General features: G+C 40.2%; 1 protein-coding gene across 1 annotated transcript; it reads left to right on the top strand.

Moving 5' to 3' along the window:
- The first annotated feature begins 32868 nt into the window (after positions 1-32868).
- Positions 32869-130340, top strand: LOC136878560 (waprin-like protein). Its single transcript, XM_067152092.2, has 5 exons — positions 32869-32949; positions 75447-75524; positions 94001-94168; positions 122152-122254; positions 130107-130340. Exons 1-4 carry the CDS (start codon positions 32946-32948, stop codon positions 122241-122243), a joined length of 342 nt encoding a protein of 113 aa, XP_067008193.1. The 5' UTR covers positions 32869-32945; the 3' UTR covers positions 122244-122254; positions 130107-130340.
- Positions 130341-144179: the final 13839 nt, after the last annotated feature.

Genomic DNA, 144179 nt, shown 5'->3' with positions numbered 1-144179 from the left:
CGCTTAACGCATAATTATTATCATCTCAATTTTATCCTGACGTGAATATTCTTATTCTTATTCTTATTGGATACGTTGTTATTTGACTTTACCACACTCATAACGGTTATTTTATCGTTATCATTATTTTAACTTTTACCGGCTCGAATATTAGGTCATTGATTTTCATTGTGATATTTAACTTCACTTTTATTTTTTTTTAAGAAATGTAAACACAGTTTAACGTCTCGCGCGCTGACATAAATAAGAGACAATTAGACTCCACAGTGGAATAACGACAAGACACATCATCGTCATCGCAACATACTTAACTTTATACACGCCACATATACAACGCGATGTTTTGATTTCTTAATTAATTAATATAAAGGGACACGCTTTTACATCTCAAACTACAAAATATAATATTTAAATTAGACAGACCTGTAATTGTGCCGCTTGGCGTGGCATTATATTGGCTTCATCTAGTTTCAGCCTCCTCTGGACTTAGCTCCTCATAATTGCAGGACACATTCTTCGATTAAATACTACTTTATAAATACACTGATTCTGCACTCGTCTTGAAGCAACACACATTGATTTCCTGTATGAAACTTATTCGTCAATTTTATTTTGTACACATATACAACAATTAAACCGCCCAGCCTCGTGTCGAGAATTCAACTGATGCGGGGGCAAGTTTCCACCCCCTCTTCATCCAGGTGTCCCACAGATGTGAATGAACCTGAGACAAAAGCTTGTCTCTGCCAGAATACAACAGTCCTCCCTTATCGATTATCAAAATAACCTTGTCCGCAATAATTCACGAGGGCTATCTATGAATCTGCTGTCCCCCTACGCAGAAGTTCACTAATCCTACAATTATTTAACTTATGATTTTTCGCCCGATCGGGATGGATGTCGTAAATACAATGTTTCAATATCTAAGTTGTCTTCGCTCACCATTACCACCTGGTAAAGTATTCATCCCTCATGCCTACTGCCTGTACAGATTCTCCAAGTCTATTTCGCACACTTCAAGTCCTCTTCTTAATATCCCGCGACGTAGGTTCACTCTCTCGGACAATTAAATGATGAGTTACTCTCCTGTTTGATGAAGGGGTATTTATTCATTTTCTAGAGACGCTCTACGTGGTGTTTTCTACTGTTGTGCAATCCTTCCATTTGATGACAGCTAGACCGATTTCTGTGAGAATCACCCCAGAGATTCCACCTATTTTTCCAGTCAAGACGTGTTGTTCGCTGATTTTTCCTGCTCCTTTAACGGGCATAATTAATTTCGTGCACGATGGTTCCCGCGCATTTTGACCGTATGTCCTTGACATGTGTGTTCCACTCGGCCGGCATGGATGCAGCCTTCTCTCCGGGCCTAATTACATACATTTCCATACCGAGCTCGATAGCGGCAGTCGTTTAAGTGCGCCCAGTATCCAGTATTCTGGAGATAATGGGTTCGAACCCCACTGTCGGCAGCACTGAAGATGGTTTCCCGTGGTTTCCTATTTTCACACCTTAGTCACGCCCACGGTCGCTTCCTTCCCACTCCTAGCCCTTTCCTGTCCTATCCTATCTGTGTCGGTGCGACGTCAAGCAACTTGTAAAAAAAATACATTTCCACCCTGTGAAATTTAGCTTCATCAAATATTTCCCAAAATTCTGAATTACTTGTTTCTTTGTTAATAACAGTGCCGAAATATTTCACAATTAGGGTTATTAGCCATAATTTCATTAGCAATTACCCGAGGACTTCCGAAATGTTCCGACCACGTTCGATATTTTGGTGGGTCGCTTCCCGCTGTGAATTGGCATGCCACGGAACGCGAGATGAGATTGCAATTAAAATATGGATGCACTCCATCTTGTAGTTGACACTTCAGCAATTTAGAATTATGGGCTCAATATATTCCCAAAAGTTGTAGTCAAATTGACGGTTACTGGACTATCCCTTGTTTCAGGCTCAAGAAACAAGTCTCTTAAATTATCTCTTGAAAAGTGATATCGTATTTTAAACTGTACCTCCCCATACATTTCAAATTAATTGCTGCGATTTTGTAGCAGACGACCTGTACTGGAGGCCATCGGGCTAACCTTTCTTCCCGGAATCATCTCAACATGATAATACAAATGATATGTTTCATGGTACATAACCTCTGGTTCTGATTCACTCCTAAAATCAGAGGTTAAGCAGTGTCCTCGGCCGTGTTTAAACATGGCCAATGGCTTTAGACAGTGTAGTCAGTCATATTTAAACACTAGCAGACGTGCCCGTGCTTCGCTACGGAATGAGCAGACCACAAACAGCCGTGAAAACTCCTCTGTCGTATTCAGTTATGTTTGCACACTGCTCATTCCAATGAGCGCCTTAGAGTGGTGATTGAATAGCTGGAATGAACCAGTGTGCTACGTACCAATACTTATCAGCAAATTTATGAACCAGAGGAATGGCGTGCTAAAAAACAGTTATCTAACTCCCCAGCTATTTACCGCCAACATTCACGTAATCTGTTTCACTTGTCATGCAGCAATAATCTCATCTATCGGGGATGAATGGCAGCGGAAGAGTCAAAGCACTTCACAACAAACAATGCTCAATGTAATGTTATTCATTATTAATTTTATGAACTTTCGATATTGCAGGTCTTCAAATTTAGTTTTCTCCCGACTCTGTGATATTAGGGTATCAAATATAAAGAGATTTCTTCCTTCTTTCATGACTCCCTCTTGTCTTAGGATATTCTTCAAGCGACTGTTATTCTTCAAGGGACCGTTCCTTTACGATTTTTTCTCATTTTTATTATCATCTTCACAATTTTTCTTCTCGATATAGACCATTGACTACGTGGTTTTGCACCTTAAGACAATGATGACAATAACCATCACCAGTTAACACGATTGACCTATATTTCCATGTTAGCAATGATCGGCGTTGACATGGACTAAACAATAAAAGTCTTAATTCATGAATTCTGTTATCAAGGTCGGTACTGTAGAAGACGTAATTATCGGGAATCTAAAACTTTTCTCATGTAGAACATTTTGATAGGACCAATGCCATAGTTATTTAAAAATTAAATTTTAGGTCCCTAACTACCATTTCATGCAGCTTGTATAAAATTATTTATAACCTAGTAGACTGTAGCGCCTTATTCCCCGACTTAACATACCAATTTTCATTAAATTTTGTTCACCCATTTTCTCGTGGTTCGACGGTGATATGGACTTATTAACAAAAATCGAAATTCATGAATTTCTCAGTTAACATAGGCGGTGCGGTAAAAATGTATAAGGGCACAAATGATCGCAAATTTAATTCTATATAACTTTCGTTATGTAGTATTTATCGATAGTACCACTAATAACGCAGATATTGAGAATTACATTTTAGGCCTTCCCCTAAACTACCATTTCACTCAGTGTGAATCACATTATTTATTGCCTAGACTGTAGTGGCTCGTTCCCCGACTTTACATACCGATTTTCATTAATTTCTGTTCAGCCATTTTGTCGTGATTCGCATACATACATACATACATACATACATACATACATACATACATACATACATACATACATACATGAGCCTACAGACAGACAGACAGACAGACAGACAGACAGACAGACAGACAGACAGACAGACAGACAGACAGACAGACAGACAGACAGACAGACAGACAGACAGACACGACGGAAAATTAAAATCTGCATTTCGTTGTTAGTGTGGATTCGACCGATACAGAAATGCCATTCTTTGAAAATTCTGAACAATGTACAAAAATCCTCTTACCGTATTTTATATAATATATGCATAAACTGTTTAACTGTGGCCGTAGTCTAAATACCGTTTCTGCAATCAGCTCATAGTTTTTGAGACTGCAATTCTAATTGGTGGCGGGGGGGTTATGTGAACGAATCCATCCACGAAATGTCACTGTAATATTTGTCCCAAATGGAAGATAATAATTTTTTAACTCAAATAACGTGTAAAATCCGCGATAAATTAAGAAATGCCGTTGTTGCTAGAGAAATATCTAGAGAAATGTGTACACATACTTACGGGCTGTAGACAGGACTCTCTTTTGATGCATTCCGCTGCTCATGCCGTCTTTTGTTTCTTTCTTGAGGTCCAAGGCTAGCACTGACGAATGGGAGTGCTATGACTGTGAATTCTTATTATCTTTGTCCATATGACTTGCGCGGGTAGTTCAAACAGCAAAATAGCATGAATATACATACATACATACATACACACATACATACATACATACATACATACATACATACATACATGAGCATACAGACAGACAGACAGACAGACAGACAGACAGACAGACAGACAGACAGACAGACAGACAGACAATTGCTGTCTCAAAAACTATGAGCCGATTGCAGAAACGGTATTTAGACTACGACCACAGTTAACAGTCTATATTTTATATAAAATACGATAAGAGTTTTGTTTGTACATTGTTCAGAATTTTCATGAATGAGAGGAAAATAGCATGATACCTGGACCAATAAATATATCACTTAATGAATGAGTTAGGGAACAAAACAAATGAGCAATATGAAGAAAATAACACCTAACTGATTCAAACAACAGTGAGCAAAGACATCACACACAGTATCTTCCTGGGATGAATTCGGGACTGAACAACTAAGAAGAATCAGTTAGGGTATCTGCCAGTACTACTACTACTACTAAAATGTTTTCATTCCTCCCCTGAAGGGGGAGGCGGGCCTCTTAGACGGTGTCGCTGTATCTCTGGCTGGGAGATTTGTTACGGTGAAGGAGATGCTCAGAGAAGGTGAGGGGGTTGGCGGCCGTGGCCTACACTAGAAACTGTCCCGGCATTCGCTTTAGTGCAACATAATGGAAAACCACGCATAACTATTCTCAGGACAGCCGACGGTTGGGGCCAGCCGTGAGGTCCAGCCCTGTCCCGTCTCCCGAATGCAGAGGCGTAGAGCCACGGTAGAGCCGCAGCCACGCCTCCTCTGCTCGGTTGGCCGGTCAGAGTGCAGAGCTGTTGGACCACGGACAAGCCGAGGCCACTTATGGGCCGAGACCCACTCTGCATCTATCGACCAGCCGCCAGTAGTTTTGCCAGGAATTTGTAACAAGAGGGGTGTGAATTCAAAACGGGTGGTTTCAGTAAAATTAATATATTATTTTTTTTAGGTATGTTAGTTGAATAAATAACCCTTAAATTAAATGTACTGTATATTGGGGAGTCGAGCTACAGTAAGACAGGGCATGTTACTGTGCGTACTAAGGTGCAGTTCTCTGTGATATTTGCAAATTGCTTGTGCTAGTAAGGCTCATTGCCACGCTATCTTGCGCACTCTCTCTCTCTCTCCCTTCCTCTTCACTCTAAGCTAACTGTACAGCGGTGCATATTGCCTAATCGACTGCAGATGTAGTTTATTTCGAATATCAAAACTAACATAAGATATTTTCATTTATTTCTGGTTTCGTCGTCTTGCTACAATTATCCGACTGACGGAAAGCCTTAAAATATTTTTCACGTTTGCATCCGTCAGACCCGACCGTAGTCTTCTTTCCTATTTTTGGGGATGGATATAAACCATTCGCATACATAAGTGCATAAATACAGTGAGCACGGGACGCAGTTGGCGGTGTCCTGAAAGAATTTTTTTTTTTTTTTAGAAATATAAATAAATTAGGCTTTTGGCAAATATTCTTACTGTAAAGAAGGGAAACTATACTAAGGCCCACGAGAGTTGGAGTCTGATGTTTAGCGCCACCGCGAGACAAAGTTGACTAACGCAGCTCGAAAATGGTCCCTTGCTATGCCAAGGATAACAGCGATGCCACATTAAGGAGGCTATCGCCACGTGGGTTGGCTAGCTCTCAGTCGATTTTGTTATATTTTAGGAGTGGTACTGTGTTAGCTGTTCCTGGTTTATGTATTTACGTGTTGGTTTCCTGATTATTATTATTATTATTATTATTATTATTATTATTATTATTATTATTATTATTATTATTATTATTATTATTATTTGTAAGTTATTCAGTGAATAGTTGTACAGCTCTTTCCTGTATTTAACATGTGCACTTCTTGAGGTTATTTTCAGAAACTGATGACTTTGTTAGTGATTATCAAATTCAAAGGCGGTGGGCTCTCAGGAGCACATGAGCACGTGAATACCCAGTTTTAATATATCTTTACGCATTCATGGAAAATTTAAAACTTTCCTTTCTTTCGAGCTGATTTCGACAATCGATCGAAAGCATTCGACTTATATCGAAGCTCCGTTACACCGACAGTTGTTCGCTTATACTGACAGTGCAGCGAGCACACTGGATAATGCGCTATTGTGCTGAAGACTATACGCATGCGCAAAGCAGATGACGTCATGGTTTATGCACTGATATTCCCATTAGCGAGGAGCACGGTAAGGTACGTGCCTTGCCGTCTAGAGCCACACTCAAACCAGTGGCAGTATTACAGTTGACCACAAGGGTCCGCCACCTCCCCTATTACGGTTAGCCACAGCCTCCCAGGAGCTACTATTGCATTACATTAGTAGTATAATAAGCGGGTTCGGGCGCCACCACCCCCACCGGCTCCCAGAGGCCACCTCCACCACCACCACAGCCAGAGGCCTCCCAGATGCCTCCTCCACCACCACCACAGCCAGAGGCCTCCCAGAGGTCTCCTCCACCACCCGCGGGAAATTTGAATTTGTAAACAAAGCCACGTGCTTTTTGAGAGCTGTCATCGACAACAACGCTTCGCTAACCTCAGTACTGCCATCTTGACGGGCCTAAACCTCAGTAGTACCCACTTAACCTAACTAGCGCGTGGTAAACAAAGCCACGTGCTTTTTGACAGCCACGTGCTTTTTGACAGCTGTCATCCGCCATCTTTAATCCAGAGAGCACCGTGCTGCCCTCTTTATCGTAGTAGATGTAAATTCGTCACCTGTCATCGGCAGTGCTGCCATCTTGGCGGGCCTAAACCTTAGTGCTACCAACTTAACCTCACTAGCGTGAGATAAACAAATCCACGTGCTTTTCTGACAGCTGTCATCCGCCATCGTTAATCCATAGAGCACAGTGCTGCCCTCTTTAGCTACTTACCTTTGAAATGTGGTGGCGGATAATTTGAAAAATGCTTTTTGACAGCAGCCATCTTTGAGCACCGTGCTGCCCTCTTTAGCTACTTACCTTTGAAATGTGGTGGCGGTAAATTCCACGTGCTTTACAAACCTATATGCTTTTCTGACAGCTGTCATCCGCCATCTTTAATCCAGACAGAACAGTGCTGCAATCTTTAGTTGAAATGTGGTGGCGGCAAATTCTACGTGCTCTTGTTTGGAAACAAATCAACATGCTTTTTTGACAGCTGTCATCCGCCATCTTTAATCACCGTACCGCACTCTTGCGTCAGCTGTCATCCCCCCAGCAATTCTCTTTCTATATAATAATTTCGTGTGGCTATTTCTAGCCAAGTGCAGTCTAAAAAAAATAAATCCTAGTCTTGTTACATCAGGAAGGGTAACTGGCTAAATCCCGGTCTTTCAGCGTCAGGAAGGGCAACCGGCCATACCGTGAAACAATAGTGTATGATGTAAGAGGCTAGATACTGCTTTTTAAAATCTAAGAAGAGCATCTAGCTGTAAATCCCCGATTCTCGTGTTAGAAAGGGTAACTAGTTGTAAAACAGATTCTTAATCCGAGTTCTTTGACGTCAGGAAGGGCAACCGCTCGAAAACAATAGTGTATGATGTAAGAGGCTAGATACTGCCAGTTTTGCGTCAGGAAGGGCGACTAGTCTTAAAAGAAATTCTTGCGATTTAAAATCTCGCGTCAGGAAGGGCATCCGGCTGTAAAACAATAGTTCGTGATACAGCGATTTAAAATCTAAGAAGAGCATCTAGCTGTAAATCCCCGATTGTCGTGTTAGAAAGAGCATCTAGTTGGAAAACAGATTATTAATCCGAGTTCTTTGACGTCAGGAAGGGCAACCGGTCGAAAAACAATAGTTCGTGATACAGCGATTTAAAATCTTAGTTCTTGCACTAAGAAGAGCATCTAGCTGTAAATCCCCGATTCTCGTGTTAGAAAGGGCAAGTAGTTGTAAAACAGATTCTTAATCCGAGTTCTTTGACGTCAGGAAGGGCAACCGGTCGAAAACAATAGTGTATGATGTAAGAGGCTAGATACTGCTAGTTTTGCGTCAGGAAGGACAACTAGTCTTAAAACAAATTCTTGCGATTTAAAATCTTAGTTTTGCGTCAGGAAGGGCATCCAGCTGTAAAACAATAGTTCGTGATACAGCGATTTAAAATCTAAGAAGTGCATCTAGCTGTAAAACCCCGATTCTCGTGTTAAAAAGAGCATCTAGTTGTAAAACAGATTCTTAATCCGAGTTCTTTGACGTCAGGAAGGGCAACCGGTCGAAAACAATAGTGTATGATGTAAGAGGCTAGATACTGCTAGTTTTGCGTCAGGAAGGACAACTAGTCTTAAAACAAATTCTTGCGATTTAAAATCTTAGTTTTGCGTCAGGAAGGGTATCCGGCTGTAAAACAATAGTTCGTGATACAGCGATTTAAAATCTAAGAAGAGCATCTAGCTGTAAATCCCCGATTCTCGTGTTAGAAAGGGTAACTAGTTGTAAAACAGATTCTTAATCCGAGTTCTTTGACGTCAGGAAGGGTAACCGGTCGAAAACAATAGTGTATGATGTAAGAGGCTAGATACTGCCAGTTTTGCGTCAGGAAGGACAACTAGTCTTAAAACAAATTCTTGCGATTTAAAATCTTAGTTTTGCGTCAGGAAGGGCATCGGCTATAAAACAATAGTTCATGATACAGTGTTTTAAAATCTAAGAAGTGCATCTAGCTGTAAAACCCAGATTCTCATGTTAGAAAGGGCAAGTAGTTGTAAAACAGATTCTTAATCCGAGTTCTTTGACGTCAGGAAGGGCAACCGGTCGAAAACAATAGTGTATGATGTAAGAGGCTAGATACTGCCAGTTTTGCGTCAGGAAGGGTAACTAGTCTTAAAACAATTTCTTGCGATTTAAAATCTGTAAAACATATTTTTATTCCCAAGAGAATCGAACCCGAGACTGCCGGGTGAGAGGCAAGCACACTAAACCAAACTGTAGGCTATGGGTTACATTTTTTTTTGTTCTACAGTCTTTGAAGTTGTATCGGCGCAGTCATTCAGAGCGATGTGCGGAATGTATGTGTTGGCTGAAATTGTACATGCATCTTCCGGCTGTAGTAACCTTGAACGAAGACACTGTGTGCTGATAAGCTACTTGTAACTCACGGAACGTCTTCTTAGCTGTGTAGCATTTAGCCCGTGTAAGTTCCTAACATAAAATATCATGATTGTACGGAGAGGTTAAAACACAGTGCCAGCATATAGCCCACTCCTATCGAAAGAGCCTGCACGGCGCCGGCATGTAGGCTTCTCCTGTTGAAGGAGCCTGTACAAGGTTTAACACCCCTTACTTAATACTGGCTTTTTTTGCACACCCTCGAAACTGCCTAAGAATGTAATATACTACCGTAGGGAGAGAGTAAAACCCAGTGCTGGTACATAGCCTACTCCTACCGAAGAAGCCTGCACACAGCTTAACGCCTCCATCCGACAAATGAATCACCCTCAACACTCTTGTGCTCACAATCATTTTCGAAGGAGTCTGCATAAGGTTTAACGTCCCCATCAACAGCCCTTACTTAATGCTAGCTTTTTTGCACACCCCGCCTCTTAGATCATACATCATAGTTTTACGACCGGTTACCCTTCCTGACTAGGATTTTAAATCGCAGTATACGCGATAAATTTGTTATAGCGGGTTTTATAACTAGATATCCCGGTACCGGCACATAGCCTACTCCTACCGAAGAAGCCTGCACAAGGCTTATTGCCTCCATCCGACAGTTGAATCACCATCAACGTCTTGTAGTCACAATCATTTTCGAAGGAGCCTGCACAAGGTTTAACGCCCCCTATCAACAGCCCTTACTTAATGCTGGCTTTTTGCACGCCCTCAGCCTGCACACAGCTTATCGCCTCCATCCAACAGATGAATCACCATCAACATCTTGTACTCACAATCATTTTCGAAGGAGTCTGCACAAGGTTTAACGCCCCCTATCAACAGCCCTTACTTAATGCTGGCTTTTTTTGCACACCCCGCCTCTTAGATCATACACCATAGTTTTACGACCGGTTACCCTTCCTGACTAGGATTTTAAATCGCAGTATACGCGACAAATCAGTTGTAGCGGGTTTTATAACTAGATGTCCCGGGGGTACCGGCACATAGCCTACTCCTACCGAAGAAGCCTGCACAAGGCTTATCACCTCCATCCGACAGATGAATCACCCTCAACACTCTTGTACCCGCAATCATTCTCGCTACTTCGGAAGATAGCGGGTTCGAACTCCTACTGTTAAAAGCCGTAAAAAATAGCAAATGCTAGGCGAGGGGGGCCTACGCGATCGTCATAACGTGTAACTACATGATCTAGCTAAATGTAGTTTTAGCTCAATACCTTTAAGTGCTTACAGGTAAGGAATACCGCGGATGTAGCTTAGTACCCTCCCGTTTAAGTCCAGAGGTCGAGGATCGCGCGCTAACTTTCTAAGGCTCGATCCGCTGCAGAACTCTTAAATTCTGACACCTCGGCATCAACAGGAGGTTCGATTCCGGCTTAAATACGTCAGCCTACAGAACTCAGCGTAAGACCCTCAGGAGAGTTCTTGTTGCATAAACATTTAGTTCCAACTGTACTGCAGTTGTCAGCGACTTTCACATCCGCTTGGTAACAAGCAGCATATTGACTCGCTGCAGTCTGCGTGAAGCGCTCACAGTTCTCTGTATGCGTTTATTACGTACACATCTCCCGTCTAAGTACTGTCTGCTGTGAATATTATTCTTCAGCCTTTATCTTAAGGTAAGCTAGAACTGTTAGTTACTGTTTGCAAAGCAACTTCTACGCTAGGTAATAGACATCTACATTCATATATGTTTGTTCTTTTCTTTTTAGGTACCGTTCGAGTTACAGGCTTGAAAGTACGCATTTTATTCATCCGAGTAACAGTCTGCAGCACGTGCATTTTTAAGGTATGTTTTCGAACTTTGAGTTGTAAAGATAGCTAGGCTAACATGTACCCTACACTACATTCATATATGTTTGTTCTTTTCTTTTAGGTACGACTAGAATATTATCATTCGAGTTTCAGGCTTGAACGCACGCATTTTATTCATCCGAGTAACAGTTTGCAGCGCGAAGATTTTAAGGTATGTCTGACCTCTATTCGTTGAAACTTGATTTCTTCCGAACACCGTAACTTTAAGCTAATCATAAATAGTTGTTCTCTTCAATCCTCATGCTATGGACGAGGTTAAATTTATAATTACAAACACGCACATAGCTATGTCTGTCCTCAACAGGCTGAAACTTGGTTTCTTCTAAAACATCGTAACTTGAGTCTATTGATAAATGGTCGTTCTCTTCAATCCTTATGCTATAGACGAACTTAATTTTATAATTTCAAACACACACATAGCTATGTCTGACCTCAACAGGCTGAAACTTGGTTTCTTCTAAAACATCGTAACTTTAGTCTATTGATAAATAGTTATTTTCTTTAATCTGCATGTCATAGAAGAGGATAATCTTATAATTTTAAACACATAGCAATGTCCGACCTCTATACGTTGAAACTTGGTTTCTTCCGAACATCTTAACTTTAAGCTAATCATAAATAGTTGTTCTCTTCAATCCTCATGCTATAGACGAGGTTAATCTTATAATTTGAAACTCACAGCAATGTCCGACCTCTATACGTTGAAGCTTGGTTTCTTCCGAACATCGTAACTTTAGTCTATTGATAAATAGTCGTTCTCTTCAATCCTCAAGCTATAGACGAGGTTAATTTTATAATTTCAAACACACACATAGCTATGTCTGACCTCAACAGGCTGAAACTTGGTTTCTTCTAAAACATCGTAACTTTAGTCTATTGATAAATAGTTATTTTCTTTAATGTGCATGTCATAGAAGAGGTTAATCTTATAATTTCAAACACACACACATAGCTATGTCTGTCCTCAACAGGCTGAAACTTGGTTTCTTCTAAAACATCGTAACTTGAGTCTATTGATAAATAGTCTTTCTCTTCAATCCTCATGCTATAGACGAGCTTAATTTTATAACTTCAAACACACACATAGCTATGTCTGACCTCAACAGGCTGAAACTTGGTTTCTTCTAAAACATCGTAACTTTAGTCTATAAAAAGTTATTTTCTTTAATCTGCATGTCATAGAAGAGGATAATCTTATAATTTCAAACTCATAGCAATGTCCGACCTCTATACGTTGAAACTTGGTTTCTTCCGAACATCTTAACTTTAAGCTAATCATAAATAGTTGTTCTCTTCAATCCTCATGCTATAGACGAGGTTAAGCTTATAATTTCAAACTCACAGCAATGTCCGACCTCTATACGTTGAAAATTGGTTTCTTCCGAACATCGTAACTTTAGTCTATTGATAAATAGTCGTTCTCTTCAATCCTCATGCTATAGACGAGGTTAATCTTATAACTTCAAACTCACAGCCATGTCCGACCTCTATACGTTGAAACTTGGTTTCTTCCGAACATCGTAACTTTCACCTAATCTCTATTGGTTGTTCTCTTTTTAGATGTTCCCCTGCTGTGAGGAATGCAATGTAACGTTTACAAGACGAGATGCTCTTACACGACATTTAAAAATGAAACATGCAGAAGCGTCTACTACGTTCACCTGCGAGCAGTGTGAGACGACGTTTACGAGGGTAGATGCCCTTACGCGGCATAAAAAGTAAAACACCCTAGCATAACATCCGCTTTATGTGATGTTTGCGGGCTGTACTTCGCTAATGTAGAGCAATATCAGGCTCACTTAGCAGAGGTACATCAAATATCTACTTGCCCTCAGGTAGTAGTAGGGAAAAAGCGTGCAGCTACTGATGTAGCTGTAGAAAGTACTAGCAGTAAAAAGCCTAGGAAAAATGAACTTCAAACTATTTACTGCGAACACTGTAATACTGATGTACCATGTTCACATTTTCAGGGACATTTACGGAGTAATGCGCATAAAAATAATGCGTGTAGAAGTGGTAGTAACGCAAACATCGAGGAAATTACTACAGCATTTAAAAGTAGGATTTCTAGTTACAGAATTCGCACTAGTCAAAAGTTTCAGAGCACTTCAAACTTTTTAAATTGCGTTCAACCGGATGTACAACAGCTTCTTGCTAAATCCTTGTCCAATCATAATTTATTTAAAGTTAATTTTGAACTTTTCGCCTTGTACATTAAAAGCACGGATGAATCCGAAATAACGGACATTAAATCATTTAATACGAAGAATTTTGTCATAAGTCAGTCAACTAATTTTGGTGATGTACTTAGGGATGTCTCTAACATTATTTCAACTAAGAGCGAGGAATTTCAGGAAAAGGAATCAGGGTGGGCTTTAGTTGAAATAATGTATCTAGAAGTTAACATCAATAAGTACAATCCCATGCGAGGTTCATCGTACATCGAGCTGCCGACATGGATTCAGCGAAAAGAAGCTGTTGTAAACATCCAAAACAATGTCGAAGCATGTTTTGCATGGGCGGTGATGTCGGCTTTAAATCCTGTGAAACGGAATGTAGCGAATAGAACATCATCGTATCCACACTATTCAACGCAGCTAAATTTTGATAGTATAGAATTTCCTGTGCAGATAAAGGATATTAAGCGCTTTGAGGAACTAAATAACATTAGCATTAATGTGTATGGTGTAGAGAAAAAGTCTGTAGTAGGTCCTCTGTATTATACATGTCATAAGAAGAGTACTCATGTTAACTTACTCTATATTGAAAACAGTGAGAATAGCCACTTTTGCTGGATTAAAAATCTGAGTAGACTTGTTAGTAGTCAGTTGTCAAAAGATAGGTGTAAAAAGTGGCTGTGTGATGGATGCTTGCAGTATTTTAGAACTTAAGATCAGTTAACGAAGCATTCCAAGAATGACTGCAATCATGTACGTACAGAGATACCTACTACATGCAATAATGTTTTAAAATTTACAAATTTTCACAAGCAGATGTGGGTACCGTTCGTGATTTATGCAGACTTTGAAGCCATCCTCACGCCATGCAACACATGCTTACCTAATCCTGACAACTCTTTCACTAATACTACGCACATGCATGTACCGTGTAGCTTCGCGTATTACATCAAGTGTAGTTACGATAGTACGCTTAACAAGTTAGAGCTGTATCGAGGACATGATGCTGCTAAAGTATTTTTAGAAAGACTTGAACGTGTTGCAGTTCGTCTTGGTCTATTCTAAATAGTAATATTCCTATGAAGCCACTCACCGAAATTCAGTTAAATGATCATGAACGTGCTACAAAGTGTAGCATTTGTGATGGGGAATTTTCCGAAAATGACCCTAAAGTTTTTGATCATGATCATTTAACTGGTTTCTACAGATGTGCCGCTCATTATAGCTGTAATCTTAAGTATAGAGTTCCTAAATTTATCCCTGTAATTTTTCATAACTTATCTGGTTACGACTCTCATTTCATCATTTCACAATTTGGAGCTTCAGATGAAAAAGTAGATATAATCCCTCAGAATAAAGAGCGGTACATTGCGTTTGCAAAGTCTGTAAAAGTAGATGCTGAGCATTCTACAAAACTGAGATTCCTTGACTCGTTTCGCTTTATGGCGAGTAGCCTCGATAAACTTTCTAGTCATTTCCAGCCTGAACAATTTACGGAAATTCGACGCGTTTTTCCTGAAGAAGCGCAGTTTAATTTACTTCGGCGCAAGGGTGTTTTTTGTTATGAATATCTTGACTGCTTAGAACGCCTCGAAGAACGTGCCTTACCATCGAAACAATCCTTTTACAGCTCGCTGAATTCAGCGGATATTAGTGATGATGACTATTTACATGCACAACATATCTGGGAGCAGTTCCACATTCAAACGCTAGGTGAATACTCCGATTTATATTTAAAGACAGATGTACTTTTGTTAGCTGATGTTTTTGAAAATTTTCGCTGTGTTTGTAAGAACACCTACAGCCTTGACCCATGTCAGTATTTCACCGCACCTGGGTTAAGTTGGGACGCGATGTTAAAATACACGCAGGTGAATTTGGAACTGCTAACTGATATTGATATGGTGCACTTTATAAAATCATCTATTCGAGGCGGTCTAAGTCAGTGCAGCGGGCGGTATTCCAAGGCAAATAATAAGTACATGCCGAGTTTCGATTCTAGTCAGGAATCTCAGTATATCGTTTATCTCGATGCTAATAATCAGTATGGGTGGGTGATGAGCCAGCATCTACCGGTGAGTGGTTTCCGCTGGCTAACGCAGTGCGAAATTGATGCTTTACAGCTACACGCCCTGGGCGATGAAGCTGGTAAAGGCTATTTCCTCGAAGTTGACTTACAGTATCCTAAAGAGTTACACACTTCTCATAATGACTTACCGTTCTGCCCTGAAAATATGAAGCCCCCGTACATCGCATCAACGACGAAAATGCTCATTGCTAATTTGTGTGATAAATCTAAGTATATCATTCATTACCGAAATTTAAAACAGTGTTTGCAGCATGGTTTGAAGTTATCCAAAATTCATCGCGTACTAGAATTTTATCAGTCACCGTGGCTAAAGCCATATATCGATCTGAACAATAATTTAAGAACGAATGCGGTTAACGAGTTTGAAAAATGTTTTCTACAAGCTCATGAATAACAGTGTGTTTGGTAAGACTATGGAAAATGTTGACAAACGCGTTGATGTAAAATTGATTACAAACTGGGAAAATATTAAGAAAAGGTATGGTGCTAACTATTTAATAAGTAAACCAAATTTCCACAGCTGCACCATCATACATGAGAATTTAGTTATTATACAGATGAATCGTGTTAAGGTTAAGTATGACAAACCTACCTACGTCGGCTTTGCAGTACTTGAATTGGCTAAAACACTCATGTATGAATTCCATTACGATTATATGATGAAGAAGTACGCGCATAATGCGCAATTGCTCTACACAGATACCGATTCGTTTATTTATCAAATCAAAACTGATGACTATTACAATGATATAAAGCCAGACTTGGGTAGGTTTGATACAAGTAACTATCCTGCAAATAATCAATATCATCTACCGCTAGTGAACAAAAAGGTTCTAGGTAAAATGAAAGATGAATGTGCTGGGAATATTATCGATTCATTTGTAGGTACTAAATCCAAGTCATATTGCATAAAACTCTTAAATGAATTACAAATAAAGAGATTGAAGGGGGTTAAAAAGAATGTCGTTCAGAATCAGCTAAGTTTTGAAAACTGTAACAATTGCATTAAAAGTAATCCACCTGTTTTGCATAAGCAAATGTCCGTCATTAGAAGCAAGAAGCACCAGTTGTACACTCATTTAATTAGTAAGGTAGCCCTTAATAGTGATGATTGCAAACGGTTTGTCATTCCAAATTCTACCAACACTCTAGCCTGGGGGCATAGTAGTATTGATAGGTACTACTTTACATAAAGCAGATGTGTGTGTAAACATTATGCTAGAGGTGTGTACTTACGTTACGCTGTCTTACATCACAATTCACTGTACATATTGTAGGGAGAGGTACGCTGAGAGCGTAGTACGGCAAGTTTAAACTTGTACATACAAGAATTGCGTCGAGAAGTACGCAAACATCACTAGGGTAAAATGATTCGAGATAAAACTTGTACATACAAGATGTAAATAAATAATGTAGAATTAGCATATTCTTTTATTTTAGATTAGGTATTACCTTCCTCCCACTCCTTATTTGCAAGATAGTTTTTGTTTATTACTCAAAGAAGAAAAGCAAGAAAGAAGGTGTTGAGCAGATTCGTAAGTATGTTATTGTCTAGCTCATGTTGAAAAGAGAATTCTTTTTCTTTTTCTAAACAGTGTTTGATTGCAATACAGTGTTCAACAACATCGAACTATAAACGGTAGTATGTGTTCAAGTCTAAACTTGCAATACTCTTGCTTTTGCAATGCACGTTCGATAGAGATGTAGCTTGATAGAGGAAGAAGAGCAGTTAGTAAGTATGTTGAGAAGATATTTTGTTTTTCTTTCTAAACAGTGCTCGATTCTAGTTATACAATGCAGTGTTCAACAACATCGAACACTAGTATGCAGTTCAAGTTGTAATAAGTTTTGAACAGTAGTATGTGTGTGTTCAAGTCTAAACATGCATCACTGCGGGTATGCGAGCGGATGACAGCTAACGAAATTGCCCCGCATGAGGGCAGCACGGTGCTCTGTTCATTAAAGATGGCGGATGACAGCTAACAAAATTGCCGGTTTGTTTCCAAACAAGAGCGCGTACAATTTACCACCACCACATTTCAAAGGTAAGTAGCTAAAGAGTGCAGCACGGTGATTAAAGATGGTGGATGACAGCTGTCAAAAAGCACATGGCTTTGTTTTCAAACAAGAGCACGTGGAATTTGCCGCCACCACATTTCAACTAAAGATTGCAGCACTGTTCTCTCTGGATTAAAGATGGCGGATGACAGCTGTCAAAAAAGCACGTGGCTGTCAAAAAGCACGTGGCTTTGTTTACCACGCGCTAGTTAGGTTAAGTTGGTACTACTGAGGTTTAGGCCCGTCAAGATGGCAGTACTGAGGTTAGCGATGCGTTGTTGTCTGTCAAAAAGCACGTGGCTGTCAAAAACACGTGGCTTTGTTTACCTCGCGCTAGTTAGGTTAAGTTGGTACTACTGAGGTTTAGGCCCGTCAAGATGGCAGTACTGAGGTTAGCGAAGCGTTGTTGTCGATGACAGCTGTCAAAAAGCACGTGGCTTTGTTTACAAATTCAAATTTCCCGCGGGTGGTGGAGGAGACCTCTGGGAGGCCTCTGGCTGTGGTGGTGGTGGAGGAGGCATCTGGGAGGCCTCTGGCTGTGGTGGTGGTGGAGGTGGCCTCTGGGAGCCGGTGGGGGTGATGGCGCCCGAACCCGCTTATTATACTACTTACATTACCGCCAGATTTCCCTAGTCATTCTGAATAGGCATTTTCTAGCTCGTTGTGAACAGGTGTTCGTAATCGCGGGAAGAAGTTTGCTTTACCTTGTGATTGGAAAATCTTTCCAAGTGAAATTTATTTGAGTGTTGTGTTTCGTTTCTCTGTTTGTATGGTTTGTAACCATGGTATTCTTAGTGTAAGAGGAGATGATTTCAGTTCAGGTAATTTTAACCAGCGAAATATTAATCTCAGGATAAGTTAGAAATTAAAAGGCTTGGACCGGACAGACCAGATTTGATTATCAAAAAGTTACAAAAACTGACAAACGCGAGTATAGGCGTAAGTTTAAGAGATAAGTGTATGAAACACGCAAGTGGCTCTGTGGCTGTACTGTAGATCTAGGAATGCGCTTTTCAAAACCAGGAATAGTACTCGCATCCTTCAATATTCGCAGTGTAGTAAAGTTATTATGAATTTTACTTTTGTTTTACACTAACAGATTAGTCTAGTATAAAATTTATCCTCGGTTACAGGGGTTCTACCATATTATTTGTGAAAAAGGAACCGTACAAGGAACTTTTAGTGAAGTGATTTATGTACCTATTATGACCGTTCACACCGTCACCTATAGTATGTCATGATACCCATGAGATGAAATATGCCGTTTTCCGCGTCATTCTACGATAAAAACTGCCCAAGTTAGAATTTTTCCACCCACTCCGGGATAGATTGGCAGTGTGCTGACTCGTGCGATCCAACTCTAGTTGCTGGTAATTAGCAGCGAGGCGGTGCAAGAGCGTTGGTACTCGAAGTTTTCTCACTCCAACCACGAGCAAGACAGAAAGAGACACGTTATCACGTGACAGAGAATCTAGGTCACTAGCAAAGCTCAGGGAGTACATCCAACGTGAGAACTAACATTATACCCTATTTCCCGCATTCATTCACCACTGCCAACTCATTGAGTTCAATAGGGAACATGCATAATCCGGGGTTTTAATTAAAAATATGCTAATCTGATTCAAAATTGCATGCAGAATTCAAAAATGTGATCAGAATGTACAAATAATAACTCCAAACATGATAAAAATCTACGAAAATGTCACGTCACGCAACTACGCGATCTCATTGGCCTGACGTCATCGTACAGGTTGACTGAATTAGCAGACGAAATAACACATAGTGTGCTGTGAGAAGCAGGATACACTTCGCTTATTTCTACTTTACGTTAGTGTCTAGTATGGTTAAATTCGAGGTCTATACATTGGATAATTTTCTCAGTGGTATATTTTAGACTTAAAATGAATCCTGCGCAGACAGTGAGGCAGAAAACTTACAAATGGTGTAGAGTTCCGATGTCCAATAGCACATCGCATACCATACCAAACAAATTGTTTATAAACGTTCCAAAGACGCTAAAACTAGGGAGAAATGGATTTTGGCGAGCTGGAGAAATGCTGGTGATATATCGGAAAAGTCTACAGTTTATTATTTTGAAGATTTTAACGTAAGATGAATTTGTTTGAATTTTCAAATCACTTTTCCATGTCAGCTGTTCTAGTGGTAAAACTTTAAATTTTAATGTATGATGCTTTATTTAAATGCTTCAATTACATCTTGGAATATGAAAGTAATAAACAGTGCATTAAATAATGCTGATTATTAAAGTATTCTACAAACCTAACCTATGTTTTGGGTGATCCATGTCAAGATAATAAATCAAAGGGGTTATGAACCATTTTGACAGCTCTAATTCTACCAATATATCTTGGCATGGGACAGTTATGTATGTCTTTATTGAAGAGCTTAATTGGTAAAGAAATTTAGGCTATATCTAAATACTCTATAATGTAACAAAGAATTGGCGTGTACATCATGAAAGGAAACAACGTGAATTTAACAAATGTATAACTCTACACAAAACCAATGCTTGTCTGTTGGGGTCTTATAAGTTAACAATGCTCAATTATAATAAATATCATAATATTAATGAAATAAATAACATAATTGCACACAGGTGAAAATAGTGATGTAGGTGTTTAAAATATTATCCAACTTAGCCTAAGTTTTAGGTTATACAAGCCAAGTCAATAAACCGAAGGGTAAAAATACCGCGCGAGTTGGCCGTGCGGTTAGGAGCGCGCAGCTGTGAGCTCGCATCCGGGAGATAGTGGTTTTGAACCCCACTGCGGGCAGCCCTGAAGATGGTTTTCCGTGGTTTCCCATTTTCACACCAGGCAAATGCTGAGGCTGTACCTAAGGCCACGGCCGCTTTGTTCCCATTCCTAGGCCTTTCCTGTCCCATCGTCGCCATAAGACCTATATGTGACGGTGTGACGTAAAGCAAACAGTAAAAAAAAAAAAAGTAAAAGTCACAGCACCCAAAGACATTTCTGTATTGAGCGACTAAAATGTCACCAGGACACTTTTCTTTCCTGATATGCTCAGCTTGTTAAAAGCCAAATGTAATTAATGTTACTGGCTTCACGCCCCGCTAACTACTTCTACGATTTTCGGAGACGCCGATGTGCAGGAATTTAGTCCTGCAGGAGTTATTTTACGTGCCAGTAAATCTACCGACACGAGGCTGACGTATTTGAGCACCTTCAACTACCACCGGACTGAACCAGGATCGAACCTGCCAAGTTGGGATCAGAAGGCCAGCACCTCAACAGTCTGAACCACTCAGCCCGACTTGTGAAAACTAGATGAAGTCATATTTATCTTTATCATGTTTAACTTTTTCCCTCCACAAAGATATTTAATTCTCTATCATGGGCCCCGGAAGTGGGTAGGCCAGTTGTCCCAACCATAAATATATATTTTTTGGGGAATGATAGATTATAGCCCTATAGTACTATGATCTTTCTTTCTGTCCTTCTTTCTTTCTTTCTTTCTTAATCAGTTTATCCTTCAGGGTTGGTTTTCTCTCGGATTCAGCGAGGGATTTCACCTCTACCACTTCAAGGGCAGTGTCCTGGAACGTGAGACTTTGAGTATGGTGATGTAACTGGTGAGGAGGGCCATTACCTCGCCCAGGCGGCCTCACCTGTTATGCTCAACAGGGTCCTTGTTGGAGGATGGGAGGATCGGAAGGGATAGACAAGGAAGAGGGAAGGAAACGGCCGTGGCCTTAGGTGCCTGGAGGAGAAGTGGGAAAATACGAAAAACCACTTCGAGGATGGCTGAGGTGGGATTCGAAACCCTTCTACTCAGTTGACCTCCCGAGGCTGAGTAGACCCCGTTCCAGCCCTCGTACTATTTGTTTTCAACTTTCATGGCAGAGCCGGGAATCGAAACCGGGCCTCCGGGAGTGGCACACATTAACCACTACACCACAGAAGCGGACTAGTACTATAATGCTACCTATATGTTCATGTTAGTGCTGAAATCCGATTTCTTACTTTACTAATGCTGAAAGCCCGAAAATGTAATGTTATTCTTTAATAGGGGAATCAGTCTAGAAGGAATGTTGAAAGTGATGTGATATCTATCCAGGTTCGTTGTTATCCTAATACTATGGGTTACAGTACATTGCACGTATATAAAAGACACCACTTACAAACTTGCTTGCTATCCGCGAATTTCTGCGGCCACAAAAGTCGCTATTTTTCAAGAATGATGACATTTACACATGATAGATTGTCTGAATGTGCTGTTTTGAACCTTTCTTCTGTCATTTTGAAGTTATTCGCGATCATGAATAATAAACAACCGGCTTTTAGCAACGGCTGATGCACAACGGCTGGTAGAGCTCCATGCGGTACTGGATCGTGACGTCACAGCGCGCCGCTTACGTCAGAGGCCGTTTCACTCGCCTTGCGGAAAGGCACTAGTAAATATTTTTTTAACGGTAGAAAACAAGGCAACATACCACAATGTAATACGTTTACGTACTATTTCATTGGTGTACTTTTCAAAAAAAATATTTTTGAAAATGATGCATGTTCCCAATTGTTTTTCCCCTGATAATTTTTATAAATCGCAAGATACTCGACGGAGAATCACGTGCGAACATTCATTTGAATCAGGGAATTTTATACATATTTATGAGACCGAGAAGTGCTCTACTTAATTGAAAGAACGGTAGCTACGCCGTAACAAGGGCCCATTTTAATGATTAGCAGATGTTGGGTTCCAACCGCGGCAGCCAGCTCGAGGATTCCCCTGGCGCTCGTCATCATTCACCGACAGAGACAAAAGGACGCTTTTAAGATTGCTTGAGAATCTACGAAGCTATTTTAATAATATTCACTCCGTGAAAATGGGAATACAGGAGCTACAATTTGATATCCTGTTCGTCACTCTACGTTGCGTATTACCGGAGCACATTTTGAGAAGGGGTTACGCTTTCCCCCCACTCTAGGTCTCAGGACATCTCGCCTATATAGTAAGGAGCTGAAGAGCTGGCACCACCAGTTCATTTTCAGTTCAACATCTGTTCTTTACTAGTTCGTCGTGATTTGTGTGTGAGTCGTTTATGAAGAAATCAACCTGTGATTTGAGCAGTGTAATGCAATGATTTATTAAAGTCTGTGAATGTATGTGGAAATAACCACAATCTGAGTAAGCTGTCTGCGCGTACAGTTTGCCGCTAACTAATAAAGTGGGAACTGTACGAAACCGTAATGACCGTTGTCCGTGTGTCGAAGAGGTCGTGCATCCAGCCTCATTTATGCCTAAATTAAGACGGCTCAATTAACATAAATAGGCACGTATTTAACTAGGTGCGTGGAGCGAGTGTACTCGATATAAATGAAAAATATAAGGAAGGTGAATGAACAGCTCATTGTCGGCATGATTAAGGGCAGTGCCACGTTAGATCAATCCCTAACGCAGTAGAGAGCTCGACTTACGTATGACTAAGTGCAATAGAGTACACCTGAATTATTGCCGTGAAATACGAGGGTGCTAACCCAGTAGTGGCCTAACCAGTGACGTTTCTAAGTGAACCAGTGGAATTTCGGGGCCCAGAGTAGCTGTCTGCTGTCCATAAAAAGGATAGGTAGATGAGAAGGCAATAATGTCGGGCTTCAGGGACATTACCGACATTGGGTTGGGATGCTTGTGCCATTGAGCAGATCCAACCATATATTTAATTTGTGAAGTATAACATAAACTAACGCATTTACATGAGATAACTTCCCCTCATTTACATAAGGAGTCTACAAGAACGTCGGAGTGAACGAGACATCTACTGTAGGTGTCTGCCGGAATTTCGCCTGTGTAGCAGAGAGAACGAGACATCTAGCTGTCTGCCGGAATTTCGCCTGGTGTAGCAGAGCACGTCTGGAACTTCGCACGAAACCAAGCCATCATGTTCGTGACTTGCCAGTTGATCACCAAAGAACTTCACATCGCTGAAGACACCATGCAGTCCGAATAAATTCATGGGTGTGCCCTCCTGTAAAGCTGTGTTCGTGGTATCCTGAAGGCTGAGTACATTTCCAACTATTAGTAGCTTTGAAAGTCGTTTCCTATTGTAAATATAGAGTAAATTTGCATGTAGATGTAACGTAGATAGCCAATATGCTATTTCAAAGGGGTAATAATAATAATTTAATTTTATTTGGTTTTTTTTATGGAATACCTTCATCATGGTTTGAAACAACCTTATTTTACTTCCATTTTTTTGATATAAGGGTTTGGTAATGCATGACGTAATTCTAAGGACCTTAGATTAATTAAGTGTGAAGTGCTGTCAAGTAAAGAGGGCTTAAATATTCTGTAAAAATGACTCCAGTTATCATCTTCTATGTAGCAAATATGAGTCGTCAAAGATCTTTCAGTAATTTACTTTTTTGTGCATTTCACACCTGGTAAAGAGTCCTCCTAACTAGTAATTAAGGCTGCTGTGAAACAACGGATGGCGACATTGGGGTATATATATTGTTAAATTATTTAGCTCGTGAATGAGTGAGGTAATTTGGACCCGTGTGGCAGGGGTTCATCATTAAACAGCATTGTAGTCCAGGTACCGAGAGGTGGAACGTGATGGCTAGGCAGGCTGTAGCCCTAAGGTATAATGTGCAGTAAAAATGTAAAGTTCCCATGGAATCTGTTATTCATATGCGCGAAGTGGATACCGCGCTACGAAGATGATGATTACGGCCGGATATAGACCCGATATTTAATGTGCTGCCATTGTGGCCAGGAAAGAAAGAATGAGATTATTTGCCGTGAAGCAAGTGTATGAAAGGACCCCGTGGCCCGCTGTTGGAAGTGGGTCGCGGGCGGCTCAGAGCTGAGAGATTTACGAGCCCGTCAAAGGGACGAAGGAAAGTGTTTGCTCCATTGAAAGGGGAGCAGAATACAAGTAGCTGGTTCGTTCCTATCGGCACAACGATTACGTGCATCGATTTAAATATTACCAACGTCGCATAGATTCCAATGTGTATTAAAAGAAGGATCCCTCCAATTTACTTCCTTAATTATTTACAGCGTGTAGGGAGTTCCAGGTTAGATATACCCCGTCTCAGAAGATCCTGGGTTCATTCCAAGAGGCAGTGAAAGCTTATATTTACTATCAGCAGCAGCAGATGACTTGGGCCATCTGTGACTCATTGTGTATGTTTGAAGTGCATTTGTTTTTGCCCATCTCTTACAGGAAGTGCTATGATATTCTGTCTATGATGTCTGGCATTCGAGTCGCTCTATGCTTGTCCACAGGTAGCAACGTTGTGTGAATAATGTCCTGGTATGTGTATTGATAGAAATTCTAATGAAACGATCGTGTTTATTACATTGCCTATTCAGCAATTATTAACTTAGGGAAGTGTTGTGATACGACCTTCAAAGGCTTGGGAGTGTACACATGAGTAACATACGTATATTTCAGTTCATTCGATGTTAGTAGGCCTATATCATAACTTGATATAATTTGAATATATTAACTCTCGGCAGGTAAACAGAATTATAGCAGGGTATGCCCATACTGATTAAATATGTGCGTAAAGTGATAAGTATAAGTGTAGAGTGAAAATAATTAGAGAGGAAACGCCTCTCTGAGACAGTGTAAATAGTTCAAGAGGGAACGCCTCTTAAGTTTGAATAATTGAACGTAGAATGAAGTGTAGAGAAAGACTACCGAACTTTTAACGTCAAGATCACCTTCAATACCATATGTAAAGTGTTTGTATGGCATATCCATGTGAATAATATGTGTTTCACTAGTATAGTAAAGTTGTTGTACAAGATATTGTTTCTCTTCTCATTAGTAATGAACTAGTGTTCCTCTCATAATTAATACTCCCCTACTATAGACATTATTAGAAAATTATAGCCCCATCGGACGTACCAGTCAGACCCGAAATGCGCTACCGACTCAGCTAGCGAATCATTCTAGTAGGGAAGGGTGAGACTTCGACAACCGGGCCGAGTTCGAAGCTCATCGGAGGTGTTCCATTCTAATATTATACTTATGAACCACGGTAATTTGTTTATGTACTGAAGCCTCGGACAGGTACACTATGTTACTTTTTGCTTATTTGAGACATGAACAAAAATGTTGTTGTGAACCCCCTAATAATGTTGTCACGAGCCGCCACTGATCAAATCTCATACTTATCGGAAATGACTTGTCCTGTCTTAAATGCTGGAATTATTAGCGCGAGCTGAGGAACGGGTCAAAGTTTATTGAATTGCATTAGTTCTACATGCTTTATTAAACACTGAGCCTGTATGAAAGGGTGATATGCCGCAATGGAGGTACCGATGACAACACAGCGTACTTCGTAGTTACTTCTTTCGCCGCTCAAATGACTCCAACTCTCGTGGGTCCAACTAAACGTGTGTCATCTCTTCCTGCCGCAGCCCCAACCACAAGTTCCCTCTATCCCGCTCAGTCATTTATGTAGGGGCCGCAATTTCACTGTGCAGTGCACACTGGCACAGCCACAGTCATATAGTAAATAGACTGGCAGCGCCCTATCTCGTAGCATTGGTGCAAGTGAAGCCGGAAGCTTGTGGCCGCCGCCATCTTACGTCACTACAGAGCCACTGTAAACATGCATGTTACTGTATTACGTGTAGTTTTCTTTTATGTTGTTTTAATGCACACTTCACAATAATGCTTCGACAAACTACTGTGTGGTAGAATGGTGAATACATGAGTAGTGTTTGGGTGAGGTTTTACCTGTTTACGAAGAAAGAATAAGGAAGGAATACGAGTTTCAATACACCGGAAGAGGCGTACATGTGCTCATGTACACGTGTTGCCTACTTATTAATACAGTTTTATTTACTACGGTTTTAAAGATGACTAATTCACTTCCTTCCGGTGTATATTTGTCGGCGTTAGCCCCTCGCGATGGAGTGCGGCTAGGGCCTAATAATAATAATAATAATAATAATAATAATAATAATAATAATAATAATACAACATTGGGTTATAACTTAAGTTTTTGTTTCGGTGGTGTTAGTAATGGAATAATAGTGGCCTCGATCTCTTCTATTCTTTAAAGATACGTTGTAAGGATATCAAAATTACTTTTAAAATTAGAATGGAAGGATTGGTAAGCTTGTAAGAATCAAAATAGGTGTTAGGTTTATTATCACAGAATATTATTGAATATATCTCAGGATTTTGTGGTAAAGACGTTAGTCGGTTATTATCTACCGTGTGATACTTGCAAGGAAACTCTTGTACAAAAACAAAATCCTTAGCTGGGCCTCTGGGGGTGGCAGCTAATCACACTAACCAGTACACTACAGAGGCGGACAGAAATATAAATTCAGTCACTATTAAGTTGAGTTAACCTAGGTTAGGCTATTTTATGGATTACATTAGAACATTATTTTAGGCTACGGTACATTAAATTACAGTAGTTGGTTAGTGCGAGTGAAGCGAGTGTTGTGATCTTCAAGTATTTGTCCAGCCATATAATGTACTCTAGAGAGTATTTAAGATGAATTAAATATAGCTGAAAATAATAACTACAGAACCGTATAAGACTGCTATTAACAATTGTTGTAATGATGGCAAGCTGCACACAAATTGTTGGTTTGAAGTTGGTTCAAATATCTGTGAAACATTTCTACATTGCATGTAGGGTTAGAAAGATACTGTCTGTAGTTTACATGAAAAGGAATGGAATGAAATGGCGTTAATGCCGCGAGCGTCCGAGGACAAGTTTGGCTCGCCAGGTGCAGGTCTTTTCATGTGACTGCCGTAGGTGACCTGCGCGTCGTGACGGGGAAGAAAGATGATGAACGACACATACACCCAGTCCCCATGCTAGCAAAATTCACCAATTATGGTTAAAATTCCTGATCCTGCCGGAAATCGAACCTGGGACCGCTATGACTAAAGGCCAGCACGCTAACCACGTAGCCATGGAGCCGGACACATAAAAAGGACATCAATGCTACTATTGTACATTTCCTGTTACTTGCCTTGCTTGTTTTGAAAGACAATTCTCTTTCTTTGGGAGGTTTCCTGTTACATGGCAAAGACTTGGGTGGATTAGGGACGTTGAAAATTGTTGGGATGGAATTCCTCTTGAGTAGTTTCCGTCTATCTGCCCTTTTTAGTTCAAATTGCGATTCTTCAAAATGATGCTAGAAGTAAATACGTAATAAGACCTATAAATATAAAACATCGTTCATATAAACATATTATTATTCAGGAATAATACGAATGTATAACTTCACTAACCTCGCACAAGACGGAATTATCTGTAGGTTGCCATTTGTCACGCCTACACTTTTTTAACCAATGAGCTCTCCTTTGCTTATCTCTCGGGAAGCGGAACACTCTAATTCCGTCAGTCGTCTTATTTTGACAATTTGGTGCGGCACAGTTTCCCATTTTCCTTCAAAATACAAGTAATAACTCACATCATTACATCGGGCACGCCCACATAACAACGATATTTAAGACCCAATATGGCCGCCACCGCAAAGGATTGTGGTAGCGTGACCAGACCTCCCTAGACAGACCTTGCTATAGCCACTCTATATATTATTCTAGCTCGTTGGCCAAGACCCCTCGGGGCTGTTGCGCCATGGGATTTGGGTTGGTTTGGCATAATATTGAAAACCATGTGAAGTAATGATGCATGTTCCAGGGTGGCTAACTAAAAAAGATAATTGTATGGAAAATAAATATTTAAGTGAATTACAGATGAAACGAATATACCGAATGTTCCCAAAAATGTGGGAAGTAATCGGGGGATGGGTGGGGGTGGATGTGGTGGTGATTATTGTTTTAAGAGGAAGTACAACTAAGCAACCATACTCTATATACCGGTAACACTAATCAGAAAGAAACAATGGAAGGGATCCGACACCTCGAAAAATGAAGGTATCGGCTAAAGAAAGACAAGGGCCACGAAGGGTGTGAAAATGAAAGACACCCTAGGTCTGGAATGCTCTAATACCTTCGGGGTCAGAAAAGAACAAGAGTTAACCCAGGGAGGTCGGATAGAATAGTTGAAAGCGAGGAGCCTGGCACAAGTTCGTGAAAACAATGTCAGGACTCAGCTAAGGGCCCCGTGGTCGCCAACCCACGCCCCCAAGTTAAGAGCATCTGCGGCCCCTTTTCGTCACCTCTTACGAGAGGCAGGGGTTACCGTGGGTATTATTCTACCGCTCCCACCCACAGGGTGGTAGGAGTGGATAGTACACCCAAGACGACATACAAGGTCCTCATGACCGTATGCCTAACGGACATTGTAGTATTTCGCTAGCATGCGAAATAAGGTTGCCATCAAATACGCGGAATGCCTGGAGTATTCGAACGTGTTCAGCAATCCATGAGGTGGCGTGTTCAGGCATGTACTGTATTCAGACGATGTGGACATTTTGAGAACTTCTTGTAGCTACTCTACATGGGATGTGCCAGGTACTTCCCGTACAAATTTGGAAAGTCTGTAATTCATAAATGATCAACCGTAGTGCATTTATGTTCATAAAGACTTGTGTTGTCTTGGGGTGTAATTTTAATTTTAATACTTTATTAACGGGAATACCATGTAGCATCCACCCCCCGAGTACTTACTACATGTTTGGGCACACGTTGTATAGGCAGGTATCATACTAAACAGATTTAAATTACCGAGCGAGTTGGCCGTGCGGTTAGGGGGGCGCAGCTGTGAGCTTGTATTCGAAAGATAGTGAGTTCGAACCCCACTGTCAGCAGCCATGAAGATGGTTTCCCGTGGTTTTCCATTTTCACATCTGGCAAATGCTGGGACTGTACCTTAATTAAGGCCACGGCCGCTTCCTTCCCACTCCTAGCCCTTTCCTACCCCATCGTCACCATTAGACCTACAGTATCTGTGTTCGTGCGACGTAAAGCAACTTGTAAAATAAGTTCTTTCAGTTCTTTTTTCTCTTGTTTCTTTGTTGTGAACACTGACGATAGAGATGTTCAAATACCACAGTCCATCTCTGCGTTCTCTGTCAAGAGCGTAGTATACACAATACGCCATTACTCTAAGAGGTTTTGCGACAACTGACCTAAAGAAAGCAGAACACACGAACACGACAAGGCAATTCTGTAGCCCAGAGCCAAAGAAGCGTAACTCCACCCTTTTTTGTTTTTTAGTGATTCTGTTACATTCAACTGTGGTGTATTAGATGCAGTGAGTAGTGAATCCAAAGAACTTTAACAACGAAGTTTCCTAAAGTCAAAAAGTAGTAACTTCACAGAGCCAAATGGTACTGAATGCCACTTGATTCTGTTTGGTCCTAAGATGTGAGTACAAGGGAGCTTTTAACTCCACATTGGTGTGAGTTACTTCCCTTTGGCTCTCAGTATGGAACAGTGTGGTGCAATTAAGTCCACTGTCAAATAGCATTGTGCTCTGAACACAGTATTGTTCAAACAGTGAATTATTGCACTCCATAAAAGCATAATACATTGCTGCCCTATTATTATTTTCTTGTGTAGATTCCAGACTATAGTTGGGCCCACGAGAGTTGAAGTCTGACATTTGAGCGACGGAAGCAGTAAGTACGAAGTACGCTGCGTTGTCATACTTGCATCAATCGGCGGCATATCACCCTTTCACACAGGCTGAATATTTAATAAACTACGTTGGCCTAATGCAATTCAATAAACTTTGACCCGTTCCTAAGCTCGTGCTAATAATTCCGGCACTTAAGACAGATCACGTCATTGCCGATAAATATGAGACTTCATATTCACCGAACTGGCAATGACCTCATCAAATGCACATGTAAAATAGAGAATAGAACTGTACAACTAGCCACCGGTTAACTTACAAAACAAACTAACGACGAAAATAATATTCAGGAAACAAACACTTAAATTATTACATAAACCAGCAACAACTAACACAGCTAACACACTACTACTCCGAATAATATCACAAAAGAGATGAGAGCTAGCCAACCCACGTGGCGATAGCATCCTTAAATGTGGCATCTCTGTTATCGTTGCCATAGCAACAGACCATTTCCGAGCAGCGTTAGTCGACTTTGTTTACGCCGGTGGCGCTAAACGTCAGACTTCGACTCTCGTGGGCCCAATTATAGAAGATATTTTTCCAGACTGAGTTTGTGTTGGTAGAAGTAATATTTTGGAATGTATAAAACTGACAGTAATAAATTTAAAAGTAGAGGGGAACTAATGGTACAGTTTGCTCTATCAGCTGATGTGGACAGTCAGGATGCAGAAGAAAATACAGCTGAGGAATATACGTTAACAGTACTGAAATTTACCTTTACGGTAGGCCTAAGAGATTTGTTTTACAAATGTTACAAATCGAAAGAAAAGTAAGTTTTGCTTGTCCTTTTAACTAACAACTTTCAAACGGTAGATGCTACTGTACATCATTGTGTGATACAATTTAGTATTGCAATCTGATCATTATTTCGAACCATTTTATCCAATTTGTAAGCATTTGACCCACAATGACCTCAGAACAATACTGAAGAACACCCTATAATTCTGAAGTACGAGACGGTGCCTGATTTTGATGGTTCCTTATGTCCACGTTGTTGTTGTTGTTTGAGTCATCAGTCCATAGACTAGTTTGATGCAGCCTCCATGCCACCCTATCCTGTGCTAACCTTTTCATTTCTACGTAACTGCTGCATCCCACACTTGGTCTAATCTGCTTGTCATATTCATACCTTGGTCTACCTCTACCGTTCTTATCGCCTACACTTCCTTCAAAAACCAACTGCACAAGTCTTTAGTGTCTTAAGATGTGTCCTATCACTCTATCTCTTCTTCTCGTCAAATTTAGCCAAATCAATCTCCTCTCACCAATTCGATTCGGTATCTCTTCACTCGTGATTCGATCTATCCATCTCACTTTCAGCATTCTTCTGTAACACCACATTTCAAAAGCTTCTATTCTCTTTCTTTCTGAACTAGTTATCGTCCATGTTTCACTTCCATACAATGCCACGCTCCACACGAAAGTCTTCAAAAACATCTTTCTAATTCCTATATCAATGTTTGAAGTGAGCAAATTTCTTTTCTTAAGAAAGCTCTTCCTTGCTTGTGCTAGTCTGCATTTTATGTCCTCCTTCTGTCATCGTTAGTTATTTTACTACCCAAGTAACAGTATTCATCTACTTCCTCTAAGAATTAATTTCCTAAATCAAAACACAAGTATTCAAATTAAAACGACAATCATATGTGCCATACATACCTCGTTTCCTTCAGTGGGGTGGCTGCAAGTTAAGAAAAATAAACTGGGGAAATTATAGTACAAAACTGATTTCGGCAAAGAGTTTACGATAGTAGACCTGAGGTGATGCAAAAGAAAACCTACTGTGCTTCCTAATTAACTACCCATCTTGAGGACTGAGAGGCAGCATAGCAGCGCTAGGTACAGTGATCTCATGACGATGAGCCATGGATAGGTGAGTACAGACCATACTTCATGCAGTTCCCTCATGGGGATTTTTTTTTTCTAGGGGCTTTACGTCGCACCGACACAGATAGGTCTTATAGCGACGATGATGGGGATTATGACCCACATTATCCTGATTCTCAATTATGAAGACAGACGATAACTAGGATTATGTTGATATCAATAACATTGTGTGAATAATGGTGAGCCTAATGACTTTTCGGTGTTTCTTTAATTGTGGAAAATGTTTATATTTCGTATTTACTTGGAACAAGAAACCACCCAGATGTATATCTGTAATAATTGTACTCTTACTTATATTTTTTTTTACTTTTTATCATTGTTAATTATATTTACTTACGTTTTAGTTACTTTTAAATGTTTCACAAGTGTATTAATTTAATAAAAAGCTGTGTGTTTGGATACCATTCCATGGAGTTGCGTTCATATGACACGGAGTTAAATGCAACATACAATAAAATTCCCTTGCAGTCAAACAATCTTAAGTCCCTCTTCTCAATATTTTGACGTTAAAAAAGATATAATTATAAACAAAGCTGAGGGACATCATAAAACACGTCTATAAAAATCCAACTAATCCTTTTAGAGATATTACTGGAAATGTCAGCGAAATATTGTTTTCTCGCTCTCTTGAAAAGTTATTTTATGGCCCTTACGTTTGTTTGGCTCTGGGCTACAGAATTTATTTCAAAAATTCCACATGAATTCATTGGACTTCGAGCCGCTGTCACAATGGTGAATCTAGTAGTACACTGTCACACAGCTATCATGCCTCCCAGAGACAGAGGTCCCTGACCAAGTAAGTAAATCTGTTACTAGGACGTGGAAGTGCCGCTGTAGAGAACAGACAGCTTCCTCTTTCACTCTGTCTCCTGGAGAACTGTAATCAGTACTTGTTATTTGCTGAGACACACAGGGCGTGTTCCTTCTCCCCTCTCCTCGTGCTTTTTAACTAGTCTTGTCTTGGAGATCACGCTCAGTCTTAGTCGTGAGCAAGAGGGCAATCACTCAGCACCACGGACAAAATGGGTAAATACTGTTATTTTTCAGAGTCCATGTTTATTTTTTAGGAGACTTGATGCATGCAGAACTATTTTCTAATTAGCTCATAAACCGCGCGAGAACGCAAAAATCATAATAACTGAAGTTCACCAAGTAAAATAGCTGCGCAGTACGAGCTGTGTAGTTGTTAGTTTACATTCGGGAGATGGTGGGTTCGTACCCGACTATACGTGGGCCTGAAGAAGATACGTCTGCGTGGTTTCTCATTTTCACGCTGCGGCACCACATTACAATCATTTCTTTGGAATCACTCATTCTTAATAACAATAAATCAGTAGTTACTCGTACCTGAGACAGCTATCAGTCATACTCAAAACAAAGTGAGCATATACTCATCAATCTGAAAAAAGTACTCTCTTTTATTCATATCACAAATGAGAATCTACCTTCAAACCGTTAACAATGTGAGTTTATTCTACATCATCTCCATGACATGAGTACACTATATTGCTAGTATTTAAAATACTATGGATGGGGACAGGTGAAGGACTGTACCGCTGGATTTTCGTGACGTCATCCAGAGCAGGTCTGACTTTGGGTGAAATGAAAGATAGGTTAGGTAGTCAGTTCCCAGTTTTGTACAATTGCATTGACAAGTGGCTTGTGATGACTGCAGGAAGAAACAAACGACAACGAAGCGGGCAACTGTCACGTCGATAGATAAATAAATAAATAAATAAATAAATAAATAAATAAATAAATAAATACAAACCAATTTAATGATTTTATTTTTACGGCTGTTTTGGGAACTAATTTATTTGGTTAGGCGCCTAGAGACACGGTTGGCTAGCTACATAACCCGAGCATATGTCTCAGTACATTTGGTTATTTTCAAAATTTCATACCGAGCAAGTGGCTGCACGGTTTGGGTCACGTAGCTTTCAGCGTGCATTCGGGAGATAGTGGGTTCGAACCCGACTGTAGGCAGCCCTGAAATGGTTTTCTTTGATTTCCCATTTTCATACAAGGCAAATGCTGGGGCTGTACTTAATTAAGGCCATGGTTGCTTCTATCCCACTCCTAGCCTTTTCCTATCCCGTCGCCGCCATAAGACCTGTTCTGTCTCGGTGCACGTAAAGCAAATAAATAAATAAATACATAAATAAATAAATAAATAAATAAATAAATAAATAAATAAATATATAAATAAATAAATAAATAAATAAATATCGTATGCTATATAACTTCTGCCCTAGTTGTCGTAAATCTATCGCAAAAGTACTGTTATGTCGGGCGAAAGATTCACTATTCAGTGATAAACTGTACACATCATGGGTCGGGATTTACATTCAGAAGTCGGTATGAAACACATTAAGAAATTCACTCATTTTTCTACCCCACATAACTTTGTCCCTAAGGATAGTAGGGTAACAGTTGTACCAGAGAGAGATTTCTGGTGGTACGCCCCATGAGGGTCGGGAGTGATATTTATATGGTCAAATGGCCGTTTTTTCAAAATATTCAGAGTCACTTATTTACAAACTGTACTTGTATTCGCTATGTCACTTATATATGTTAGCCTGTCTATTAGTGAACAAAATGAGATCAGAATCTTTGAAATCGGTTAACGTGTTCACTCGCTCATGAGAGTAATGAGTACTCGTAATCAAGCGTTCAGAGCACGACGCCCCCGCAAGGAAAGGTTTCACCCTTGGGCTCCGACAGAATTATTTTCAAGGGGTTACAGTTCCGGATGGCCTATGGGAGTAGGGGTGGAAAGCGTAGAATCCGGCGAAATTTTTACTATGCGAAGTCAGAATGACTTGTTTTACGGCGTTTTATGTGTATTTAATATAACGAGAGCTTCATCATTTATTTAGAGAGAATCTGGTGCTCGAGCTGTATTTATTTTAAGGGGATATAGAATCGGATTTTTGTTCAAATTTTCGAAAAAAAATTATTAGTAATATTTATTCCCTGAAGCCTTCCCTTTAAAACGGTATATTGAACATTGCTCTATCACAATTCTAACTATGTAAAATTTAGATATTTCTCAGAAGTGGCGTGGCATTATTTTGTTCGCCATCTGTCATGGATGATAATCTTTCAAAATTTTATGTATTTTGACAATGCGTATGGCTTTTTGAATAATCTTCCACTAGCCCTTGGCATTTAACTACAAGGTGAACAATGATACTTTTCAAAACACAACTTACATATGATGCGTGTACACAAACAGTAAGTTCAAAGAATAATAAGTGGAGACGAGCGAACATCGTATGCATGCTGGCCAACAGGGAAACGTACATCTCTCTCACTACTACCAGTATGTCTCACACTGCATACATGTCACATTGGAAAGCGAAATGTTTTAAAACATACATACTATACTGCACTACAAACCACCACAGAAACCCGCAATAGTGATTGCTTCACTCCATATAGGGTTGGCGTTAGGAAGGGCATCCGGTCATAAAACAAGGCCAGATCAACATGTGATAATGTTGACAACTACGTAGCTAAAAAAAGCAAGACAGACCATTAGGGGTGCCAAAAGAAGGCTGCAGTATACCTTCAGATGTGGTGAAGATAATGCAAACTATGGAGCAGGAATGTTTTAACTTTAAACTCAATTTCCTGAAAAGTTACTTTTTCTGCATTCGGGGAACATTTTCTCACTTTCTGCTCAACCTAAAATAAAGAAACTTTCAGGATTTGTTTACTTAAATGTTTTGCATAAATGGAAACAATTTTATGTAGATCTGTAGTTTCTTCAAAAAGTTATTGGTCATTATATATTGAAAAACGGTGATCAAAAAATTCTTAGGTAAGAAAAAATTATATTTCCCCCAATATTCCTGTTTAAAACATATTATCGTTTCAGTATACATAGAATAGCTGTTTCAATACAGAGTAAAAATTTGGGTTATGTACCTAACATGGTTCCCAAGAAAATGTTCCTATAAATTAACATTGTGAAGATAGGCGATTCCATATCCCCGTAATTATTTAGTGAATAGCTACAAAATGAAATAAGGAATAATAATAACATTTCACAAACATAAAACAAATCAAATACAGAAATATTCATAACCAATGCAGACAACAAAACTTTCAGCACTGAACTATATCGTTTTATTTTTGTATTTAAATATTTGTGCCGCAGTTTCTCAATATGTGGCCTGTCGATTTCATTAGAACAACACAGTTACGTTCTCTTCATTGTGCGGTCTGAGGTCAGATGTATTACTAAAGATGTTTCAGTGTGCTGTTATGATTATAATATAAAAGCAAGTGCACGTAGGTGCGATAAAATCAGAGTAATAACATGAAAACGGCAAAATTCTAGCGATAGACAGCTGTTGATTAGTTGAATTTCCTGGTACCTTTATACCGGATTGTTCATTGGAATCATGCGCTAAATAGTCGACAACAGAAGTCCTTTTTACTTCGATTAATTGGAAGTAATTTCTGTAGTTTTATTATATACTAGCTGATGTACACGTGCTTCGCTACGGGATTCTCAGAAAGACTGTCTTTGTGGTTTTCCTAACTGAAGTCAACTTAGGCCATTACAAAAACGTCAGTAGGAATGTAGCAATTAAAAGCAATGTTACCGTATAAAATACTCGATCAAATTAAAGAAAAACTGCACATTTTCTCACATCTAACAGTCCAAAATTCCAGTGGTGGAATGACCAGACCTCAGACAGCCGCGAACACTCCTCTGGCATTATTCCGTTAAATATGCACACTGCTTATTCCAATCAGTGCTTCAGAGTAGGGATTGAATAGCTCGAATGCTATGATGAACCAGTTTGTTATGTACCAGTAGTATCAGAAAAATGATGAACCAGAGTAACGGCATGCTAAAGAACAAAGTTATCTAACTCCCCAGCTACTTCCCGCCAATATTCAGGTAGGCTGTTATATTCGGTACGACCGAGCTCGATAGCTGCAGTCGCTTAAGTGCGGCCAGTATCCAGTATTCGGGAGATAGTAGGTTCGAACCCCACTGTCGGCAGCCCTGAAAATGGTTTTCCGTGGTTTCCCATTTTCACACCAGGCAAATGCTGGGGCTGTGCCTTAATTAAGGCCACGGCCGCTTCCTTCCCACTCCTAGCCCTTTCCTGTCCCATCGTCGCCATGAGATATATCTGTGTCGGTGCGACGTAAAGCAACTAGCAATATATATATATATATTCGGTACGACCGGGCGATTTGGCCGTGCAGTTAGGGGCGTGCAGCTGTGAGCTTACATCCGGGAGGTAGTGGGTTCGAACCCCACTGTCGATAGCCCTGAAGATGGTTTTCCGTGACCCTATTTGTGTCGGTGCGACGTAAAGCAAATTCAAACAAAAAATCCTCGGTATACAGCAGTAATCCCATCTATCGGAGATGAGTGGCAACAAAGACACAAAGCACATCACAAAACACAATGGTCAATGTAATGTTATTGTTGATCAATGGTATGAGCTTTCTGTATTGTAGGCCTTCTCATTTAGTTTTCTTTCGACTCTGTAATATTAGGGCGTCTTAAAAAATTATTTATAGAGTAGACTGTAGTTTTTTATTCCCCGGCTTTACATAGCGGTTGTCATTAAATTCTGTTTACCCATTTTCTTGTGACTCGGCCATGATATGGACTTAGTAACAAAAATCCAAATTCATGAATATCTCTGTTATCACAGCCGGTACGGTAACAATGTATAAAACATAAATGATCGGAAATTTAATACTATATAACTTTAGTTATGTAGTATTTGTCTATAGGACCAATAATAACTCAAATATTTGAGAATAAACTATCATTTAGCGTGAATAAAATTATTTGTGGCCTAGATTGCAGCAATTTATTTCCCGACTTTGCATACCGATTTTCATTAAGATAGGACAGTAGATAAAGTCAGGGATTCGGCGGCATCCTCTTCCTCCGGCTCATAGGGGCCCGCTCCTCCTCCCACGGGAAATTTGAATTTGTAAACAAAGCCACGTGCTTTATAACTAGATGTCCTAGTAAAACCCGGTGCCGGTACATAGCCTACTCCTGTCCAAGGAGCCTACACATGGCTTAACAGCTCCATCCGATAGATGAATCACCATCAACATCTTGTACCCGCAATCATTGTCGCTACTTTAGGAGATAGCGGGTTCGAACCCCTACTGTCGGCAGCTCTGAAGGTAGCAAATACTAGGCGAGGTAGCTAGCCCTTTCCTGCGCGATCGTCAGTCTTCCTGACAACGTGTATAAGGATCTGGCCGGATGCCCTTCCTGACGGCATAAGTTGCAAGGACTTGAATCGCGGTATCCATCGTTGTGTCTGACTTGCGTGTATGCAAGGACAAGGTCATGCGTACTTTTTGCTGAGATAACATGCCACTTCCGTTCGCCAGCCATAGTAGAAACTCACAGTACTGCGTCCATTTCGTCTTACAACTTGGAGGAGATAACATGCGTACGAATAATTTATGATTATTTTATCCCCCATTTTTAAACATGTAAGTATGTAGTATCTCGCAACATTCTTCTCCGTGTGTGTGTATATCCGTGTTCTAGTCGTGTTGTGATGTATTTGCAGTGTGACCGAGCGAGTTGGCTACGCAGTGTGCTTTCTTGATTTTCGCATGACATATATCAGTGTATTTGCAATTACTAAGCGTCTTAGCAGTGCGGTGAGCGAGTTAGCTACGCAGTATAGATTTTTATTTGTATATCGTTTACTGAGCGAGTTAGGTACGCAGTATGTGCACAGTGTGTTTTTGATTTTCGTACTAGGCAAATTATTGAAGTTGTATATCGTTTACTGAGCGAGTTAGCTACGCGATATGTGCACAGTGTGTTTTTTATTTTCGCACTAGGCAAATCATTGAAGTGTTACTATATCGTTTACTGAGCGAGTTAGCTACACAGTATGTTTTTTATTTTCGTACTAGGCAAATCATTGAAGTGTTGCTACATCGTTTACTGAGCGAGTTAGCTACACAGTATGTGTTTTTATTTTCGCACTAGGCAAATCATGGAAGTGTTGCTATATCGTTTACTGAGCGAGTTAGCTACGTAATATGCATAAGATCGCATTGTATGTTCGATAAAGCTATGCCTTGACAGAGCAGGAAGAGGAAAAGGAGGTTATAACAATCGCTATCCTACGCAAGCTGTTCAGAATTCTAGTCTTATTGTTTTTCTCTTAGAACGAAGGTATACCCCAGACATGTTGTAAACACATCAGTCGATGTTCTGATCATATGTTGTATCGAGTACACTGTTCGATTCTATTCTTAGACACTTCTTTTGTAATCTGATCTTCTTAGAACAAAGGTATACCCTGACATGTTCTAAACACATGTTGTACAGTGTTCGATTCTAGTCTTGATTACTTATTTAGTGTTTTGAACACATCAATTGATGTTCTGATCACATGTTGAGGTTAACAACATCGAGTGCAGCTTTCGATTCTAGTCTTGTTATGTTTCAATCTGATTTAATGTTCTAATCACATGTTGAAGTTAACAACATCGATTCTAGTCTTGTTATGTTTCAATCTGATTTTCTTAGAACAAAAGTATCCCCTGGCATGTTCTAAACACATGTTGTATCGAGTACCGTGTTCGATTCTAGTCTTGATCACGTATTTAGTGTTTTGAACACATCAATCAATGTTCTAATCACATGTTGAACTTAACGGCATCGATTCTAGTCTTGTTATGTTTTGATCTGATTTTATTAGAACAAAGGTATCCCCTGACATGTTCTAAACACATGTTGTATCGAGTACCGTGTTCGATTCTAGTCTTGATCACTTATTTAGTGATCTGAACACATCAATCAATGTTCTGAGCACATGTTAAAGTTAACAGCATCGATTCTAGTCTTGTTATGTTTCAATCTGATCTTCTTAGAACAAAGGTATCCCCTGACATGTTCTAAACACATGTTGTACAGTGTTCGGTTCTAGTCTTGATCACTTGTTTAGTGATGTGAACAAATTAATCAATGTTCCGATCACATGTTAAAGTTAACGGCATCGATTCTAGTTTTGTAATGTTTCAATCTGATTTTCTTAGAATAAAGGTATCCCCTAACATGTTCTAAACACATGTTGTACAGTGTTCGATTCTAGTCTTGATCACTTATTTAGTGATCTGAACACATCAATCAATGTTCTGATCACATGTTAAAGTTAACGGCATCGATTCTAGTCTTGTTATGTTTCTTTTGTAATCTACAAGTCTAAAACATGCACAATTATGTTATCGCTGCACACCCTTGCCTTCGCGATGCGTGTTCTATAAAGCTATGCCTTGACAGAGGAGGAGGAGGAGGAGGTGGAGGAGGTGTCGTATAGTCGCCTTCAAGATAGTAAATGAGAGGTTAGGTTCGCGAATGCACTAATGTTTAATGATGATAGCTAACGGAACTTTTTCAAATTATCTGCCACCCCAATTCAAAGGTATGTAGCTAAAGGTAGCAGCACGGTTCTCAGTAGATTAAAGATGGCATCTGGATAGAATTTCAAATTGCCGCCACCATATGTTAAATGTATGTAGCTAAAGATAGCAGCACGGTGCTTTGTTGATTAAAGATGGCGGATGACAGCTGTCAAAAAAGCATGTAGATTTTAAATTTCCTACCACCACAACGATAAGGTTTAGTACCGTAAAAATAGCAGCACTGAGGTAAGCGATGCAAGATGGCGGATAACAGCTGACGCACTTTTTAAAATTATCCGCCACCGCATTTCAAAAGTATGTACCTAAAGTGTGCAGCACGATGCTCTGCTGATTAAAGATGGCAGCTTGTCAAAGATAAATTTTCAAATTGTCCGCCACCACATTTCAAATGTATGTAGCTAAAGAGGGCAGCATGGTGCTCTCTTGATAAAAAGTGACTGCTGTCAAATAGAATGTTTCAAATTGTCCTCCACCACATTTCAAAGGTAAGTAGCTAAAGAGGGCAGCACTAAGGTTAGCGATGCAAGATGGAGGATGACAGCTGTTACGTAGAAATTACCCACTACTACGGTAAAGATAGCAGCACGGTGCTCTGTTGATTAAAGATGGCAGCTTGTCAAATAGAAATTTTTAAAATTGGAGCCTCAAGTGTAAGTAGCTAAAGAGGGCAGCACGATGCTCTGTTGATTAAAGATGGCGGATGACAGTTGTCAAAACAGCACGTGGATTTGTTTCCAAACAAGAGCACGTGGAATTTACCGCCCCCACATTTCAAAGGTAAGTAGCTAAAGAGTGCAGCACGGTGCTCTCTCGATTAAAGATGGCGGATGACAGCTGTCAATAAGCACGTGGATTTGTTTCCAAACAAGAGCACGTGCAATTTTCCGCCACCACATTTCAAAGGTAAGTAGCTAAAGAGTGCAGCACGATGCTCTGTTGATTAAAGATGGCTGCTGTCAAAAAGCATTTTTCAAATTATCCACCACCACATTTCAAAGGTATGTAGCTAAAGAGGGCAGCACGGTGCTCTGTTGATTAAAGATGGCTGCTGTCAAATAGAATTTTTCAAATTGCCCTCCACCACATTTCAAAGGTAAGTAGCTAAATAGTGCAACACTGAGGTTTGCGATACAAGATGGTGGATAACAGCTGACGGATTTTTTAAATTACCAGCAGTGCCGTAAAGAGGGCAGCACTAAGGTTAGCGATGCAAGATGGCGGATGACAGCTGTCAAAAAAAAAGCACGTGGCGTTGTTTACTGATTCAAATCTCGCGCTAGTGAGGCTAAGTTGCCACCACTAAGGTTTAGGCCCGTCAAGATAGCAGCACTGATGTTAGCGATGCGTTGTTGTCGATGATAGCTGTCAAAAAGCACGTTGCTGTCAAAAAAGCACGTGGCTTTATTACTGATTCAAATCTCGCGCTAGTGAGGTTAAGTTGGCACCACTGAGGTTTAGGCCTGTCAAGATGGCAGCAGTGAGGTTAGCGATGCGTTGTTGTCGATGACAGCTGTCATAAAGCACGTGGTTTTGTTTACAAATTCTAATTTCCCGGAGGAGGAGGAGCGGGCCCCTGGGAAGTCCTCCGGGTGGCGGCGGAGGAGCGGGCCCCTGGGAAGGCCTCCGGGAGTAGGCGGAGGAGGAGTGGGCTCCTGGAAGCCGGAGGAAGAGGAGGCCGCCGAATCCCTGACTTTATCTACTTAGGACAACTAATAACAAATATTTGAGAATTACATTTTAGGCCTTCCCCTAAGCTACCATTCCTCTCCGCATGAATAAGATAATTTATGTCCTAGATTGTAGCGACTTATTCCCGGACTTTACATACCGATTTTTATTAAATTCTCTTCAGCCGTTTTCTCGTGATGCGTATGCATACAGACAGACAGACAGCCAGACAGACAGACATTACGGAAAATTAAAAAGTGCATTTCTTTGTTACTATGGACACGACCGATACATAAATACCATCCTTTTCTAAATTTTGAGCAATGTACAGACAAAACTCTGATTTACTTGTTTTGTTAATTTGAAGTAAAGCAGGCTTGTAGAACGGTTTCATGAAATAATGGGCTATTTTTGTTAAGTTGTGATTAAATATGGTTTTGATGAATGGTTAAAGATGAGTAATTTAAAGAAATGCGTTGTTGCGTTTACGAGTTCGTATTTTATTTAGTGTATTTACAAAGATGTGTATGCCTAATGTTATGACCTAGGCTGCCATATGTATGACGTCTGGAAACCGCAAATGAACTCCTTCAGCATTCCGATTGAATCCGTGTAGTGACGTTCTACCCGGCTGTAGCTGGGGCCATCGAGTGTGGTCTAACTCTCTCTGTGAGAACGTTCAGCAGGCTACATTATGGCTCGTCAAGATTTGGAATCGGTTTACGATGAGAGGCGGACTGTAAATGCTCATTGTTGACAGGGAGAAGTGTAAGAGAACATTGAAGTAACCACTGACAGTAACCAAGAATGCTCAAGTGTTTGTTCCAACGTTAATGTGTTGACATGAATATGTCTTATGGTTAAGGGTCATCCGAATATCCGAATATTTGTGTAATGCGACGAAATGTGTAACAAAAGTGACGTCACATTAGTCGTTACCATAGGCTTTCGTCGCCCAAGATGCTGCGGCTGTGTATTTGTATAAATAGTGGGCCGATTGCAGAAACGATGACTAGTTTTGAGACTTAGACAACGTCTAAGTCAATCACGATCTTCTATTGCATAAACAATGTTTGGCCGGTATTTAGTTAGATGCCGTTTAAAGTTTCAATGTTGGTTCGAAAACGGAAACAGGAGTATCTTCCATGCAACTCGTTGCTTGTCGCAACCAATGAAATTCGTCGGTGCGTGCGCCAAACGATAGTCAGCTGTCGTCTTCTTACACATTACTCAAGTATGGCTAAGCATTAGTATGACTTGCCCACGGATAAGAAAATCACGTTCGATAGAAATAAATTATCTCATAATGTTATCGACACTAAAGCGACACGCCACGTACGAGGAAGTGTTGCTTTGATTAGGTCTGTAGTGTTGTTCCGGTAAGTGTAATCTAAATAGCTTCTGGGAAGGGAAGATAAAACTGTTTTACTGTGTAACCGAATGAGTTGTACAGGCCATATAGATGCAGCTTGCATTCTAGAGATCATACGTTCGAAACGCACCATCGGCATTCCTGAAGATTGTTTTCTGTAGTTTCCTCATTTTTACATCAGGCAAATATCGAGCTGTTATTATAGCCACAGCTCTTCCTTCCCAGTCCTTACATTATTCTATCTCACACTTTCCGAAAACTTACCTGAATTAGCGCGACGATTTTCCGCAAAACAATCAAATCATACACACACAACCAACTTTTTAGTGTCACTATTACTTGGCATAAGTGAATCCCTCCCGGTTGATGTATGTAACAGCCCTCTGACGATCGGGACGCATGTAGTCGAAGTGACCTATAATTCCGGGGAAATTATTCCAAATATAATAAAATATATCAGTTGCCGAGAAGTCAAGTTGATAGTTACCGGACTGTTTCTTGTATCGTATGTTTCATGCTACATAACCCCTGATTGTGATTCACTCCTAAAATTTGAGGTTAAACAGTATTGTCGGCAGTGTTTAAACATGGCAGGTTGAACATCGGTTTTAGACAGTGTCTAAGTGATAAATAACGTCTTTGCAATGAGGCAGTCATACTTAGACGTTGTTTAACTGTAAACATCGTCTAAATACCGTTTCCGCAATCGGCCCAGTGTGTGTTGAAATAGAAAATGTACCGCCAGTGACGTTACGTTAGTCGTTACCGTAGGCCTTGAATTGTGACAATGCACCAAATAGGAGCAAATACATCGTTCGTTATCAATATCTGAGTTTTATTTATTGAAATACATATTTATCATTAGATTTTCGCAAAGGGAAAAGTATTTCCTTTATCACGGTTGCATATATATCTATCCCCAGGATCCGATGTGTAGAAGATGCGGTAAGGAGGAGGAGACCTCCGCGCATGTGTTATGTCAGTGCGAGGCTTTTGCAAGCACTAGACATCGATACCTGGGCTCACACTTTGTGAGCCTGGAGGACATCAGGAATGCCAAAATCCGGACACTGGTATCCTTTATAGGAGCACTAGGGCTGGACTAGGCAAACCCGTTCAAGGGGCACAAAGGGTCTTCATAGACCTACGTGAGGAGCTCTGCGAAAACAGGGCTCACCCATTTCTTATCTATCTATCTATATATATCTATCTGAGTGTGAATAAGGCCAGTACTCGTAGAATACTTTCAGAGTATCCCCTGCCTGTCCCCTTTCAGTCATCTCTTATGACGGGCGGGATGCCGTAGGTGCATTCTACTGCCCTCACCCACGAGGGTAACTGGTTCGAGTTTCACATAAAACAGGATGTCCAGTGGCAGTGATTACTAAAACGACATTCGTGGAAAACAACAAGCTTGCTATTGCAATAGATGAGATTTATAATCTGCAAATTGACATTTTGTAATTCAGTTGAAAAATAGCACATACCTGTATTACATTCTTTTGGATATAGAAACGTAATATTTTCACATCACTTTTTCAGACAATACTCTCCACCATCGGATAAAAAATTAGAACATTTAGCAAATAACTACGTAAAGAATTGATTAGGGCCTATCAGAAGGTAGTGTGTATGAGACATGCACGGCTTTTTATGTGATATCTTCAATTAATTCTTGAACACAGTGTCCCATGTCTCTTACATGTGATAATGATAACAATCAGTATGGATACTTTATATTTCTCTCTCGATAAAGTAGTTTAAAACGTTCTTGTACTACACATTTCTACAAATAAAAGTCGACCTCGTATATGCAACAGTACCAGCAAGTCCTTTCAGCTCATTTTCAGATCTATTTGGATGGCGGTAAATAGTCAAACAGAGTCCCAGTTGATGTGCGTATGTATCACTATAAAAACTTTACAACAGTAATCTTCTCGATATTTGCGACGAATAAGAAATGACTTATTTTTCTAATGGTTTCCGAGCAGAATCGGTGACTTCGGTGAATACAATAATGATGGCGAACACGAGCGCCTGACAGAAGCAGAAACACAAAGACCGTGTTTTACGAGCAAATTTTTAAACTGTAAGCATCCCATGAAATAAAAAGCCAAGATTAAGAAGAGGAACAAGTAATCTGTTACCGTCTTGAGAGAGTTTCATGGCTACAGCGTTCTTCTGTTAGAGCCGTGATTAGCCGCTCTAATCATCAATCACCAGCTTAGATCACTTGCACATTCCTCCCGCGCCCTCAACCCTTCCTCGTAAAGATCCTAGTCACCAGCATTAACTTGAATGTTTAACTTCAAACAACAACAAAAATAACATGGAAATTACAATACACAGTTTTTTTTAAAAAAACTTGACTTCGTATTATAAGAATTCTCAGAGGTGTTTTTTTTCTTTTCTTTTAATGAATACATCCTTACTTGTTAAACTCAAGTTTTGAATCAGGTTTCAAAGCAGCAGTTCAGCAATGGAGAGTTAGATAAGAAAGCGATTTAAAAAAATAAAGGATTGATCTCGAATAGAAAATGTCTCCAACTACATTGAGTGTGTGTACTTTAATTTTCTACACTTACTGCAAAAGAGTCTGTTTTCGGAAGGCTCAGGACTCATTTAGCCGCTCCCGCGGTGTAGGGGTAGCGTGCCTGCCTCTCACTCGGAGGCCCGGGTTCGATTACCGGCCTGGATTTGAGGGCTGGTTTGAGGTCCATTCAGCCTATGCGATTACAATTGAGGAGCTATTGACGGTGAGATGGCGGCCTCGGTCTAGGAAGCCAAGAATAACGGCCGAGAGGATTCGTCGTGATGACCACGTGGCACCTCAAAATCTAAGGCCTTCGGGCTGAGCAACGGTCGCTTGGTAGGGCATTGTCTTTCGGGGCTGTTGCGCTATGGGTTGTTTATTTTTCTTTCGCTGAGACAGAACAGGGAGCAATAACACAGATAAATGAACTACATGAGATAGCCGAGAAAACAGGTTCAAAAATCTCCTTCACGAAAACAGAGATGATGAACACGGACAGAAATTATGTGAAGAGAACAATGAAGATGAAATATCGCGAAGTGAAGGTCACAAAGCAGTTTAAATACCTGGGAGAGATTATCAGCAGCAACGGGATGGATAAAGAGGCCATGGAAAATAGGCGACGTAAGTTGGAAAGGATAAACACTGCCACCAAAGCCATTTACAGCAAAAAATAATCTTTCCTTTAATGCCAAACTAAGACATTATGATGCTGTGGTAAAACCAGTAATTCTGCATGGGGTGGAAACAGCAATACTAACGAACCTAGAAAAACTACTAAAGAATGAAAGGAGAATATTAAGGAGGATTTACGGCCCAAGGGTGGTAGAGGGAAACTACAGATTACGATCAAATAAGGAGATATACAAAAGAACAGAAGACCTGGAAACAACAATAGGAAAAGACGGCTGCGATTCTATGGACACATGGTCAGAATGGATTCAGCAAGGTTAAATAAACACATTTTAATAAAATATACTACTTGAAGAGCCAGAGGGGATATGCCAAGCAGATGAAGGAAGAACTCAAGAGGTTAGGAATTGCAGATGAAGAATGTCTTGATAGAGACCAATTCAGGAAAAGACTTTCCAACATAAAAGTTCTTGTGGAAGAAAAGAAAGAGCGCAGATGGGGAAGATGGACTGAAGAGAGAAGAGCGCAACATTCTGAAAGAATGAAGGCACTGTGGAGAAAGAGGAAGGAAGAAGGGATGATAAGAAGGAAGTGAAGTGGTATTTGCATCGTCCTAAGTTTGGCCGGTTCGCAAGAAAGAAAAGAAAGAATACGGAGGTCCGTCTCTGTGGTATAATGGTTAGTGTGATTAGCTATTGGCTTTATGTCGCACCGACACAGATAGTTCTACAGGAAAGCGCTAGGATCGGGAAGGAAGCGGCCGTGGCCTTAATTAAGGTACAGCCCCAGCATTTGCCTGGTGTGAAAATGGCAAACTACGGAAAACCATCTTCAGGGCTGCCGACAGTGGGGCTTGAACCCACTTTCTCCCGAATACTGGATACTGGCCGCACTTAAGCGACTGCAGCTATCGAGCTCGGTAGTGTGACTAGCTGCCATTCCCGAAGGCCTGGGTTCGTTTTCCGGTTCTGCCACGAAATTTGAGAAGTGGTCCACTCAGTCTCGTGAGGTCAGCTGCTTAGAAGGGGTCGACTCCCAACTCAGCCATCCTCGAAGTGGTTTTCCGTGGTTTTCCATTTTCCTCCAGCCAAATCCCGGGATGGTACCTTACTTAAGGCCACGGCCGCTTCCTTTCCTCTTCCTTCTCTATCCTTCCGATCTTCCCATCCCCCCACAAGGCCCCTGTTCAGCATAGCAGGTGAGGGCGCCTGGGCGAGGCACTGGTCCTCCTTCCCAGCTGTATCCCCTAACCCAAAATCTCACGCTGCCTTTGAGGCAGTAGAGGTGGGATCCCTCGCTGAGGGAAAAGCCAACTCTGGAGGGTAAACGGATTAAGAAAGAGAAAGAAGGAAATCATATGAAGAAAATGAAGAATGCTAGGTATTTAACGTCTCTTCAACTTTGACCAGCTTTAGTGAGTGTCGTAATTTTGTCCCGACATTAACACAGGACTCTGGTAACACTATCCATTGCCAACCTAACGCGTCAGTATGTGCGGAGAGCACCTAACCAACTGAGCAGTCGGTCAAAGACAAAAGCAGACAACTACCAAATCAATGTGCAAATACAATTTCGGTTACAAATAGGCCTAACCTCAGACCTCAATCAACCTATCAAAACTGCCCATAATGGCGGCAATTGGAGTGCAAGCTTGTGTTTGTTTTGATTAGTGGAATTCGTGGTTTTACCAAATATGTACGGAAATTTGAATATTATTAATAGAAAATTATACTTATTTATAATCTTCAGAGCCGTAAGAATCTGTATTTTTCTTAAAAAGTGTATGTATTCAAACAATTCCGGTGGTGAAAATGAAATGAAATGAAATGTCGTATGGCTTTTAGTGCCGGGATATCCCAGGACGGGTTCGGCTCGCCAGGTGCAGGTCTTTCGATTTGACTCCCGTAGGCGACCTGCGCGTCGTGATGAGGAAGAAATGATGATGAAGACAACGCATACACCCAGCCCCCGTGCCGTAGGAATTAACCAATTAAGGTTAAATTCCCCGACCCGGCCGGGAATCGAACCCGGGACCCTCTGAACCGAAGGCCAGTACGCTGACCGTTCAGCCAACGAGTCGGACATTCTGGTGGTGATAATGATCTTATATTTTCAGTTGCCTGTGCAGTATGTTTATAGTTTAATCAGGTAGGTGGTATTTGCTGCGTGCCTGGATGAAAGTCCAATTACAGGAGCAAAGCAAAAGCTTCAGTGTTCAGATTTCCAAAAGACCTAATATTAAGGTAAATTGGTTAGGTGAATTCATAGGGAAAACATCAAAACAAGTGATACGAGTGTTGTATGCATTCATAATTTTGACATCAAATTATTGTTAAGGAAGATATTAAACCCGTAAAAGGTGTTGATCCAGTTCGGGTGCCGGGCACACTTACGAAGTTACCTAATTATGCTTATCCTAGCATTTTCCCAAATAAGCCTATGTACCTAACTACAAAATTAAATAAATCCCAGAAAAATCCGAAAAATCGTGACCCAGAGTTACGACTGCGGTAACGAAGATCATTTCAAACGGGTACAAGAATGATGCAATTGAATAATTTTCTGTGTTTTACAACGGATGTACGTAAACGAAACCTAACCCCATTCCTCGTGAGTTGAAATGAGAATTACCTCGGTTTTCTTAAATAAATTACGAGAATATGGTATGCCATCGATTCCGGTGAGTTTTAAGGTGACTAGTGTTTTAAATGGCCGGCCCCGTGGTGTAGGGGTAGCGTGCCTGCCTCTTACCCGGAGGCCTTGGGTTCAGGGATTTTTACCTGGACCTGAGAGCTGGTTCGAGGTCCACTCAGCCTACGTGATTACAATTGAGGAGTTATCTGACGGTGAGATAGAGGTACCGGTCCAGAAAGCCAAGAATAACGGCCCAGAGGAATCGTCGTGCTGACCACACGGTACCTCGTAAACTGCAGGCCTTCGGGCTGAGCAGTGGTCGCTTGGTAGGCCAAGGCCCTTCAAGGGCTATAGTACCATAGGGTTTGGTTCGGTTGGTGCTTTAAAATTAATGTTCTAGAGCAGGGCCATCCGCTCGAAGAGCGCGACCGCGGTCGGTGAGCACTGGGCAGTCAGACCAGCGCTCCTTTCCCTACCTCACCGAGCTCGATAGCTGCAGTCGCTTAAGTGCGGCCAGTATCCAGTAATCGGGAGATAGTGGATTCGAACCCCACTGTCGGCAGCCCTGAAGATGGTTTTCCGTGGTTTGCCATTTTCACACCAGGTAATTAAGGCCACGGTCGCTTCCTTCCCATTTCTAGGCCTTTCCTATCCCATCGTCGCCATAAGACATATCTGTGTCGGTACGACGTAAAACAAATAGCAAGAAGTTTCCCTACCGCCCCTACACTGTGGCAGCGAGGAGACCTGAGACGATGTTCGGACCGCGCTGACTAGATACGTACGTACAGCCGTGCGGCCGACGGCTTTTGTGGGATTGTTGACATCATATTGATAGGGTTGTTTTTGCCATAACAAATAAACCGCGTGTACAAATCGAATGGTACTCCGATGTATGGTATGTGCAGGAAACGAACTCAAGTGTTAGGTAAAGAATAATGTACCGAGCTCGATAGCTGCAGTCGCTTAAGTGCGGCCAGTACCCAGTATTCGGGAGATAGTGGGTTCGAACCCCACTGTCGGCGGCCCTGAAGATGGTTTTCCGTGGTTTGCCATTTTCACACCAGGCAAATGCTGGGGCTGTACCTTAATTAAGGTCACGGCCGCTTCCTTCCAACTCCTGTCCCCTTCCTGTCGCATCGTCGCCATAAGACCTATCTGTGTCGGTGCGACGTAAAGCAACTTGCAAAAAAAAAAAAAAAAGATTTATTCAAAACTGAAATTTGAACAAAATTTTACCAATATGAACAGATAGTACAGACCTTGAGTGACATTTGCTCAGTCGTTTTGACTAGCTTTTAGTTTTGGAGCAAACAATCCTCTCCAAACTGGGTACAATCTTTCTGGACACAGCTATTCTTAAACAATTGGGCAAGTTTCTATCGCTCATCGTTGCACGATGTTTACTTTTGGTGGGCTTAGGAACTGAAAAGAAACAATGAGCCGACCACTGACAGAAATTTACATGCATGTTTATACAAAAGGTGGTATTCTTCTTGCGGAAAGCCGCTGTAAAATACTTCTAAACTTCGTGACATCAGAAAGCGGTCTTTAAGACGAACATTGCACTGCAGTTCAATCAACTCTAATTGAAATAGCCGTGGAAAACTGTCTGCACTAAGAGAAAATGGTCGAACAAATACATCTAACACCACTTTGAGCTCCAATAGTTCTAAAAATCTATTTTCAAACTCTTCTTGTAATTGGCGAATTACCTGTCAGTACTCATGAAAGTCGACACCTTCTTTCACTGTTTCGAGTAACAGAAAATGTTCTGTGTTTCTTGCATGCAACTGGTTTTCCCACAAAATTAATTTTCTTTTGAACGCTTGATTTTTCCCTCCATATGGCAGATTTTGTGCTTTTCGCCCTGAAGCGAAGTGTTCAAAGTATTCAGATGGGCAGTAATATCACTTAAAAATGCCAAGTCCGCCACCCACTTAGGATCACGCAAAAGAACTTCGGGCCGCCCTTTCATATCGCAAAAGGTATCTATTGCGTTCCGAAAGCAAAAATCACGATGAAGCACCGTCGCCTTGCTCAGCCATCTTACTTCTGCATGGTACGGGATATCCGGACACTCCGCTTCGATTTCATCCAAGAACTCTGAATTGACGGTGCGTGAGTCCATGGGAGGGAAGATAATTTACCAATCGCACAACTGTTTCCATTACGTCTCTAAGCTTGGCGACTTTTGCACAGATTGCCTCCTGGTGTATCAAGCAATGGATCGCCGCCGTTAGGGTACTACCTCTCTCAGCCATTTTAAATTTTCATAGCTGAGAACCCCGTGCGTAGACCATGTAAAGCAGGAGCTCCATCCGTCGTTACGCTCGTCAAGCGCTCCCATTTTAGTCCCATTGACTCAAAAACACCCTCCACAGCTTGGAACATATCGAAACCAGTAGTGGTGTCTTTGAGAGCTACCAAGTCTAGGAAATCCTCAGTGACCCGAAAATCGTCATCTACCCTTCGAATGAAAATAATGAGCTGAGCTGTGTCCGCAATGTCGGTTGATTCGTCGAGGGCGATGGAGAATGATACAAAATTTTCTGCTTTCTCCATTAATTGCTGTTCCATATCAACGGCCATATCGTCTATTCTGCGAGCCACAGTTTGAGGAGAAAGAGAGATTTTATCAAATTTCCCAACTAGCTCCGTAGGAAAAATACACGCCGCGGCGTCCATTAGGCACTCCTTGATTAAATTCCCTTCCGCGAAGGGTTTCTCAACTTTGGCAATTCGCATCGAACATTTGTAGCTTGTTCGTAAAATGGGTCCACCAACCTCATTCTCCTCTATCTCCGGTCAGAAAAAAAAAACAAAAACAAAAAAGTCAAGTCACAATTTTAGTGGTTTTTAGATAGTTAAATAATTTTTCATTCCCGTTTGTAAACAAGCATTTTAAAATTGAAACAATACTACTTACAGAATAGTGCTGCTTAAAAACCTTCGTGGCTCAGGCGGCAGCGCGCTGGCCTCTCACCACTGGGTTCCGTGGTTCAAATCCCGGTCACTCCGTGTGAGATTTGTGCTGGACAAAGCGGAGACGGGATAGGTTTTTTCTCCGGGTACTCGAGTTTTTCCTGTCATCTTTCATTCCAGCAACACTCTCCAATATCATTTCATTTCATTAATCATCGCCCCAGAGGAGTGCGACAGGCCTCGGCAGCCGGCACAATTCCCATCCTCGCCGCTAGAATGGGGCTTCATTCATTCCATTCCTGAACCGGTCGAATGACTGGAAACAGGATGTGGATTTTCATTTTCAGTGCTGCTTGAAATTTTCTTTCAATTATTCCAACTTCGATTGGCGACTGACGTCTGTCAATTCACCGTAATCATCCCTGTGGTTGGCACTGTAGTGCCGTTCTAAATTGTGTTATTTTAAACACATTAAATCTCGGTGGCATACTAAACATTTGGCATGCCCTTTATACGCTGTAGGCCTACAGAAAAATGAAATTTCCCATTCTGCTTTAAATGCTGCTGCCTCACCACTCGTTTTTTAAATATGATGTTCCGTCATGACAACTGCGAAACTGATTTAGTTATACGCTGTCAACAAAGTGCATTGGACTAGACTAGTGACTGATAGATCGGCTGTTCACTTCGGCGCGGTGGGCAGACCGCGCGCTCAGCCAGACAAGCTCCTCCCACCACTACCGAACTACCTTCACCCAAAGCGCTCGGAGCACTGGCTTATAGTGATGGGACGTTCGATTCATTTTATTGAATCGATTCATTTGATTCCGTTCACGTTACTGAATCGATACAGTGATCCGATTCACGGCACATTAGTCACCGCTCCTACAGCATCTGTGTAGTATGTGCTGGTTAAGATAGCAGCAACAGCATTCAGTGCTCGCAGCTGCCATCTGGTCTTCATACTATGAACTCCTTTCTTAGAAAAAAATGCTACTCACTCTAATACATCGATCATGAAGTCTTGTGCAACGATGTGACATATGAACTGAGAGAACACTGAGCCGTTCTTCTCAAACGAAACAGGTACTTTTGAGTGGTCATGAGCATGACTCATAGTCATAGGGCAGGCTAGAGTCGAGTTTAATTGTCAAATGTCAACTAAGTATTAAGATTCATTAAACTAATAAATAGTATAACCTAGTATAGCCTACCTACTTACTAGCTACTTCAGAATTATGTTTTGACTACCTTTTTAACACTGCAAATAAATCCATCTATTATTTAAACCTCCCTGTAAGAAGAGCACAGTGAATGCAAACGGGTATTATTTTCAAATGAGCTGAGCTCGAGAGTCCATTATAGCCTACGATTCTTTCAGTGTACCATGCCTCACCGTATGTCTCGCTGCAGCGGAAGCTCGGCTCTCCGCCAGTGTCCAGTGAGCCGATAAGGAGCCATGTGTATCTTGTGCCTCACTGATCCGTGCTCGTTCACGATTCTTTCGGTGTACCATGGCTCACTGTATGTCTCGCTGCAGCGGAAGCTCTGCTCTCCGCCAGTGTCCAGTGAGTGCGCCACTCAGCACTGTCCGCTGGGAGTAAGCTAAATCGTGTGCCGTGTGCGGCGAGGATAGGAATTGTGCCGGCTGCCGAGGCCTGTCGCACTCCTCTGGAGCAATGATTAATGACTGACAGATGAAATGAAATGATATTGGAGAGTGTTGCTGGAATGAAAAGTGACAGGGAAAACCAGAGTACCCGGAGAAAAACCTGTCCTGCTTCCGCTTTGTCCACCACAAATCTCACGTGGAGTGACCGGGATTTGAACCACGGTATCCAGCGGTGAGAGGCCGGCGCGCTCCCGCCTGAGCCACGGAGGCCACGGGTCCTGTTCTAGAGTATCATACAAATGAATATCACTGTACCGAATCCACAATTCAGGTGAATTTTGGAGAGTTGAAATGTATTCGCTTCCATGTTTTACATAATGGACTGTGATTAACAATGATGTTTTATGAACTATTTTGATTGTGTGTGTTTTTCAACCTGACGTTGATAAAATAATTCTCCCTTCGTTATTTTCCCACTGAAATAACAATTAGATTTACAATAGTATTACGTGATAACGTTGCTTCTGGTGCATACTATTAATATGAATATTTTGAGTTAATGAGTTGCATTTCATGACGTTCGACTTGTGATATTTTCTTTAGGTGACTTCAATAAACCCGTTCAATCTTTCCCTTAATCTCTCATATCGCCCACCGATGTCCGCCATGTTTTTATCTGGCTTACGGTCTGATGTAATTGTAGTTGGTCTTGGCCTAACTAAAATTAATCACATATCGATAAGGAAAATGGTTTAAATGACATCAATTCGAAATCAGATACATACTACTAGCACAAAGAATATAGGCAAATCATTAATTACACCACAGTGCCAGTGTGTCAAACTGATTTCACACACGTATTTTGAAGAGGGTATTATCCTCTTATGGGGTTAAAATAGTCTTTCTTCTTTTCTCTCAAAAGAGTAGAATTATACTCTTTGTGTTTTTAAAAATACTAGATTTCTCAAAGGTAAAAACCTTTTATAATCCTCACCGGTATAAATAACATAATATTCATGGCTGACGGTGGCGCGAATGGACTCTGACATTAATTGAAGATTACGCCAATGAAACGTCGCTCCCAAGACAGCGAGACGTTATGACCAAAGACCTAAAACAATGAGGCAATGTTACCGACAAATTAATCATCGTTGTGGTCCTGAGGAAGAATGGAAAGAATAAACATATAAAATTAATGAGAATAATAACATCTAGCTGTCTTTAATTATGGGAGTGACGTTTCATAGGGCACACTGGACACAGTAACGTGTATATTGCGCTAATGTCAATAGGCCTAAAGCCGCTTCGCAGCCCTAACCTGGGAGCTTACACCCCCAGACCCCACTTTGCTTGATCACAGTCCAATGGGTTTGCCTCTAGCCGGACCTAACTAATCCAGACCAATGGCTTTGTCACTAGCCGGACCTAACCTACCCAGACCAATAATAATAATAATAATAATAATAATAATAATAATAATCATAATAATAATAATAATAATAATAATAATAATAATAATAATAACATTTTAAAAATTAATGGTCCAGGACTAGCCTTAATGTTTCATCCAGGGGAAAGGAAGCGTGATGATTATTGGAAAAGCTCGGCCAGTGTTAAGTATAGATTGCACTGATGTCAGTCTTATAATTGATACGAGGGAAATTAATGAAAGTATATAACATCGTTTTTACAGGAGGAATGAAAACATCAGTGATTGTTCCATAGCTAGGCATATTTTTTCTAAAAAGTAACACTAATGGTCCAGAGTAGAGGAATGCTGAAAAATTATTTCATACACACACATAAACAAAGCTTAATGTACATAGAAGGAGGGAAGGAAGGAAGGGAGGTAGATTTATACCTAAATTTAGCATACCTTATTCGAAAGCATCTCTTTCCAGTGTTTCTGAGTTCTTTTCATTCAGATGTGTCCATATAATTGCAATCCCATATGTAAGTATTGGAACGATTTTCGATTTGAAGAGCGCCATTGCTGTGTCAAGATTTAGTGTTCTGATGAAGCTTATTTCGTTTATCGCTCTAATTGCTTGTGTCGCTTTCTCTATTGTGTGCTTAGTGAAGCATTTTGCAGACGGCTGGAGTGTTATCCCTACTGTCGGATTTTTTATTATGGATACTCGAGTTTAGGCTTTAATTACAAACGAACCAATAGGACTATTGAAATTCGAGTTATACCAATATTTTCCCTGTTTAATTCTACACCAATATTTTCCTTGTTTAATTCTACATTAGCGTATATAAGACGCATTGTTTTCGACGTTCATTAAATATTTTTTATTTGTGGTTGTAATAAATATTGCCCGGGTTTTTGGCTTCTTCTCTACGAAGCGCTCACTTAGGAATATATACAAGGAAAACGACTTGTCTGATTCTAATGAAATTTTTATGTCATAACCACATGTATTTGTAGTGTAATACTCAAGTTACAATTTTTTCAATCACCCTGACAAAAGTTCTTATTATTTTTCTAAAGCAATTCTTTCTCAGCCCAGAATAAACGTACAGCAGCAAACTTGGGCTTGTTTTGAAGCACTCAATCATGGTTATCAGAAACTACAACAATTGTAACCGTACAGTGTGGTACCGAATTTATGAAGAGTAATATTGAAAGGGTTAGCCTCCGTGGCTCAGACGGCAGCGCGTCGGCGTCTCACCGCTGGATACCGTGGTTCAAATCCCGGTGACTCCATGTGAGATTTGTGCTGGACAAAGCGGAGGCGGGACAGGTTTTTCTCCGGGTACTCCGGTTTTCCCTGTCATATTTCATTCCAGCAACACTCTCCATTATCATTTCATAGCATTTATCACTCATTAATAAATCACCTTGGGAGTGGCGACCCCATTGTAATAACAGCCTATATATGTTTCATTCATTACATCCCTGACCCGGTCAATGACTGGAAAACAGGTTGTAGGTTTTCATTTTCATTTTCATTTTCAATATTGAAAGGAGGTTTTGTGTACGCCGGACCGTGCGATTAACAGCAGGCCGGGTGGTGAAATCGGGAGCAGTGTTGCCGCGTTCAGTAGTACTCATGTTTACTTTCATTCGTTTACTTTCAACCTTTAATTTTATTTCCTCTTATAAATTCCACTTCCCATCACCTTTACTCATAAGGGCTTTGGACCTTCAACGACAGGTTTAAAAATGGTTAACTTCCTAATTTAGAAATATCACACTGTACAATTTTGCAAGAGTTATTTGTATTGTTATTTACATAAATATTTACGGTATTTAATTCTATCAATTTTCTTCGTCTGAAAAATCACTGTGTTTCGAAGAAGTGGTGCTGCTGTCATTCATGCTGATTATGACTGACTCGAAATAAGGGATATTTGCAGACAGTCCATCTTTTTCCCAGTAGTGGTCTTCAATTTTCTCCGCGTGTTTAATACATTGTCTCCAGAGTTCAGGGGTCACGGTACGTAAGGCTTCTCGGCATAAAGCGTAAATTGCTTCCATACTTCTACCATTTTCTAATGTGTTAGCCATATTTGTTTTTGCTATTTTCCCTTTTGCGTAAGCCCAAATGAGCTCGATTGGATTAAGCTCGCAATGGACCACTGGTAACCAAATAATCTGTACATCTGGTCGAAGTCGTTTAGTCAGTTGTTCCAGCTTCTTTACCGGCGTTTGAAACTAATCAGCTCTGATTTAGTTAATTTGTTATAATCGTCAACTCCAGGTGGTAGTGAAATATTCTTTGACGTTATCCAATGTATAATTTCACGTTTCAGCCATGCCATGTTCGGCTTTTTAGATGAAGGATTGACCCTCGTATGATATGGAGTTTGATCTATAACGACAGCCGAACTTTGAGGCAATAAACTCAGGACTTTCATGAACCATTCTTCATAATGAGTCGAGTTCATCTCATTCTGGTAATCACCACTACTTTTCTTGCCATTAAAACTAAGTTCTGCACCGTCAAGAAATCGTTCTTCACTTCCGATGTGTAAAATTCTAACCTGGATGACGTATTTCCATCATTCTCCTTTGAAGCGGCTCCTACTCTCTTCACTGACGACAGCGATAATCAAAGACAATTTGCCACCTTCTGGTACACAGGGAACCTCTTGTCCCCTACTTTTTCACCCTCACATTGAAAGAAAAAATAGCACTCAAAATCATTGGAAACCGGGCGAGTTGGCCATGCGGTTACGAACGCGCAGCTGTGAGCTGGCATCCGGATCCGGGAGATAGTGGGTTCGAACCCCACTGAGGGCAGCCCTGAAGATGGTTTTCCGTGGTTTCCCATTTTCACACCAGGCAAATGCTGGGGCTGTACCTTAATTAAGGCCACGGCCGCTTCCTTCCCATTCCTCGGCGTTTCCTCTCCCATCGTTGTCATAAGACCTATCTATGTCGGTGCGACGTAAAGCAAATAACAAAAAAAAAAAAAAAAAAAAATCATTGCAAGTTCACCCTCTGATAACGGCGGTCTCGGAGGCATCTTGAAGTGACGTGGTCAACATGCAGAACATAGGAAAACTGAAAATAGCTTCCGGGCAAACCAAGGTCACGGGCATTCCGTTTCACAACTGCCCGGGGCGAGTGTACTGTGTTCGTTGCGCGCGTGATTACTACTGAACGCGGCAACACTGCGCCCAATTTCACCACCCGGCCTGCTGTTAATAGCACGGTCCGGCGTGGACAAAACCTCCCTTCAATATTACTCTTCATAAATTCGGTACCACACTGTACGGTTACAGTTGTTGTAGTTTCTGATAACCATCACTGCGTGCTTTAAATTAAGCCCAAGTTTGCTGCTGTACGTTTATCCTGGGCTGAGAAAGAGTTGCTTTAGAAAAATAATAAGAACGTTTTTCGGGGTGGTTGAAAAAAATTGTAACTTGAGTATTACACTACAAATACATGTGGTTATAACATATAAAAATTTCATTAGAATCAGACAAGTCGTTTTCCTTGTATATATTCCTAAGTGAGCGCTTCGTAGAGAAGAAGCCAAAAACCCGGGCAATATTTATTACAACCACAAATTAAAAATATTTAATGAATGTCGAAAATGCGTCTTATAAACGCTAATGTAGAATTAAACAAGGAAAACATTGGTATAACTCGAATTTCAATAGGCCTATTGGTTCGTTTGTAATTAAAGCCTAAACTCGAGTGTCCATAATAAAAAATCCTACAGTAGATATTTGTATTCTTCGGTGATAGATATTATTTTCCCTTCTAAGGTGATTCTTGTCGATTTTGGTATTTGCCCTCCTGATCTGAACACCATCATTTCCGCCTTTTCAGTGTTAATTACGAACTTGTGTTCAATGCACCATTTTTCCACTTCGTCTATAGTGTTCTGCCGTTTCTTTAAGCTTTTTGAGCCAATCACAATATCATCCGCATAGGTGTATGCAGCTACATCTTCATCTTGTGCAATTTCTATAAAGTCCTTCGCTGCCAGGATGAACAGCAGAGGGCTTAGTGGGTCCCCTTGGAGTACACCATTTGTTTGAATTATTGGTTCTGAAAGGTCTAGGCTGTCCGAGATCCTTATCTTGTTCCGTTCATTTATGGAGTTTATGATTCTTGTCCAGACGTTGTCTCTTCCTAGAGTTTCCTCGAGCTTCCTTTGTACTAATGTTCGGTCCAGGAGATCAAAGACTTTTGTGAAGTCTATAAAGATTGTATAGTATTTTCCCTTCCTTTGATGGCTTCTCATATGTTATTTAGCAGTAGTTGCACCGCTGCGAGAGTGGATCTTCCTCTCCTAAACCCGAATTGAGATTCTGAGAGGTGCTCTTGTAATGTGTCCCTTATTATTTCTGTGATTAATTTTGTGAATACCTTAAAAGGATTGTTTTCCAGGGCTATCCCTCTGTATTTATTTGTGACCTTCGGGTCTCCTTTCCCTTTGAAGATTACCTTGACTATTGATTGTCTCCACTGATCTGGGAATTTGGCTGTTTCTATGCATTTATTATAAAGTTTCGTCCAAATTGGAGCTAGTAGATGAGCCGTGTCTTTAAGGTATTCATTGTATATCATATACGGTCCTGCAGCTTTTTTTCTTTTTTGTGGATTCAATAATGTTTTGAACCTCAGTTGTAGTAAGTGGAGACCATGCTGCCGTCTCATGCGTTGTATGCACTTGGTTGGTTTCCAGTGTTCCTTCTCTTCCTTCTTTGTTCAGGGTGTCTTTGAAATGTCTCGTCCATTCCTCCATGCTGATGTAGTGGGTCTGTGCCTGCTTTCGAGGGCGGATTGCTATGAATGGGTCTCTCCTGGCTTCGTCAACTATTCTTCTTCCTTCTTCTTCCCTGTATGCCGTTTTCTTCTCCCGTGTTAGTGTTTTGTAGCATCTTCTTTTCTCGGTGTATGTTTGAAAGATTGTTTGATTCTCGATGTCCGATTTTAGTCGGTGTAGAGCTTGAAGCACCTCTTTCCTTAATAGGAAGCACTCTTGATCGAACCATGCTTTTGCTCTTCGCACTTTCCTGGGGCTGGCTGCTTGTGTTAAGAGTTTCTCCAGTTCATGTACTGCTTCCTCTACATTTGAGTTGTCGATTAGTGTTTTGATTTGTTCCATCTGTTCTTGGCATTCTTCCACTTTTCTAACATCCAATCTCCTTGAGAGTGGTCTCCTTTCTTTTTTTTCTTTGCCTTCCATTCAATTTGTATGTCGATGCTCATTGGAATGTATTTTCTTATTGGTGTGTGGTGCGCGCTCCAAAGTGGATTGATATCCCCTTTTATTTCTCTTCTTATAAGGGCGATGTCTATAGTGCTTTTGCCGTTGCAGCAAATATATGTAGGGACATTGGTGTCGTTTAGCAGGTTGAAACCTTCTTCTTGCAGTGAGTCTATTACCAATTTTGTTTTGTGATTTGGTATGTCCAACCGACAATTTAAATCCCCTGCAATAACTAGAGGGATGTCTTTCTTACTCTGTGTTATTTGTTGGCGCAAGTCGTCTATTATATCTATAGCCGTTGCATTTGGCTGAAAGTAGGTTGCTAATATTGTGATGTATTTTGTCTCTATTAGAATGGAGTGGTTCTGCTCTGATGTCGCTACAATTGGTGTTATCCACGGTTTAAGAAGGACTGTTGTTCCTGCTTGGGGTCTTCCTCTTTCTCCTTGTTTCGCTAGCAGGTGTATGCTATAGTATTCCGGGTGCTGCCAATGGTCTGTGAAAAAGGTTTCCGTGAATATAGCTGTGTCATATCCTTCAAGAAAGTCTGGTGGAGCTATGCATTCTGCGCTCTTTAATCCTTCTACGTTCCATAACATTATTTTCATGCTTCTCCTCCCATCGATTTCTCCAAGTCTTGTAATTTCCGAGAGCTTCTGAGTTGTTTTATTCAAGTGATGTCCCTGTGTCCCTTCGAAAAGACCGAATAAAACGGTAGCGTCTAACTGTTACTCCTGTTGGCCAGAATTCCCTCTTGTTTGCACTTTCAAGGAAGTTGAAAGGTATTCCTACCTTGAAAGCTTTGGTTCTGTATCTTGTTTCTGTCTCTTCGCAAGTAACGTTCTCTGTGATTCCCTTTTTGGCTAGGAATCTTTTTACGGCATCTTTCGTTGTCTTCTATTTTAGTCTTCCCACATACAGCCAGGCCCTCTTTTCTTCTGCTTGTAAGTCATCGTCCTTCGCTCCTGTACCGTTCTTGGTTTGTAGCTGTCTTTTTGCGGGCGTCTGTGCCTTTTATGGGTTTGTCTTGTCCATTTTTCCTCTTCTTCTTTATCCGTTGTCTGATTGCGTTCTTGGTGTTGATGCGATACTTCTGCATACGGCTGTTCTTGCTCCCAGGTGGAGTGGTTTCCCCTTCCACTACTCTCCTCCGTGAGACGGTTGATTCTCTCTCGTATGATGTCGCTCTTATTTATTCTTACAAATTCCGGTGGTACAGGGTTCTGCTGCTTTGTAGCTGCCATTTCCTATTTAATCATATTTTTGATATTGTGTGTGATATCTTCTATCATTGCTCTCATTTGATTGTTGATTTTTTCGGTAATTTTGTATTCTAGTGTTGGATGTAGCTCGGGGTTCAGATAATCTCCGTTTCTCCGGTAGGTGGCAGCGTGTGCTGGGTGCCTCTTGTTAACTCTTGCTCTTGGTCGCTAGATGGCGCCACTTGTCCTTCTACACAGCTGTCGTTCTTCTCTTGTAAGCTCTCTGTTTGTGTTCCCTTAACCTCCATTGAAGGCATGTTTTCATCATCATTTTTTGATTTTCGGGCCTTTTCTTGCCCAGTGAAGTAATTTTTCAGTACACTCGCCGCTTTTAGGATTTCCTCCTTCTTTTCTCTCTTCATATAACCTCCTGTTTTCGCGATATCTGTTAGGTATTGTAGAGCATCTTCTACACGATCTTCCGTGTCGTCCGCCATGTTGATCCTAATTTCTGGAACACTGGAAAGAGTTAAAGCAACATACATCAAAAGAGCAATCGGAGTGGCAAAAACAACAAGATCCAGATTAGTCTACCTTCTCGCGCGGGAAACTTTCCTCATGCAGGATTTAAGGACAATGTACCCCCTACCTAACACAACGGCATCGGAGAACCTACTAAGAACACTAATAAGGAAAAGAGAAGAAGTACCCACGGAATTCTATGGAACTAGAGCCATAATCGATCGTACATGGACAGCAGCAAATTTTGAGTCGAGGCACGTGTTTACAAGACTTGCAGTACATGGATTCCACCATGTCATTTGCGAAAACCCAACATACCACGAACCGTCAAACTCATGCAAGTGTACATTATGTGGACAGTTATATGAACGATATCACTTAGAATTCTGCAACAAGAGGACTAGATCAATCAGAGACTATGCGACCAATGCTGCAAGTGTTAAATTGTTATAATACCTTTCACTAATGTATGGCTATTTTGCTGCAATAAATGTTTTATTGGAAAGCATCTAAAGAATAATTCGTTCCCTCGTCGAACATTGAGTTTGGTGCTATGCTCATATTTTTCACAAATCCTTTCCCTAGTTGTCAGGCCGTGGTTAACATAAAACGACAACAAATCTTCAAACTTACTCTTGAAATCATTAAAATCAGTAATTTTGACATAGTAACCTCCGCATGGAACAACATCCATGTTTAACAATACCTTGTTGATTACCATAGCAGCGAAGAATTTATTTATGACCGTAGCAAATAACCACGAAGCAACTAACCACGAATAAATTAAACAGACCGACCAAAGTTGGTACTAGGAACTAGGAACTAAGTGAAGTTGGTACCAGGAACTAATTACGTCACATCAGTTGGTACCAGTCGCCAAGAACTTGCTTACACCCCTATGACAACTGAACATTAAACAGCGGTTCCTGTGCTAGTGAGGGTTATAAAAAGTTGTACCTCCCAATGTTTTATTGCAGATTAATTAACTTTTATCTATTTTATTTCCATTCTACTGAATACATTATTTTAGGGTACATGAGCGAATCGTATCCAAGAAATTTCATTATATTTTTTGTCGTAAATGGAAGATAATAATTGCTTTTAAGCAAATTAAGTATAAAATTAGCGGTAAACTAGTGAATACGATTATTACTAGAGAAATATATACGTACATGCTTTGCTACATTGCGACTATGAATTCTACTACGACACAGCTCTTCAGTATGTCATTTGTTCATGAAACACTTTTGTGTGGGAAGTCTTTGCTCACTTAATTTCTTTGAACTTCTTTGCTTTGCTCGATGTTAATTGGTGGGTCGAGTTGTTGGCTTGTGCTCATAACTCATTATTTAATATAATTATTAGTCTAGGGATCATACTATTTTTCTCTCAACAAAAATAATTTTTGTGTTATGTACGATATTGTTATCACTTTCATTTTCCAGTTTGAACTGCCCGCGCTAGTCATGATGGGCAAAGATCTTGATAATTCATAGACATAGCACTTCCATTCATCGGTGTTAGCCCAGGACCTCAGAAAGCAAACTACGGTACGATGAAGCGGAATGCCACAGAAGAGAGTCGTGTCTACAGCGAAACAGTCCCCGTAGTTACGTATCTATATTCCTCTAGTAATAATGGTGTTTATTAATTTACCGCTATTTTTACTGTTGATTTGTGTGAAAGCAAATATTATCCTCCATTTAGAACAGAAATTACAATAGAATTCAACTCCAACCCACCGTTTTTTTTTCAAGCGTTATCACTATGAGAGTTAATCTCGTGACATAGGATGTTTTATTTTATGGATTGAAATGAAATGCCGTATGGCTTTTAGTGCCGGGATATTCCAGGACGGGTTCGGCTCGCCAGGTGCAGGTCTTTCTAGGCGACCTGCGCGTCGTGATGATGATGAAATGATGAAGACAACACATACACCCAGCCCCTGCGCCATTGGAATTAACCAATTAAGGTTAAAATCCCCGACCCGGCCGGGAATTGAACCCGGGACCCTCTGAACCGAAGGCCAGTACGCTGACCGTTCAGCCAACGAGTCGGACATTTTGTGGATTTACACCGTTGCCTACGCTATAATACAAGGCCTTGAAATGCACTAATGAAAACGGGTGCCACCTTAGTTCACCGTTCAGCCACTAGGATCGCGCTGTTGCCCCCTTGTGTTCGCATGGCCGTGTATGTCTATAAGTAAATTATATCCTAAATAAAGAGAGCTGAATGCTGTAGGTGTCTACAGTTTTAAAACTTTCCTACTCAGGGGCTTCTTATCGAGTTTCAAAACTTTCTCACTTCTACTTGAGTGGCTCGAAGCAATGTTGTCTAATAGAGGTCTCAGAAATTTTTGGAGTAGAAAAAGAGGTAGTTTGTCGTCTTTACACTCTCTACACTTAATTTCACTGATGAACCTGGTTTTCAGAAAAAACGTACACATTTTTAGTAACTGTCGTCGGGGTAAATACTGCACAGCAGAGGTAACAAATTCCGTCATGCGCTGCAGAAGAGCCACAAACGATGATTTCGGGTATCTGAGGGCTCCTCGATCTTGAAAGCGAATAAGACACAATGTTGGACTTTCACTAGCTGGAGAAGTGATATGTTCTAAACAGCCTTCACAGTCTGTTTGTTCTTCTGCCACACGCACTAGGTATCCTGCTACCATAGCTAGAGAAATACCAGGTATTGTAGCTGTTGAATCTGAAACAAATTAATCATATTTATGTACTAGCGAACACTTAAAGAAAAAAGTATTGTTCACACAGATCTGGTGTAATTTACCTTGCAAGGGTTTTGCAATGATAGACATTACGTGTTCAGGAAGCTGCGGAATTTGCACATCATCGCGACTTTCATTCCTTCTATATCTTTCATCCATCTGGCACATTCTTGGTTGTAGTAAACTGGTTCGTACATTGCGGATCTTATTTTCATCCCTCAGCTCAACATTGCCATGTTTTGATGCCGCAATAATTCCTGTATGGAGCGTTGTTTCGATTGCGTTAAGGCATGACCTTGCGTCCATTGTCATTGTATCCCGCTTTGCGTCGTAGGTGGCTAAAGAAAAGCTCGATATCATCGCTAGTTAGGTTCCTCGTCAAGACATAATAAAAATTTATACTTATGAGGTATTTTACGCAGGCCACAGTGGATTGGGTAGTCAAGACCAATGCCTGATACGTTTCCCTCGTGAATCTTTTCTCTTTCTCTGGATGCATTTGAATGTTCTTGATATATGACAGGAAATCATTTATTAACCAACTGAGGCGTTCATCTTCAATGCTGAAAAAAGCCAGTTTGTTCTCATTCCTGGAATATGTCCCATACGAGGTGTTGCAGACATCATGGGTATCGAACCACTTCATAAAATGCTCCATGAAAGAAATTGTTTCTTTTAAACTGTTCCTGTCTTTAATGCTCTCGGGACAAACCACCTCCATACTCTTCAAACCAGCGATTGTTTCAGGAGAAAATACAATTTTGGCTCTTGCTACATTCATTTTCTCCAAATTTGTAGGGTAAACTACTTTTCTGGTTAGTTTCCTCACCGGCTTCATAATTGAAGATTTCTGGAGTTTGAAAAGACCTCTCAAATGATCGCCGGTCACGATAGCATTGTTTACAAAAAAGTCTCGTGACAAATGTTGGGATCGCACGTTTTTTATGACGTGACTGGGATCGAAACTTAGGAACAGAGGCCTAGTTTTATCAGCTGGACAGTAGCGGCTTTTCAGGTGCATCAGGTACAGCCCGGCTGCACTAACATTTCTCAAAACAATTGTCTATCATTTTCTGTTTAAAACATATTCGTTGAAAAAACCGAAGAGTGCGCTCTATATGTTGTGATTACTCAACATGCGTAGCGCTCATACTTAAGCAAGCACCGCTGTTCGCTTCACTTACGAGTGGACTGAGTGCAGCCCTCTCAATGCTCACAGCAGTGCGGGCTGACTTGTGACGTGTAACACAACGGTTGCCATGACAAAGCTCAAGACTGTCATGAGTACGCATACGGTTGTATTTTGCGTGGTGCAGCCCAGCGAGTCTCTGGGATATTCGGCTGTTTGGCTCGAGTTGGGACGATATTATCCGAACCCAACCGAACGTGTATCCCGCCCTCTCTGCTTAGGTTGAACCAAATACAGTAGAGACAATACGCGACACTGAGCGAGATATCGAGGGACAGCTATTGGAGCTCACTCTGGCGGATAGACCTGAACGGTACTGATTCTGTCATAAGAGCACGTGTATTTTTGTGTGAAGTTTTTGGTGTTATTTATGCGTTTTCAGTGAGTTGGCATAATTAAATAGTAGCGTGTGTCATTCCTTGATATCTCCTCTCAACATGAGGGGAAAGGTATGTGCTGTGTTTGGTTGCAGTAATTACGAAGTAGAGAAAAATGCGCGGTCGTTCTTCAGGTTCCCTCGTGACAAGAACATGTAAGTAATATTGTGTTTGCATATATATTCTTCCAGTGACAGAGATGTTTATAGTACTTCATAATCTTCTGACCTGCTCGACCCATGTTTTAACGGGCTTAAAATATAATACGCATATTTTATTGTATAGTGCAGCAGTTAACCTTCAATACCGATGTGTTGTTGTAGGTGTGATCTGTGGGTTTTGAAATGTCACAGAAGCGATTTGGATAAAGTGTACAAGAAAGAAGGGACGTTACGCTTGTATAAGAATTAAAAGATCTGTTCAGATCATTTCCAGGCCAGCGACTTTAAAAATACTCGACTATACTGCCAAGGGTATGTTACATTTTTACTCTAATTGTACGTAAATATTCCTCAAAGCATCACTATCGACAACATTTTCAAACTTTTCTTTCTTTTATCCCTCTTCTCAGATTAAAGCCGGGATTTTATAGATTTTCTTTCTGTTAGTAAGCTTCATGTTAAGAGGAAAATTGTCCAGCTATTAAATGTTAATTCATTGCATCATATGTGTAAGGAATGTGCCGATATTTTTACTGACAAATGTCTTAATGTGATGATACAATGTTTTTAAATGAGGAAAAAAGACAAATCCAACCGTAAGATTTCAGGCAGGTATGCTAAAGCTAAAAAATGTAATGCATAAATGAAAGATCAAGCCATTTCACAGCAGTCCATTTCACACCTTGTTTATATGTCTAATTTCAGTCTTTGAATAATAAGCTTTTAAACAATTCTTCATTCATTTATCCAGAATTGCTTTAGCAACTTCGAAGTTAATATCTCAATACCACTTTCTTTCTAGACGTAATTTATTTATCCATTTCTGTATATACCTTTCCATTGATATTTGAATTTAGCGCGATTTGTTCAGGTCAAGTCGCTAGGAGCGCCACCGTCGAATGGTCTCCCATTTTAGCAAGGCGAAATCCGTAAGTGTCGTGTATTGTCTCTACTGTATTTGGTTGAACACATGCGGGCTCCTACAGCATTGCTGCCAATATTGGTATCTCAATCTCACGCTAAAACACAATCAAACGAAGACACATTTACTAGTATATTTTGTCGCGAGAGTTGTGGCTACTGTTATTTACACCAGCTGTAACAAGAAGCTTGTTATAAATTTGAACGTGTGGTGCACGGAGTATTCTTTCATAGTGAAAATAAATGTCCGTTGTTATAATGTGAATCGTGGCCGTGTGGCGGATTAATTGTGAGTGAACTGTAAATAACATAAGCGCATTTGAAGAGCATTTAGTAGCACAGCTCACACGGTGAGCTCTTGGCGTTTTCATAGTTACTATGTGAAGCGTAGAATAATTGTTGTCGTATGGATGTTTGGAGAGGAAATGCGTTTGAAATTCATTAGGGATATAAATATGTAGTATTATAGTATTTAAATCTTTTCGTATAGTGTGAAAGAATAGTGTTCCCTCCAAAGCGTGCTTTAACAAGGAACCCTCCGTGGATTTAGTTTGTACTTTAAGAGAAACTCCGTTTTCGAAATGGAAGGAGGAGGATAAAAGAGAAATTTTATCAGTCAATCGTCCCTAGCCAGATTTGACTTATTAGAAGATAACAGGTACTGCCTCCGGAAAGATGCACACACGAACTTTCCAAGTATCTTGATATAGTAGTTATCCGTGGTTATGCGGTAGTCATTATTTGCAGAAACACTTTTGTTGTCCTTGTCTTATTGTTGGAGTAAAACAGGGAGTCTGGAATCACACAGGATTTGAAAACATGTTCTGTGCTACTAGGTATTTCCAAAAGCACGAAGGTTCCTCGGAGCATATAAAAATGCCGTGGGATTTAAAGAAAAGAAGAATCAGAATCAAATTGCTCACGCTTTAAGAAAAAATGCTCGTCTATACATCACAAAATTTAATGAGAATGTGAGGCTTAACAGACTTTTCATGCGATTGCAAATCGATGCAGTTTTATTTCTGAAATGACATTTAGAGGCCATGATGAGAGCGGCGACTCCTTAAATAGAGGGAATTTCAAAGAACTGTTGAAACTTCTAGTTTCCAACAGCTCATTAGAAATGCAGCAGCATTATGCTTCTATAAAGAAAGTTTTTAGCGCAGAATCGAAAACTATACCATGTGAGTTAATAGACTGCATCTATACCTTCATTAGGGATGCTGTGAAAGAAATTTTAAAACCTCTTTCTTTTCAGTTCAGGTCGACGATACAACTGATATCACAAAGAAATCGCAGTGTTCGGTGATACTTCGGTATATTATCCACAAAGGTGCGCTAGTTGAACGCTTTCTTGGTTTTTTGAAGTTAGTTCGGACCGTACGGCGATTACTTTATTCAGCTTGCTGCAGACTGTATTGAGTGAAATTTCCTACAAAACTAAATTGATTGCCCAGTGTTATGACGGAGCTAGTGTCATGGCAGGTCATCTAAATGGTCTTCAAACTTAGGTCAAGGAGGATGCCCCTCAAGCATTATTTGTACATTGTTCGGCACACTGATTAAATCTGGTGGTACAACAAAGTATTACCAACATTTCAGAGTGCCGTATTTTTTTGCGAGTCTTGGTGGTATTCTTTCATTTATTCATTCATCAGTACTTGCTGATTCAGTAATTGCGAAGCGAATACCATCTGGTGTGGATACACGTTGGTCGTCACATGGGAAACTTTTGAGCGTGGTTGTCGAGGAGTGGGAGGGATTGAAATAAATTTTTGAAAGTCTCATGTACGATCCTTAGTCAGACGAAAAAACCATTCGCCAATCAGAGGGGTTGTTTAATAACTTTAATAGCTTCCAGTTCACATTTTTATCAATAGTATTCAAAGACATTTTTGAGCTTGCTAAAATATTATTTAACGTGCTCCAAAAGAAGTCTCTGGATGTTTAGTTCTGCCTCTCAAAAATAAGACCCACACGGCAACTGATACTAGGTAAAAGGAATGAAGAAACATTTAATACCAGTTTTCGTACGGCTGAGAAGAAAACCAAAATTGAACTAAAAAGACATTCTGGTTTAAAAACAGAAATGAAATTTTTCTAAAGTATCGAGTGCTTTATTTTCAGATACTGGATTTAGTCTCCGTAGAGACTGATACAAGATTTCAAGATATGCAGAAGCTCCAATTTCTTTGCTTAGGAGATAGCTCTAAGTTTGAAGAATTTTCTAAAATCCTCCCTCTTAATGGTCTAGAGAACTTAAAAATCTCTTATTCCACGACATTTGACACACACAGGTTAAAAAATGAACTTCAGTTTATCTATTCTGATTCCACCTACAAAAATACCAGTTTGGAGGAAATAATTATGTCGTTCAATAAAAATGTACTCACGGACGTTTTCAAAGAAGCGTATAAATTATTTTATTTAATACTTACCATACCGTCTACCAGCTCCTCAGTAGAAAGAAGCTTTTCGTGCCTTAAGCGAATAAAAACCTACTTAAGGAATTCAACATCGCAGGAGAGGTTGACTGCGCTGGCAACCATATCCCTGGAGAAGTCACTGTTCAGCGACTTGATGGATACAATGCCCTTTTACGATGACATCATTGACAAGTTCGCTGCTTCAAAGGACCGAAGAATAGATTTAACGTACAAGCAATAGACATTACCGAATGTAATATTTGTTTTTTAGTTAATGTTATAGTTACATTGTGCTTTTTAAAGTAATTGCATGAAAATTACACAGCGGATATTTGTAGACCATTATCATACCAAAAGATCTCCCCGATCCCTTATTTCCTCCTAGCTAGATTATCCAACACACCTATTCAAAATGTACCTAGGCTACACATTTACTGCAGATGCGAGTGCTGGGCTGCACCAAACTTACAACCCACGAGCCGCCACTGCAGCTGGATGTTGTATCTCATGCGTAATGCTTCCTCCACATAATGTTTCGAACATCGAAACATTTACCTGAGAATTGTCGGTCACAATTCTGATCACTCTGAAACCACACTCTTCAACAGCATTTAACGCATCCAAGGTTAATTTTGCAAGTTGTGAGCCCGTAATGGATGAAGTGAAATAGAAAGTCACCGGTATTCTGTAATATGTAGAGAGTCCCTTGAACAAAATGCAGAGTAGTTTATTGGCCAACCTATCTTCGATTCCAAGAGCGTCAATGTCAATGTCATTCAGTCCAATAAACATATCTAATTTCCTGTCATACATAAGTTTCGGCTTTATGGACATTTCATCTATTATAAGGGAACCAACCTTTTCGTTATCGTTCACTAACGACAGTTTTTCTACCAGTAATCGGGCTTTAGTTAGCGAACTTATGCCGGTCTCCCCTTTTGAGTATCCAACATACGATTTCAACGTTATTGGATGAGGAAGATGCAAAATATCGAGTGTTCTGAGAAGCCGATAACCAGTTGGCGACCTTGAAGATAATAGTACAAAAATTTTAACTGTAGTCTCATGGTATTTACATTTCTTTTTTCCAAAACTCTGAAGTTGTTCTAACAAAAAGTTTGCTTTCATATTACCTCCCTCAGCTTCCTTCTGAATTTTAGAAACTCGACTTGCAAGATTTCAGGGATCCTTCTTTACCTTCCAAGTCACGAATTTTTACGCGCAACTTCTTAATAATTGTCACGTGCTTTCTATTTATTCTGATCTCCTTCCTTAATTTCCTGGTAATGTATTTTGGTACTGTTGATTTTAGGACGGGAGAAAACTGTGTACCTACTGTTGTGGTGCCTACATTTATCAGGTCAGATTCTCCAGTATTATCAGGCACAGGAGAATCCGATTGTTCCACACATTTTCTCTTATTACTTATATACTCATTTTCACTGTCCGTTTGTTCAAGCTGTCTTTTCTTAGGAGCTTTCCTACATTTTAAAGTGACTTGTTTGTGCTTGGGGAACTCTGTAAAAACTGAAAGGACTTTATTAGGCAGGAGCGTCTTTTTAGATGTACTTATACTAAGTCTTCTTCTCTGAAGTGTTTACTGCACACCCTCGATTTTTCTGTAGGAACCCAGAGAGATCCCGGCTTGTCTCCTCTGCGAGATATAGCAACAAGCCACCGTTCTTTTAAAGCACTATTCACTGGAAACTTGTGAAATGAAATTCCACTACCTTTAATTTGTCGTGAATGACAATAAGGAACACAGCAATAAACCGTTATTGAACCTGCGAGTGCTTATTATCACAAGAATACACACATTCACAACCAACTCAATACACACGTTTAAAGGCGCGAACCTGGTAAACAGGGGGGGGGGGGGGGGGCAAGGTAGCGATCCTAGCGGCCCGCCAATGAACTGCAGTGTGACCACTTCTATAGCGTTTTACGGGCTCTATTTCCAGGCCTTGTGTTATAGCGTAGGCAACGAGAAGAATACACACATTCACAGCCAACCCAAAGGCGGGAACCTGGTAGACAGGGGGCAAGAAAGCGATCCTAGCGGCAAAGCATTGAACTCCATCGTGATCACTTTGATAGCGTCTAACGGGCTCCATTTCAAGGCCTTGTATTATAACGTAGGCAACGATTTACACAATGCTATGAATGAGCTCGTTAAGTAACTGCATGCACAAGTATCCCTGCCGGAGCCCATGGTTGCTTCATCACGCTAGCTACGGCTAGCGGTGATGGATCGGTTTAGAGGCAGCGTGCCTGCCTTTTACCAGGAGGCCCCGGGTTCGATTCCTGGCCAGGTCAGGGATTTTTACCTGGATCTGAGGGCTGGTTCGAGGTTCACTCGCCCTACGTGACTACAATTGAGGAGCTATGCGACGGTTAGATAGCGGCCCCGGTCTAGAAAGCCAAGAATAACGACCGAGAGGATTCGTCGTGCTGATCATTCGTCATCTCGTAATCTGCAGGACTACGGGCTGAGCAGCGGTCGCTTGTTAGGCTAAGGCGCTTCGCGGCTGTTGCGCCATGGGGTTTGGTTTGGTTTGGTTTCAGCGGTGATGGATAGAATCTCACTTACAGTTCGCCAGAAACAGTCAGCCAGTGATAAAGGGTCTAATGTTCGTAACGCCAACTTTCTGTGCATGCAGCCCTGCTGCGTGAGAAGTTGTCACGTCGAAATGGCTGTTGTGAGATACGAGCATTTACATAGTTTCTATGCTTTAATTTAGGAAATGTAAAGTCATTAAGGACACACTAAGATATAGTTCTCGGAGCGTGAACGTACTGAAATTAAAAATATCTAAGTACAAAATCAGACAGAACAAGAACTGTGTTAAGTGTCCTTGGTCATATAATTTATCAGGATGTCTAAGGATTGAACTAGAATTGAGCTAGTATCCTTAGCTAAAAAGTAAAGTCTAAAGAACTAAACGTATTTTAGATGTTTATTTTTTAGGTATAATTCTGTTGCCATATGTTGCCATTGATGCTTTCATGGCCCGTACTGATAGACATGATATAGCCTTTTGGGTTTATGCCGTGTCAAGAAAATAAGGTGAAATTCTTTACTTTCGCAGAGAACTGTGCTCGGCGTTAAACAATTGTTTAAGAAGGCTTTCTTGTGGACAGTCGAGATTTTCTTCTGATGACTCAGAGCACAGTTCTCTGCGAAACGTAAAGAATTTCACCTTATTTTCATGACACGGCATAAGCCCAAACGCCTATATCATGTTTGTTGCCATATGCTTTCTTTTCCAGATAGTTTATAAATTTCAGTATTCAAAATTAGTTTCAGCAGTCTGAAGAACCTAATAGTTATAAATTAACTAAGCCGTAACTGGAAAGAGTTGGCTTCAGATATCACAAAATATACACTAAATACACTCATATTAATTCATCCCACTCAATGACTTGCAAAAGTGCATCCGGGAACTGGCATTCAGTGGCAAATGTCTCTTTTAATGAGTCACTTATAATCAGCGCCTGTCATATTCAAGCGTTATCATTACGAGAGTATTATGCTCTCGTGACGTAGGATTTTTTAATGGATTTACGCAATGCTATGAATGAGCTCATTAAGTAACTGCAAGCACAAGTACCACACGTGACTTATGAAGTACACCTGGAGTACGCTCTGTCATCAGCTTAATGCGTATTTACTTGGGCTAGGTCTTCATCCAAGGATCATTTAAAATGTGTAGAGCTGAGTGAATTATCATGGCCGTATTTAATTCTGATTCGATTCCTCGTCAGGAAGTAAAAAAAAAAAAAAAAAGAAAAGCAAGAGTTACAAGGTGAACATGGCCCTGAGGTTCACTCAGCCTACACCAAAAATGAGTACCAGGTTAATTCCTGCTGGGCAAAGGCAGCCGAGATGTAGAGCTAACCACTCTACCCCACCAAGTGCCGAGGTTACGGATAGTGGAAGACTTTACCTTTCACTCCTCCAAGGGCTTTCATGGCCTATAGCCTTTGGAGATGTTTTTGAATAGAAAATATTTAATTCTCATCGTGATGTTCACATATTATTCTTGGCAAGGAAATTATTCGAATAGAATTGCTAAATCAGACACTTTATATACTGTATGTAAGACAATGGCTACGAACTACACGTTAGCTGTTGAGCGAAACAAAGAGAGCCATGGCAGATGTGAGAACACCTCTTATATCTATCTTAGTTGAGAGAGAGTTCCTGATATGTTTAAATATTGCAATTTTAATTAAGTTATGGGCTCTTAATATCACATTACCAAATTAAAAAAAGACACAACAATAATTTATGAAACATTGCTTACAACCTCCACATCTGTTCAAAAGGTTTTTTAAAAGTATTTCGTCCATGTAAATTGAAGCAGTTGCATACTATCGAGTGCCATGAGCAATTCAGACCAGAAAGATGTAATTCCTTCAAAGTAGTACCATATCTGATCATGGGTACGTTCCATTTGCCTTTTATTATACGTTTCCTTGTGTTTTTTCACAACTTTCTTCGGGTGGAAATAGCCCCCTTTACCGAGCTCGACAGCTGCAGTCGCTTAAGTGCGCCCAGTATCCAGTAATCGGGAGATAGTGGGTTTGAAACCCACTGTCGGCAGCCCTGAAGATGTTTTTCCGTGGTTTCTCATTTTCACACCAGGCAAGTGCTGGGGCTGTACCGTAATTAGACCACGGGCGCTTCCTTCCCATTCCTAGGCCTTTCCTATCCCATCGTCGTCATAAGACCTATCTGGGTCGGTGCGACGTAAAGCAACTAGAAAAAAAATGGCCCCTTTTGAACAGACACTCCTCATATTAATTGATTCTCTTGATAGTCTGCGACAATTCAGAATTGAAAGAATATTGTCCGCAGGAGTTTGTAACTTTCTTGAATGATGTTTTCGATGTTTTCAATGAAAACCTACAACCTGTTTTTCAGTCATTGACCGGGTCAGGGATGGAATGAATGAAGCCCCCATCTTGCTGCGAGGATAGGAATTGTGCCGGCTGCCGAGGCCTATCGCACTCCTCTGGGGCAATGAGTGATGACTGACAAATGAAATGAAACTATAATGGAGAATGTTACTGGAATGAAAGATGGCATTGGGATGTTTTGGAACACCCTCCGTACTCACCAGACGTGAGTATTTGTGACTTCGACCTGTTTCCGAAATTGAAGGAACCCCTCCGAGGCCACCGATTTCCTGACATGGCATCTGTACTCCCCATAGTAGAGCGCTCCGCGCTGTCATCATCATAGAATCTCTTACCAACGGTCCCCAATGGCTTCCCGACATTTGGTAGAAGGCAATAGACTCTGAGGGCGACTACAGTGAAGGAATGTAATGTAATTTTACTTGTTAATTCATGAAATATTGCGTTCTGTCAATATTGCCACTACTGTATTTGCAGCCCTCGTAGTAATAATATATACATATTGACACGATTGAAACTGGAAATAGGCTGTGGATTTTCATTTTCATCCCGGTTTCTGTTCACAGATTTCAAGATCATCGTTTCCATTGCCGCACTCTCTGTGCTCTTAGCATTGGTGGATGAGTCATCTGCTCAAATTGGCTGTAAGTATGTATGTACCTGCCTTTCATTTTCATATTGTTGCATCCGTCTCTTGGCACAGGCCAGATCAAAGTGTAGCTTCCACTGAAGTCCCAGTCTCATCCATGGCTGTGACAGTATGGAAGCTGTTGGGGTATGGGTGGTGCTGATTAATGACATTCAGAGCACAACCAGTGTGTCAGAGTGTCATGAAAGGTGTTGCTCATAGGGTTAGTTGTGGTACAATAGCACTGTCTGGCCCAGTGAGGAAAGCAATGGCAAACTGCCTCACTCCTCATCTTGCCTAGTACGCCTCATTTTGGTACTGCCATTGGTTTTTGTGGTTTCCCTATAACTGCATAGCCTTTGGTGATGCTATTTGAGGATCCAACCAGCCTCTGGGCTGATGACCTAACAGACAGACAGAGAAGGGTAAGTAATTATTCAAAACATACTAGCTTCAAATTAATCAGTTATGATCTTAATATTTTAATTGTTTTATGCCCTAGAATATCTAGATAGTCTTGATGCGGTATGAAACGAGAAAAGCTGCCTAATTTTTTGACGTTTCGTAAATATCTTCTCTCGCTTACTCAGAAAGAAAAATAACTATGAATATTTTTCATAATAGAACAAGAATATTGAATCAAATTCTTTCTGAAAGTATTTTACTATTCACTACTGAATATGGAGAAGTATCTATGAATATCTAATTGTAGATAAATTTACTTGAAAACCTTCACGTATAGTCACTGAAAGGAAGAATGAGATCATTGTGTCGCATCTTTCTCACATTTGATATTTTATCAGACTTAATTATTATCAAATTATCAATTATAGATATAAACCCTTTGGATACTGTAATATACCTGCAATCATATTGGTCGCCATGTAATTTTATCTTTGTATCACTTGGCTTACAGTTGGGCATTAATTTATACTTCACATAATAATAATAATAATAATAATAATAATAATAATAATAATAATAATAATAATAATAATAATAAAATTTAAAAGTCCATAAATGGGCGCTAGAATTCATCAAAGTGAATCCCTTGAAATATAATACATGATGAAATTCTCTTCTCTCAAGGCGTGCACATTCTGTGTTTTGATATATCTGCTTTGAAACTTACCCAACCCTCTGAAAACGACTAGAAGGGTAGGGAGCTGTACTTTCGTTAACTACACTACCTGAAATAACTTCCCCATACTGTCCCTGAAATAACTAGGTATATTTTTAACAGTTCACGCAGACGCTTTTTTGTTATTATACGCATAAACCGAACCCTAGTTTCAAAACAAACTAGGACGTTCTCCTTAATATAACCTGAAGTAAAATGCGTGAGAAAATCATTTCCTGATAAACTGTCTTGTGTTATAGAACGAAATGGTGTATGGCCTCCGAAGAGGCCTGGTGCAGGTCTTTCGAATTCATGCCTGTAGACGATCTGCGCGTCTGTGAGGATGATGTCCAAACTAATTTTAATGTTGAACACCGACCCGCGAGAGAATTAACCAATGACCAGCTGGGAATCAAACCTAGGACGCCTTGGACCAAAGCCCAGCACGATAACCATTTAGCCATGGAGCTGGTCACCATTTGTAGTAATCGTTTGGAACAACGGCGAACATAGAAATGTCGACACCCTTTACTTTGGTTGTGTATAGCCTGTATACACAACTTGAACCGCTGTAATATTGCAGTGTTTTTACAGTACATTACTTAATTTTAGTAAATCTTTCGCTGATACGAACACTTGTTGAAAATTTACTGTTTACTTTTCTAAATACCCGCCATAATTATGATGAGTTTCGTCTTGACCAGGTATGAAACCAGCTCATGAACGAATAACAAATGTGGTCAACTGTTAACAACTAGTGTACTACAACAGTAAAACAACCAGCCGTTCCAACTATACAGCGAATAGTGACGACAAACACCCTGTTGTAACAATGGAGAGTGTCTTAGCCAACGTGTACTCCACTTAAGTAGTCTTCACTTCATTTTAGTCTTCATTTGTCGTCACGAACTCCTCCCACTGCTTACTGCAGCGAGGTAGCGGTGGCCCATACAAACTTCCTACATAGATGGAATTACCAAGTTCCTGAATAGAAATGGATTCCCAGCACTTTCACAATATTAACAAACAATACACCCATTGCAACACTTTCCACCTGCTAAACCTGACTTATGAAATCATTTATGTTGAATGATCATTATATATACTGTACATCATACGGGGTTGTGATAATAAACGCAACACGGAGCTATTAACTGTACTATCATAACACCCACAACACACGTTATATCTATAGGCTCAATTGTTTCTGAGAAAAGTGCAAGGAACTTGTACAACACCACGCACTCATTCTGGAAAACCCCCATGTAGAAGAGATATCCCTCGATTCCCGTGACGTGGTAAACCTGACTATTCCCGCTTTAAATGTTGTTTAGGTGGCATGGTACTTCCCAAAACAAAATTCTTATCTCTCTTTCCTTCTCCAGCATATCTTCTGTTTCACTCATGCATGGTCACACCCTGCCTAGGGAACCACCTCCAAGCTCCCGCGTTCTATACTTCATCGCGTCCTTATATTTGGCGTCATGTTGCGCAATATTACAACTGCGTTAAATATCGCCTATTAAGTAATGAACAGAATGGTTCAATAGGTGAGCTGGATTTACAATTAGAACAAAGAAATAAAGCTCAGGCTGACTTTAATATCAAGATTAACTAGCAGTTTGCAGAAACTCGCGAATTACATCGAGTACTTAGTGAGAATCAGGATGGAATCAAGGAGGAACTTGATAAACACTTAAAAGAAAGCAAAGATTACATAAGGAATTAATGATATATCAAACTGAACTCAGGGCGGATTTGAAAACACAGGTAGAGAAAATTAACACTTCATGTGAGGAGGATAAATCCAAAATGTTCACTGAGAAGCAAGAGCAAAACGAGGCGTTATCGAAAGAGATAGCTACGGTCAACACTAGAGTAGGCCAGAAAGAGGTTAATGCAACTGTAGGCAAACGTATCCAAGTTGGCGAAAAAAAATACTCCGAACTACTGAGGAAGAGGAAGGAGCAGACATTTAAGAATATCAAGGATATCCAAGTCGACGTAGAGGAAATAGGAAAGGACTTATGTGATACAAAGTGAGACTTATCTAAACAACTCAAGGATACCCAAGATAGAGTTATACTTCTGAGTGACGAACTAACTGCTATTCATGAAGAGACAGACAAGAAATTAGATTCGTAGCCATAATACCTATCTGTGCCGGTGCGACGTAAAGCCACTAGCAAAAAATAAATTAGATTCATTTAAGGGGGAGGTCAGTGCTCAGAAACTGGAGCTGAGTGGCTTATTGAGTAACATCGTGGGAATCCAGGCTAAAATTAGATGATGTGGTTGACAAATCACACAGCACCCCAGACGTTCCCTTCAATAATCCCAGTCACATCAGTAGCCCTATGCACCGTGCAGGAAATGGAAGTTTTGATACTTCTACTCACTCTCAGGGACAGCATCTCACCAATGTAATCAACATGATTAGGCTCAAGGAAGATCAATCCTAGAAGTTAGACGGTATTGGTCCTCAAACTCCAAAGGGACTTTTAAAAGTGTTGACGGAATACATCAGGGATAACCGAATACCTGAGGACAGGCAATTGAGGACTGTAGAGCGATATCTAGACGGAGTTGCGCTTTTGTGGTATAAAGGTTTCCGTTACTATTTTGATTCGTTCGACGAATTCCAGACAGTTTTCTGAAATCAATTTTGGAATTCAGAACTACAGCAAAATTTTAGGTTAGGGTTGTACTCTCGCAGATATAACACTGCAGGTCCAACCAAATATTCTGAATATTTCTTATGGAAATAAGACAACTTCCGCGAATTGGAATCGGCTCTAAGTCAAGAGGAACTCGTTCAGGCGATACAAAACAGTTTCCACCTGACGTTCAGAGGGTATTAATCGCTGCTAAAGCTGAAAAACCTATGCAGGCAGAGCTGATACTTCGTTAGTTAGATAATACTCATCATCATCAATCAGTACCACGATAGCAAGGCAGTCAGAACACCAAGTAAATGTGGTTGACCATAGCCACGGTGATATACCAGATACGGAGGTTTCCCAGGCACCTAGATTTTCGAACAATGGGTGACGATTCGAAGCAAAACCAAACCAAGGGAGAAGGAATTGGGAACAGCTTAGGTATCACCATGAAGCGTGGGGCAGACGTTGGGAGCAGTGGAGACGGAATCAGGGCAGGAACCATGGAAACTCAGATCGCAACTGTAGATACCATCGTGGGAATGTGCAGAATAGGAAATAGAATGGTTATGATAATTCCAGACGTCCTGATCGTTGGCATGGACCTGAGGAGACAAGAAGGGAAGGCGATCAATACTTAAGAGAACTTGGGGCAGATACGGAACGAGACAAGGGGAAGGAGAGTATTCATCAAAGAGAAGTGAACACTGTGTAGGAGCCGCAGATTTATCCGATATGGGGGCAATACGGAAGACATACCATCAGAGTAACAATCTTAATTCTAGCGCACCTCATTTTGACGGAAACCCAAATTCGTAAAATGATAGAAAAAACAACGCCAAATTTCCAGCAGTACTGTAGTTACGATACAGAATCCCCACGTACAGCCTGAATATATTTCTCAGGACGGCTGGATAGTAGCCCAAGTCGACTCATGGATTATCCAACCGGGTGAAGACCACCTCAGAGAGGAGGTTAGGAAAATCAGGGAGTTTACGATCATTAATGTCAGGATCTGTTACTTTAAGGTGAGCTGTTTGTTGGATACAGGCGCCAGCATCAGCTTAATTTCTCAATTTTTTAATGAATTGTCCAGCCGGAAAACATTACCGGAAATTGCAATAGCCAATCTCAAAATTAGAGGAGTAATTCCTGACAAGACTGCAATTTGTAAAACGCAGACATTTTTGAATTTAAAAATTGGAGGTTCAACATTTTCGTATTCGTTTATCGATATTTCTTAGCTGCTTTACAATTCACGATGTGTTCGTTGATCAGCTGTTGTGAAATGTCACAAGTTTTCATATTTTGTTTCAAATGGTCAATAAACCTAAAATTTTGATTTAAACGGTCGTCGAGTTCACTAGTTGTAGACATTAGTTTTAAATTACTGAAACCCACCTCTTACTTAAGAAAGTGACCAGGAACCCGTAAGCGACCCAAGAGAAATATCCCATGCAGATTGCTGATACGTACGGAAGGTAGGTATCCTTCGAAGGGCCTTAAAGGGTTCAATATGAAGAACTAATCCAAATGGCACTATCGCAATTCAACAAAACCTGATTTCAAAAAATAATCTACGAGATTCATTTGGTTCTTCTTTTCATCCAAGTGAGAGTACAATGTTTTCCAAAGTACCAATTTTTTGCCCAAAAAGCAAACAAGTTAACGTAATCAGTCAGTAGGTTTTAAATATCCTGAAAGATGACCAAATAACGTACATTGCCATTGACTCTATAGTGTGCGTTGATGTTACTGAAGTTAATAAAGCTGGTTTGTACAATGGAACGAGATTGAATCTACGGAAGCTTGACAAAAATATCGTTCATGCAGAAGTTAAGACAGGCTAAGGAGAATAGATTTGGCACCTGTGAATCCGGGAATACCATTCGTTCTTAAATGGAGACAATTTTCTCTAAATTTAGCCTTTTCCGTCACAATGAATAAGCCACCAGAACAAACTTTAGAGTTGGGATGAATCTTCCCAGTGTTTCGGACAGTTGTACATATCTTTTTCAAGAGTACTCATATCCATAAGACCTAAAAATACAACTCCAAGCTACACCTTCACTCATTTGTTTGTAAGGAAATACTATAATACCTGTTGTCATTCCATCCAAATGCCGTATAAAACCTGGAAAGTGTAATATTAAACACAGGATATATTAACAGTCCATTTAAAATCTCCCATTACTTTATAGATAGTAATGTCGACTGTAGAAGACAGGCTTACGTACTAGTAACGTAATAAAATATTCGTTCTACATTGGGCTCGAACTTCCGACTAACGAGCACCTTCTCTAACTTTTAGCACGCTCGGCAATCACGAATTGCCATTTCCCGTTATGTCAATACTACTTCTTAGTCATTCAGCTATCATATTCTATGGTACAGAATTTTCACGAATCTTTACCACCATTCGGTGTTTTATTATTAATGCTGATTTGGTTGACACGAATAAACGAATTATAGAAAGCGTAGTAAGACGAGACACTGTTGTGAGTGGCCAGTCAATATTTTTGTGCGGGTTGCATAAAACTGAGTGAATAGGGGCAGTTGTACCACCCGGTGTATGGTGTTCTGGAGATAAGTACACAGGGATTGATGTCCGCAGTTTGTAAAATATGACTTTTTAAGCAAATTAGCGAATTGTTTTTGCAAGGGAGGAGATTAAATTGGAGTGCTATGTTTGTGGGATAGGTGGTAGTTTCGTTTGCCCCTCGGCTTATACTACCCACCGTATCATGCTTTACGTAGTATACATGCGTAATGTGTAAGAAGCGATTCTAAGTACATCACTACACAGCAGATCCAGGTAGCATGCATGCATTAAATGAAAGCGTTCTACATACAAGAAGCGAACGTTTTCACACTGAAAAGTATTGTATATCAGCAATGAGTTTTTATTTTTTATTTTTGGAATAGGATATTGTTTTGACGCCATATGCAGAAATAATACACTCAAGACCGCCACTGTCTTCGCTGGGATTCAGACCCCGGAGCTCCGAAAATTTCAGTTTCCAAGTTCTATCAAGGATTGGTTAAGAAGAATGATAATCCAGACTCAAGCAAATTTTCTAGGACAGAAGGACCAACAATGGATTGTACAATTTCTTTCTTTCGAATACTGTCGCTCTCAATCAATAACTAATGCTATTGGCTTTAAGTCGCACCGACACAGATAGGTCTTATGGCGACGATGGGACAGGAAAGGGATAGTATTGGGAAGGAAGCGGCCGTGGCCTTAATTAAGGTACAGCCCCAGCATGTGTCTGGTGTGAAAATGGGAAACCACGGAAAACCATCTTCAGGGATGCCGAGAGTGGGGCTCGAACCCACTATCTCCCGAATACTGGATACTGGCCGCACTTAAGCGACTGCAGCTATCAAGCTCGGTCTGTAACTAATGGATATGTTGTATACATTTACGAAACGTTGGGTGGTGGAAAGAACACTCTTTTCCCTACTAGGAGATACCATTAATTTTTCCCAAGTCAAGCCAGCAAAAGATTATAATGTCCAAGGATAACCACTGAACAGTTAAACCTGTTTTGTCGAAACTTATTTCCGAGTGGTTTAACGTCGCCTGGAAATGCAAATCGGAAATTACAGCAAATCATTCTCAGGATAGCCGACGGTAGGGTTCGAACCCACTCGTCTACTGAATGCGGAGATTGGCTCCGTAGCTGTAACGCGTTATTATGCGTGGCCACTCTGTTCGGTGAAATTTTAAAAGTAATATTTAATTAAAAAAAACAAGTAACTTCGCGTATTATATTTTATTTCTATTATGTTGAGAAATAGCATGTGCGTGATTTTCTCGCATATTCTTTGAAGAAATTCTGCTTGTCCCTTAGTTGATAATATCAGTATTTGGTTACGAAACCACTGAGGCCAACGACTCAGGATATTCGCGGTCTGTCCTTATCTGTGCGTCTTATTTTAACATATTCAACTTATTAACACATCTATCTTATCTCTCGTTCTATCGTGCGGTTTCACAGTGTTCTTCAAAGTGTAAATTCTTTTTCTTCTTCTATTGTTTCTTCGATTTCGGCCATATATGGACCACGTAAAATAACTTCATGTTTTTATCCCCTTGATTTTCGTTCTCTCGAGTATTTCTTCATCCTTTCACTGTGTTCTCTTCTTTCATCCGTCCAGACAGTTGCATGATTTCTGACTTTTACCTGAAAACCCCCGAAATATAGGCCTTTCTAGAGTGTCTGCTTTCGTAACCATTTCTGCTAAATCCCTTTTCACTTTGATGAACCAACTTATTTGTGTTTTGGGATTTTTGTCAAAATGGTATTTTTAATCGGTCTTTATGGATTCATTCGGACCAAGTGACAAAGAAATTCTTCTTTTCCTCTGGCCATCAAATTTTTTTTCGGTTTGACTGTATATTTCTTTATTACTCTTTCTCATCCATGTACTTCCAACTTTTCTTGGTCCAAGTTTCTTCCCTAATACTTTCCTATCCTTTTTCTCTATTTTTTAAGTCTCCTTTTTTGTTTAAGATTGAACAGCCCAGTGTTGAATTTTTGTTCTTACAGAAAGTGACGTTTTATTGTAAATGCCTTTTGTCAGTTGATAAGGCAAATCCATTTTCTGAGCTCTTTTTTGTTTGGATATCTCATTTGTTCGGCTGTATTATTTCCCTAGGTACTTAAATTTATTTACTCTCTTGATTCTGCCGTATCTTGTGTTTAGTAATTTTGGAGCATGATTAATGTTTGTTACGGGGCCGATGACCTTCGATGTTAGGCCCCTTAAAACAACAAGCATCATCAAACTTCATTAATTTAGTTTGAAAATTTTACAAATATTTTGGGTTGTTTTTCTGGAAGTCGTCTTCAATATAATTGAAAAGGAATTTTTCATAATTTCTCTTAGCGGATCTAATGTTTTTTGTTTTTATCTTCTATAGTTTTGAAGTCCAAATATTTACCTTCTTACTTTGTAGAATGCCATATTATTATTATTATTATTATTATTATTATTATTATTATTATTATTATTATTATTATTATTATTATTCATGTTGTTGTTGTTGTTATTGGGGACTACCTAAGCGACACAATAAAGGTGTGCCTGTTTCACCGGGAAGGACATGGGCTCGATCCCTTGAAAAGATGAAAAATTTAGTAACAGAACTTCTACATCTGGAGAGGCACTTAACCCTAGGGTCCACTCAACTAACACCTGAGGTAAAAGTGGCCAGACATTCAGCTAAGCACTATATCACAGTAATTGCCGAGATAACGGATAGTGGAAGCTTCACTCCCACAAGTGTCTTCATGTTCTCACACGTAGGTGACTTTATTAATGGGCCATTTTTATCATTTATTGGGATTCGAAAACATGTGTGCTCTGTGATTCCAGTATTTGATGGAGGGTACAGGTTATCCGTTTTCCTTCGTCTGGCTCCTTGGCTGAATGGTTGGCAGTTCTGGATCAGTTCAGAAGGTCCCGGGCTCAATTTTCTGCGCTCGTCATGTTATGCGGTGAAGATTTTGGGAAATGTATTTTGTGTACTACGTAGAAATTCGATTCAAGCTAATCATTTGACCAAATAAAGTATGGAACTGAATTGCAGAGTTTCTTGAAAGAAGTTATTTTTAGTGATAACTAATCATCTAAAAATCGTTTCGTGGCGAAATTTACTACAGATAAGAATATCCTAACCCACATTCCAGACATTTAAGTCAGAGATTTCCTTCTGTAGGATTCATTAAGCGCTAATGTAAAATGGGTGTCGTCCAGATGTTAAGTAAGTAGGGGGGGAAATTTTTAAATGTGTATGGTCATTTAGGTTTCGTTTGCTTTTTTGCAATGTCAATTTCGATTGCTTCCTTAATACTCTAAGATTTTAAAAGAAAATGTTTCGGTGTGTAAAATTTTTAAATCTGTGTTGATGTCTGTGAAATGGTGTGAACCGTCATATAGAGAGCCCGGATTTCCATGGACTATCAAATTTCAAAATATGCATGCATTCATGCACCATCATATGGCAAAACATGTAAAATACACTGGAAAATATGCACTATCAAAATTCAGTTCCTTTTGAAACACTCTACAACTACCTAATTTCTCCAAATTGTCTTGATTTAAGCTCATTCGTTTATCTGTCAGCATATTCTTAAACACAGAAAATGGTCTTTCTACGTCACAAGAAGCGACAGGTGTATACTTAAATGAAGACATTTGGGACAAAGTGAGGTCAAATTGTATGTGTTCTGCATTTTCACCACTGCGTCTTATATGAATTTGACGAATTCAAAGTCAGGATTTGAACGGATTACTTTGTTCGATCTATCTCTAGCTGCCGCAGCTACTTCTCCTTGCGATGATTGCAGACACTTCTGAATGTCCTTAATAACTGGTAACGATTGCCTGATGCGAAAACAAAGACATGTGCCGAGTGAGAGTTTCGGGTAGGAAATTCCACAATAACAACTGAAGGTTCAGAGCAAAACGAAGGTTTGTAAGCTGCTATCTCAGTAACGCGGCATCACAGAAGTGTGATACAAGTTTTGTTACTTAGAAACATGTATTTGCATGGAAATCGTCTAACATAGACGAACAAATCAGCAATCAATGAGTAATGCACAATTTAAGGTTCAATTTATAGCCATATATAACTGGGGCACCTTATTCCTAAGAATTACAGAGATCGACGTGGGGACTCCCGGCGTACGTCAATGTTTACGCAAGCTGGTTACATTTTCACACCAGGCAATGCTGGGGCTGTACCTTAATTAAGGCCACGGCCACTTCCTTCCCATTCATAGGCCTTTACCGTCCCATCATCGCCATAAGACCTATCTGTGTCAGCGCGACGTAAAGCAAATAGGTTAATTGGTTTATAGGATCTGTACCTTATGTACTAATTTTGGTTGTCAGATAAGATGCCAGGAATACATTCTCTCTGTCTCTCAGTAGCAGACATACTGTATGATGTGGAAAAATGGTCCCAAATTTTGCATACCAATATTCATAAAAGTTAATATTATATATGCGCCAAAGTCAGCAGAAAAGTCATATTATGCAGTCTAAAACGTCCAAATATTCGCTATTAAATAGAAAATCTTCAATATATGCATTATACATGAATTTTCTCCTAAAAGGGCCAAAACATGCAAATACGCAGGAAAAAATGGTTATTTGGAATCGTTAAGCCATAAAACTAATATTTGCAAAGTTTCAGAGGCGTAACCAGCTTACTTAGAAACATCCATTTGCATGGAAATCCGGGCTCTAGTCATATATGTAATCTCCAAAGGCTGAATGCCGACTATATCTGATTGTGTTTTTGTGCTCTTTGTGGAGATTTCGTCTTGTTTGGGCTATATATGTGACATTGCAGTCGGGTTCTTGGCACTTGAGTTCATAGACTCCTGACTTGGAGAAAGGGTCTTTTTTTGTTTAGGTTACATTTGCTGATGTGTGTCTGCAGTGTGTTGTTCGTTCTAAAGGCTACTTTTATGCCTTAATTTTTGGTAATATTAGCTGCTTTGTATGTATTATTGTTAACTTCTTTTGTTTATTTAATAGTTTATCTACTGTACGCGGAGGGTGGTTGTTTTCTTTCGCGATTTGTTTAATTATTTGTATCTCTTCATTGACATCCGTTGTGCTCATTGGTATGGAAATAGCTCTCTGTGTATCATTGTATTCAGTCCTGTGGCTTTGTGTGTGTACGGGTGGTTCGATTCGTTGTCAATAGAGTGTGACGTCTGACTGAGTGGGCTTTCTGTATACTTTATATGACAGGTTGTCATTATTCTTACTGATTGTGATGTCAAAATAGTTTATTTTCTTGTTAGTATCTGGTTCCATTGTGGACCTGATCGACTTGTGTTGTAAGGAATTTAGTATGTTTAATAACTGCTGTGCATTAGTGACGTCACTATCGTGTATGCATAACGCGTCATCTCTGTATTTACTCCAGTATAAGATTCCTTTAGAATGCTGGCAGGTTAAGAAAATGTTTCGAAGTTATTTAGAAAAATATTGGTTATTATACCTGGTAATGGTGGGGCTCATAGCTAACCCTTCTTTTTGACAATATATTTTGTCGTTGAAAGTAAAGCAATTTTGTTTTAATGTTGTTCTAAGGAGATTAATAATTTCTTTGGTTTCCTGTAGTGAAGTGTTTTCTTTTAGAATATTTTCTGTAATTTAATGGATTCATCTATTAGTACATTGGTGTACATGGTGGTGGTGTCAAAGGATATCATACATGTACTCTCTGTTATTTTTAGTTTAATTAGTTCAGGGCTGGTTTTAATTTATCTTTCTTCTTTAAGTGAGATTTTTTCTTTTAGAATTTAATTGAGTTGTTTGCTTAAATTTTAACTTGGTTCATCTTTAAAATTTGCTATTGTTCTAATGGGACACGAGTTTATGTGTATTTCGGGGAGGGCTCTTAATGTGGAGAGTTTGAGATTTTTTATTGTAAGGCTTTTTCTTGTTTTGTGAGTATAGTCTGTTTCCTTGATAGCTTGTTTTATTTTGTTCTGAAATTTATTTGTTGGGTAGCGCTGTAGTTCTTGAATTTCATTGTTGTTGATGAATTCTATTGTTTTTTGTATGTACTCGTCTTTCTTCATTATGACTGTTGTGCTCCCTTTATCTACTTTTGTGACGATTAAGTTGTCGTTTTTTATTTTGTTCTTAACCGTTTTCAATGCGGAGTACTGAGTGGTACAATACGGTTGTTTGGTGGAATTTTCTTGTGTAACTATGTTTAGGGCTTCGTTGGTGGCTACGTTTTTTATTATTTATCTATGTGGTAGGCCTAAGGGGATTTTGTCGCAAGCAGTTTCTATGTCAAGTGTTAGATTATGATGTTTAACGTTTATTAACATATTCTTATGATTATGAGCCGGGCTGAGTGGCTCACAAGGGGCCATCAATCAATGTTAAGGGTACTTGAAACCGATTTATACACCGTCCGAAAGAGCACACTGAAATATGTATAACCGTCGAATTTTACATCCTATCGTGCATGTATCCACGAGTTACAGGGTGGTAAAGATGTGCGGGTGGGGATTGTCAGTGTCCAATCGGAATGAAATTAATTTGAACTACTGGCGCGATGTAAAGAGAGGTGTGTGTGTGTGTGTGTGTGTGTGAGAGAGAGAGAGAGAGAGAGAGAGGAGACAGCACTATGAGTGGAGTGAGGTATCCTGAGTTGTGTACGGGTCGTTCCGAAGTAAGCTTCTACCTATAAAAACTATCACTCTTACGCGGTGAAATACTGTATAATCAATTTAAAGAAAATAATTTCCAGTTCTCTGTTTTAACCAAAGAAGATGCGACAATGTTTCAGTATTTAGTATATATATTAGAGCCTGATACAGAAATAATATATACGCAGACTTTGGATATTAATGAATGCGAACCAGTATTTGAAACAGTGTCAGTGCCCGACGAATACGAATCTCCAAAGAAGGAATAAGCAAGATTTTGTAATCCGGTTGTTGGTTATTGTTAAAAAGTTTTGGTTGATATGCTAAATGTGATGCATATTAAATACTAAAATGATGGATAAACTGAGGAATGAATAGACAGTGTAATATAATACTCATAAGTTTTATCCTACTTCACCTTCATCAAAACAGGAATCAACATCAGAAGGTCCACATACAGTAGAGTAGAATGGTCACTGGAATAAAAAAAATAAAGATTATAAACGCATGGTTAAGTGCTAAGAAGCGGAAGCCAAAGAAAACATTTCCTCACTTGTCATGGAACTCTATAAAAAACAGATATCAATTGAAGCACGAGAAGCAGGTTGTACAGTTTTAAGGAAGATATTGCAAAAGCGGATTATATTGGCAAGCCATCTTATAGTGTAATAGTTACGTATAAATATAAGTGGTTGTACGAGTTGGTGTTTAAAAAATTAATGGAAGCTCGCGCAAACAGCTTGATAATCCACAATATAAACTTGTAAAAATTCTGTTAGGCACGTAAATGAGCGAATGATGTGGGTAGATTTGTCACTTGGAGGAATTAGGACTAGAATTGTGTCCGTGTATTCACCATGTGAGGGTGCAGATGAGGATGAAGTTGACAAGTTTTATGAAGCATTGAGTGACATCGTGGTCAGGGTTAACAGCAAGGATAGAATAGTGCTAATGGGCGATTTCAATGCGAGGTTTGAGAATAGAACTGAAGGATATGTAAGGGTGATTGGTAAATGTGGGGAAGATATGGAAGCTAATGGGAATGGGAAGCGTTTGCTGGTCTTCTGTGCTAGTATGGGTTTAGCTGTCACGAATACATTCTTCTAGCATAAGGCTATTCACCGCTACACATGGGAGGCTAGGGGTACCAGTTCCATAATAGATTATATATTAACAGACTTCAAATTCAGGAAATCTGTTATGGAATGTACGAGTTTTCCGTGGATTTTTCGATGATACAGACCACTATCTGATCTGTAGTGAACTAAGTATCTCTAGGCCTAGGGTAGAGAAAGTGAAATCTGTCTGCAAACGAATAAGGGTAGAAAATCTCCAGGACGAGAAAATTAGACAGAAGTACATGGATATGATTAGTGAGAAGTTTCTAACAGTGGACAGTAAGCAGGTTCAGGATATAGAAAGTGAATGGGTGGCATACAGGGATGCTGTAGTAGAAACAGCAAGGGAATGCCTAGGGACAACTGTGTGTAAAGATGGGAAAAAGCGAACATCTTGGTGGAATGATGAAGTGAGAGCAGCTTGTAAACGTAAAAAGAAGGCTTATCAGAAATGGCTCCAAACAAGGGCCGAGGCAGACAGGGATTTGTACGTAGATGAAAGAAACAGAGCAAAACAAATAGTTGTTGAATCCAAAAAGAAGACGTGGGAAGATTTTGGTAACAACCTGGAAAGGCTAGGTCAGGCAGCAGGGAAACCTTTCTGGACCGTAATAAAGAATCTTAGGAAGGGAATGAAAAATAAAATGAACAGTGTTTTGAGTAATTCGGGTGAACTCATAATCGATCCCAGGGAATCACTGGAGAGGTGTAGGGAATATTTTGAACATCATCTCAATGTAAAAGGAAATCATCCTGGTGATGTTGCGAACAACCAAGCTCATGAGGAGGAGGAAAATGATGTAGGTGAAATTACGCTTGAGGAAGTGGAAAGGATGGTAAATAAACTCCATTTTCATAAAGCAGCAGGAATAGATGAAATTAGACCTGAAATGGTGAAGTATAGTGGGAAGGCAGAGATGAAATGGCTACATAGAGTAGTAAGATTAGCATGGAGTGTTGGTAAGGTACCTTCAGATTGGGCAAAAGCAGTAGTTGCACCTATCTATAAGCAAGGGAACATGAAGGATTGCAACAACTATCGAGGTATCTCACTGATTAGTATACCAGGCAAAGTATTCACTGGCATCTTGGAATGGAGGGTGCGATCAGTCGTTGAGAGGAAGTTGGATGAAAACCAGTGAGGTTTCAGACCACAGAGAGGCTGTCAGGATCAGATTTTCAGTATGCGCCAGGTAATTGAAAAATGCTACGAGAGGAATAGGCAGTTGTGTTTATGTTTCGTAGATCTAGAGAAAGCATATGGCAGGGTACCGTGGGAAAAGATGTTCGCCATACTGGGGGACTATGAAATTAAAGTTAGATTATTAAAAGCAATCAAAGGTATTTATGTTGACAATTGGGCTTCAGTGAGAATTGATGGTAGAATGAGTTATTGGTTCATGGTACTTACAGGGGTTAGACAAGGCTGTAATCTTTTATCCTTTGCTGTTCGTAGTTTACATGGATCATCTGCTGAAAGGTATAAAATGGCAGGGAGGGATTCAGTTAGGTGGAAATGTAGTAAGCAGTCTGGCCTATGCTGGCGACTTGGTCTTAATTGCAGATTGTGCCGAAAGCCTGCAGCCTAATATCTTGGAACTTGAAAATAGGTGTGATGAGTATGGTATGAAAATTAGCCTCTCGAAGACTAAATTGATGTCAGTGGGTAAAAATTCAACAGAATTGAATGTCAGATTGGTGATACAAAGCTAGAACAGGTCGATAATTTAAAGTATTTAGGTAGTGTGTTCTCCCAGGATGGTAATATAGTGAGTGAGATTGAATCAAGGTGTTGTAAAGCTAATGCAGTGAGCTCGCAGTTGCGGTCAACAGTATTCTGTAAGAAGGAAGTCAGCTCCCAGACGAAACTATCTTTACATCGGTCTGTTTTCAGACCAACTTTGCTTTACGGGAGCGAAAGCTGGGTGGACTCAGGATGTCTTATTCATAAGTTAGAAGTAACAGACATGAAAGTAGCAAGAATGATTGCTGGTACAAACAGATGGGAACAATGGCAGGATGGTATTCGAAATGAGGAGATAAAGGCTAATTTAGGAATGAACTCAATGGATGAAGCTGTACGCATAAACCGGCTTCGGTGGTGGGGTCATGTGAGGCGAATGGAGGAGGTTAGGTTACCTAGGAGAATAATGGATTCTGCTATGGAGGGTAAGAGAAGTAGAGGTAGACCAAGACGACGGTGGTTAGACTCGGTTTCTAACGATTTAAAGATAAGAGGTATAGAACTAAATGAGGCCACAATACTAGTTGCAAATCGAGGATTGTGGCGACGTTTAGTAAATTCACAGAGGGTTGCAGACTGAACGCTGAAAGGCATAACAGTCTATAATGATTATGTATGTATGTAGTACTTTCATTAAATAATTTATGAACCTGAAAAGTTAAAAGTGCAAGTCATTCCAGCGAAAATAACATCTGAATTACAACCGTTAGACAGGCTATTTTTTTAAAAATGTTCAAAACAATGGACTGACATACCAGTTTTCGTTATGTTAAATAATATCGATGTGAACTTACAACAAAGCAAAGCAAAGCCAAGTCATCTCCGTACAGGCCATAAATGCCCCTGGAGGGGTAGAAGATACAGGCTTCTACCGCTGCACTTAGTGGGGTCGAGTGGTTAGCTCTACGCCCGGTCGCCTTCGCCCCGAGGAATTAATCTGGTACTCATTTTTGGTGTAGGCTGAGTGAACCTCAGGGCCATGTGCACCTCCGGAAGTGGAAATCTCGTTTCTTAAATTTTACGACTTCCTGACTGGGAATCGAACCCACGTCATGCCGGGTGAACCGAGCACGCCTTTATCGCTTCGGCCAGACAGCCCCTGAACTTACAATAGCGTAACAATATTATCAAACGTATCTCATTGATCTACAATCAAGAATGTTTACCACGCTTCTGTTTGTCACATAGACATTGGTGGAAATTAGCGGGCCTAATTAGCACGAATAAAATTTTGAAAATAGCACAGACTACTGTATTAGAAAAGGAACTGGCACTTGCGAAGAGGGAGGACAATGGTAATTGTGATCAGCTTTCTTTATTCAAATGTTGCTGGTGCAAGAAGCTATTGTGTTTCGAACATTTTTTTCTTAATTTCCATTATCAATCACAGGAGATTGAATATCGACGGTGCGCGTGCAGTGCCTCTTATCCCACAATGCTCTTTCTATCTATTATTTTCCTTAAGACTTGGTGACGCCTCCCAGCCACACAAGGGTATGCAGTCCATCAGATCAATGTTAGCTGGATTCATTTTCCTATGCCAGTAAGTAAAGGAAAATGAACCTTATTGTACCGTACTGTAGAAATGTATATATTCGTGAAGTATTTACGCACTTCTACAGAATAACGTATTTAATGTTCATTTTCCTTTACACATCAGCACAGGAAAATGAACACTGCGAATATTGTTCTGATGGACTGCATATTCATGTGTGGCTGGGAGGCGTGACCAGTCTTAAGGAAAATAATGGATAGGAAGTGCATTGTGGGGTACGAGATATTTCACGCGCACCGTCGATATGTTGAAAGGGATTAAACACGACTGCCACATTATTGGTATGTAATTGTTTAATTAGTACATATTCATACATACAGTGTTTAAATGTTTACCTTAAATTTTTTATACCTCATACGATTAGAACACAGCCGTAAATTAGTATTTAATAGTGTTTTTAAAACATGTATAAACTAATTCTACTTTTGTGATTACTGTATTATGAGTAAAGAAATGAAAAGGTAGTTTAACAGGCGTACAATGTTCGCATGGTTCATTGCACTCACAGTGCTGTCTCCCTCTCTCTCTCTCTCTCTCTCTCGCCCCCTTCTAACATCGCGTCAGGAGTTCAAAACAACTTCACTCCGAAAACCCCACCCGTACATTTTTACCGCCCTGTAACTCGTAGATACATGCAAGATTAGATGTAATATTCGAAGGTTTTATATATTTTAGTGTGCTCTTTCGGATGGTGTATAAATCGGCGTCAAGTTTTCTTAACATTGATTGATGGTCCGTTGTCAGACGGTTGAGGCGCCGGCCTCCTGACCCCAACATGGCAGCTTCGATGCTAGGTCAGTCCGGTGGTATTTGAAGGTGCTCAAATACGCCAGCCTAGTGTAAGTAGATTTACTGGAACCTAAAAGAACTCCCGCAAGACAAAATTCCGGCATCGCGGCGTCTCCGAAAACCGTCAAAAGTACCGTAGTTAGTAGGACGTAAAGACGATAACATCATTACTTTTTCTTTTCATTTATCTTCTACATGTTCCGTGATTCTAATTTGTTTTCTTGCACATTTCATGCTTTGTAGCCTTTTGCAGTTAAGGTAAAAAATAGTCAACGCGAAGGACTAAAGAAACCTTATTTTCTATTTCAGCTCGGGCTGGACATTGCCCCTACACAGCCGCTGTGAAGGTCTGCACCCCACGCTGTTACAATGACTTCGAGTGCAGTTCTGGATCCAAATGCTGTCCCAATTCTTGTGGGACCAAATCTTGTGCTCATGCAGGAGCAGTATCTTTCGGGGAGAAGGGCAATACTGCATGTAAGCACATACTCAGCATCTCTACTGTACACATTATAATGAATGGACGACGATGACAGAGAAGATAAATACCCTCAAACCGTGTAATATATGGTGTGTCCCAGGAGGAAAGGATCATATTTCCGGGCATGTTAGTGCTGGCCATTGTGAATAAAACAGTTCATATGAAGATAGAGTCTATACCAAACTGTTGTCGAGATAGACTTGTATGAATGTAAACGTTGAAAGAGCTGCTCAAGAGCATTCCTTTGGCCGCACAATTTCCTATGTTCCTTCAGCACGAGGAAACCCCTGCTGAGGTAGCATGTCAATAGCACGTTTCCTAATCGGTGTATTGTTAGTGGCCACCAAGATTTCCAGACCTCAACACCTTAGCTTTGTATTTATGGGATTGGGTGAAGGGTGAGATCAACAAAAGGGAAATTAACACACGAGAGGAGCTGCCCGCTTGCGTAATGGATGCTTTTGCCGGTGTATAGGAACGTCATTACGAACTTCAATGAGCAATAAGTGATCTTCAAAGAACTGAAAAATGTATTAAGTTAGATTGTGGGATTTTTAGTACTTATAGCAAAATTGTTGTCACCGGACCACAAAACTATCCGACATGAAACTGAAAGGTTGTGTTACTGCAAATGTCTTGTAAATTTGTTGTTACGTATACAAGAACACGAAATAAATAGGTTTTTCCATGTTTACATTCAAATAGATCTATGTCGACAACCGTTCGCTATAGAATTCATGTTCGTTTGAACGTTTTTGTCCACGATGACCTGCACTGTCTTTCTCCAGAATATTGCCCTTTACACTTGCGACCGTCCGTATACATATGGTAGTCGAATATAAAAATTCTACTCATTAAAAAAGGGCACCACCACCCCTCTCTTTACAGTGAGTCCGGCCAAAATAAATAAATAAATAAATAAATAAATAAATAAATAAATAAATAAATAAATAAATAAATAAATAAATAAATAAATAAATAAAGAAATAAATAAATAAATAAATAAATAAATAAATAAATAAATAAATAAATAAATAAATAAATAAATAAATTGCCATTCAGATTTCTTTCGTTATTAAGAAATTCGGAGTTCCATGCATTCAGTCATCCTTAGTGAAGCTTATTAGACAACCAAGCAAAACAGGTTTTATGTTTAGCAATCCTTATAATGGATAAAACCATACTTTCTATTTTAAGAACGATTACTGTAAAATACAGATAAAATACATTAAGGCTTTTCACCTGCACCTCTGTAAGTGGAATAGCATGGATTGCTGTTTGGTAATAAAATTTGAGGGGTAACCTCATTGTATGGCTGGAGGCCTCATCCACGTGAATGCGAGCCGTTAGGATATCCTTCCCGTACACACGTGATGTGTATTCTCGAAAAATAAGGGCCATAATGTTCGACTGGAAGAATGCAGCATTCGCTTTGACGAATCATGAAACAACCAACTTACCCTGAAGCGATGACAAAGTTGTTACAACACTTAGTATTCATATTGTGGTAGATAATGGCACGAATTTCTCCACGTTCTAACAGTTAAATGTAATAATAATAATAATAATAATAATAATAATAATAATAATAATAATAATAATAATAATAATAAGCTAATAAGCTTGCAAACTCACGCAAAACGTATACAACAAAAAATCATTGTCGATAAGAACAAAATTAAGACACTACAATACAGTAATAAGGCCAGAAGCACTGTTTGCATCGGAATGTCTAACCTATAACAGAGAAACAGATGGTAAAGAGATGGGGAAGATAGAAAGGAAAATGTTACGTAAGATATTAGGTCCTAAAGGACAGGTGACATCTGGAAGAAATGAAGCAATGAAGAAATGTGCAAACATTAATGAACTGACTGATGAAATGAGAAAGAGACGACTGAAGTTTGCTGGACACACTCATCGGATGAGTAACGACTAGTGATGGGCGATATTTCACGAACTGTGATTTTTTCACTGATATTAATAAATCACGAGTAACGACTGTTACTTTCTACCCTATCACTGTGATCAGCCGTGATTTCAAGATTTCACTTCAAGTGATCACCGTACGCCCTCTTAACTCCTTATACCGAACTAGAATGTTGCTACCTAAACTGTGACTGTGATCGATGTTGTGATCAGTCGTGATATCACGACATGTGCTGCCGCAACGGTATCCACGCGAAGCGATGCGTTCAAGGAAGCAGCATCTCCATGATTACCAACAGTATGGGCATTTGTTGATTTCATTTTTTAAGGACGTCAACATATCGTTCAGTATATAATGTATTTGTAGGAATTGAGCACATTCCTCCCGAATATATTAACAACTGAAACACTTATAATCCTCGGCATCGCTTGCAATATCAGTTTCTGGAAATTGTCAGTTGACTCGCAGTGTGGTATTATTTTTAAGCGCGCGTTCAAAAAATCGTGGTACACGGGACTCTCCTAGAATAGTAACAAACATGTATTTCTCCTGTATTTCGGAATGCCCGGGGGCATATTGTCACTGGAGCTCAGTATTAGGAGGCAAGTTGACTGAAATGGCGTTTTCTAGAAAAAGGAAGAACAGTGACCTGTAGCAGTCCTTTAAAGAAGTGGATGAAAATTTCACATTATGTAATATGTGCAAACAGAAATTGTCTTAAAAAGAAGTACTTCAAATCTGAATAAACATTTGGAATGCAAACATCTTTCACTTGCTTTGCCAGAAAGCAGTAGTCAACAATCGGCATGTATCTGATAATACAGACCTGGGATTTTAGACTAAAAAAATGTTTTAGGCACCTAAAATGGCCTTTTAAACAAGTAAATACGTTTTTGAAAGAGAATATAGGCACTTCAAATATGCTTTAAAAATAGGCAGAAAATAGACTTTAAAATATGACAATATACAGTAGACCTACACTGTAATGTCATATATATATTTTTTACGTTAAGTACAGTAATGTGGTATAGACTACCCTTTCTAAATAGAAATAGTTGCAAAATGAAGGCATAATTAAACGCGTTTATTACAAACAGCTATGGATTAGGAAACAAAAAATTTTCATCAGTACTGTACTAAAATTAAATTAAATGCGGAGTACTGGTATGCGTATTTATTTTTGAGGAACATTCCTACTGCACTTTTCAGTCGTAGTTTGCTTTACAGTACATAACAATAATCTTCTCCAAATTTTCCACAGTCAGGCTGCGTCTTTTGTCTGTTAAAACAATTGTAAAAGCAGAAAAAATGTGCTCTACACTCACAGATGTTGGAGGGGCATAGCAAAATTTACCTACATTTTTCAGTTCAATTTCACTAGGTAGGTCTACTTTTCCCCATCCATTACCTGATGTACCCTTTCCTGCACTGAATTACCTAGATTCTTCTGCAATACACTAGCCCACCTGTCTTTTATTTTATCCCTTACTTTACCCCTAGTACTTTGTATAATATTCTCAGCTTCCTCAATTACAAAATATATCTGTTTGAGACTCTACTTTTTTTTTCGATTTTTGTAATGATTGACTGGAAGAAATGAAAAATTTGCCTTAATATATGCAATGCCTCTCTGAACACTGGAATAATCCTTTAGCAGATCTTTGCCCATATGATACACATGCGGAGTTGTCTGTTAGAGGCATATTGTCTATCACAGATGTTCCATATAATACAGGGCAGCTTCCAGTGAGGAACCCCAACGGCTGATGATTGGCTGTGGTGGAAAAGAATAGAGGGGAATTTCTCTCAGAAGATGGCTATTCTTGATGGAAGCTTACAGAACACTCTCTTCGTTGTTGAAATCAGATTATTTACTGCAGGCAACTTGGCCCTAACTATTTCTGTGAGTCTGTGCAAGGCATGGGCCATGCAAGTAACATGAACATTAAAGAAGGGTAGAAAGTTTTAACGAGAGGTAGAGTAGCAATCATGTAGGAAGCAGCATTGGAGACAAGGAGAAGGTCTTTATAACCATCAACACTCCCAGGATACAACAACTGGAACCCCTTGTTGATGATGTACACAATGCTTTGCTCTATTTTCTGAAGCTGCTTAGAACAAAGGAGAGCAGTAAATGCCAATTGGGTTCCAGTTTTCCTACTATAAGATTAGCAATGTACCTGCCCACAGAGTTGCTGGTTTTGTCCACATACAACCCTACGTAAGGACTCCCAAATATCTTCTGTGACTGGCAAAATTACCTCCTATATCTAAGTAGTTTTTCTTTAATGTAGATGTTGAAAGTATGTGTTGTTGGTGTATTTCTGTAAACAAATCTCTGAAAACATGACTATGCACAGAATTCCAGGGGATATTTTCAGCAACTAGGGCTCTAAACATATGAGCATAGAAACTACTGTGGATTGTGGGAGGTATACTTTGTGTGAGCAGAGTCTGTCCAATGTTACTTTTCATGGTTGATTTTGCTTTGTGACTCGCACTATCAGCATGCTCTTGTGAAATCTAAAACACAATAATGTGATGAAAATTACAGACTAAGATAAGGAATAGCTAATGAATAAAATTTGTAATTTTGAATTATTTCATTTAAACCACTATTACTCTAAAGTTAATTAAGAACAAGAACACTCCAGGCCTCGAAAGGTCTTGGCTTTCATTTACAGCTGCTGTGCAGCTCTAGGCTTGCAGATATTAGATAGCCGTGTGGTCAGCACGTCACATCCCTCAAGTGTATTGCCGTGCCTCTGGGAGCGCTGCTCATTGTAGCTTCCCAATTGCCCTCACGCAGCTGGGTCAACGCCTTTCCATACCATACATTTTTCTAAATTACTGCCGGTACTGGTATCTAGGGAAAGGTGCACTGGTATCGTTAACCTTACATTAGGTGGCTGAGAATAGTCATTCATCATCATTATATTTTTCACTTGTGCCAGATAAATGTGTAGAATTTCATTTCCTAGCACATACCAAATAATCGGTTACAGTATAAAACACGGCTGTTGCCAATATTGATCCTATTTTTTCCTTGACATATTGGTTGAACTTCGGCATGTCTACAAAAAACGAATGTAAATAATAAAATGATTATGTTTGTACGCCTAGAAGTAAATTGGCAACGACCGTGTCTGTAATGCAACCAAAATGTAGGCTGTTTATTAAATGCAAAACCTTAGGTGGCTGATTTTCTTATAAATGTTTACACATAGATAGCCTAGTCACAATAACAAGGCATTCTCTTGATCACAAGCTACAAATAACAAGCAGAACGGACGATGCGGTGATTGTGATCACGTCACGACTAAAAATCACTGATATCAGAAAATCACGATATCAAATCACGCTGTCACTCACAAATCACGGTATCGCTCATCACTAGTAACGACAGATTGGCTAATAGGATATGGGAATACACCAGGAAATGCAAGCGCACCACAACCTGGACGAAAGAAGTTACCAAAGATCTGCCGAACTAGGTCTAAACACCGAAAGCATGTTAGACAGAAACAAATTCCGGAAAATAGTTGACAGACATAGGGAATTTTAGAAACCCGAGCGACAAAAATGAACTTTGACAGGCCGACAGACGGAGGCTAGAAGTCAAAAAATGAAGAGGTTTACGGAGCATAAAAGACAGGAAGCTGATTAGCAGAGACATAAGCTAAGCGTAGTCCATAGAAGGCCAAAGCGAATGTAAATAATAATAATAATAATAATAATAATAATAATAATAATAATAATAATAATAATAATAATAATAATAATAATAATAATAATAATCTTTTTTCCATTTACTTTACGTCGCACCAACACAGATAGGTCTTATGGCAACTATGGGATAGGAAAGGACTAGGAGCGGGAGGGAAGTGGCCGTGGCCTTAATTAAGGTACAGCCCCATCATTTGCCTGGTGTGAAAATAGGAATCCACGGAAAACCATCTTCATGGCTGCTGACAGTGGGGTTCGAACCCACTATCTCCCAGGTGCAAATTCACAGCTGCGCTACCCTAACCGCACGGTCAACTCGCCCGGTAATAATAATAATAATAATAATAATAATAATAATAATAATGATAATAATAATAATAATAATAATAATAATAATAATAATAATAATAATAATAATAATGTATAGACTCCATGCTCTAGGTTCATGTGAAGTTTTCGGGCGTAATATATACATCATTAGTGATGAATTATGCTTGGTTTAAAGTTTCTTGGCAGGTTTGGTGACACTATAATGTGTTTTGTGGAAGTGCTAGTGTTATCTCATGTGTCTATGATCATTTTATATTGGTGTTCGACATAAATATTTAGTAACATGTATGTCATCAGTGTAAACCATCTTGTTCTTCTATAATTACATCCACAGATATCACTGCGAAGATGAGCACTCTGTAGATTCCCTTATTATTTGTGTCCTAACTCTCAGCCATCTTATTTGCCTGCCATCCCATCCAAAGATATAACGGAAAAGAAAGTCACTCTTAATGCTGTCAACTGCGTTGCCTAGGACACGGAGCCTATACTAATGGAGGCAATTATTGGGATATACCACGCTTTACTGGACGTAAAGTATTATTTTTGCTATATATATTGTGTGTTCCGGGAACTAACAGTTCCTGGTCCGGTCCTAAACTCACAGTGGAAACACTGGACAAATCATGGTTTACAAGCGGTTATGATTCGTGAGAGCAAAGTCAACACTACCGTAGGTGGTAACCAATACATCCTTTAATGGACGACAGCCAGGTATTCGGTTTCTGGGGGACCTGGACTATCACGAGTGCAGAGAAAGTCGGAGTTCTTTGGAAAACTACCATCGCAGACACCCGCGTACATCGGGACCTTCAACATCAACACATTAATACCAGGCAAACTACACATCCTGATATCAGAATTAGATCGACAGAAGATACGGATTCTAGCCCTTCAGGAAACACGCTTCACAGATGAGAACACCTTGGACTATGGTAATTACCGTATCTTAAAAACCAAAACAGACAAGCGAGTAGCAGGAGATGCTACCCCGCTCTTGTGTATAGTATACGTAGTGCACAAGAGTGTAATCAGCTCAATCAAAGAAGTCACATCCGTAAACAACAGGCTAATGACAATGCGCGTGCAGTGTGCAAACAAGAAGTACACACTGATAAATGATCACGCACCCACAAACATTGACAACAAGAAAGACTTGAAGAAGGTTGAACAGTTCTGGACCAAGCTTGAGAAGGTCATGGCGGCAATCCACAGAGAAGACGCAAAGATTATATTAGGAGACTTCAACGTTCAAATTGGAAGAGAAAAGGAACAGCAAAAGACCGCAGGGAATTTACCAGTACACAAGTTCACCTAAAAGAATGGTACGAGCCCCATACAATCAATGGGTGAATACCAGATTGACCATCTGGCCATAACACACCATTTTCAGAAACAAGACCGTGATGTGCAAGTCCATAGAGGTGCAAATATCGACTCGAACCATTATCTAACGCACGTCAAAGTGAAATTCACCCCGAAGAAAATCCACCATAAGAAAAATCTCATTTAGAAATTCGACACGAAAATGATCCAGGAGACTAATATAAAAGAAGAATGGGGAAAAAGAACAGGCCAACACTTGGGATCAATTCCTCACCAAGATGATACAGAAATCCTGAAAGATAATCCCGCTAAGAACGAAACGAAACATCCATGATGGGACTCGGCATCTGAAGAAGCTCTGGAAGAACGAAAGAGATCCTTTGAGAACTACAACAGTAGAAAATCACATGAGACTCAACAACACTTTTTCCATACCTGAAAACAAATTGCAAAATTAATCAGACAAACTAAGAGGAGACATATGAAGGAGCAATTGGAATCCCTTGATAAAACTTCAGAGACTACAACACACGAGACTTCTATAGGACATTTGTAGGAAAGATCCGAGGATATACCCCACAGAATGTATGCTTCAGAAAACAAGATGGCAACTTGCACTAACCAATCAAGGTAACTGCAAGGAATTGGCTCGGCACTTACTTGAGCTTCTCAATTGTTCGGAACCACCACTGAGATATCCCAAAGAGACTCCCATATACACAAACCCAGAATCTCAATCACCGACGAAAGAAGAAATTCACAGACATCCTTAGACTCAAAACAACTTGACATCTACAGAAGGTGAAATCATAGGGGAATTATTAAAGAATCTAGAACCGAGCACACTTGAGGAACTCACACAAGTCACCATAGACATTTGGGAAACGGAAAACTACCTGAAGACTGGACATGCACATTCATACACCCACTACACAAGAAAGGTGACAGGTCAGATTTGAATAACTACACAGTAATGTCCTTCCTTAAAGTCACAAGATCCTCTCGGCATGTCTGCTTCAAAGAACACAAAGAGCAACTTGAACATAAGATGGGCGAATACCAAGCGGGCTTCCGACCAGGGCGTTCCTGCGCTGAACAGATCTTCAATTTTAAAATGACACTGGAATATAGGGCAACCAGAAAGTGTCCGATCATTTGCATGTTCGTTGACTTCAAGAAGGCGTTTGAATCAATCGACCGGTAGGCACTCTTTGATATCCTAGAAGAGCAGGGACTTGACCCAAATACTTTAAACCTCATCAAGTAAACACTCACTGATACAAAATCACAATTAAAATTCATAAGTCCTTTCCAGGTTAAGATTGGCGTTCGACAAGGCGTTGGACTGTCACCACTTCTTTTCAATCTCATCCTGGCTATAGTTGTTAGAGAGTGGGAGAAAGAACTAGAAATTCAGAGGCACTGGAAACCAACTCATCTCAGACGCAGTAAAGATGGCATCAAGATGAGATGCTTGGCTTTCGCAGACGACCTAGCAATACTAGCGGACAGCGAAATCACAGCAATCAAAGAGATAGAAGTCCTCAAGGATACAGATTTTATTTCATAAAACTAAGTCCCTTTGTACTAGATTCAACATTCAGAAATTCAGTACAAAATACGGACAGATAAAATGGATTCCACACTTTAAATACCTTGGTGAAATTGTAGAACCAACAGGTTTAGAAAAGGAAGAACAGAGAGTTCGCCTACAGAAACGCAAGATAGCGTTTTGGATTAACATGCGACATTTACAACAAAAATGCATGTCCACAAACACAAAACTCAGGCACTACAATACTGTGATGAAACCTGAAGTTTTGTACGCGAGCGTAACGCTGGTACTCAGTAGAAAAGGGGATCTAGAGAACATTCTCAAGGTAGAACGAAAGATCCTGAGGAAAATTCTTGGTCCAAATAAAAACTGAAGAAGGATACAAACTGAAATCTCGTAAAGCAACGGAGAAACTGTCCAACCTGGCAGCAGATATTAGTAAACGAAGATTGAAATTTTATGGACACGTTCAAAGACTCCCAACAACAAGGCTTACACTAAAGATCACGACATACAGCAGAAAATTGAGGAGTCTACCATGGATTCAAGAAGTAAAAAAGGACCTGGAGAAAGCCCAGATAGATACATATGAAATATTAGATAGAAGTATATTCCGTGAAGAAGTAAACAGATGTGTAGTACAGCCAGAGAATGAAGTTTCAAGGAGACCAGGAACCAAGTGGACTGAAGAAAGGAAGAGATTCCACGGAGAAAAAATAAAAGCCATATGGAAGACCAGAAGGGCGAATCATAAACGCGCTGCGTGATCCAACAGGGTCCACACGCAAACAACAGCAGCAATAATAATAATCGAAGCAAAATATTGAACGGGGCTGTGCTAGAGTCACGGCCGCAAGCGTAATAGGAACTATATTGTCGAAAAATATTTAATTAGAATAGGTTTGAAATCATTATTGTTGACATTTTATTTCTTAATTCTAAACAAATTTACACGCCTTGAGGACAAAGCCCACAAAGTCTGTGATGCAAGAAGTACACAGAGAAAGAGATCAACGTCGGTATCATGGGCGAAAGTTAAATTTGTATTTGCATAAGGGTTGCCAACTATCACGTATTTATGCTATTTTTTGTCAGACTCTGCGTCCCGTATTATTTCGAATTCATCCCATATTTTTCTAACTTTTGCAATGGTAGTTGAAGTAATTTATTTTGCCTGACGTGACACGGCTTTCCCTATACTCAGAGTCCACTCAAGTCCTGAGTGGTCCCTTTGATGTTATATACATAATATAAAGGCCACTTATACTACCCGCCAGGTTCAGGAAATGAATCGAATAGTGAAGGGAAAAGAGGAGAAAAGCCCACACGCGGAAGGACATTTTCCTCAATTCTTGAGTTCACTATCTGTGTAACATCCAAAGGACGGCTTGGGACCTGAGTTGACGCCGTCTATACAATGTGGTGGTGGTGATTTTTGTTTTAGAGGAATTACAACTAGGTAATCATCCTCTCTGAACAAATTGAGTGGAAAAGAAATTTAAAATAAAACAAAATTATTTATTAACGAAGGAATTTGGAAACGTAGTACAAAAAAGAAAACAAAAAATATTGAATTAAGCTGAAAAATTACTTAACGATTCAAAAGGGAACGTGCGTTCCCTGAGTAACAGTACACTTGCAATTTACATACCCTTGATTAATCCACTGTCGCACATAAAGCGGATGACGAGATCGGCAGTACTCGCGTCATCGGCTAATGTGCGTTCGAGTGTTTCCTGCAGGCCGAGGATCCGTTTTCGGCCAGAGAGATCGGCGCACTCTGTGAGGATATGGGCCACGGCGAAGTCGGCACCACAAGAACACACCGGGGGATCTTCCTTATTTAGGAGATAAGAGTGCGTACATCGTCCATGACCTTTCCTCAGCCTACACATTACTATGACTTCTCTCCGTGAAGGCCAGAAAGAGGACCGCCACACGGTGGTTGTATTCTTAATTGCTCTCGGCTTGTTGGGAGTTCGGATAGCTAGCCACTCCGATTCAAAGAACGCCAAGATGGTTCGACGTAGCTGAGAACAAATATCTTTGGCAAGTACATTATAGGTCTTGGAGGTAAAAGTACAGCTTCCTTTGCAGCTTCATCCGCAAGTTCATTTCCCGCAATCCCAACGTGGCTTGGAACGTGGCTAGAAGGTCATGAATCTGCTGCACCAGTGGGTGTTGCGAGAAACAGGTTTCAATCGACTGCAGAGAGCTTAACGAGTGGGTACACATAAGAAAATGGATCATTTCGTCACCCAGTGCAAACTGCAGAGCTTCTAAGATGGCGAAAAGCTCCGCAGTATACACGCTACATACACTAGGAAGTGAGATCTTCGTGCTCATATCGTCGGTGACGAAAGACCAACCAACATTTTCTCCGATTTTAAAACCATCCGTGAAGATATGTCCCGCTGCCAGATACTGGTAAACGAAGTCCTGCAAACACCTCCGATAAACGAAGGAAACCGTGTTCACCTTGGGTCCACGGAGTAGATCTAGACGTATATTCGGTCGCGAAAATAACCACGGAGGTACCTCGCTAAAAGTTTATTCAAGACAAGAACCGATATCTATATTTATATCACGACACAAGCTATCAATTCGAAACCCGACCGGCCGTGTGGCATTCGGCCGGTCTTGGTACCTCTAGTGGTAATGAGTACTAAAGATGCATTCATAGCTTGGATGCAACGTACTTGAGGAGTAACTGCTGCCTCCTTTTCCGGAAAGGTGGAACTACCGCTCCAGCGAGTAAGCTGGGAAAGGGGCTAGTACTCCCGTTGCCAGCCTGACTACACTGTGGCAAACACTGTTTAAAAGGCTCGGCGTAGATTTTGATGCTGAGCCATAAGCCGCTCTGCCATAGTCCATTCGCCGTGTACAAACGTAGCAGTACCGCACGGTCAGCCCCTACGAACTGCCGCTGAGAAACTTATGCATGTTAAGTCTCTTCATGCAGGCAACCTTCAGCTGACAGATTGGGGCTGCCACGTTAGTCTCTTATCAAAATGGAGACCCAGAAATCTGCTGGTGTCTACCACTGGTAAGACACTGTTTCGCAAGCGGAGCTCTTGTTCAAGATGCACAATCCGACGTCGACAGAATTGTACAACTGAGATTTCGCCGCTGAAAGTCGAAAACCATGTTGCAGGGCTCATCTGATGACTTGCTTAACAGCTTGCTGTAGCTGTCTCTCAGCAAACGCCACACTTTTGGAGCTGTAATTTAGAGCAAAATCGTCTGCATACAGCGATGGAACGAGTGCGGGCCCAGTAGCGACTATGCCGTTAATGGAGACTGCGAACAGCGTGACAGTACAGATCCCTGTGGTACTCCATTTTCTTGAACATAATATTGAGAAAATGCATTCCCTCGAAAGAGCCGGAGGGAGATGAAGTTCTCAAGACACGTTGGAAAATTTCCACAAAATCCACACTGGTGTAGTGTGAAGAGAATCCCATATCGCCGGGTACTAAGGTAAGCTTTCTCCAGGTCAAAGAACACAGAGACTAGGTGTTCCTTCCGGAGAAAGGTCTCCTGAATGGCGCTCTCCAGTCTGACCAGACGATCGGTGGCAGATCGATAAGCGCTAAATCCACACTGGTAGTTAGACAAGACACTTCCTTTTCCATGGCCCACACAAGACGCCGGTTAACCATGCTTTCAAATAGATAACAAAGGCAATGTGTAACGCATATTTTCCTATAAATATCCAGATGTTTTTGATCTTTACCTGGCTTGGGAATTGGTATCACAATTCACTCACGCCACTGAAATGGTAACACACCCTCACACCATATTCTGTTGAATAGGCTGAGGATTTCCTTGAGACATTGGTCACTCAAATGCTTCAGCATTTGATTGTGGATTTTGTCCGGTCCAGGAGTCATGTTTCTGCATAGCGCTAGTGAACTCTGCAACTTCCACTCGGTGAAAGGCACGTTATAGGGAGTGCGAAGCATTAGAGGCGAAGGAGAGATGGTGTGCCTCTGCTTCGCGCTTAATTGATAGAAATGCAGAGTCCTATCTCCCAGAACTGAACGTTTCTGCGAAATGTGAGGCGATGTGGTCTAAAATGACTGAAGGAATCGTAATTATATCTCCATTAATGGAGATTCCGGGGACTGACGGCAAGTTCTGTACTCCGACAATTCGGCGGAGTTTTGTCCAAACTTGTTATGACTGAGTATACACCGTCATTGAAGACACATACTTTTCCCACGTAGCTTTCTTACTTTCTCGAATCAAGAAACGGGCCTTCGCGCCAAGACGTTTAAATGTGATATTATTGGCCATGGATGGATTCCGACGATAATCCTTAAAACACCGTCGGCGATCAGCTATAGCTGCTGCAATTTCGTAGATCCACCATGGGCCTTGTTTTCGGCGAGGAATTCCGGACGAGGAAGGAATTGTGTCCTCTGCATCAGCCAGAATTCCAGTAGTAATGGGAGGAACGTGCTCGTCAACAGACTTCGGCACATCATCGGCTATCACTGCGCGTTTGCAAAATTCTGGCCAATTTGCCCGCCGAAGTAATCAGCGCTTGTGTTCTTCGGACTGTTTTTCATTCAAGAGAGATAGAATTATCGGGAAGTTGTCACTATCACAGAGGTCATCATGTACTTGCCATTGTAATAGGGGAACTAGCGCACAGCTGCACAAAGTGGCATTCAGCTGTGAGAATGTGCAATGTGCGCTGCTGAAATGTATCGGTTCCCCAGTGTTTAGCACACAAAGATCGAACTGGTTGATCAATTGCTCGAGCATCTTCCCCCTATCACAGGAAGACAGAGAAACCTAGAGTGTGTTAGGGGCTTTCACGTCTCCCAGAATGAGAAAAGGAGGAGGTAACTGGGCGATCAAATCTTGTAGTGCATGCATTTGAAGATCGTAGTCCGGTGGTATGTACACGTTGCACATTGTTGTCATTACTGGCAACAGAGCGCGAAATGCAAATGCATCTAGCTGAGTACGGAGCGGTACTTTGTCGCTGAAGATGTCGGAGCGGACTAGGGTACAAACGCCCCCACTCGCAGTGGCATCTACAGCTACTCTGTATTTAGAATTAAGACGGTATCCTCTCATAGTCGTATCGTGTCCAGGTCTCAAACGAGATTTCTGTAGACAGCCTATTGAGGCCGGAGAGACGGATATCAACTGACGTAACTCAGCTAAGCAACAGTGATAACTATTGCAATTCCACTGCAATAGTGCCATTGTATGGATGGATAGCGCTTCGGATTTAGAAAAATTTCTTGCCCTTCCTTCGGTCCACTACCTGCCAGGTTACGCCGTCTTTGTCGGTATCCTTTTTGTCATCATCACCATCCACAACAATGAGTGGTTCAGTCTCCATGGACTCCGTAGAAGAGGGAGACGCGGAGATCAGGCATTCCGCGGACGGTGATCTCATTGATCGGGAACGGTGGGCCTTCTTCCTAGGAGAAGTAGGTTCTCCAGAAAGTGATCGACCAAGAGAGCGTAGAGGCCTCTCGCTCTTGCCCACCGTTTTTGTCCTGTTTAGAGGAGAACCGGCAGATGGCTTGTCGGACTTCTTCGGGGATCTTGTGACCCCCCGATTGAATTCGAGAAGGCTCCTTCTCTAATTTCTTGGGGTAGCTCTGGAGCTGCCCCTTCTCCTCCTTTTTGGTCTGGGCATTGGAAGGAAAGCTGGACTTTCCAGCCCTATTTGGGGAAGTCATTCACCCTGCCCTGTTGGGGGAGGACTTCCCACCTGAACGTTCCTGGGAAGGGCCCTTCCCAGGAGGTGTCGGCAATAACGCGCGTGTTTTTACTCCCGGGGAGGTTCAAAAACCTTCCCAGAATCTCCAGTTTCCTGCGGTACTTGTTGCTCTTGTTGGTGGCTGAGACTTGTCGATGCTAACTGTCTTGAGGTAGACGGTGTAAAACTCTGTAGGGTGGTCCGCACGTTCGAGACCTTTTCAGCAAAAGAGATGAAGAACTCCGGAGCGGCCATTCATTCGAATTTTCTCCGAACGTCTGGATCAGAAAGCTTATCCAGAGTTTTTATCTCCTGGATCTTCTTCTCCTGCTTGAATGTAGGACACTCCTTGGAGATAGGAGCCTGCACACCTGGACAGTCGACGCACATATGTGGTGGTGTGCAGTCAGCCCCAGCATGGCTCACACTTCCCACACATTTTGCAGGTCGTCGAACCTTGAAATCTCAATGAGGTGTGACCAAACTTTTGGCAGGTATAGCACCTCATTGGTGCTGGAATATACAGACGAACTGTCAGTCGGTACATAGCTACTTTTATTCTTTCAGGTACGGTCTCGGCGTCGAAGGTAAGTGTTGTATGTCCGGCGCTCCCTTCTCGCTCCGCCAGCCAGCTGTACGCGCGCCTGTGTATCATTCTGCTAGCTTCGACGCGCAGCCCTCAGTGCGCGTGCCTGACCATCGAGTGTACTATAAATAGGAGCTCCCTGCCTGCTCACTTGCCCACTTCCCCGGTGTCCAGCTCCAGAATACACCCTACGTCGAGCACGGAGGCTACTCCTCTTGAAAATGTGCTTCGACCAGGTGGACTGAATTTCTGGAAGTACGAGGTTTCACCTCTGGTCACCGCTCCCTTACCTGTTTCCGCTGCCTATGTTCCGTGATTCTTTTACAAGCCATTTTCATTCCCTAAATTATGCAAGCTCCCTTAGTTTCGCTAGGTGGAATTTCTTCAATCAATTGAACTTGCTTTTTAGGAATTCAGGCACTTCAACAAACAAGGACTCTCAAGGACATTTATGTTAGTGTGCCAGATAGTTTTCGACTATCAACGTGTCAATTCACAAAGACTATCTTTTCAAGATAGAAGTGTATATAAAGACTGTAAACCTGTACATATTGTATAAAGACAAACTTTTCTCAAGATTCAATATTCATTTTTTGCTTCAAAATAAATTTCAGTTATTTGTGTAAATATCATAAAGTGAAGCAATAAAAGTTGTGTTTTGTAAACTTCAACCTTGGTTACAACACAACTCTATGGCGACGAGGTAAAAACGCAACAACCTACAATTCTTCGACCCCAGTTGCCAACTCTATGGCGACGAGGTAAAAGCAACAAACTACAAATCATCAGCCCCAATCGCCAACTCTATAGCAACGAGGTAAACACGACACTACAATTCAACAGGCCCAGTTGTCAACTCTACGGCGACGTGCTAAACAACAACGACACTCCAACCAGTTCTGACACACAGCTTACCTTACTCTTTCTTGCACGCATCTCGCGATGGCTACTGCGGAACAACTCGCTACGGTCTTCCAAGCCTTACAGCAGCAACAACAACAATTTATGCAACAACAACAGGCAGCATTACTTCAGGCTATTCAAGCTATTTCTGTCTCTACACAGCCATCAGCTATTCCTCCGTTCTCTGCTTTTGATCCGGCTAAGGAAGAATGGTCAGTTTATTTAGCCCGTTTACAACAGCATTTCATCTGCCATTCTGTCACAGATGATCAACGCCGCCGCGCACTATTTCTTAGTTCGGTTGGCAATGCTACGTGTGAATTACTACGTAAATTAAGTCCGGAAGAACACTTATCTGAGGTACCCTTCACGCAGCTCTTGGCCCGTCTCACGGAACACTATGCCAAAGCTCCTCACATAGTGGCTGCTCGCTATACATTTTTTCAAAGCAGAAAGCAACCCCATCAGACACATACTGAATGGATAACTGAATTGCGTGGTCTAGCTAAACCCTGCCAATTCATCTGCTCCAAGGACGGTTGTGGTTCATCCTACACTGATTCTCTCATTCGGGACATGATAATTTTACATACTCCTGAAGACAAAATACGTTTTGACGCTGTCAAGCAGAGTAACCCTTCTTTAGAAGACGTCCAGCGTATTGCTACGGTTTATGAGCTTACTACCAAGACTGCCGCAGCCATAGCTTCTCCACACGAAGTTGCACAAGTCTCGCCTCAGGCCCGCAAGTCCTCTGCTACAGTGAACCGTACGGATACGGCGCTCTCCACCAAGCATTCTCGCCAGATTCCCTCTCGTAATGCTACACGGAAGCCCAATTCTAAAAGCACCTCGAAACTCCTGCCTTCCTGCCGAGGTTGTTTCAAGCATCATGAACGTCGTGACTGTCGTTTTTTCAAAGCTACTTGTGAACGATGTCATAAACTTGGACACATTAAGACTGTCTGTCAAAGTTCGCTCCGCCCTGCTAAGACTACTGCAGCACGCCGGAAGCATATACAGCCCCGCCAAGACATGGAAGTTGACCAAATCAATCTTATTCTTCCCACAAAGGATTCTCACAAAATCATCATTCCTCTCTCATTCCCTGATCGATCTGTCGATTTTCAATTAGATACTGGATCACCTGTCTCTATTATTAACCTGACTACCTACCACGACTTAGGTTCACCTTCATGCTCTCCAGCTGACATTCAGCTCGTGACATTTAACAAGAAGAAAATTGACATCAAAGGTCAAATCAAGCTTCAGGCTAGTTATAAAGGAATTCAGAAGGCCATTCCTCTTCTAGTAGTTAACAACTACACTGCATCAAACATTATGGGCATGGATCTATTTAACTTATTTGGTTTCCAGATACATGACAACATTAACGTCGTATCTACATTGCATCCTACTTCTGACGTTACCGCTCTCCTAGCGCAGTTTCCTGAAGTCTTCGACTCTCAGCTCGGAACAGCCAAAGACTATACTGCTCACATACAGCTGAAATCCGGAGCTAAGCCTCGCTTCCTCAAAGCTCGTCCAGTACCCCTAGCACTTCAAGACCAGGTCACGAAAGAATTAGAAAGATGGATACAAACTGGAATTGTTGTACCAGTTACTTCTAGTCAATGGGCTACTCCACTCGTGGTAATCAAGAAACCTGATGGTAATGTTCGACTTTGTGGCGATTTTCGATCTACAGTCAACGCACAACTCGACACAGATATCTTTCCTATTCCACGTCCAGAAGACTTATTCCGTCGTCTCTCTGGTGGACAATTCTTCTCTCGAGTTGATCTTAAAGAAGCATATCTCCAGCTACTTTTAGACGAAGAATCTAAGAAATTTCTCACACTCAACACTCCTCTCGGACTGCTCCAGCTCCAGCGGCTCCCATTCGGTGTTTCATCCTCAGCGGCTATTTTTCAGCGCTATTTGGCTCAACTCACCGCCTCCATTCCCGGTTGTGCTAACTACCTGGATGATATTATTGTTACTGGAAAAGATCATCAGGAACATCTAACCAATCTACGCCTCCTTCTCCAGAAATTGAAAGACAATGGCCTACGAGCGAATCTCGCTAAATGTACCTTCTTTCAGCCTCAAGTTCACTACCTAGGACATATACTTGATAAGAATGGAATTCGTCCTAGTACACAGAATGTCTCAGCGATAGTAAACATGCCAGCACCTCAGAACCTCAAGCAGCTTCAGTCCTTCATAGGCAAAGCGAACTATTATAATAAGTTCATTCCACGCTTCGCTACAGTGGCAGCTCCATTAAACGCTCTACGTAAAAAAGGTGTTAAGTTTCAGTGGACTCCGCAATGCCAACAGGCATGGAAAACAATCAACAACGCCTTAATTCAAGCTATACAACTCACTCATTTTCAGCCCGACAAGATCATCACGCTAGCTACTGACGCTTCAGACTACGGTGTCGGTGCCGTTCTCTCCCAGAAGGATCGTCATGGACAAGAACGCCCCATCGCCTTCGCTTCGAAAACACTTAATGACCATCAACGTCGATACTCACAGATAGAGAAAGAAGCTTTAGCCATCATCTTTGGTATTCGCCGTTTCAATGAATATCTCTATGGCAACCATTTCCTGATCATTACCGATCATAAGCCTCTCGTACACTTATTCCATCCTGGTAATAAGATCCCAGAGAATTCCCTCAGAAAGCTTCAAAGATGGTCCATGTTCCTTTCTGATTATTCCTATCAGATTGTATATCGAGCCACATCCCAGCATTGTAATGCTGATGCCCTCTCCCGCTTACCCGTTGGTCCTGATACTGCCTTCGATTCTCAAGAATCTGAATGTCTTCAGTTGGACATAGAACTTGAAGATACTGTATCCAGTTTTCCTATTGATGCTACCTGCATAGCTAAAGCTACGGATAAGGACAGTACACTTGCTACTGTACGTACTTACATCCGCAACGGTTGGCCTCTTCAGAGCACACTTCCTGCCCACCTGGCACCTTATCATCGTATGCAGCATCGTCTCACGACTCGTGCCGGAGTTGTATTACTAGAAGCAGGCACCATCTTCCGAGTGGTTATCCCACTTAGCCTACAGAAACAAGTTCTCGAATTATTACACCAAAGCCATTGGGGTATTTCCAGAACAAAGCAACTCGCCCGTCAACACTGCTACTGGCCCGGTATTGATGCCGCCATCGAAAAGCTAATACGTCATTGTGAGCAATGTCAAACGAATCAGAACGCCCCGTCTTCTGATCTTGCTTCATGGCCTCCTGCTACTACTCCATGGGAACGAGTTCACATCGATTTCGCAGGTCCTTTCCTCAATTCCATGTGGTTAATAGTCATCGATTCACTGTCCAACTTTCCATATGTCGTGGATATGCATTCGACTACTACAACCGAAGCTACCATTCGTGCTCTCCAGAAAATCTTTACTACAGAAGGTTTACCGCAAGTACTCATTTCGGACAACGGACCTCAATTTACAGCTACTGCTTTTCAGAACTTTTGTACACATAATGGCATTCGTCATATCCTAGCACCACCTTTTCACCCTCAATGTAATGGTGAAGCTGAACGCTTCGTACAAACATTTAAAAGAAGTATGAAGAAAGCTGTCTCTTCAGGCTTCACTAAAGACCAAGCCTTGCTCCAACTCTTAAACAACTACAGAACTCTACCCGGCGCTGATAATATCACTCCTGCACAGAAGCTCCATGGACGACCTCACAGAACTTTACTTTCTCTGTTACAGCCTCTTCCGGCCCAGCATAAGACATCACCAACGAAGTTCTCCATCAACGACAAGGTCTACACCAGGACATTCAAATCCAACCCACTCTGGATACCTGGAGTCATCTGCAGATCTTTGGGTCATCGTCTATACGAGATACAGACTACGGAGAAACGTATCTGCCGCCATCAAGATCAGATACGTCTGCGCTACCGCCCCTGTCCAGCTATTGATGCTATTGCTAAACCAGATAAATCTATTGCTGAACGCGCTTTAGGTCATTTAATAACAATGGGTTCCTTTCAGGACGAGACAGCGCCACTCCGCCCAGTTCCAGCTCCGGACAATACAACAGAGACATCAGCAGCTCCGCCCCAGCATCGCAGTCGCCGCCAGCGCCGCCGCCGTTTCACGCCGTACCGGCGTATTTAGGAGGGGAGGGTGTTGTATGTCCGGCGCTCCCTTCTCGCTCCGCCAGCCAGCTGTACGCGCGCCTGTGTATCATTCTGCTAGCTTCGACGCGCAGCCCTCAGTGCGCGTGCCTGACCATCGAGTGTACTATAAATAGGAGCTCCCTGCCTGCTCACTTGCCCACTTCCCCGGTGTCCAGCTCCAGAATACACCCTACGTCGAGCACGGAGGCTACTCCTCTTGAAAATGTGCTTCGACCAGGTGGACTGAATTTCTGGAAGTACGAGGTTTCACCTCTGGTCACCGCTCCCTTACCTGTTTCCGCTGCCTATGTTCCGTGATTCTTTTACAAGCCATTTTCATTCCCTAAATTATGCAAGCTCCCTTAGTTTCGCTAGGTGGAATTTCTTCAATCAATTGAACTTGCTTTTTAGGAATTCAGGCACTTCAACAAACAAGGACTCTCAAGGACATTTATGTTAGTGTGCCAGATAGTTTTCGACTATCAACGTGTCAATTCACAAAGACTATCTTTTCAAGATAGAAGTGTATATAAAGACTGTAAACCTGTACATATTGTATAAAGACAAACTTTTCTCAAGATTCAATATTCATTTTTTGCTTCAAAATAAATTTCAGTTATTTGTGTAAATATCATAAAGTGAAGCAATAAAAGTTGTGTTTTGTAAACTTCAACCTTGGTTACAACAGTAAGGATGAAAGTGCCCGTATCGAGCAGCTTGTCACCCGCATGTCTCTTCAACCTCTTCACGTCGGTTACACCCCGACGTGCTAGGTATATGGTCATGGTATCTTCAGAAGACTTAACCAAATCCCTGTGGAATATAACTCTCTTGCCGGGTTTGGTGCTTCTCGATTTTCTCCTCTACCTTTCCGAATAATTTGTCTTTAAGTAGCCGTCTGGACTGTTCAGCCGATGATGTCTTGATTAATACGGATCCATCGCAAAGTCTGCGCATCTTGTCGACTTCATCACCAGCAATTTTTCAGTAGAAGTACTAATCAGTAAAGGACATTCGTCTAAAAACTTTTACCATCGAGCCTGGAAGCAACCAGTAATCGAGGTAGACGTTCGTCACTTAGATAATCTACAAGTGTTGGAGTATATCGCTTTCTTTTCGTTCGTTTTAATTATGCTGTTCTTTGGAAGGGTGCCACCCTTGAATATTAGAGAAGAAGAAGGAGATTCCGTTTTAGGTCCCACGAGTACCCACGAGTACCCGGGATAAGAAGGTCGACCTTCGGCAAAGCCCTGACTTACCAAACGCAAGGCTATATTTTCCAGAGGGCTCGCGGTATCTTGAGCGGGTCGCTAAGAACTACTCTCCCAGTAGCCATGCATCACCTCGCCACGACCCGAAACTTGTGATTGGGGGAGGATAAAACCTCCGTACTAACCTCTTCTACCCGAGAGAGAGAGGTTGGCTAGACAGGAAGAGAAATGAAATTTAAGAAGTTGAGAATAGAAGGGTAGAAATAGTAATGAAGAATAAAGAGTACATACACCTCTCAGGCAACTCGGGGGACACCTTGTTAGTCTGGCCCTAGTCCGAGGCCAATCCAGCATGGGTAAACCTGAGCTGGCACAGCCCTCGGGATCAACAAGCACTCAAGCCCCCACACCGACATCTTCTTGGTATCCCTAAAGGGGGTTTAGTTCTGTGGTGAACAGGTGAACAAGTAAACAAGTAAGTCGGCAACAGTGTCTTATGTTACGAGTCTCTTCTGCCGTCCGGCAACCCGGAAACTGGAGGAAGGACCGCTGGAAATTGGCTTCTACTGATATCAACATTTCTTCAGCTTGCTTATGTAATGAACGCCAAGAAAGAAATAGAAAAGCTAAAGAAAAGATCAATAGCTCCTAACTGGGATAGTACAAAAAACGTAAGCAATTGTAATTGAATCGGCGAGTTTAAAAGGGTACACATTCCAAAATCCTTACTTTTCAGGGGAAAGGAAAACCTGTTTTGTACCTAAAAGAAAGGTTTGATCAAAAAAGTTTCTATTAGGCATTTATACATCATGTTTCTGCGTATTCAACTACAAAGTATGGAAATCATATTACGTACGGTTTTCAAGTTATACCATTTTTATGTCTAGGAATATGTCCATTTTTATACTCAAATTTGAGGAAGATCTTTGTAGAGGCAGATAATGTATAATAGACCCGCAATTTCAAAAGTCTATTAAGCAGTAACACATTATTACACAAAATTACACCCAACCATCATTTCCTTTATAGTTATACATTGTCATTCCGTCTCCTTAATAGCAAATTTTCGGGGGATTATTGAGAGAATTGCGAATAATGGAGACAGTTACAGAGAAGTCCTTCGATAAACAAAATACAATAGATCATCCCAATATTCGGTAGCCAGAATTGTACGATCCAGGAAGCATGGGCATATTATACAGCATTGGCACATATCCAGTGATTACTTACCGTCTTACTAATAAAAAGTCCTTATACAGTTGTTTAACACTTGTGTAGTTGTACAGTGAGTAAGCCCTGTATAGGCGTTGTATATTTTTCTTACTAATAAACGTGGTATACGCATTGTATTACTATACAGCAGTACACTCGTTCCAAGTCGTAAGAATCTCTTCTTGCAGTTCACTGACGTATTTCGCACGTTCACCGCCTTTATGATCGCTTCTACTGGTCATCTAAGAGCAAAACTTTCCGGAAAGTCGCGCAGTAGCGCGGTATATCGAGAAGGCAGTGGCAACACAATGTGACTTAATCTTGACGATAATGGCCAGTCCGCCTTTGCTTGCAGGACCTAGTGTTTACAGTGCACTATGTCTTCTGGTATAGGCTAGAGCAATTTTGTTACTTTCGTAGATCTGTCTCTGTCTTATCCTTGGCTTTGACAATATGAAAGTGACTGAGGTATGAGCGATGCTAGTAATGCCAATCCTTATGCAGCCAGTCCCTGCTATGAATGATGTGAAAATGTTGCTCATAGGGTCGGTTGGTGTATGCATTTCAGTGGGCTTGGCAGACTGATATGTAATAGCAACTCTGGCTTGGTGAGGAAAGCAACGGGAAACTACCTCACTCCTCAATTTCCCTAGTAGGCCTCTTCAGTGATGCCTAGGCCATCTATGAAAGCTAAAAGTAAGGCAAGTACAATATAACATATTAAAAAATTTATGTATAGTGGCATGGAATTAAATTCCATCTTGTCATTTCAATATAAACACAGTAGGATGATGTCTATATGGATAAAATGTTGTGCACTGAGCACTGTTGCGATATGACGGCACTGTGTCCTTGGTGATCCAATACTCCCTTGTAAAATTCAAGTAGGATGAAATTAATAATAATATAAAAAGATGTAAAACCAAGTTGTCAAGCCGATGCCCTCAGTTAATAGGTGTTTATGCAGCCAGGTTGATATGAACCTTATATGGTCGATGTTATACAGTGGTGTATGCTGGGATCAAGACGTGGGCTACCACTAGAATTAGGTTACCCCTTTTCGATGGTTGGTTTAGTGAACGTCAAGCCTTCAGCGTTTTGAGCTGCAGCCAATAGCCAACGGAGTTATTATTATTAAATACAGTGTTGAATTTTACAGCGGTCGTACACAACGTTCACTGGTTAATTAGCTTCCTCTGGAGATCAGTGGTGGTGTCCGGCCCATGACCACAGGTTCGGTCCAACCAACAAAAGAGAACGCTAAATCTGAAAGACTGCATTTCATTTTGGCAGACCTTCCAATAAAAGGAAAACTATATTGCCCCTATAACAGCAACCCTGCAGTATCTTCCTACAAGTTTTGTAAATGGAGCAATGTGTCCGATGCTTACATTATAATGTGCTTTAAACTTCCATCATTCTCAGTATTGAGGTTTGGGCTTCACTGATAGCCTTGGTAGCCCTCAGTATACGCCACCGATTTTATAATGCAAGTTGGTGCGCAAGGCTGCCGTGCGACTGTCAAAGGGATATTTTCAGGAGAAAGGAAAAACTGTTTTGTAGCTAAAAGAAAGGTTTGATCAAAAGAGTTTCTATTGGGCATTTATACATCATATATCTGTGTATACAACTACAAAGTATAAAAATCATATTACGTACGGTTTTCAAGTTATACCATTTTTATATCAAGGAATATGTCCCTATTTATACTCAAATATGAGAAAGATCTTTGTAGAGGCAGATAATGTATAATTGCAGTTTCAAAAGTTTATTAAGCAGTAACACATTATTACATAGACATTCGCCCAACCATAATTTCTGTTATAGTTATTCATTGTCATTCCGTCTGTTTAAAGTGTTTTACTTTACGAAGATGTCTAGACTCCATAACCTCTGAATGGTGTATGTCATCTATGTTTAAAATATCGTGAAGATCATCAACGTTATCGTCCATTCTTTCAATGTGTATATTTCACCATAATTATATTACTGCAGACAGTAAATACCACGAAAATATACTGCACACTCGTTTCTTTTTCCGCTACTTGCTGATATACAACGCTTATACAAGGGTCCTGGTCTGTATAAGCAATTCAGTGAATAACTATAACAGATGTATACACAGAATGCTTACACACGGTTATTAGTAACGAATTTCAGATAAACGGTGTATAAAACTTGTATAAAAATTATACACTGTTTATTAGTAAGACGGTTACTGTATCAATGTGTGTGTACTCTGTAAGTTTTATCTATGAAATGTAAACTCTTATAAGTGAATAAGTGATCCCTTATTACTTAAGGGTTCGACTTATGTATAAGTGCTGTCTATGATTTCGGCCCTTATACACGGTTTATTAGTAACGAATTTCACATAAACGGTTTATGAACCTTGTATAAAAGTTGTACACCGTTTATTAGTAAGACGGTTAGCCTTTGCACGGCTGACTTGGATGAGTCGCTCTAGCTAGCTCCTAGCGCAGCGAGGGATACACTCGGCCGTGGTATTTGCAATGCGGCAGCCGTTGACGTAGACGTAGACATCGTCTAAACACCGTTTTTCAATAGGCCCATTATATAAAATACCTCAAAAGCCATCTCCGTATTGGCCATGAAGGGCCCTTGGAGGAGTGAGAAGTGAAGGCTTCCATTATCACTAACTTCAGGCTTTTAATATTATTATTAACAAACACATCGCAATCGGGAAATACCCCGGTGGCAATAGTCAATTACAGTAGTGTGATAATAAGGCAAAGTTAAAACATAATTACCCAACAACAACAACAACAACAACAACAACAACAACAACAACAACAAAAGTACACCGAGCAGTTCCTTGGAAAGAAAATATTGCAGGAAATATTACTAGTTTAAAATTCTTAAGTATATCGAGTGCTTAACATTACGGCTTACAATACTATAGGTTGAGCTTACTACTAGCTTAAAATTACAAGTGATAATAAAGTAAACTTAAAATATAACTATCCAACAACAACAACAACAACAACAACAACAACAAGAGTGCAACAAGCAATTCCACGGGGAGAAAATATTACAAGAAATACTACTATTGTAACATTCTAAATCCAGCATCATCATATACAAATTCTCACACAACTTAATTATTTCCAGGTCTTAACACTACAGCTTACAATACTACAGGTAGAGCTTACTACTAGCTTAAAATTACAAGTGATAATAAAGTTAAAACATAGGTAATTACCGAACAACAAGTCTAGTCTACAAAGGTAACGACCCTGGTCTAGGTAACGATCATATACAGTACACCAACGGGATCCATCATGTGACTCTCAGCCCACTCCAAATGTAGGAGGCATCAGTAAGTGGACCTAGTGCCCAAGACATTTTCAGCAACATACGCTGCAGGTCTTTACCCACCAGAAATTAACCTGGTACTCGTTTTTGGTGTAAGCCGTGTGAACGTCAGATCAATATGCCTCTCCGGAAGACAAAATATCATTTCTAAATTTTTTGACTTCCTGACAGGGAATTGAACCCACGTCCTTCCGGTTGAAGGGAAATGTATGTGTTATCCAGTGCCATCACAAACTTCCAGTTGTTCATTTGGCAGGTGGTGATCATAATGTTTAGGGCAGCTGTACTTCCTTTCGTAAATGTGCCACATTTGGAGGTCATGTAGGCTACATGAGCTCCTTCTTAGTCTCTTTACTTCTCTGTTATAATATAGTGGATCTTTACCATTCCTTACCACCTTTAAAGGTACAAACCTATTTTTTACATTCCTCAACAATAGCTTTAAACCCATCCTAGAGTCTGTATACACTTTTATTTACCGTTTCCCACAGATCATAATTCCTCTTTAAAAAGTCCCTACGCCTGTTTTATCAGCAATATGGTACTGGCTAATAGTCCTAATTTTAATACCTTCCTTTCTTTCAAATTTATTTTTAACTATGACAAAAACAGCTTCGTGATCAGTAATACCATCTATTACTTCGGTTTTTCTATAGAGCTCATCGGGTTTTATCAGCACCACTTCCAAAATATTCTTCCCTCTAGTTGGTTCCATCACTTTATGAATCAGCTGCCCTTCCCATATTAACTTATTTGCCATTTCTTGTTCATGCTTCCTGTCGTTCGCATTACCTTCCCAATTGACATTTGGTAAATTGAGATCACCCGATACAATCACGTTCGTTTCCTTATCGTTTCCCACATAGCTGATTATCTTATCAAATAATTCTGAATCAGCGTCAGCGCTACCCTTTCCCGGTCTGTACACTCCAAAGACATCAAGTTGCCTATTATCTTTAGAGCTGAACCTTACACCCAGAATTTCATGTTTTTCATCCTTAACTTTTTCGTAGCTTACAGTTCTTTCAACAGAATGAATACTCCCCCTCCTACCATTCCTATCCTACCCCTACGATGCACACTCCAGTTCCATGAGAATATTTCTGCATCCATTAGGCCCTATATCATTTCTCAGCCATGATTCAACTCCTATTACAATATCTGGTAAGTATATATCTATTAAATTACTTAATTCTATTCCTTTCTTTACAATGCTTCTACAATTGAGCACTAACATTTTTATGTCATCTCTACTTGATTTCCAGTTCCCTGTTCGCTTAACGCCGCTCCCTAGGCCACCCCGTTTCCCTGAATGTACCTGTCTATAACCCTTCTAAACAAGTTTCCTAACTTATATGTACCACTGCGGTTTAAGTGAAGGCCATCTGAGCGCAGATCCCTGTCTCCTACCCACCCATTAGAATATAGAAATCTCACTCCAGTTTCCCACATACCCACTCCATAGTCTCATTTAAATCCCCAATCACCTTCCAGTCAGTATCCTCCTACACAGTATTCCACTGATAACACTGATAACAATCTCCGCTTCCTTAAACTTCATCCGCGCTGCATTTACCAGATCCCACACATCCCCAACTATGTTGGTACTTATACCTGCTTGCTTTACGTTGTTAGTACCAACGTGAAACACTACCACCTTCTCCTTTCCCTCTTCCTTCTCTTCTACTTTCCTCAGCATCCGTATCTATATGTCCATAATTCTGCAGTAGACTTCAAAATATTCAACATAATTAAACTCTAGATGTTCATACATGATGATGTGAGAGAGTTACATAATCCCACTCTATAACGCATTACAGTACACTTCTGTTTTGTTAAGTTTTCCAGTGTCACAAATATCTGTTTACCAGTGCGGTACCTATCTGAACAACGATAGTACAGGTAAGTTAAATGCATTTTATTGCATCTTTCTTGATCCTGAACTGGTATCTACTTTTCTCTTTCAGCTAACGTATACTGCGGTGACAGAAAATGTTCATCCAGTGAGAAATGCGGTATAGACCGATCTACCAAGAAGGAGAAATGTATGCCAAGGTAGAGTAACAATATGTAAGTAAATTGTTCCGTCTTCTTAAAAATAAGTTTCATTTTATGTCAATTTATTGATTTATGAATCTTCCTTCATTCTATCCATAAAAAAGAAAATTGAAAAAATGATTTGTTAAGATACAGAAAACAATTTAGAAACCCTTGGATGCATTCTAATTAGAAACAAACATAAAAGTAGGCTCTGCTAAAGTCTTAACTTACCATTCCAAAGCATAGAAGTGAGAAATAATTCAGGAAAATTGAAGGTGACAAATAAATCGAGTTAAACAACAATCCAGTTGCTGAAAACAAAAATAGTACGTACAAATAACCATCTGAATTTACGTATTTTTAATTTAATTGTACTGCTGCCGCATACTTATTTCTCCAGTAGAGGCTAAAAGTTGTAATTGGACTTTGGTATTGGTATATAAGTTTTCTTCTTCTACTTCTTCTTCTACTTCTTCTTCTTCTTCTTCTTCTTCGTGAATTGGTCACTTAGCACATTGCGGAAACCACGAAAAATCACTTCCAGGATGGCAGAGGTGGGAATCGAACCCACCTCTACTCAGTTGACTTCCCGGGGCTGAGTGGACCCTGCTCCAGCCCTCGTACCACTTTTCAAATTTCGTGGCAGAGCCGGGAGTCAAACCCGGGCCTCCGGGCGTGGCAGCTAATCACACTAACCACTACACCACAGAGGCGGACACTCATTCCTTACAAATGGCTTAGAAATTGAATTGGGCGCAGTCTCGTTGTATCAGTAAGTTTAGATATTTTAAAAATATTTCCAAGTTGGATTTGGGGTAATTTGTTCCATGTTTAATTCTGGGCCCTTTACTGATGATTTTGCTTTCTTTAATCTCTAATTGTTCCTTTAAATTTTTATGATGTAATCTGAGGGTTTCTGAAGCATAAACAGCTTCAGGTTTGATATCTGTTAAGTACAGACGAATTTTACTATTCTAGGACAAGCATTATTTGTTATAAACATTATTTGTGTGTTGGAAAGCAAATTAATAATAATAACAATATTAATAATACTCGTAATAATAATAAATAATAACTGTGCCATGAGTAAGGCCTCCAGGCGAATTTTAAACTGTGTATTCTACGACTGTGCATTCACCTATAGGAAAAGCCGTGAACTTGATGACATCATAGTACATTTTCCATTTGAGGACTAGATATCTCTGACATCAAAATGTTAGCTAATCTAGTTCGGATGTGATTACTTGTCAGGGAAAATGTTTGTATAAACACTTCTCCTTTGATCACCAGCTTTCACACTCTCTTTCATTCGACAGTGTAAGAAAGAATTACCCTTATTTTTGTCAGCATAGGTCCCATTAAACTATTTTACATAAATTTGCAAGCACTGTCAAAAGAAGAATTGATATATTTTACAGTAAAATATGGACAGATATAAAGTTTGGTCGCAAGAAATTAAGATGAAGGAAGGTAAACTTCACTAAGAACTTGGTAAGGCAATTAGTGTTTCATTTAATAACATACTCTTTTACTGAAATACTGTATCATACCATGCTTTTTCCTAATATAATTATGGGAAATGGGAGATAAATTAAATGGGATAAAATGACGTATAAAAATAAATGACAGACAATGCTTACATTTAAAAGACATGTAAATGAAGAATATTATTCACAATCCATAAGAATAATGGTAGGTGAGTTATAATAAATAAAAATAATATATTCTCATAACATCATAGTAAAAATCTTAAAGAAACAAAGGAGTGCATTTTGTTACAAAAATGTAGTAAATGAATAAAATGAACGTTTCCTACACACGGACATATTTGTATTTATATAAAATGAAAAGTAGAGTATAATCTTAAACAAAATTTTCACAATAATAATAATTATTATTATTTAGCCATAAATGATTGGAGGAAACTAATAAGGGAAAAACGGAAACTGAATGGATATTCATTACTTTGTCAAAAGCTGTCTTGCCCTTTAGTCGCCTTCTGTGAGTATTAAGGCCCTCCGTGCTCTCTTTATGGCAACTTCCTGTCTAAAACCATACTGTGTGTTCTAGTAAGACGTTAGAATAAAAGCACTGACAACGTATAACAGTCGCCGACTACTGTCGCATACGTCTGTGTGCTATTCCATTGTTTTTTTTTTTTTTGCTATTTGCTTTACGTCGCACCGACACAGATAGGTCTCATGGCGACGATGGGAAAGGAAAGGGCTAAGAGTGGAAAGGAAGCGGCCGTGGCCTTAATTAAGGCACAGCCCCGGCATTTGCCTGGTGTGAAAATGGGAAAACACGGAAAACCATCTTCAGGGCTGCCGACAGTGGGGTTCGAACCTACTATTCCCCAATACTGGATACTGGCCGCACTTAAGCGACTGCAGCTATCGAGCTCGGTATTCTGTTGTTTTAGCAGTTTGCAAACACTGAATTAAATAAATGCCCGTATTCATGCGAGGCTGGTCATGGTCAGGAAGCATGACCAACAAATGGCAAATAAGTTAATATGGGAAGGGCATCTGACTCAGAAAGTGATGGAACCAACTAGAGGGAAGAATATTCTGGATGTGGTGCTGGTAAAACCAGATGAGCTCTATAGAGAAACTGAATAGATGGTTTTAGTGATCACGAAGCTGTTTTTGTGATAGTTAAAAATAAATGTGAAAGAAAGGAAGATATTAAAATTAGGACTATTAGGCAATACCATATTGCTGATAAAACAGGCATAGGGACTTTCTGTGGAAAACGGTAAACAAAAGCGTATACAGACTCTAGGATGGGTTTAAAGCAATTGTTGAGGAATGTGAAAATAGGTTTGTACCTTTAAAGGTGGTAAGGAATGGTAAAGATCCACTATATTATAACAGAGAAGTAAAGAGACTAAGAAGGAGGTGCACTTTGAAAAGAAATAGAGTTAGAAATGGCTGTGGAAGTAAGGAGAAATTGAAGGAAGTAGGAAATTGAATCTAGCAAAGAAGTCAGCTAAGGATAGCATAATGGTAAGCATAATTGGCGGTCATACAAATTTTAGAGAAAAATGGAAGAGTATGTATAGGTACCTTAAGGCAGAAACAGGTTCCAAGAAGGATATTCCAGGAATCATTAATGAACAAGGGGAGTGTGTATGCAAGGATATTCAAAAGGCAGAAGTATTCAGTCAGCAATATATAAAGATTGTTGGTTACAAGGATAATGTCCAGATAGAGGAGGTGACTAATGCTAAAGAAGTATTAAAATTTGCATATGATAACAATGACATTTACAATAAGATACAAAAGTTGAAAACTAGAAAAGCGGCTGGAATTGATAAGATTTTTGGGGATATACTAAAGACAATGGGTTGGGATATAGTACCATACCTGAAGTACTTATTTGATTATTGTTTTGTTGAAGGAGCTATACCAAATGAATGGAGAGTTCCTATAGTAGCCCCTGTGTATAAAGGAAAGCGTGATAGACATAAAGCTGAAAATTAAAGGCCAGTAAGTTTGACATGCGTTGCATGTAAGCTTTGGGAAGGCATTCTTTCTGATTATATTAGACATGTTTGCGAAATGTATAACTGGTTCGATAGTAGGCAGTTCGGTTTTAGGTAAGGTTATTCCACTGAAGCTCAACTTGTAGGATTCCAGCAAGATATAGCAGATATCCTGGATTCAGGAGGTCATTGGACTGTATCGCGATTGACCTATCTAAGGCATTTGATAGGGTAGATCATGGGAGACTACTGGCAAAAATGAGTGCAAATGGACTTGATAAACTGAATGGGTGATTATGTTTCTAGAAAATAGAACTCAGATAATTAGAGTAGGCGAAGCGTTATCTGTCCCTGTAATAACTGAGAGGGGAATTCCTGAAGGCAGTATTATTGGACCTTTATGTTGTCTTATATACTCTATATAAATGATATTAGTAAAGACGTGGAATCAGAGATAAGTCTTTTTACAGAGTAATAAATAGTTACAGGACTGTGAGCAACTGCAAAATGACCTCGATAATGTTGTGACAAGACCGACTCCAATCCTCAGACCTTAATGCTACTCTCGATCGTTCAAAGATGGCGAATCGAGTAGCCGAAATTGTTGGAAATGTGGGTTTGTTTTGGTTTGCTGTTATCGTATGTAGTCGGTGCAATTTTATTAAATTTGACGATAAATGTTAGTTTCTTTGTAGAATATAAGTGTGCGAGTGTATTTATATGAGTCGGTGGGTACATAGGATCTGTAATTATACGCAGTAATGTGAGAATGTGCTTGTTTTGATCGTATTTTTACTCATTAAAAAACATGAGTGTACTAGGAGGACCAGGTTTTAGTCTAACTATGGCAATGCCTCTCATACAACTATTCTTAAGTTTCCTACGAAATAGAACATCAGAAGAGAAATCGATTAGGAATATACATCGTGATTATTTTGAAGTCCATGGCAGAACCGTAGCGTGCATACATCATTTTGAGAATAGGTCTGAGGTTAGGAAATCTAGTTCTCTACTTCCAAACTATTCGTGTTCCTCGAAAAATATTAACTTAGATAGAATATAATTGATATTGTGTTATTCCGTCAGTGTCTATGTGCTTCAAAGTGTCTAGTGATTTAGATGCAAGTGTATTTTACAATAATCTGTGCTTTGCCTGCGGAAATGTTTGGCTGGATCTTGGAGTATAACAAAACTTATAAGTGTGACAGATGGAGCAATCTGTATACTGTTACACAAAAGAAATAGTGACTTAGAGGGATTAGTTGGGTTTGTAACGTAGGGTTTTACACTACCAACACCTTCCGATTCATGCTGTGGCTATCAGTTATCAAGCAGACTGTGCCGAACTGAAGCTCGTGCATGTGGTTAAATATCAATGTTTAGTCAATAGAGTTTTTCCACTCTTGTTATTTAATGGGTAAAAACCTATTAGGCTATATCTTTAGTGTCTGAACGTTTCATTAGGTTACTATCATTGCGTGAAGTGCTGTTATGCCATATGTCAACATTATATTAACATCATGTTAACATAATCATTTCGGGTGTACTTGATCTGAGTGACACCGAGCTCGAAAGCTGCAGTCGCTTAAGTGCGCCAGTGTCCAGTATTCGGGAGATAGTAGGTTCGAACCCCACTGTCGGCAGCCCTGAAAATGGTTTTCCGTGGTTTCCCATTTTCGCACCAGGCAAATGCTGGGGCTGTACCTTAATTAAGGCCACGGCCGCTTCCTTCCCACTCCTAGACCTTTCCTGTCCCATCGTCGCCATAAGACCTATCTGTGTCGGTGCGACGTAAAGCAATTAGCAAAAAACTAGCAATGATCTGAGTGACTCAGATGGTTAAGGAGCTGGCCTTCTGATCCCACGTTGCTGGATTCGATCCTGACTCAGTCCGGTGGTATTTGATGGTGCTCAAATACGTCAGCCTCGTGTCGGTAGATTTACTGGCACGTAAAGGAACTATTGCAGGACTAAATTTCGGCATCTCGACGTTTCCGAAACCCGTAAAAAATGTAGTTAGTAGGACGTAAAACGAATAACATTATGATTTCGGGTGTAATTCCCATTCATTGGGTGGTGAATTTAAGAAATTATCTACCACTTCAAAACTAAGGCAACAAGTTATGTTTGTGTTTCACAGTTCTCATGAGAGCGAATAAATCGAGGAATTTTGCACCTTAATTTATTTTTAAACATTCAAAATGATGTTAGAAGTATCATTTTAACAGTTTTATCACGTATTTCCATCTATCCAGAGAAGTGAAATCTAAGAGAAAACGTTATTTGACGAATTGAAATGTCTAAATAATCAGCTTGTTGGTCTCTTTTCTAGTAGAATGTATGTGATTCTAGTTGATTATGTGTGATGCGTACTTGTTGGCGAAGCGATTTCATACGTGTAAAAGTGATTTTCCTTACGATGTTACATTTATCATATTAAATTACGGCCGTTTATATAAAATGCACGTGATATTTTCGTGTTAGCCAATACCAGCAATTCGGCTACTTCGGCCGCCATGTTTTTCTTATATTACGGTCTAAGGATTGGAGTCGGTCTTGGTTGTGAGATGGATAGTAGGCAATGGTATGAGGATAAACGGGGTTAAAAGACAGATTGTGAGTTTCACAAATATGGAAAGTCCTCTCATTTTTAATTACTGCATTGATGGGTTGAAAGTCCTCTCTGGGGATCATTGTAACTACCTAGGTCTCAATATCAGGCAAGACATTCATTGGGGTAATCACATAAATATGATTGTAAATAAAGGGTACAGATCTCTGCACATGGGTATGAGGGTATTTAGGGGTTGTAGTAAGGATGTAAAGGAGAGGGCATATAAGTCTCTGGTAAGATCCTAACTAGAGTATGGTTCCAGTGTATGTGACCCTCACCAGGATTACTTGATTCAAGAACTGGAACAATCCAAAGAAAAGCAGCTAGATTTGTCCTGGGTGATTTCCGACAAAGTAGCGTTACAAAAATGCTAGGAAGACTTGGGAGAAAGGAGACGAGCTGCTCAACTAAGTGGTATCTTCCGAACTGTCAGTGGAGAGATGGCTTGGAATGAAATCAGTAGACGAATAAGTTTGAGTGGTGTCTCTAAAAGTAGGAAAGCTCACACAATATGAAGATTGGAATTCAAGAGGATAAACTGGGGCAAATATTCTTTTATGGGAAGGGGAGTTATGGATTGGAATAACTTATATCAAGGGAGATGTTCAATAAATTTCCAATTTCTTTGCAATCATTTAAGAAAAGTCTAGGAAAACAACTGATAAGAAATCTGCCACCTGGGCGACTGCCCTAAATGCAGATTAGTAGTGATTGATTTGAAATATACAATACCCTTTACTGATTTTTGGAGTAGTTGTAGAGATACGATCAGACAATTATTATGGCAAGATTATTGAAGTCACCCCTCGAGTAGAACAAGTTGACGTTTCTTTACGCTCCTTCCGATTATACCTAAATCTCCGTGTTCTTTTACAAGTTGCTTTACGTCGCACCGACTGAGATAGGTCTTATGGCGACTACGGGACAGGAAAGGACTAGGAGTGGGAAGGAAACGGCCGTGGCCTTAATTAAGGTTGAGCCCCAGCATTTTCCTGGTGTGAAAATGGGAAACTACGGCAAACCATCTTCAGGGCTGCCGACAGTGAGGTTCGAACCCGCTATCTCCCGAATACTGGATTCTTGCTGCAGTTAAGCGAGTGCAGCTATCGAGCTCGGTAAATCTCCGTGGTTTAAATTACATTATTATTCTATACGTCATATAACTAATACCGGTATTATTCGTTTGCGTCTCAATCGTATGTGCACTCCTGATCATTTGTATCGCATGAAATTGATAGAGTCTAAACTTCGGTCGGTACAATTAACCATATTTTGTTTCAATGTTAGCTGCTCAATGTTAGCAGAATAAAATGATTGCAGCCACATTTTAGGCAACCATTCGCCTTACCCACTCAACTATCATTTTCGATAATAACTCCTACGCACAGTACGGTGGTGGCTCTATCTAACTTCCTTTCCGTAACCAACACTTTCATTTAATCATTTCCCCTTGTACGTTGATTCGGTCATGTTCGTGTGGTAGAAAGTCGCCCAGAAGGATCGCTCAGGCGTGAAGCTTTGTACCTTGTGTCCTTGTGTGTTGTATATTTGCGGTAGATGTATTATCCTCTATGCCTAACTTTATGCCTTGTATTTTCGTCTCCTCCATAATTTGCTGATCATTCTAGGGCTAGTGACTGGATAAATCGCTATTAGTGAAGACCATTAAATTATAAAAGAGAAGAAGTTTCAGTCATTTTCAGTTATTTTAGATAGGTAACACAGACAGTTATGCTTCTGCAACATATGTTATAATAACTACTATATTTTCTCCTTTTCAGGTGAGAAGATGATAGCTAATCATGTTTCTCATCAGCCGTGAGTGACAACATCATTCAGTGATAAGTTTTGGTCTACTGGGTGAACTGAAGTTTCTACAGCTAGATTAAGCTTCTTTTCCTCTAAAGAGACTATCAGTGACACAGTTTATCAGAATATGTTGTATGTCGTGAAATATACATATACTGGACTAGTGGTTAATAAAAGTGAATGCTGCGGCGAGGTTTGAAAATTTACACTACCCAGTTGTGAGACAATGAATCTTTCCTTCTTTATTTGATATGTAATTGATCGGAATAAATGTATCTTTTTTATACTCAAATGAAAATAATGTACTTTCTTTGTAATTACAGTATATTCTAGCAGTGCCAGTATTATTATTTTTATTATTGCCGTATTATTATGTCATCATCTTCATCATCATCATCATTACATTCGGATACTCAGGAATCATAACTGTGAGGTTTGATTTGGTGTGTGAAATGAAATGTATACATACATACATACATACATACATACATACATACATACATACATACATACATACATACATACATACATACATACATACATACATACATACATACATACATACATACATACATACACACATAGATGCATACATGCATGCATACATACATACATACATACATACATACATACATACATACATACATACATACATACATACATACATACATACATACATACTGTCCCCTTTTCCGGGGTCGCTCAGCCGGCGGAGTGAGAGTCGCAAAGGGTGGAACGTTCGGAGGGCCATCTTTACTATTTTGGGACAGACCTTATGAAATTTATATGTGCAGGGCTATGGGTGATTGGATAGGTGACATAGCATAATGAAAATCAGAACAAAACAACAATAACATTTATTAATAAAACGACAGTCTGGACATGCAAATAAGAAAAAAACTATTTACTTATAGCATACACAATGTCAACATAATATGACTGCTTTTGATCTGTTAATGTGAAATATACACTGCATGCTTATGGGTTTCAGTCATTACAATCCATCACTTAAAATCCTTTGCCCGAGTGCACCAAGCTCGGTAATTATCAGCCTTTACGAAACCGTGGTAAAACTTTTACCGTGGTATTGTCGTAAAAGCAGTGCACCATTACTATCGCCCAGTTTCGTTACCGCGGTTTCTTGACGCTTGATTTTCTCGCTATTATTCCCCTCGGAAGAAATTCCAAGTAGTATTCAGGAAGCAGTGATAATTTCGATAGTCACTTGTCTTTAGTTTATCCAGCCGGCAGTGATCGTTTCGACAGTCACTTGACCCTCGTGTTTACATTTTGTGACAGCGCAAGCAAGTTATCGACTCCTTAAAATGGAAAATAATGTTCGACATGTTTTGAATGTTACGTCGAAGTCCTAAAGACATGGAAGGGGAACTCCTTTTTCACACACATTATTGTCTCTCGACAACATTCCTTGTGGCAATATGGGCTCTGTTCACTGATCTCTATACATGGATGGCTGGTAGCTTGGGTAGCAGTAAGCCGAATAGAAGATGACTGGCGTAGTAAGATGGCAGCGAGCGCATGGTGCAATAGACCACGAAGAGCGCGCTTGCTTTGTTTATGCTTAGTTCAGTGACGCCAGGCTTCTTGATTGTAGTTCCACGAGTGTTCTGTGCTGTGTTATTGCAAAGTAACTAGTAGTGTATTTTACGAATTTAGGTTCGTTGCCTTGTGGTATACTTGTGGATTACAAAATTCAATTTAAATATGTATGTGTGTATCTGAAATATGAATGAAGAAACATTCTACGGGGTGTTAACATACCGCAGTATTTAGCTTATGGATGGACAAACAGAACCGATCAGCAGAAGGAGAAATCATTTCATCGGGGAGTTTTAATAATAATGTTATTTGCTTTACGTCCCACTAACTACCTTTTTAAGGTCTTCGGAGACACCGAGGTGCCGGAATTTAGTCCCGCAGGAGTTCTTTTACGTGCCAGTAAATCTACCGACACGGGGCTGTCGTATCTGAGCACCTTCAAATACCACCGGACTGAGCCAGGATCGAACCTGCCAAGTTGGGGTTAGAAGGCCAGCGCCTTAACCGTCTGAGCCACTCAGCCCGGCTCGGGGAGTTTTATACTGTACATAAGAATCTTCCTAGGGTAGTGTTTTGAGTTTTAGGTTTATTGTATCTTATTTCGCATATTCCGGGAGCAAAATGGCAATTAATTTTTGTAGGTTTCCTTTCTCGAGACCCGAACATCTAAGATCATCGATTAGGAGTATCAGGCGGGAGAATTGGGAGCCTTCTAAAAAGCTGTTCTCTGCTCGGATCACTTAGAGGAAGACTGTTTTGATAGAAATGGACAAACTGTACACCTTAGAAGTGATGTACAGCCAACTGTTTTCAATTTTACTGAACATTAACTGCAAGTAAAGATTTACTTATATTTTTTCTCATAATTAAACTGACGGTTTCGATGAAATAATTGACTTGACCTTATAACAATCTTAGAAAATGAAGTCTGGAGGAATTCTAGACCTTATTTACATCAGTAATAATTATGGGTTTCAGACACTGGAGTGGTGGGAGAAGGGAAAGTGTGGTGGGTGTTTGGGGCTATCCCATTATACTATTCGTGGTATTTGGGACTCTTTTAACTAGTGTTACATATTTCTGATGATGACTATCAATATCGCTTTGCTAGCTGAATTTAATTAAAGAGGTCTGTAATAGTAAATTAAGCTGCAGGTAATGTGATATATTGACAAGTTTTGAATATTTGCTGGTTTTTTAAATGTGTACATTTGCTTCAATGATATTTTAATTTGATAATATGCGCGTTATTTCATGGAAACAGGAAACAGAAATTCATTATCAAGCACCGATTACGATATGTCGAATCTAGGCCTGTATATTGAGCTACGTTTATAGGTACATCATTTTAAGAATGCATAATTCCGTGGCATACATGTATACAATTTACAGCAATGTTTCCAGAAACTGATTTTCACTCGTATTGTGTTACCGATCGCTAATTGCATGTATTCAGCACTTAAGTTAATATTTACCGGCCGTTATTATACACTCATGTTTATTGCTATCCCGGAGATTTACTGACCTCGGAATGACGTGTCAGTGATCCCAATGTCCTTATGCTTTGAGTGAACATGTCTCTATATTTTTAATTATTCCAATGCGCCATTAATTGCGACTTAAAATTGACTATATTATCATTGCTTCCCCATAAGGAGAGCTCTAGGTTGGGTACGCCAACATGGCGAACAGCGCGCTCAACTTGGCGTACTTTCTCCTGCAGCGGAGACCTGCCATCAGCGATCCATGTATAGAGATCAGTGGCTCTGTTATATCGTTGTTCTGCTGGGGAGGTGGGATTCTGAACAGGTGTAAGGAGGAAGGATTTACATGGGTAACCTCCATCACCCAAAAGATAGCCATTAGCTATTTCTCTCGTCTCGAGATGCGCTCTCAGCCGAGAATTGTGAAATATTGTGCTATCATGAGTCGACCCTGGCCATCTTGCTACAATATCTCGTTCGAATCGCTCACAGTTTGCACGTTTAGCGAGAAATAACCTTTCCTATTTCTAAATATCTCCCCATTTTCACCTCCGGGAGACTGTATTCGCACATGAGTGCAGTCCAGCGCACCCAATACACCAAGGAACCCAGTTATTGTATGAAATCCTTTCATAACCTCTCTTTGTTCCCGCTGCGTAAGTGGAAGTTGAATGAACTGTGGCGATAACGACGCAAGTAGATCAAAATCCTTGTGTATTATGCGGCATACAGTAGTTCTGCCAACATCACAGACGTCACCGATCACTCCTTGAAATGTTCCAGTTGCATAGAAGACGATTTCTAGGCGATATAGGACAGTTTCTAACAGTCGGGCATTCCAATTGTTCACCATTTAAATCTAAAATGTAATTCACTGCTTCCTTACGCAATCTAAATCTTCTCTGGAACGAAACATCGCTAAATTCTTCAAATAAATCGCGTCTCTCTCCTATAATTCTCCTTTCATTTCTTTCAAACTGATTAAGATACTGGAGATATAACCTATAGTTGTTAAGCTCCATCTTGGAATCTTTAACCACAGAGCACAAATACAACTATACCGCGGTTTTCTTAGTTAACCGCTCGCTCATGTGCGGTAAAAATTATACCGCGGAAAAATGTCGGTAAACTCGACACCGAGCTTGGTGCAACAGAAATACGACTTTACCCTGGTAAAATTGTGAAGTTTACCGCGGTATTCTCTTTACCGAGGTTGGTGCATTCGGGCACTTGTCTGAAACCACGCTTCTGGTCTAAACCGTTGATTTAAGAAACTGTAACATTGAACAGACCACAATGTTAGCGAAAATGTCGTTATAACCACTATTGCTACATTTGATCATGTAATCTATATATATAAAGTAACTTGTCCTGACTGAATGATTCATCATCGCCGAGCCAAAACATCCGGACATAATGAAATGAAATTTTGAGGATACGTTTATAGTACAACGTAGGTGCTCGCTAAGGGAGAAATTTTGGATATTCCGTCGCTAAGGAGGTGAAAAGGGGGGTGAAATTTTAAAATGAGTGTATCTATATCTCAAAACTTCAAACGTTTACAGATGTAAAAAATGGTATTTAGAATCTTCTTTAAAAATAAGGAAATACATATTATTTTGTTTTCAGAAATTTCCAACAGGAGGGGTGGAAAAGGGTGAAAAGGGGGTTGAATGCCTTTAATGAGGATACTTATATCTCAGAAACTGAAGATATTACAGACCTGAAAATTGGTATTTGGGATCTTCTTCAAAAATAAAGGAACAGGTATTTTTTGTTTTTGGAAAATCCAGTTAATGGGAGGGTAAAAAGGGGGTGAATTTTTAAAATGAGTGTATCTATATCTCAAAACTTTGAAATTTTACAGCTGTAAACATTGGTATTTAGAATCTTCTTTAAAAATAAAGAAACACGTATTTTTTTGTTTTCGGAAAATCCAAATAGCAGGGGTGAAAGGGGGTGAAAATGGGTTGAATACCTTTAATGAGGATACTTATATCTCAGAAACTGAAGATATTACGGACCTGAAAATTGGTATTTGGGATCTCCTTCAAAAATAAAGAAACATATACTGTACTTTGTTTTTGGAAAATGCAATTAATGGGGGGTAGAAAAGGGGGTAAATTTTTAAAATGAGTGTATACATATATATATATACTGACTGACAGAGCAAATGCAACACCAAGAAGGAGTGGTCAGAACTTTATGCCAATTGCAGGGTAGACTGACGTCACTGAGGTATGCTCATGATGTGAAATGCGCCGCTGTGCTGCGCACGTAGCGAACGATAAATGGGACACGGCGTTGGCGAATGGCCCACTTCGTACCGTGATTTCTCAGCCGACAGTCATTGTAGAACGTGTTGTCGTGTGCCACAGGACACGTGTATAGCTAAGAATGCCAGGCCGCCGTCAACGGAGGCATTTCCAGCAGACAGACGACTTTACGAGGGGTATGGTGATCGGGCTGAGAAGGGCAGGTTGGTCGCTTCGTCAAATCGCAGCCGATACCCATAGGGATGTGTCCACGGTGCAGCGCCTGTGGCGAAGATGGTTGGCGCAGGGACATGTGGCACGTTTGAGGGGTCCAGGCGCAGCCGGAGTGACGTCAGCACGCGAGGATCGGCGCATCCGCCGCCAAGCGGTGGCAGCCCCGCACGCCACGTCAACCGCCATTCTTCAGCATGTGCAAGACACCCTGGCTGGTCCAATATCGACCAGAACAATTGGTTGAAGGAGGCCTGCACTCCCGGCGTCCGCTCAGAAGACTACCATTGACTCCACAGCATAGACGTGCACGCCTGGCATGGTGCCGGGCTAGAGCGACTTGGATGAGGGAATGGCGGAACGTCGTGTTCTCCGATGAGTCACGCTTCTGTTCTGTCAGTGATAGTCACCGCAGACGAGTGTGGCGTCGGCATGGAGAAAGGTCAAATCCGGCAGTAACTGTGGAGCGCCCTACCGCTAGACAACGCGGCATCATGGTTTGGGGCGCTATTGCGTATGATTCCACGTCACCTCTAGTGCGTATTCAAGGCACGTTAAATGCCCACCGCTACGTGCAGCATGTGCTGCGGCCGGTGGCACTCCCGTACCTTCAGGGGCTGCCCAATGCTCTGTTTCAGCAGGATAATGCCCGCCCACACACTGCTCGCATCTCCCAACAGGCTCTACGAGGTGTACAGATGCTTCCGTGGCCAGCGTACTCTCCGGATCTCTCACCAATCGAACACGTGTGGGATCTCATTGGACGCCGTTTGCAAACTCTGCCCCAGCCTCGTACGGACGACCAACTGTGGCAAATGGTTGACAGAGAATGGAGAACCATCCCTCAGGACACCATCCGCACTCTTATTGACTCTGTACCTCGACGTGTTTCTGCGTGCATCGCCGCTCGCGGTGGTCCTACATCCTACTGAGTCGATGCCGTGCGCATTGTGTAACCTGCATATCGGTTTGAAATAAACATCAATTATTCGTCCGTGCCGTCTCTGTTTTTTCCCCAACTTTCATCCCTTTCGAACCACTCCTTCTTGGTGTTGCATTTGCTCTGTCAGTCAGTGTATATATATCTCAAAACGTTTAAAGTGTACAGATGTAAAAATTGGTATCTAGGATCTCCTTTAAATATAAAGAATCACATTTTTTTGTTTTCGGAAATTCCCAATAGGAGGGTGAAAAAGTGGTTGAATGCCTTAAATGAGGATTGAAACATAAGATATAACAGACCTGAAAATTGGTATTTGGGATCTCCTTTGAAAATAAAGATACACGTATTTTTTGTTTTTGAAAATCTAATTAATGGGGGTTAAACAGGAGTGACAAATTGGAGTGAATTTTTAGAAAGGCTATATCTACAGTACATCTCAGAAACGTAAAATGTTACAGACGTAAAAATTGGTATTTGGAATCTCCTGTAAAAGTAAAGTAACGTAGGTGATTTGTTTTTGGAAAATCCACTTAAGGGTAATTAAAAGGGGAGTAAAATTTTAAAATGAGCATTTCTTCAGTATATCTCAAAAACTTAACATGTTATCGAAGTGAAAAAGTTTTTTATCTCTGTTGAAAATAAAGAAACATGTATTTTTTGTTTTCTGAAAAACCACTTGCGTGGAGGGGTAAAAGAGACTGAAAATGGGGTTGAATTCTTTTAATTAGGATACTGGTATCTCAAAATCTGAAGATGTTAGAGACGTGCAATTTGGTATTTGGAATTTCCTTTAAAAATAATGGAATACGTATTTTTGTTTTCGGAAATTCACCTAGAGGGAGGAGGGAAATTGAAAAATTAGTTGAATTATTTGTATGAGGATACTATTATCTCAAAAAGGAAAGATTATGCAGACGTGAAAATTGGTATTTGGAATCTGCTTTAAAATTAAACAAACACGTATTTTCGGAAAATCAAATGAAGGGGGAGGTGAAAAATTGAAAAATTAATTGAATTAATTGTATGAGGATACTTACATCTAACAAAAACTAAAGTTGTTACAGACGCAAACATTGATATTTGGATCTCCTTTAAAAACGAAGAGAAAATTATTTTGGGGAGCGGGGGTGAAAAGGAGTTGAATTCCTTTTATATGGACACATATCTCAAAAACTGACGATGTTAGAGTCGTGATAGTTGGTATTTAGAAGATCCTTTACTATTAAAGAGACAAGCATTTTTAACGCGAAGTTCACTTAAACATAAGGAAATACGCCTTCTTTTTTGGGGGGAACTTAAGGGCAGTGGGGTGAAAAAGGAGTTGGGACCAATTGATTTTACTGTTCATAATGTACTTATTCTGATCATAAACGGATGATTTTTTATCTTTCCTGGGTTCGTTTTCAAGAACAATCTTTTCTTTTGGAGTACATAAAGTTAGATTACAGCAGATTCTCCTGGCATATAAATAAAAATTTTTTTTGCTAGTTGTTTTACGTCGCACCGACACAGATAGGTCTTACGGCGACGATGGGACAGGAAAGGGCCAGGAGTGGGAAGGAAGCGGCCGTGGCCTTAATTAATAAAAATTTAAACACATTTGAAATAAATGATATGAATGATATTGACCGTGCAATTGTTCACCTCTATAATAAGGTCAATAACTCACGGAAGTATATCATTCATGTCGCCAGAAATCTCGCGCATTTGCCTACGCGCGAAGATGGTGCTGGTCACATTGTCAGCAATGACAATGGCAGAGGATGTAATTTACCGCCAAGTAGCGATCTTGCACCTTGCTGTGGGTTCCAGACCATCAGTAATAATAATAATAATAATAATAATAATAATAATAATAATAATAATCATCATCATCATCATCATCATAGCCGGGCTCATTGGCTCAGACGGTTGAGGCGCTGGCCTTCTGACCCCAACTTGGCAGGTTCTATCCTGGCTCAGTCCGGTGTTATTTGAAGGTGCTCAAATACGCCAGCCTCGTGTCGGTATATTTACTGGCACGTAAAAGAACTCCTGGGGATCTCAATTCCGGCACCTCGGCGTCTCCGGAAACCTTAAATGTAGTTAGTGGGACGTAAAGCCAATACAATTATTATTATTAAAAATAATAATAATAACTTAAATTCAACTAATATCACCCACCCTAATAATAAAATCATAATAATAATAATAACGTTCTGGACCGACCTCAAAATGTGCGGACCACGCTGGAAACGGGTCCTGGCCGGGTAATGACTACGATTGCAACGCAATTGCACAATTTTCCCCAATTATTTATCAGCAGATTTTATCACAGCATCAAGAACATTATTATGTCCCCTTCTGGATTAGTTTGAAGACCCTGGCATCATAATCACAGATCATAGCAATGAATAACATCGTGACATGTAATAAATGACCAACATTAGATGAACAAAAAGCATCACCACCATCAGTTAGGGGTACTTCGAAGAATGCACTCATCTAGCCTCATGGAGAAATTACTAAGTCTCTACTTTACATAATACAAATTGTTAAGCCATATTTTATTATTATTCCCTGAGTGACTAATCATATCACTATAATCACAAATACCTTCACGACTAACATGTACCCTCGTGGTCATCACGTTGTCAATTATATTCATAAAAAAGAATTATCACACAATCGTCACTCGCATTTATCTCTCAACAACAACTTTAAAACTGTTTCGACTCATTATAATTATTTGCATGATTATTATTCCTAAGTGCATCATAACGATGAACTGCCTACTGACCACAACGATAATAATAATAATAATAATAATAATAATAATAATAATAATAATAATAATAATCATCATCATAGCCGGGCTCATTGGCTCAGACGGTTGAGGCGCTGGCCTTCTGACCCCAACTTGGCAGGTTCTATCCTGGCTCAGTCCGGTGTTATTTGAAGGTGCTCAAATACGCCAGCCTCGTGTCGGTATATTTACTGGCACGTAAAAGAACTCCTGGGGATCTCAATTCCGGCACCTCGGCGTCTCCGGAAACCTTAAATGTAGTTAGTGGGACGTAAAGCCAATACAATTATTATTATTAAAAATAATAATAATAACTTAAATTCAACTAATATCACCCACCCTAATAATAAAATCATAATAATAATAATAACGTTCTGGACCGACCTCAAAATGTGCGGACCACGCTGGAAACGGGTCCTGGCCGGGTAATGACTACGATTGCAACGCAATTGCACAATTTTCCCCAATTATTTATCAGCAGATTTTATCACAGCATCAAGAACATTATTATGTCCCCTTCTGGATTAGGTTGAAGACCCTGGCATCATAATCACAGATCATAGCAATGAATAACATCGTGACATGTAATAAATGACCAACATTAGATGAACAAAAAGCATCACCACCATCAGTTAGGGGTACTTCGAAGAATGCACTCATCTAGCCTCATGGAGAAATTACTAAGTCTCTACTTTACATAATACAAATTGTTAAGCCATATTTTATTATTATTCCCTGAGTGACTAATCATATCACTATAATCACAAATACCTTCACGACTAACATGTACCCTCGTGGTCATCACGTTGTCAATTATATTCATAAAAAAGAATTATCACACAATCGTCACTCGCATTTATCTCTCAACAACAACTTTAAAACTGTTTCGACTCATTATAATTATTTGCATGATTATTATTCCTAAGTGCATCATAACGATGAACTGCCTACTGACCACAACGATAATAATAATAATAATAATAATAATAATAATAATAATAATAATAATAATAATAATAATAATTTACCGGTCACTTTAACCGAAGTATTGGTAGAGAATGACTTGTGAAATAATTCTGACCTTAGAAGGGAAGGTGATCACCCTCATTATTATTATTATTATTATTATTATTATTATTATTATTATTATTTTTTTAATGACTTCATTTCCCCGTAATCCATTCTGAAGATCTTAATTACACTCGTACCCTCATGAAATTCACCAACAAATGGGGATTAATCAATGAATCAACACAGCACATTTCATGAAATCAATAAAATGAGATCAATGAATCAATAAATCAATGTCTACTCTACCATCACCACTATTGATATTCTACTTCTCTAACGAAATTCAACGTTTCTTGATATAAGAATACAATCCAACTAGAAATCTACAGAAAGAAAGGGTAATGTCACAAGAGTACTTATTATTCCGATGTATGTGTCCGGCGTCTGGAATAGAGGTGTAGATGTAGGTTCTTCCTCCGGATTATGGCGGATTATAGATGAAGAAGTTCATCGTGCTGGCTCACACACTTCGGCTTAACAATTCATGATTCCTGTGCAGCCAGATAGTATGGAATCATTCCAGCGATGTCTTAGAGTTCCCCAGGATTTCCTTCTTGGTCGGTCCATGATGACAACTGGCTCTCGTAGGTTTTGCTAAAACTAAAATTTTATATTAGAATTGAATCCTCACTCGTTGTATTCCAATAGTTCGCCTTACAATACGTAACTGGCGCAATGATGTACAATGTGGTTCACTTATTAAAGCTTCAAATCTTGACCCTATTATCAGTTTGCAGCACTTCATTGAGTCGTCATAATTTAGATACTCCACTACAATATTTTTGAAAACTATGTTTCTCGGCAAGGTTTATTCTCAAAGCTTCCAGTTCGATTATTAATTTGCCTCGTGATGCCTACTAGAACATTTAATAAGTTACTGCGATAAAAATTCGGCGTAACGTCTTGCTGTGACTGTCCGTGGTTTGTAACGTTACACCCAGTCGAACGTACTGCGATGAGATATCGTACTAGGCTGATACATCTGTACGGAAAATTAATACTAGCATACTATATCGCCGTGCAGTACTGTCTCATAGTTAACTAAATTATTCAATAGCATTAGCAGAGACTATCGTATTCCATCCGTCGCTCAGTCTCACGCTAAAGGCACTGTTACTATTCCTTCCAGAATGATTTCTGTCTGTAGAGCGGCTCCATTCCTTCTCATTGGTCGACAGCTATTCTGCGATGTGATCCGTTATTCCATATTTGGTGTAGATGTTTCTGGAATCCTTCTCCCTTCGCCTCCGGCGCTCGCTGTATGACGTAAGCCGTATGACATATCTATATCCTTGACCACCTGACCCAGTTTAACTCGTCCGCAGCGGAATGGCCTGGTTACCAGCCGATGCTTGTACGTGCGTATATCCGTGTTACATTACGAAAATTGAACCAACCTCTATAAATCCTATAAAATACCATTTGGACGGGTACAATACATACATACATACATACATACATACATACATACATACTGAACCCTTATGGGCCACTATGAAGGATACCTACCTTCCTTACCTATCAGCAATTTTCATGAGATCTGTCTCTTGGGTTGTTATGGGTTCTTCGTCACTTGCTGAGGTAAAATGTAGGGTTCAGTAATCCTAATCTATCTACTCAAATGAAAGGTCTCTTCAAGAAAATATTTGTATTTATTAATAAGATCACGGAAGAAAAAATTAAAATCTATATATTTTGGACTGAATCTTGTCCACTTGACACCACAATAATTTAACACAGAAGAGCAGAATACTCGTTTGAGCCTTTGACTTAACTTCCTGATGGGCATCCTTACTAGAAACCATTGTCTCAAATATTAAATAAAGGAAAGAAAGTCTGGAAATCCTTAAATTCGGCTTCCATGTGAGATTGCACGTACCATCATAATGATTCTTGATGGACCACCCCTCGTAACACGAACTCTGGACTTCGGGTATAATTAAGGCAGTCCAATCTGTGTGTGCCACGCAGTGGTTGTACGGCACGGACTTTTAATTGAATTGATGGGACCTGCGACTATGTCATGGACCGACAACTAAACTTCTAATTTACTTTAAAGTCATTGTGGATGATGACCGCAAGGAAAATGATGCTATATTGGCATATGGCCCTAATCTAAGTCACTGAGGTTGACGACCCCATGACCATCCAAGTTTCTAAGCTGAAGGCTAAACACAATTAAGTTACATCGGTTGATCACCAAAGTTTCCACTTTACTAACCCCAGCACATTTAATGCTCAATCAAAGTCAAATAATACTACAACAACAACAACAACAACACTCACAATACTTTGCGGCAGTAAAATCCATTACCTTCGGATATGTCCCCTTAATATTTGAACTTTCCCAGAGAAATAAACTAAGATTTCCAGAATGCATCTTTAAGTTATTCACTTGGTTTAAAGTTATTTCACAAATACGGTTTCCACTGAATTTAATAATCTAATAACTTTAAATGATTTAATGAATTTTAATGAACAACAAATTCTATCTACGCGGACGAATGGTTTCTTTAACAAGTCCCTTCTCAAATTCTGATCTCGATCCTGTTTATCATCTTTTAGAATCGTGCAGCTGGAAGAAAATTTACATAATTTATTTTCAGTATTATATCTCGTTTCATGTCATCACACTTTAAATTTAATCTAATACAATTATTAATACTTGAATAACCCTAATAATTAAGTACACAACAAAAATCTGCATAAGTAACTCGCCGTGCAATGTAAGCCAATTACGATGCCATATCTCAATATGACATGTCCATGAAGATTTGTGCACCCCTAAAGAATAAATCAGTCATCACTTCCATCACTCTATATTTTGGACAACACTGAAATTGGCTAACTTCGCTCATTACAATCGAACTTTGTGGTTTCAAATATACATTACGACTTCAATTAAACAAAATAATAGTACTAGCTAATATCCTACACGTTATTCCCGGATGAAAAGTCAACTGGTTTGCGCACATTAACGATCTCCGTTCTAAAGAATGTAATCTCATTTTCAGCAAGGAACACGCATCACAACTCCCGTTATCTTCGAACTGCCACCCTCGATCAGCTGGCAGCATTGGAAACAGGCGACCCTCCTCGCTGTCAGCTTTGATATGAAACACCTGTTCTATGTCATGCGTAACTGGTCTACAAGAATGAAATCTTCGACTTCGCAAATAGAATTAAAATACGAAATTCCTGACCAAACAGATAAGCACATAGATTTTACTTTTACCGAGCTCGAGAGCTGCAGCCGCTTAATTGCGGCCAGTATGCAGTATTCCGGAGATAATGGGTTCGAACCCCACTGTCGGTAGCCCTGAAGATGGTTTTCCTTGGTTTCCCAATTTCTCAGCAGACAAATGCTGGGACTGTACCTTAATTAAGGCCTAGACCGCTTCCTTCCCAGTCCTAGCCCTTTTATATCCCATCGCCGCCATAAGACGTATCTGTGTCGGTGCGACGTGAAGCCAATAGCAAAAAAAAATACTTTTAAATGTCCTTCAATAATTGTACACGTCGCAAATTAACACTTGCGTGGATTCTCTCACGCTTTCCCATCCCAAACATTATACAAATATCTTCCCCGGGTTCACATAAACTCCCGGCATCATTACAGGCTTCCAATCACCTGATTCGCAAATCATATCTCAACTCATACGACAAGTCTAACCTCTTGTCTCAAACTCGACGACTCTCACTGACAAAAAGAACTG

This window comes from Anabrus simplex, chromosome 1 (assembly GCF_040414725.1).
Source record: "Anabrus simplex isolate iqAnaSimp1 chromosome 1, ASM4041472v1, whole genome shotgun sequence".
Lineage (NCBI taxonomy): Eukaryota > Metazoa > Arthropoda > Insecta > Orthoptera > Tettigoniidae > Anabrus > Anabrus simplex.
The sequence above is the reverse complement of the archived record's forward strand: the minus strand, read 5'-3'. Positions and strand labels throughout refer to the sequence as shown.

Excerpts from the sequence above, each read along its gene's own strand:
- LOC136878560 (XM_067152092.2), top strand. Across the intron at positions 75,525-94,000 it reads GTCATCTGCTCAAATTGGCT|CTCGGGCTGGACATTGCCCC; the intron begins GTAAGTATGTAT and ends TTTCTATTTCAG. Across the intron at positions 94,169-122,151 it reads GGAGAAGGGCAATACTGCAT|CTAACGTATACTGCGGTGAC; the intron begins GTAAGCACATAC and ends TTTCTCTTTCAG.